Source organism: Genypterus blacodes, unplaced genomic scaffold, assembly GCF_046128005.1.
Source record: "Genypterus blacodes isolate CSIRO-AG114 ecotype Tasmania unplaced genomic scaffold, CSIRO-AGI_Gbla_v1 ptg000111l_1, whole genome shotgun sequence".
Classification (NCBI taxonomy): Eukaryota; Metazoa; Chordata; class Actinopteri; order Ophidiiformes; family Ophidiidae; genus Genypterus; species Genypterus blacodes.
In genome coordinates, this window is record NW_027466915.1 from 3,515,329 (window position 1) to 3,642,992 (window position 127,664).

The 127,664-nt window shown below is 41.2% G+C and overlaps 4 protein-coding genes across 4 annotated transcripts in view; 2 read left to right on the forward strand and 2 right to left on the reverse strand.

The window, feature by feature from the left end:
* robo3 (roundabout, axon guidance receptor, homolog 3 (Drosophila)) overlaps positions 1–35,010 on the reverse strand; it is a 137,962-nt gene extending 102,952 nt beyond the window's left edge. The window contains exon 1 of the mRNA XM_076161282.1: positions 34,857–35,010. Coding sequence (XP_076017397.1) covers positions 34,857–35,010 — 154 coding nt within the window. The remainder of the gene's footprint in view (positions 1–34,856) is intronic.
* Positions 35,011–59,685: 24,675 nt separating this feature from the next.
* Positions 59,686–65,014, forward strand: msantd2 (Myb/SANT DNA binding domain containing 2). The gene is made up of 4 exons (XM_076161174.1): positions 59,686–60,122; positions 61,479–61,734; positions 61,836–61,899; positions 62,753–65,014. The coding sequence occupies exons 1-4, from the start codon at positions 59,691–59,693 to the stop codon at positions 63,672–63,674; spliced, it is 1,674 nt and encodes a 557-aa protein (XP_076017289.1). The 5' UTR covers positions 59,686–59,690; the 3' UTR covers positions 63,675–65,014.
* A 6,870-nt stretch (positions 65,015–71,884) lies between these two features.
* Positions 71,885–110,032, forward strand: esama (endothelial cell adhesion molecule a). Its single transcript, XM_076161356.1, has 7 exons — positions 71,885–72,312; positions 102,956–103,107; positions 104,639–104,840; positions 104,917–105,072; positions 106,002–106,124; positions 106,308–106,449; positions 106,934–110,032. The coding sequence occupies exons 1-7, from the start codon at positions 72,246–72,248 to the stop codon at positions 107,454–107,456; spliced, it is 1,365 nt and encodes a 454-aa protein (XP_076017471.1). The 5' UTR covers positions 71,885–72,245; the 3' UTR covers positions 107,457–110,032.
* A 1,523-nt stretch (positions 110,033–111,555) lies between these two features.
* Positions 111,556–121,409, reverse strand: fez1 (fasciculation and elongation protein zeta 1 (zygin I)). Its single transcript, XM_076161371.1, has 8 exons — positions 121,084–121,409; positions 118,311–118,398; positions 115,383–115,469; positions 114,914–115,073; positions 113,524–113,840; positions 112,671–112,751; positions 112,091–112,166; positions 111,556–111,964 (listed from the first exon to the last, which is right to left on the reverse strand). Exons 1-8 carry the CDS (start codon positions 121,407–121,409, stop codon positions 111,771–111,773), a joined length of 1,329 nt encoding a protein of 442 aa, XP_076017486.1. The 3' UTR covers positions 111,556–111,770.
* Positions 121,410–127,664: the final 6,255 nt, after the last annotated feature.

Here is a 127,664-nt window from a genome sequence, read left to right on the forward strand (position 1 = left end):
GGTGCGGGGATGTTAATGAAGAGAATAGTTGTCGCACGGTGCCACGCTTGCCAATTACAAAGCGCCGTGACAAGTGTGATGAAGCCGCTCCAGCATTGTAATTCCTTTATTTAGACAAAGCGGGAGCGGCGGCAGATTTGGCCTTTTCATTTGCAGCTCGTGTAAGAGACGTGGGCGCTGTCATCCCCTGTTCTCTGCTCAACCTCTGATCGCACACACACTACATGCGTGTTACAGCTGTAGCTCTGACACGGCAATCACAATGCAGTTGTCAACATGTACTGTATGTAGGTCAGAAGGACAACGTTAGAGATGATGTTCTGCCATGTGTTGCGTATAGTCGTGAGTGGGAGGGTGGGAGCAGGAAGCGATCATCTCTGGCTATTTTTGTATGATATCTTAAGAAATGAGGCTTCTTAGACTAAGGCTGTATGGTTTAGGACTGTTTCAGACCAAAATGAATACCTTGGATGGAATAACACAGGTTCAAGATCGCCGGACCGGTCAGTAAAAGTAATTAAAGGTCAATTTAGTCTCGCCTGCAATGATGTAATGAATGAAAACATCACATTTAGAATTCATTCATAGTAATATTATTTACCCATGTGAGATGTTTGCTGTGAGGTGGATAGATACATACAGTCTTATTGATACACACAGTCCTCATCATTTTCTGTCTCTCTCTCTCTCACACACACACACACACACACACACACACACACACACACACACACACACACACACACACATACACACACACACACACACTTTATCTCACAGTGGAATCTGAGGTACACCGTTCTCCACTTCGGGGCCCAGCAGGTTGCTTTTCATTTACCTCCCTTTGACCGTGACTAAAAACCAATGGTGGGCAGCCCTGTGGAGCCCCTCACCAATCATTACCATGATAATATCGCCAACATATTCTTTTGTAGCAGAAACAGTGGAGCAACCAGACAGCAGGACACGCAAGGTTACGGCTAGGCGAGGTACTTCCTTATACCCACGGCGAAAGAAAAATGGACGCCGAAAATACACTTGGGAGTGTTTGACCAGAGAACGCTGCTGTTTTTTAATTCCAGATGATTTCCCCCGATTTGACCGGAGTCAGAATACACACACACACACACACACACCGATGGAGATAACAACCCCTGCTTGCCTCATTAGCCCTCTCCAGCTGCTAGGTTGACATTTTGCTCTCCATCCAACCCCCGGTGTCACGCCGAACTACCATCACTGCCCAATACACTTCAAACAGACAGCGGTAATTTAGTCCAATCTTTGCCCCTCTGATGCCTCCTGGAGCATCCCTTCAAACGCAGACATCAATATGTTACGCTATGTGTGTATGTGAGCTTGTATATTTGTTTCTTTACTTTTATTTCATACCTCCCACTTCTATCACCACCAGCAACATGGCCACTGTGAACAAAGAGAAGGTCTTCCATTAGCAAAATTGGCCAATTTAACGGCTGCTGCTGCAGGGGCGGCTTTATACAAGGGGCTTTTCATGAATAACAAATTAGCTGTTACATGGGGGCTGCAGGTCCAACAAGTGGGTGCGCCTATTGTGGAATAGAAAATCAACATTTCTGTATGACAAGAAATTTGACTTTATATTAGTTCTCCCACGTGTCTCTTTTCATGAATAATGTAAAAGAATTGGCGTCTGGAATTTATGTCTTTAAGCATAACTACATTTTTCCATCATGTGAATAAAGTTTCTGGTGTTCACAGTGAGTGAGGTCATTGTCAAACATGTAGCTTGTTTGTTGTGGTCTGAATTAGTGACTGAGCTCCTTTTGTTGCTTTGGTTGGTTATAACAAATCAAAAATTAAATGTGAATTCATCAATAAATAAAGCAAAACTCCTATGTGATTATTTTCCATAGATGTCTATGGACGAGGGACGAATCCTACAATAGGAAGAAATTCACTATAAACCAGAATAAAAACGCATACAGGCCCATAAAGCTCAACATGCTAATCTGATCATGTGTTAGACAAACCTGATTTGTTACAGCATGTTTGATTTGCTATGCGTAACTACACTATGGTCAATTAATCACCATGTCATTGATTCAGAACCAGTTTGGATCAAGTTAACGGCACAAAGTCGCCACTGGCAGAGTTTGTTTGTGAGTAGACCCGAGACGCCCTCAAAATAGTCTGGCACTGCTGATCTGGTCCACAACAACTGCTGCATTCAGACCTGCCCAAACAATTCACACCAAAAACAACAGCAAGGCCCTAAATCTCTAACCAGGCACTTCGTCTTTGTGGTCCCGAGGTGGTAGAATGAGTCACCGAGCTCTATTTGATCCGTTGAGTCCCTCTCTGTCTTATGTGAACACCTTTATACCAAATGTCTACCTATTTATTGAAAAGAGAGAAAGGAAAGAAAAACTCTCTCTTTCTATATTACTGAGTTGAATTCACATCTTTGGATAGTAGCTTTGGATAAAAGTGTCTGCCAAGTGACTAAATGTAAAAACGTAAACGTAAATTCCACTCAAGTGAACTGAACCTTTAACCTACTTCTATGTAAACCTCATAATAACATCAGTAGAACAGTTTGATCTCTTTTATTCAGACTTCATTCGCACTGTAGGTGGCCTGTTCATGCATGAGTGTGAAATGTGTGTTTGTATGTGTGTATACCTGCAGAAGAGCTGCAGACAAAAAGCTGCTGACCTTTCCTTTCCTCACTTCTCCTTCAGCCAGCATGTGCAAAAGGCATTAACCCTTCAACCTCCCTCAAACAAAGCACAATCATAGGCTGCAGGGGAGCCTGGCACTGTATTTATGGCTTTTGGCACTGTGCTTCATTTCAATTCAATGCAGCTCCGATAAGCAAGTCTTGATAGGCGGGCTGTTGCATTTTCCACTTTTCCCCCCTAAAGCAGACTATCAGGCTGGCAGATAACAAAAATAACAGAACAGAACCTCCAATTGTCTCATTCAGCACACAAAAGACGAAAAAACAACTGCTGTGTGAAATGACTTTTGTCACAGTAGAATATTAAATGCATTTCTTCCCGCTGGAATTGCATTCTTTTGTTGTCGCAGTCATATCCTTGTCAATGTTCTGATATTTTCTGCCAAATATGCCAATTGTTGCCAATGAAATTGACATTTTATCAGTCCGTATCATGTGTTAATTCAAAATAATGAGTGTAATCAGTGAAAGCCACAGTGTGAAACCTTTAACCGCCTGCTGTCACATAAATACATGGATTCATCTTCTGTTGCTCATCCATTAAGGGTTTGATTACCAACTCAATACTCTCTCAGACATTTTTTTGATCCGTGTGCACAGTTTGCATGTCCACTAAGTGAGTCCCAAAGAGACGTCCTCAGCTCCATCAGTAACACTAGAGCTGAGCCTTCAACCGGCCCTGCCAATCAAAGATAATGTATTAACATGAGGATCGATGCAGGCCTCACCTCACTTGATCCGTCTAGGCTGTGTGCCAGAGAAAACAACTGAAACTGAAGATTATTTAATTAAGACCCTGAAATGTAAAATCGCAGACAGGATCTAATTTATCGCTCATTGTACTGTAACTATCTGATCTCCATTTAACTATGTCTGCTTCCTGTCCAACATATATCCTGATTTGTTTGTTAGTAGCCATCATGTCTGCTCAGCATCCTGCCCCTGTCCTGAGTCTTTTTGGTTACTGTGGCGACCGCCGTCCAATCACATCATGATTGACATAAGTGACATGCTTCATGACGCTTTGATTTGATAGGACAACATGGTAAAAGACGCCCAACGGAACAGGTGACAGTCTTTCTAACCTGGACAAACAACCTGGTGAATATAACGTGGGAGGAGAGAGAGAAAGACTTTGATTGATTGCCCCGCTGAAGGATCAATGTCTATGATCAACTCCTGGATAATGAGTCCGTCCTCATGCTGGAAGCTGCAAACACGGTTGCAAACACAGCTGAAAGAGATTTCAAGTCATAAAGCAGCAACCTGAAAAGGTGACGTGAACCCGCATTAATGATGTCATACGGCGCTACAGTCTATGGGACAAAAGAAACTGATGGTGTAATTAGGAAGAAAATGAGAAAAGGAGGAAGGAGAAATGGAAATAAATGAAGGAGGAAAGGAAAGAGGTAAAGAGGGAATCAGCAAAAGAAAGCAAATAGTAGGACAGGAGGAAAGATGTCAGCGAGGACATAAATGATGAAATACAGAGTGCAGGGGCGGCAGAAAATGGTCGGAACAAGGAAAGAGGAAAGGTAGAAAACAAAACAATTAAAATCGAGAGATTGAGAAGGGCAGCTAGACAAAAGGAATGAATCATAAAAACAAGAAATTGAGGACCAAAGGACACAAGAGGAAAAGATAAGAGGAAAAAAAAAAATTGTCCATCCAAAGAAAGAAGATTTAATGTCAAATCTTAATGTGAGGAGGAACGACAGTCATCAGGGAAATGTAGTTGCGTACAAATACACACTGTTTCTATCTGAAATGTTGTATAAGAAAGGTAGCAATGTACCTCTGCCATATTTTGTTAATGTATTTTGATATCAAATATTTTTCATGTTTGAACTCTGATTCCTACAATGCACAGCACTGTTTCAATCAGTCTGCATCTCTATTAACTTCTTATCTAATCTCAACATAAGTCCAAACCCCACCTCCTTACTTTAAGACATCACTGGGTTTCTAACAGGCGGGACCACCTGGAACACTGACCACAGAGGGGTACAATTAAAATTCTTGCTGTGGGGGGATAAGATTTATAAATGGAGGAAATCACCCATCAAGGCTCAGACATGAAATGACTTTAAATCCTTTCAGTTTTAAGGTGACCACCACCCAAACATCACATAACAGTGTTTACATTTGCTCTCCTGGTTAGTGTTAAGATGGAGTTTTAACCATGAGACTGAATACAAAATGAAAGGTCTTGTTATATGTTGCAGTAGGACCCAATGGAATTACAATTCATTTCCTCACATGAATGGAAATGAAACTGAATTGACCTCAGCTATAAGCAGGACCCAGACGGCAATGAAGAGAGGGGACGTCTGAAAAGCTCAGTGGTTTCGGGGTGAGGGGGATGAATTGTAGGTGTGTGTGTGGGGGGGGGGGGTGGGGGGGGGGGGGGGGGGCGGGTTGAGCGGGGTGACCTCTGTTTCCACTGGCCCTTGTTGTATACATAAATAGCCCCTCGTCTTGTCAGAAGAGGTCTGTTGTCTCCTTTAAAGAAGTCAAAGCTCGGTGGATCCTGGCCAGATGGAGGAACACATGGCCGCAGCTTTGTCATTCAGATGCGGCGCGTGCTGCGTCTCTCTTAATAAAGCACAAGTGCATTCACCCAAGAGCTTTAAGAAGGCAGTATGGAAATTTGCTGTGTATGTTCATCTGTTATTGCAGGATTTGGGATTTTAGTGTGTGTTTTCTCAACTTTATGGCTTTTCTCAGTGCCTTTGTCATTCTATTTTTTTTGACAAATTGCTTATGACTCTTTGCCTGATTTTGTTCCCAAAATAATAAGAAAATGTCAAACAATTTTCAGGTTATTTACTTCCAAACTAGGTCACTGACATTGTGTTTTTTGTAAGTTGTATAATGGTGGATATTGGCCTTTTAGAGGGATAATTATGTATCCGTGAGAAAAACATATTGAAAACCCATCTAAAACCTCACAAACATGAAGTTAAAACATTAGTTAGATACAAATATGCTGTATCTTTGCCACAGAAAACGCTTTCTAATGATATTTTACCCTGAAACATCTCTAGTTTTAAGAGGAAGCAACTGAGGTTGCAGAAGGTTGCAAAGTACTTTTAGCTTTGACTATGGTGCTCATGACCTCCATCATGTTTCAGACACAGCTCAGGGATCCAAAGGGTCTGGTCTGTATGTCTTTGCTCCAAAGACATACAGACCAGGTAAGTGATAATGAATAAATGTCTCCAGAATGCTGCAACTTAAAAAAGACAAAACAATATCAGTGACAGAGTTTGGACATAAATTAGCTGAAAAACAATCATTGCATCATTTTGAAATAGAATGTTTATCCTTTTGACACAGACACAAGAGTAATTGTCACCGTGTGAAATCAAATCAATCACTGACTTTGCCTCTCCAATCATTGCTTAGGACTCTTCCTATGACTTGCCATGTCCTGAGTCAGATCTCAGTTCTCAGAAACAAGAGAAAAGAGTGCAGGGGGCTCTGCTGTTGTTGGCACACGTTGTTTAATGCTTCACCCTAGTTGGAACCACAGCTTGGGGAGAACATGAATTTGGAAAACAACAATTTGGCTGACTATCATCCCCACAGAACGTGAATCTAAGTGCCAACTGGCTGCATTAACACACTCTCTCTCTCTCTCTCTCTCTCTCTCTCTCTCTCACACACACACACACACACACACACACACACACACACACACACACACACACACACACACACGTTCAAGGACATATTTGAACTGTAAGCAGTGGACCTTTATCCCTCTGATCTCCCGCTCGACTCTTTCCACCACAGCAAAAATGTAAATGCTGGCAAAGCACCTAATGGTCTGTCCATGCCCGGAACCACAATGACCATTTCAGACTGGCAGGATTCAAAGTCACAGCCACACATTTGATGTGTGTCCATGATAAAGAGGAAATTATACACGCCGTTTGGCTAATGTTCTGAATGGCTGTTAAGTTTCCATCAAACGTACACTGGAGCTGGAAGCTGGTGAACTTAGTTCCTTTGTTCATGACATCTGTGCATCAAATGCGTGGAAGATCTCAGAATGGCACTTGGAACTTTCTGCTTGCTTGTGAGCAATGATGATGATGCCTTTTCTGAGTTGAAACATCCGAAATCTGACACGTGTGAAACTTTTATCTTTGAGTGTGCAGCCATGACAGCAGCAGCTTCTCATCTCTGATCGCTGAACTCTGAAATCTGAACTCTGTGTGAGTTTTTCCTTTTGGCAGAAGATTTTTCCAGTAAAGCTTGGAGACAACTGAAATATGATTTGTGCTTTCAGTGGCATGTAAAAGGGTATTTTTGGCCATCAGCACAGGGATTTGTAGGAATCAACTAGCATCAAAATACCAGTTTTGCCTGATTTTAATAAAGTGCCATTTTCTTGTTTATAGATCTAGACAGAGGGAAAGTCAATGTGTGTGACTGGCTAAGGTAAGATACCTTTATTTACTGCTGTAATTATGCATGCATATGGGTGTGTGTGTGTGTGTGTGTGTGTGTGTGTGTGTGTGTATGTGTGTGTGTGTGTGTGTGTGTGTGTGTGTGTGTGTGTGTGTGTGTGTGTGTGCACATGTGTGTAAGTGACTGCTCATAAAAAAAAGCATGTAGGGTCGATTAGAAGACTTGTAACAACATGGGGATCCATAAATTTCAGGAGAGTTAGAGCGTGGGTCTATCCGCATCCAGTTCTGCAGGGAGGAGGAGAAAATGGATGTGAGGAGCGCAGCCACAAATCCTGGAGTAAGTGTGAGCACCTACGCTGGTGTAAATCCAGGGGATGAGCATTCTGCCTGACCTCAGCAGCAACGCCACCCTACTATCGCCCCCCTGCGAATGAGGCCACCGCCATCGCCGTCCCATCTCATCTCTGACTCCCTCCCTCCTCCCTCCCTCCCCCCCGGCCCCGCTTCTTCTCCTTCACCTTCCGCCTCGCTCATGCAATCTCACTTTACAAGAGCGACGCCGTGCATTTGGTCGCTCTCAGAAGAGCTGTGTCGGCACTACCTGTGGCAGGGGATTTCCAAAGTCATTATCTGGGCAGGCGCTCTGGCGGATTGAAGAGGGACAGAGAGGGAGGTGGAGAAGAGAGAAAGAACGCAGAGGAGAAGATGATATATCTGGGTGTGGAGATGGTGTAGGCACTGTAGAGAGGAACAGTGCCTGCAGACTCTAAAATCATCAAATAATACCATGAAATGCATGCATACATCTATGCAGAAAACCTTAAAATATATTGTGGGTCGTGAATATCAAACATCCTGCACATCTGCACATGTATTTCCAGTGATACGCCCTTTCCTCAGGACTGTGTGGGAGCAGATTCTAACCCGAGTCGGTTGCACTGAGGAGATCTGGGCTCCTGATGTCCAAAGTGATCGCATGGATTTCTGGCATGTCGGAAATTTAGGTCAGCCGAGACACCTGAGTGAGCTGTGTGAGCCGACAACAACGTTAGCAGTGCGTGACAGCCAAGAGAACATGTACAGTGTGTTTGGAGAGCAGACTTGTTGACGCACACACACATTGTGTCCTGGAGGTCAGTGTTGAAAAAGCAGTTCAGTGGCTCCATTGTGGTGTGTTCTTTGGTCCATACAGAGGGAGGAAACACAATGTACACAGCTACTACACTCAGTACTGTGTCTGTAGAAGTACTCTGATAGGTTTGTTGCACATTTGATGCCTTCAGCTGCTCCTCCTCACTGATTACTGATGTGCTTGATGACTGAAATCACTTTGCACATCGTTTTTCACCTGAAGTCCCGGAACAGCTCCTGCAACATTCAACCCCCGACCCTTTCTTTGCACTGTGTGGTAGAAGGAACCTGAGTAACATCTGTCACTCTAGAAAACATAATCACCCTTTCAAGTGTGTATCTGAGGTTTGGGGACCGCACCAGACTTCCTGCGTAGCCCCGACCACATCCAAACATGTGCAAAGGTCCAATCAGTCATAATTACTGTGTGGGTGTGCAGGGCTTTATAATTTATGCATCCTGGAAAACAACAACAACAAAACAACACCCAGTACAGGGTGTGTTGTTCTCACGTCCATTGTGTTGATTTATGTTTTCCCTCTTAAACTCTTCAGAATTGATCCTCATGGGACATTTCACCTTTATTGCACAAATTGGCGAGGGAAGAATGACGAACAGGAACAAACGTCCTTGACTGAAAACAAAGCGGGGAGGTTGTGATCATCAGTCCGTATTAAAGTTCTTTGACTGATGCATGTTTCCATCATCGTTAGGCTATAATTACAACTCTAACACAAAACTATTAAACAATTGTAGCTTGTAACGGCCACACTCGTCCGTACTTTCGCAACCTTGTTTTGTTTTGACAGGAATGATTTAAACTTGCATCTATCAGTGTTTTTGATACTGACATTGACAAATGACTGCAAATGCAAAACCATTTCACTGTTAAAACAACTCGGGTGAACTGGGGAGACCAATTATCTGGAAACTGATTTGAAAGGGAAAAACAGCATTGCAAAAACAAATCAGCTGTGCTCTAAACATTGATACAATCACAGAAATGTGGAGAAATCCAATTTACAAAGCTTGAATTGTCCTAAAAAATATTGTAAGATAAAAAAGTAGATAAAGAAGTTTAGCTCTCAAATCCTTTCAAAGATGTTGTGTTTTTTTTGTAATTTTCCTTCATTTTGATAGTGTATATTAAAATATTAAACGCATTTGTTGACAAGTGTCACACTTAAAGAAAAGAATCCCTCATTCTTCATCGAGAGTTCTGGCTTTAAAAAGTAAACTGCAATTTGATCAGCTAGTTTTAACTCAGTATACAAGAGGAGTCTTCGTGTGTATTAAAGCATTGTAAAGATCCTTAAAGGAAGACAAGAACATGCAAACATATACATGTTCTCTTCATATGCATTGACAGGCTTCTGTAACTTTCAATTCTATGTAACATGAAAAGTTTCCTCCTCATTCTCAGACACCTTCAGCGGCAGGAATGAAGGAAACAGATGGAGGACGGAGACCAAAAAAGGATTTGGAGGGAAGAAATGACACGATGGCCACAGCAGATGTTCATGGCACGATGAGCTATTAGAAGGAAAGGATTACACGTTCCAGTAAAGCGTGAGCGATGGGACGCCCGTGTAACTGCGGTGGAAATGGAGAAAAATAAGCAGCCGGCCTCCACATCAGGGCTCTGTATGTGCTGCACTGTACTGGACGCCTCGCTGATCGATACCAGCGGCTTCTCAATTTTGCCGTGCAATGAGTTCTCAATAAAATTGGTGAACAGCTTCCCCCCCCACCCCCGCCTCCCCCTGCAACTGAATCCAATTCCACAGACAACTCTAGCCTTTCCCATAATGGATTCTCTGTTTCATAGGCTTTGGCTTGTGTTCCTATGGCGCATGGTTAATATTTCAGCCAGCTGTCTCTCTTCCGCGCGCAGCCCACTTTGTTGTATTGATTTATTTGTGCATCCTCATACATACCACCTCTGTGGTGGGAAGACGATCTATTATGGAATTTAATACCTTTCAAAGAGTTCATTTTATTCTTTCTCCCTTTTTCCTATAACTGATCCCAGGACGTGGGAGGGAGTGTGTGCTGGATAGGAGTGGTTACAGAGGATGATGTCATTTATCCTCAGCTAGTCCCCACCTGACAAACAGGAAGCGTGTCATCAGGGTGCAGGTTCATGCTGGATATGAAGAGCAGTGGGAGGCCTTGACCAAGCACTGGTGTGGATGTAGATGAGTGACTGAAAAAGACGACTACTTCCTGCTTCCTGTTTCCTGCTTCCTGCTTTGAGGAGGAGCGGAGGAAAAGGTGGCAGATCCGTAGAAGTTCTTCACCAAAGCAACGTTAAGATTTTAGCAAACAAATCATGATGACAGTTAAATGATTACACTCAGGCGTCTCAAACCATTTGGTTAAGCAACAGCTTTTCCGACATTTTGAGATAATTATGTTCCCTTTCAGGCATATTTTGAAAGATATTCCCTTTCAGTGACTCTGCAGGAGATGTCAGGTATTATGTGTATGTAGTGCAGTTTGTCAGAATTTCATTGAGAGGAATGCTGTGTCCCGCTTAAAATCTATATTGACGCATCTACATAGAAAACAATCCTGGCTAAATATGAGAATACATGCAAAATAAAAATGTACTATTGTACTAAATGTACTTCTTTTTACACACTGCCGATTCCAAATGCTTTACATAAGACAGAGAACGAGAATTAAAAAAACATGGCAATTCAAAGATATTGAAGGAGAAAAAGAGAATAAAAGAAAGAGAATAAAACAGGGCGTTAAAGTGATGGTGTATAATGGAGTATAATTGCCCCAAATGTAATAAAAAGCTGGGTCATATAGAAAAGTTTTTAGCTCTGATTTAAAAGAGCTGACAGTGAGTTTATCCTACAAATGTGGTGCATAAAAGCTCAAAGCTGCTCCTCCATGTTTCAGTGTGAACTCAGGCAGCAGCGTCACGGCTCGTAAGAAGAAGATCTAAGATGTATTTTGGCCTGAAACTATTTCGTGCTTTGTTAGTTCGGTAAAGATCACGGTCACGGTTAGAATAAATATGCCAACGCTGACCTCCAGCCTGTAGTGTCAAAGTTCTTCATCCTCCCACTCTGTGGCACATAACCTTTACCAATGAGTGTGAAGTGCAACTGCAAAAGAGTAGTGCGAGCACAAAGTTTAGGACAGAAGGAGGTGGAGGATGATGAAGGCAGACACGGTGTGCAGAAGTAGAAGAGGAAGTCTGACATCTCTTGCCTGACCCCTCCAGCACACATGACTGCTATCCTTCCTGTATCCCACAATACTGTGCCTCACACCTGGTCAATTCGTTAGGATTGAGATTCCCCCCTTGCGCTCTCTGCACACACACACACACACACGCACACACACACACACACACACACACGCACAGACTCCGAACACACACACACACACACACACACACACACACACACACACACACACACACACACACACACACACACTCACTTACAGACCCAGCTAGTATCCCTGCAGTGCAAGAGCCCTATAGAGTGAGTGCAATGTATATAAATGAAGAATCCAGTGGAAAACAGTGGGAAGGCTTTTAGACTCCATACTGCAAAATCATTGACAGCGGTGCAGCTGCAGTTCAGGCCCCTGTGGCTGTGCATAATAGTGCAACACGCAATTGAATCCTGACTGACAGCGAGATGCCCAAGTGGACAGGATGCACCGGACTAAAATACACCCAAATGAACAGAGTTGCGCACTCGCCCCAATGCTGCATCATTCCAAGATGCCAAATGATTATGTTCAATAACTTTCCGACATATAGGACAGGATACATACAGGAGACAGGATAAAGGTAAGACAGGGGGGAGATACAGGTTATTATGCAGTTGATTCAAATCTACCAAATTTCAGGTGAAGTCTTTCCTCTGAGCAGCTTTGTTAGTTCCATCAACCAAATTCCAGCCAGAGTTAGTAATTGGCAGATGTGAATAATATAATTACCTGAAAAGAATCTCCTACTTTTCACAATTACGTCCAGATAAAAGACTAATTACATTACAGAGAAAGTAGGTTATCACTGCATGCTGTCTGAGGAGACAGCAGTAAATGAATTTGCAATTAGGACAATTAAATTGTACAATAATCCTCCTTTAAATTATTTTGCACATCTTGACAGAATGGTTGATGGTGGTTGTGTGTGATAATTGCATTCTGCAAATTGCCGTCTTTGGAAATTGGCTTACAATAGATTGTTCAACTGCATGTTATATAGATTTTTGGAGTCTGGATTGCATTTGTTACTGCAAATTACAGCAGGTAATCAGTACTTTTTATACAAATAGCATGTTGCTGTGTAAAGTCATTAATCCTCCACAGAACTCATCAATTGTATGACTGGCAGGTAGACTTTCACACATCAAGAACCTAAAACTTGTCCATGCTGAACTCTACAATCTGAGCACTTAAATAACTCCGCCAGGAAATCATTTCACTGACCCACTCCTTTGTGTTCAGCGCCGAACGGACCTACCGTGCAGCCTGAATGCGTCTAATCCATGACTGAGACGCGTTATTTCACCGGCAGCCATTAGCGAGTCATTAGTGCCAGCGGCGCTTCGTAATGTATCAGAGGAATGAAAGGTAATTACTCAAAACAGTTAGGCTTCTTCTTCTTCTCTCTACTTTCTTCATCTTTGGAATTAAAAAGGAACAGGAACAAAGAACAGGTGGAACATATTCACACTTGTATTCGTATGACTACACTTGCAAGGATCTTCGCTTCCTTTATTAGCTGCGAACTAACTCACCAAAGCTCACTGCCTGCAAACCTCACAGTGTCATTTAGAGTTATGACCAATTTATTTTCTATGTGTTTCCAGCTACTGTTTGTCAATGCAAGCAGCAGCCAGTTGAGATTTATGCAAGCTGTATTGATTTTTCAACATTTAAGAAACAGCTTCCAAACTAGCTTGAAATATAACAGCTGTTTCTACTAGCAAAGACGATGACATCATTAAAAAAAGATATGCGTGCGATGCGTTTGACAGATTGCCATTTCTTTCCCGTTTGACAGAAGAATGCAGACGTGGAACAGGCGACTCACGCAGAATTATCATAACTCTGACACTGTGACTAAACCAAATGATGGCTTCATGTTCGACCATGATAGATAATCTTCCTTTTTGTCGTTGATTTTCACACACTGCGCAAGAATGAATGTCTTCGTGAATATAATTGACGAAGAATGTTACTTAAAAACCAATGATGTCATTTAATTTAATTGAAATGGACATTTTCTGCCTTTTTTGCGACTATTTTCCAAATGAGTGTGTGTTGAACATCGTCTTATTTTGAAAAGTTGAGGCTCACGCTTACAAGAATGCATTTAGGAAGTAGAAGACATAGATCCTCAAACCCCTGAGCACATACACAAAGTATGAGGCTTCTGTAGGGTGGGGAACTGAAAACAAAACACAGAATCTGTTTTCACTCAGTGTGCACAAAGGGACAGCAAAAGTGTGCTATTTGTGTTCAATTTAAAAAAAGTAATAAAAACCCTTATCTCTAGCAGCTGAACATCTGCATGTGGAAGGATTTTTTTATTCTTCTGAGGAACATTTTGGCACAAGCTCAAGAGCGCAGCATGTCCACAGCCCAGCGCACATAAATCACGCTCCTATTGGCAGCAGCATATATCTGAGCTACACTGCCGAGCCATCGATCGCCTCTCAGACAAGATTGTGATGAGGATTGTGGGAAAAGGGAAAAATGAATTCCTCCCTTGCCTCGTCTCATCTCGATAGCCTCAACTAGCCAAGCGGCGAGGGAAGAAATTCTTCCCTTTCACAGCCACTGTGTCGTCTTTAATCCATCAGAGAGTTGACTGATCACAAATTCCTCTTTTCAACGGAGACTGTGAACAGGATAATAATACACAAATCTGGTCCGACTGGCAGAGTGGAGAGTCGCATTAAGCCTGATGTGTGTGTAAGACAATGATCCTCCACGTCTAAATGAAACACACTGTACATCCTGTTCACATCTATTGTTCCCATTCCGCTACAACTAGACTGGAATAATTTAATATCTGGGTACACTATATGAGTGGGGATGAAATTATGTCCGTGCTTCAAAAGACAAATACTATAATTGGAGCAGGAGATATGAGGGTTGGCTGAAATAGAAAGCCTTTAGCAGCTCCAGCAGCTCTTTTCATGTGTAAAGCAAAGGAAACCATTGAGTCGCATTTAAAATACACACGCTGATTCAAAGCAAAATGTTTCCAAACTAACGCTACAGCAACCAGAGGCTCTCTGAGGGTTTATGTTCAGGCATCTGAGCGTAAACACCGAAGGGGCACAAGAATGAACCCGAAAGCACATAGAATCCTTTTTACTCCTCAGGAAACACACACAAATACATCCACACACAACCAGAGGTGCACATATATTCTCATTCAAGCCCACACAAACACACACACACACACACACACTCACAGAGGCTGGATTCTGGATCAATGCCAGGAGGAGAATCGATGGATTATGGCGGCGGTGGCGAGGCAAACGCTCGCAGCAAAGATATATTTAGTAAGGTGGATGACCTGCGAATGAGTGAGAGGGGTGGAGGGAGTGAAAGAGAGAGGGAGAGAGAGAGGAAGAGGGGAAAGGAGGAATCTAATGGAGTTAATTGATTAAGTGAGGTTCAGGAATGGGACGCCACTGGATGCACCCGCCCTCCCTCAGGTCCTCATTTAGGGCCAGATGCTGCTCACCTACAGCAATTACCTGCACATCTGATCTCCGTGTCCCACGTCACCAAAACAAGCCATATGTGTGCACCTGCAAGCCAACAAGCTGCCACCGCCCTTCATCTAGTTGATTTCCTGTCACTGGGATCCCCCAAAGCTCAGATTTGCATTGTTGATCTGGATTTCCACAAATGCCAAATACATTCCTGCGTGTTTTAGTTATTGATGAATGCATTTGACATGACAACAAGAGTGCAGTTATGAGATATTTTGGAGAATGATTGTTTTTATGCACAGAGAGGGGGAGAAGTGTAAAAGAAAGAGGAAAGGAATATTAAGACCTGGGAAATGTGATACACATGTGGACTCGATGCATAAGGAGACGAATAAGCGCTGACTTGAGCTTATGACTCATACAGTAGTGTTGTATAGGTGGTAAATAGTTGCATTGAATTGAATTGAATTGAATTGAATTGAATTGGATTGAATTGAATTGAATTGAATTGAATTGAATTGAATTGAATTGAATTGAATTGAATTGAATTGAATTGAATTGAATTGAATTGAATTGAATTGAATTGAATTGAATTGAATTGAATTGAATTGAATTGAATCAAGATCTGCACAGAGGTTGAGCTGAGCTTCACATTGTATCATCAATTAAAACTCACAGATGTTCATTTTCACCTGTTTCACGTACTTCTGCACTACATCCTCATCATAAAGGCAATGTAGCAGTTGTGCCATATTTCTAGGGGATAGCTGGCATCTTTTGTATGCTGAGTTATGACATTGTGGCATTAATATCCAATCCCCATGCTTGTGTTCCTTCATTTTAGAATTCTAGCAAAAGCAGCTTGCAAGAGTTCAAGGTCCAGACATCTCTGACGTCTAAATCTTCTTTGAGATCTCCTTAGATTTAATGATGAATGGTTTATTGAAAATGAAGAGACTGTGCTCCACAATGTACTGAAATCTTCAACCTGACATGTCAAAGCAACCTATCCAGAATGCTTTAACTCCTAATTTTATAGATAATAACAGTTAGCAGTTAAGAACTGATGAATCCTTATGAATAAATAATAAAATGAATATTTAAACATCATTAAGAATGGCTAAACATATTGAAAAGATCAGATTCAAGGCTGAAGATGATTCTCCAGTGGAATTGCTGCTATTATGTCTTGTTCTTCTGCCTTCTATTGCACTTTGCATAAAATATACATGGGCACATATGTATACATATATAAATATACGTGGAAAGGAGAGTGAAGCGTTCCACACACACACACACACACACACACACACACACACACACACACACACACACACACATACACAAACCCATAAGAGATGGAGAGGGGGCGTTGCAGAGTGCCAGGGAAAGTGATGGATGAAGGTATGTCTGAGGGTGGGACGGGCACACAGAGAGGCCCCCCCACCTGCCACACTCACCCAACAAAACTCAACAATCAGGAGGCAGATTAATGAGAAAGCACCATTTGTCATGATAGAATTGGCGTGTGTGGAGGACACAATGAGACAATAAGATCTTCAAATGATTGGTAAACTGTACAAACTATTATGTTGATCTTATATGATTACAAAGAATATATAAAGATGTCAATACAGACCTTATATAGGTTAAACATGCTCATTTTGTGTACATGATGCTGAGTGTCCTCCAAGATTTAAAAACAAGCGTCCCTCTGGTGGAGCCCTCAAAAGGATCAAAGCGCCAATAAAAGAGCTCTGTCGCCCTCCAGAGGTTAAAAGTGAACACAGCATATCACTTGCATGTCACTCACTTAAGGCAAAGTCCCTCCATCTATTATCATAGATAACAGAAACCTTAGTAATCGCCATTTCAGGTGGTCAGAAACAGAACTTATCAGGCCCTGGCAATCAAATTTAAAAGCAAAATTATAAATGAGACTCTAATTTATGTTTCTGTAAAGATAAGGCTTTGCTGCAATTTTGCTAAATTTTAACAGTAGAAAAAAAAATCTACAAGATCAGACAAGGTTTTTTCCAAATTCAATCTTTTGCTGTTCCTGATCTGATGTTTGGCTGTGAATTTGAATTTGATATCACCACTTAAGCTCTGACCACTATCTTTTTTCTGTAATACAATCCTGCTGCTTTGATTGATGACAAAACAATAAACGTTGCGTGCCTAGTATCACATTTTATGTAGCAGCCCTGCTGGGTAAAAGTAACAGCACCATTAGTCACAAATATGGTAATTAACTTGCAGATCATACAATAGTTCATCCGAATTCACTTCATGATCTATATAAGGAGTAGTGTTCAGAAGATAGATAGATAGATAGATAGATAGATAGATAGATAGATAGATAGATAGATAGATAGATAGATAGATAGATAGATAGATAGATAGATAGATAGATAGATAGATAGATAGATAGATAGATAGATAGATAGATAGATAGATAGATATCTTATACATGTAAGCGATGAGTTGTCGACATCTAGTGGCCACTTATTACCATTGCATGAAATGAATGGGTTTTTAGGTGAGTATTCCCATGGGAATTTCCAGGAAGCGTCCCTGTCCTTCAAGTAGCTCTTATGAATCGCTGGTTCAGTTATTAAAATATTATTACTATTTTGATGGGTTACTTCGTGTAATCGTTGAACAATATTTTTTAACTAAGAACACATTTATGTATTTTACCACGACAATTACAGTTACTGCATTGTGAAGCTGAAATATGCCCGCTAGACCACTAGAGGGAGTCCTAGATCTAAATATTGGATGCCACTTAAATGGTTCAAATGTTTCTCTCATTACACAATGCGCGTTGTCAGTTATGCAACACAATTTCAAAGAGAAAATTCATCTTAAAATATAACAATTCTGGGGGTACATGATCTTATTCAGTCCAAACTGCCTCAAACAAACTATTTGTGTTTAATGATCCACAATGTCAGTAAAAGGCAATTTCCAATTTAAACATCTTGATGAGATCTTTAGAAACGGGTGCACATTATTCATTAACATATCATCGGAACTTCATCACCAATCTGTTACATACACGTTCCTCCTATTGTATAATCAATCATATGTTGTATGTATTTTGAGTTACTTCTTTCAAAAGTTGAATTAAGTTTATTCTGTGTGAGTGAAACTACAGCAACGCGAGCATGGTGCAGGTGCTCATCTTCACCACTAGATGTCGGTGTTTCTTTATGTTATATCCTCATAGGGTCTTTGATTCTGTATCAACGTTCCAATTATGCTGGTAAATCAGTGTTATTTGTTCTGAATCACTTGAATTCAATCAACATTAAATTCAATCTCCACATCCAAGCATCTGTCTTTTTTTAGTTTTTACTTTCAGATGTTTGACTTTCTTTCTGCTGCTTTACAGTGCTTTACCCCACTGAGATCAAAAGTCCCTCCTGATCCATCATCCAAATAAAAGACAAATGAACTATTTTATGCCATGGAGTGTCGTGTCTGTCAAAATCAGAGTATATGTGAGCCTTTGATGAAGAGCAGCCAGAGACGCCCTTTGCCCCTGACATTTGCTTTCAAGTGCTGTGGCTTTCTGACTGGCAGAGCTTTTTCAAATGCAAAGCTCCAGAATAGCGCTGAGCAGATAGATAGAGAGAGAAAGAGAGAAAAGGAGGGCATGAAAGGATACAGAGAGGGATGGAGATATACATGCTCTCCCCTGCTACCTCGCTAACACCCTCTCCGTCGATTCCACCAGCTCTCCAGGTAGGGAGGTGGCTGCTAATTGGCAGGGTAAATGCTGTGGCATGCATCCTAATTGTGCTTCTGCTGTGGGAGACACTCTGGAGAGATGTGAGGGTAAGCTGACTCTGCTCCTCTCTTCCTTCCATATTTCTTTTTATTTCCCTCCTGCTCTTATGTATTATCGTATTCCCAAAACTTGACCTGCACAATGTTGTTTTCAGATCCAGAAGCAGATGAGCAGGAAGTAAATCGCAAAACATCTGTCTGTACTGATATGATAAATGATCAGAATCTTGATGTGAAATAAGTCAAAGCTCAATGCCAGACAAGTTAATATTTATAACTTAATTAATAATGTATGTCTTTAAAAGAAATCTACTCAAATGAAAGAGCTGAAAACCAAACCTTACAGCTGATTTATAAGCCAAAAAAATAATAAAGTGTCCATATGTTTTATATTTATTTACTTATAAATTCATTAACTTAAACAATGTAAACATATTTTCAATGTAAAATGTCACATAAAGACTAGTGTGTCTGAAGTCATTATTTGCTTCATCCTATTTATTGTATTTTTGCACTATTATTGTTTTTGATGTTTGTTTTGAAATATATTATCTCAAAACCTTGGCAAACACACTTTGTACACAATATAATGTTCTTTTATTCTCTTGGTTTTAGTTGTAAGAGTACTATTTATCTCTGAAAATATCTGTATCTGTATCTACCAATAACATAAGCAAATAATTGAATCAAGCTATTTACAATATTTCCAACTAAAAGGATTCCCACATTTTTTGAATACTGGATTATTAGTTTGGCATCTGATGTTTTCTTTGTTCTTCAACCAACATCTTAAAAAATAAAAGGGGCCTGGAATGTGTGTGTGTGTGTGTGTGTGTGTGTGTGTGTGTGTGTGTGTGTGTGTGTGTGTGTGTGTGTGTGTGTGTGTGTGTATGCGTGTGCGTGTATGTGTGTGTTAATTAGAGGTGACGTCACATTGCAGTGACTCATTTGGCTCAGCTCCTCGTTTCCAACCGCAGTCTTTGTGCGAAGGTGAACACAGCTGCTGTGCAAGGTCACACGCAGTGATGTCAGGCTATGATGTCATCCTGTCACGACGCTGGGATGTACATTACCCAGTGCGATGAGGTCAGCGGTCAACACAACAGCGGTTCGCCGATTCTGCACTTTTTACATTTGTCTTATGAATATGAGATCATGCAGTTTAACTGGGTAGAGATGTAAGTTCTCTGCCAAACTACAGGAATGTTGTACCTATTTACATCAGACGCATTAATCTTCTTTGTCAAGGTTCAGCACAGTGACGTTCCTTGTAATCCTTTGTTTTGAAAGCTATGATCTCATGCCATTGTGTGAGTAAGCCAGTGTTGTAAGTCATTGAAAAACTGTCACCATTTACTGTGTCAATACAGTAAAGACCTCATTTCATTAACATTTACAGATATATGTCAAATTGTAAAAAGTTGACTTGTTACAAACTGACACACACATGCACGCTGTGTAAAAGAATAGGTTTAACACCAACGCAATCGTCTGAAATACATAAATAAGTTATGAGGCTAAAAGCACCAGAGGGAGAGACATAAAGTAAGAGTAAGTAAGAGTAAACGGAATAACCTGCATATCAAATCTGTGTGTGTGTGGCACACATGCGTCCTCACACACACTTACCATTATGTTAACATTGGTAGAACATCATGGATGAGCAGGTTCTTAAATAAGTGTGAGTGGCTTCTCGGTGGGCAGCAGCAAGACACTGATTAGTGGTAATGAAGACCTGCAGGAGGTGATTGTGTGTGTGTGTGTGTGTGTGTGTGTGTGTGTGTGTGTGTGTGTGTGTGTGTGTGTGTGTGTGTGTGTTCGGAGTCTGTGCGCGTGTGTGTGTGTGTGTGTGTGTGTGTGTGCGTGCGTGTGCGTGTGCGTGTGTGTGTGTGTGTGTGAGGAGGTGTACATAGATTATAGTTGTGATTGTACTGCTGCAGTGTGACCAATTGCATGTGAAATGTGTGCATCCATGAGGAGTGGGCGGCTTTAAGCCCACCTGTTAGAGCCACAGCAAATTTAAATTTCATATTAGTCCATCTGCAACCAGCATGCGTCTCTTTTTTATGATCATAACTTTTATAACTCCCCACAGTGATTTCAAAGTCTGCACAGAAGGATTCATACTCATCTCTGACCTCTGACCCTTCACTCTTTTTTTTATCTATTCTCTACCTGCAAATGGATTTCCAGCATTCCCAGTCACTCGCCTGCTTATACCCTCCCCGCCTGTTTCCATGGTGACTTGCCCTTAACCTTCTGCCAGGCGTCCCTCTCGGTGCAGACGACGTCCCCCCCGCGTCCCCGTCGCTCTCAGCCTGGGAAATCAGACTAATAAATAGCTTTATGGTAATCAGGCTGCTGAACGGCGACTTGGCCTGCCAATCTTAATACTCTTATTAAAGTGTCTGAAAATGTCACTCTCCCTCGCTGCCCTGTGGACCTCACAGCCACACACTCGTCTTTTTCCACTTTCAATTCTCATTCTGGCTCTTCCTCTCTGCTCTTTTTTTTGTCGTGATCTTTCAGCCTCTCGCTCCGGTCAGACTTCCTTCACTTCATCTGTTGTGCTGTCATGTTTGTCATACGTTACGTTAGACCAGAGTGAAAGATCAACTCAGGGCTTTGTTAGATGGATACAACAACAATCCCTGTTCGGCTCTAATGAGAATTACATCACTTGTATGCTCATTGCTGTCTTGATTATGATTTTCCGTACATTTAATCATCATCATTTTCCGTTGTGACCTTTTCCATGATGCATTAAAGATTATAATTTGGAGGCGATTCACAGTATGAATGTTTACAGAATCCAGAGGCAAAAGTTGTTATACAGCTATATAGACATCATTATGAAATTGTATCGTGTGTAACTCCACAACGATGTCACTTTCTTGATTGAAATTTAAACTCCAATGATTCCCCCTTTGTTTGCTTTCTCTGCTTTTCCCTCACTGAAGTGTTATCTCGCCATAAATCTCGTCTGAAGTCGTCTCGGCTTCTGCTTTTTGAGGGAATTTGCGGCATTGTTTTAATCTGAGATGTTTCCTCTACGCTGGCCATAAATGGTGTTTACTCTGTATGTGTGTTCACTGACCTATTCTGTGAAACATACCCTTGCATCATTGTTAGACAAAAATCCCCTCTGCTGTCCTCCTCAGAGACTCCATTCTTTATTTATTTCCCCCTTTTGTACTTCTGTGACACATTCAGGTGTTTCTCTCTTGAGCATTTCATCCATATTTTGCCCTCCATCATTCAAACAGTTTAACAAAGACATTCCACTTCAGTGCTATTTTCATATTTCTCACCACCTGTTTTGATCCATCACTGGGGCTTTTGAGTCCAACTCCAGGGCCTAAGCCAGAGTGTGAAGTGGCAACATCAGCCCTTTGCCATGAGAGCACTCAGGGCAGCGTTCAAGGAGGCCAGTCAGGTTTGTGGATATGGACATCATAACCATCCCTCCCTGTACATTACTGCCTGCATGTGCTGTGTTAACAAGTTCATGCACAGTACGGGTGTTTTCCTATATCATTACATGATAAATACCATTACATCTTCATGTATTTTTGATCTATTATATCTCAGGATAACTCAGTGTTCTTCAGTAAGTGGTAAAGTAGGCAAACGTTTAGAACTTTTATTACATTTCTTTTGGTTATATACACTATTATTGTCCACCAAAGTGACATCAACCATGAAAGAGATTTAACCCAGTTTTTTCCATCCAATTTTCCAATTTATTTAGTTGAATTATGTAATGCTAAAGTTTCAAAATGAAGTTCAACAAAGCTGCATACAATTTATTGGAATTATGCAAAATCATGTTTTTTTAATTGCCATTTTGAATATGAACCTGCTGACCTGCTACTCGAAAATTTGCACTTCTTGGATTGTGACGACCTATACTTACTACGTATTCATACATTACATTACGATCATTTGGCAGACGCTTTTATCCAAAGCAACTTACATTACATTACCACCCTTCGCAGAGGGGGGAGCAATTGAGGGTTCGGTGCCTTGCTCAGGGGCACCTCAGCAGGGGCTCGAACCGGCGACCCTCCGGTTCCCAAGCGGAAGCACTACCCACTGAGCCACTGCCTCACCCATACATGAAATGAAAAAAAACTGTTTACAATTTAGCTCAAATCATTTATTCAAAGCAGAAATGTGACCCCTTGTCAGGTGGTATTATAATATGACCTTTAGATTTATAAAGCTGATGTACGATTCAGATGTGGATTATTTTGGTCTCTTCCAATAATATTGAAGTATAGAAGTCTGAAGTTATTTTTTGCACGTTGTTTTCCATTTCTGATTAAATCATTTATTTTATTTTATTGTTTTCAATTTACATACTAAACATGGCTGTACTTAAAAAAATTACGCTTGGACTAGGACACATTTTTGTGCCGCTTTAATATTAGTCTTCAATGTCATTGAGACACTGAAACTTCATGTTTCTACCAAATAATAATAATCAAAAAAAGGATTTCTACCAACAAAGAAATAAATAGTTCATATTCTTAATTTGTACTTAAACCAGGACAATTCTGAAACACAAAAGTCCTAAAATTGTCAGAGAAAAATTCTACAGAAACTGAAAAAAAAACTAATTACAGAAAACGTTGTAAAAAAAATTTGATTGTCCTATTAATCACAGACAGTCTTTGTAAAATGAGCTCAGAGTGACAAACAGGTGCAGTGAGATCCATTGTTGTAATTTTGAATAGTAAGACAAAGCAGAGACGCAGGCTTGTGATGGGCCTGACTCACGCTGACAGGAAATGTGGAACGTGAATGAGTAAGACTTCACCAGCTGCTCCCCCACTCGGCCTGCAGGATTGATCCCCCTCTGCTCAGGTATCAATGTGTGTGACTGTATGAATGTCAAACAGCGTGAAAAGAGCAGCAAGACCCCCATTCAAAAGCAAATATTGATGTAATTCGACACACTTACATATGAAAATGATTTGTCCCTCTTCTCTTCCAACAATGAACGTCCCAATGTCCCTTTGTATCTGAGACACCCCTACAATAATTGTGTTCTTGTTAGTTATGTGATGTTTGTGCGTTGCCTTTCAAATGCAACAGTTATAAAAAATGTCTACATATTGGTGAAAAGTTTTAACAAAAACAAAGACACTCTTAACTCTGCTTTTAAATTGCTGAAGGACTCTACATTGATTAGTTTAAGATTAATTTATTTGCTTTTAATCATTTTCTAAATTATTTCTGTGGCTCATTATTTTTAAATATACTTTTAAGACATTTTCCATCAAGAATATTTTAAAAACAAGCTCAATTAGAGTGCTTTTTACTCACTTTAATGAGCAAACACCCAAAGAGAAACTAAGAAAAATTTTTGAAACTTGATTGAAAGATAGCAGCCTCAGCCTACATGTAAATGTCAAAATTAGAATATTCTGAAAAACATTATGCAGAGCACATAATTGCATTTATGTGAGGACAATTAGAAGATTCAAATGTTGCTTCAGTCAGGATCACTCTGTGTTACTGATAAGATCAATTCGATTTCTGCAATGTTGTTTGAAGAGTGTGTATGTGGGGTGTGTGGGGGTAGCAGACTGCCTGTATTGATTAATTACTGTTTACTCTGTAATTGCCTGGTGATTGTTGCAGATTCAGCCCATGGGTAGAATCCTCTTTACACACATACACACATCTACTGTCTCAGCTAATGAATCAATATTGGCACATGGTGGGACAGATACAGTGGAACCTAAATTGAGATCATATATCAAATAATAAATCATAGCATCGATGAGATATTACTGCAGCAGAGTGGATGTCAATATTATATGCATGTTTGTTGCTTCTTTATATAACATGGTAACTAAATCAGTGTTTTATGGACTTTATTTACTCAGGTTGGGAAATAGAAGAAAATAGAGTTGAATAGAATGGAATACAAAAAAATCATATTCAGTGATAAAGCCCCAGACTTTGAATGAATGAATCAAGGCAATATGGTAATTCACCATAATCCAATTATCTGTTTTGACCTTACAAACGGAAATCATATGCAAAAATAACCACGGATTATACTGAAAAATGTGAAACTACAATAAAATAAAAGAGGGTTAGGGTTAGTCTTTTGGGGATCATTTGTCTGTGTGTGTGTGTGTGTGTGTGTGTGTGTGTGTGTGTGTGTGTGTGTGTGTATAACCTGAGGACTAACAAAAGGAAAGCATATGGCCCTGTGCTAGACGTCGCATGTGAATGACATAAAGTCCCAGCGATCTGCATTGTTTGTTGATATCTTTGTATTCATAGGCATGCATGACCAATTGTGTTGACACTGCGGGGTGTCATTGCACATTTCGTTCCTGCCGATGGAGTCGGAAGATAATTGGCAGGATTGTGATTTGAAATGGATTTTGATGCGGCTCATATGTATTACACTATGTGGGTGGGTGTGTGTGTGTGTGAGAGAGAGGAAAGAGGAAAGAGATTTGTCATGGTTACAATAACGGTTTATGTGACATTGACTGGGCGGATAGTGTACATTCACTTTCCCGTGCCTTTGCCATCTATCTGTGTGCGTGTGTGTGTGTGTGTGTGTGTGTTAGAGAGAGAGAGAAAGAGAGAGAGAGAGAGAGAGAGAGAGAGAGAGAGAGAGAGAGAGAGAACCAGGGTCCTTTGTTTCACTCACGTACACTTTTTGATTACTTTTACTGCATTAACAATCCAACCACGCCTATTAAGCTTGAGAATGTGACACCACACCTTGACTTCATCATATTTGATGAGAGCAGAGACAGAAGACGACGCTTCACAACCTCTTCCTTCCTCCACCTGTTTACAACTCAAGCGGCAGCATTTAAGATTGGATTTGTTTTGAAACACGGTCTGCAGTTTCTCTATCATCCAAGCATCAAATAATGAGTTTCAAATGACTTAGAGCAGCACATTGTAGTATTTGTGCCACAATGAGATATAGAATTATTTCTGGGAATGTGAGAGGAGGCAACAGGTCTGGATTGGTATTCCAGTCTTTGCTTACAAGCTGTTATGGATTTATCCCATTGAAATCTTACTATTCTGGCTATATCGTTGGTATTCAGCAGTCTGTTACGGTATAAACCTGTTCTGTTGGCACTTTTCCTGCAGCACCCTAAAATACTCTACGCAAAAATGCAATAATAACAAAAAAAAATCTTTCTAAATGTGATCAGCTGGGCTAGAATATATCAGTGCCATGGAAACAAACACAGCGTTCCTTTGAACGGCGATTCACAGCGTTTCCTTTGTCAAACATGGCAAATTGATGTCACCTGCAAAGCCCTGTAGAAGAAAAGAATCGGTGACATGTTCTGAAAAACAATTTCACTCCATTCACACTGTTTTTCATATCAGATCCCTGCAGAAATAGTTTTTTACTCCATTTGTCAACCATATGCAAACACTAGTGATTTGGAAGAGAAAAATGCTGTGCATACAAATGTTGTTCAACGTCCAAAATAATGATGCAACGTTTGACTTTAGGCAAGCAATGCTTTAGTTTGGATATTTGCATCTCATATTGAATACATCAGACTTTTATGATTTCATCTTCTACCACAGTGTTGCTCATATAACAGTCTGCTCGTCCTAATGCTGTGCTGTGAACTGTATACACACCGATGTCCACTTATTACTAATGGCCCTGATTGGAATAACAATGCAGCGGGGCAGATGTCAGCAACAAAAGGACTGTGTCAGTTAAGATGTTTGCGAAGGTCGGGCGGGGGTTAAAGGTTACAACCTCTTTTGGTGACCCCCGAGTCATCAGCACACTTAACCCCTCATTTTGATTGACCTCCCTCTTGTACGTGGGCTCCAGATGAATGATGCGCTGGGCTCTCCCTCTATATACTGACCCGGGAGTTGTTTAGAATCCTAATTATGGATAATGTCGATCCATCAACTGAAGAAAAAGCTCAATTGTTTGTTCTGATATTAGTGCAAACAAGACAGATCAATGGTGGAGAATTTAAGTCTAATTCACGCCACACAAAAAACTCTGTATTTATTCCCCAAGGGGTTCCACTAGCATCAGATTTGGTTTTCTGCTTTAGGGCCTGATCTCCCTCGATATTGGGGGAGCAGATTTGATGTCTGCACGTTATAATGGAAATCTGTAACAGGTATCATCAACAAACCAAACCTAAGGACATTTTCTTTGAAATCTTTACTTAAGCAGAGATGTAGTGTGTGCAATAGTATTCATTGCATACTTTGGACCCACATCCCCCCAGAGGTTTGCTCACTGGGGGCCTAATTCAGTCTCCAGGAATATAGAAACGACTTCACCATCTCAATTTTGACCAATTGTGAATCTCACAGAAAACTAGACTATCTCTGCAACCACATGAGTCTGTTTTGTCTGATCTGATCCCTTTGTGACTGTTATTATAATGCATCAATGGCACTTAAATCTGTGTTTCTTTTCATCTACTTTCACATATTGAAAAGAAACTGTGAATAAAACTACTTTGTATTATTGCTTATTGCCTAAAAGCCCCAAACCAACAGAATTGAGTCCTTATCTCACATATCCTTGCTTTTTGAGATTTTCTGGTCTTAAAGTTCTCTGCCATTGAGTGCAATATGAGATCATAATATACATTTATGTCATAATTGCAAGCAAATTCACTAATCATGGTAATGCAATTGAAATGAACTGAATTCACCTCTAAGTTTCACAAACGTAAAGGTGTATAGGGGAGCTCTTTTTCCAACTTTAGAAAACAAAACCTTTGTCCAAAACAGCATGATCCCCAACAAAATACAGATTTTGGAAAACATCAACATATCACTGTTCTAAGATCTGGACCTTGTTCTGTTTCACTGTTGAAACTACTACCGGCAATTCTGAATTTCTGTTTAAAATGCAAAGTGTGAGAATAGAAGGAAAAAGGAAATGCTGACAAACCAGACGGGTTATTGATTTAAGAAGCGCTGAAATTCAGAGCAGAAGGAGACAAAGACTCTGAAAATCAGGAGAATACATAAACACACATTCTATATCATCTCTGGAGTGATGAATGATTCCCTTTCACTCCAGTAACTCAGGCGACCGCACGCCCACCCCAGGAACAAAACTCCATTATCATACTCTCATCTCTGTGCCGCATTACAACTTTCCCTCCCACAAACACAGCCTGGAAATTGAGCAAACCTTGCTGACAATTATAATTCTGGGGATTTATTGTCTCGCATGATCTGAGCTTTTTTTTGCAAATATGCGACACTAATCCCCTGCCTCCACAGAACGGAGAGTGAGTCGATCAAACCGCCGTCTCATATCTTCATCACCGTGCTCAAAACCCAGAGAAATCCTCACCGTGAGGGAGGAATATGTCCATGCCATTATCAGCACATACACAACTACTGTATCTCCTGCTTGCTAAGTAGCATCCCTCACCCTTCTCTCTCTCTCGCTCTCTCTCCTCCTCCTCCACCTTGGTCTTCATCATCACTACAGACGCTGCCTAATTTCCATTCCCATTCCGTTATGTACATAATTCTGCATATCATCTCAGACACAGGGGGCTAAGAATATAATGTAGAGCACAAATATCCATCGAAACAACTTTGCATGGATGACAGCACAACACTTCGCAAGGAAATTGAGGAAATTCAATTCGTGTCCAATGGAAAACAAATATTTTGTAAAATCTTCTTGTTTCCTGTTACGTAGTTAGTTAGTTAGTCTAAATGAACTTGCCTGGTGTCTTTTTTATGTTTTGCTTCTCAAAATCCAGACACAATCCAACAGGAGGCCTCACGCTGAAGCTGCTGATTGGCATTTTTTAACTTAAAATTGAGCTTGATTGTTTTCTCAGAAATGCACCAGGAAGGCACTTGGATGGAAACCCTGATGAGCAAGCTCAAGTCAATAACTGCTGGAATACACAGGGACGATCTGACAGTAATTGGGCACCAAGCTGGACTGCTGAGCCACAGAGGCCCTCCCGATGTTATTCATCCTCTACTAGAAAGACAGAGGAGGTTTATTAATGGGAAACATGGGCTGAGGAAGAGGCGAAGAAGTATGGAGCATCTCAGATTCTTCATTAATGAGATGCTGTCATACAGAGAACCACAAACAGATGGAAAAAATTCTGAAGGCTTTGGCTGGCTTTTGTTTCTGTTTTCTTTTCTGGGTTATGTACTCAGCCACTGTGGTGATGTTGTTTATGCAACAGCCATGCCAATAAGGCGAAGCCAAATTGAAATGAAATTGACTGAGGCAGACCGAGGGAGCGAGAGAAACCGAGCGGGAGCCGGGAGATGAAGAGCATGGGATGAAAGACGGAGAGACGGGAGAGGACAATCAGATGAGGCAGAAGCGAAGGTGATGGACAGTGAAGACAAAAGACAAAAGAGGAAGTGGTGAAATCATGATGTCACCTTCATGTGCTAACAATCAGGACCAGGAATACAACGGATGTTAAACCTACTTAATCTTTGAGTCATCCTCTCTCTCTCTCTCCCTCTCTCTCTCTCTCTCTCTCTCTCTCTCTCTCTCTCTCTCTTCCACCCTCCCATGGCTTCATTAGCACAGCATAATTGGCCCTGCTGAGAGGAGCAACAAGTCTGACTGCAACAGGAAAAACAATTACTAGCACATCTCTGGTTCAGATGAAGACATATTAGGGAGTTACATTATTCACTGTACGAGACCTATTAGTATTGCCGTCCACCACAGAACAGTTTGAAAATATTGAATGTACAATCACTGTTGTCTCGACAGTACATATGCATATGCTTAAACCCATTGTCTTCTTGTGTATTTAGTTGTTTCTGATCTCATCTGAAAGCAGATATTAAGTGTTTCATCTTATATCCAAGCTGTATCTGTGTTTCCCTCCATAATGCTTTTAGAAGGACAACAACACCTATTTTCTTCTGCAGTCTTTGATAAGCCGTTTGAGTTTTCTGGACAGCGCCGTTCTCATAGTTTACACCAAAGTTGCTGTTTCTATTCATATCACGCAGGAGACAGATACAGAGCATTTTAACTTTAGCTCAATCTTCACTTACTTCTGCTCAGTTAACATCAAGTGACCTCAGCGCACCGCCATCCCTTTCTTTTCAAGGCTTTCAGCTGAATTAATGTTCAACCGCGGCAGTTGCAGTGCCTGAACATTTAATGCAGCAGTATTTTGATATTGCCTTCACAAGCTTATTCTTTATAATTACTTCCGTACATGTGGGCTGATCAGCGATTCAGCCCGTTGAGTCTAATTATCTACAATGCAAAATACAGGCACATTCAAGGCTTGAGATTCAGGGACAATCAAGTGGCGCACCTGGGTGAGGATCCTTGACCTCCCTCCGCCAGAATAATGGCTTCCTCTTGGCTGAATGCCACCAGTGCGCGGGGGTTCAAATCCCTCCACCCCCCTGCTTTCCAGCATAGTTTGTCTGGCCAGCCGCTACTGAGCCCTCCCTGGTCATCAGACATTCTCTTTCTAGCGCACTACAAAGTCCCAGCCATGGCCTCACTGCCAGCATCAGCATCCGTGCACCCAGAAAGGTCACATCTAATGATCCGGGCGTCACACTGTAGCTGGAACTGACAGGAAGTACGGAACAGGTGAAAATGTGTTTATGTCCGTGTTCCAAGTGACTTTAAATTAGTAAGCATCCTCGTGTGTTTGCGCATCACATCTTAAGTGTGTGTGCTTTCATTGGCTCCTGGTTGGCTTTTTTTTTTTTGTTGCAGCTATCAAGCTGAGGTGAGAAAGAGGGGAGACAACTGGTGGTTCCCAGTGCTGAGCCCACGTTATGAATAAAGATGTTTGGCTTTGCAAACGCTCCCTGGAAATTTATTAATAATGCATCTCTACCAGCGTGTAATTCCCAGAGAATAAATGAGGAAGCAAGCCAGTGGTAATGGGACTGCAAACTGTAGTTAACATTGCTTTATTATTTCTCTCTCTCTCTCTCCTCTAGCTCTCCTCCTTCTGCTTTACATCACCTGCCATAGGTCCAGAGCCCTCTGCAGGTACCAGGTGGATTCACACAGCTTAAATCCTCACAGCCCAAATCCTTAACAATCACCGCAGGGGGCCCCCGGTGCAGGCAGAACCATGCTGGCTGCCTTCCATCTGTACTTCCAAGTGCCTCCTTTTTTGAATTCTGCAGTGTTTCCAGCAGTGTGCAAAATGAACAGACTCGACTGTGTAAAATGCTGATGTACAACGATAAGATTCTCTAGGCTGGTCTGCCTCTGCACAAATAAAATCAGTCATGGGATTAGAGTTTGACGGGATTTGCATACTGAAATATTTAGAGATAATTAGCCTGAAAATTCACGCACACACACACAGAGCATTAATGACTCCCTGCTAGATTTATGGTGAATAGAGCAAAGGGGAGTCTACTTGACCCCCACTAAGGGACAAATGGCTGCATTAGTGCACACAAATTAGGACACTCACACACACTTACTGTATAGACATATGTACAACGGCCAACACGGACTCATGGCTAAGATTGTCCTTTCCTACACAAATGTATAGCTACAAATGGAGCAACATTAGTAGGATAAAACAAATCAAGTTGAATGAAAGTTAATTAGCAAACTTGTTTTAATGAGGTTGCTGCTCTTGTCTGAATCTACATCATCAGGATTTTATGTAAGGACTTGAACACAGATTGTATTGATTAAATAGGAGCCCGCAAGCCTCTAATGAATGCTTATAAATCCTTATTACCATACAGAAAGAGTAATCTGCTCTTTCTGGCCAGTCATGTGCCCCATTATGAAAACTTCTGATATTGATTAACAAGCTAAACATCGTCAACACACCTTCATCTTTGGTAAGTGCACCTGTTCCCTACAGAGTACCTGTCTTTACACATATTGACCCAAGATTCTTCAGTCTGTTATGGATTACACAAATTACTGTGTGTGTGTGTGTGTGTGTGTGTGTGTGGGGGGGGGGGGGGGGGGTGGGACAGGGAGGATAATTGGGTTGCATTTCTTCTTCTCTTCTTCAAATTTTCATAATTGCGTCACAGTTTCACACAGACATTTGAGTCTGAAGCAATTTCCTTAAGACGCAAGACTTTTTAACCTACACAATTATGTGTTTCTTGTACTTTTCTGTATTCTATAAACATTCTATATAACTTTCATAAAGTAAAAGGTTACTGTATATTGAAAGCAATTACCAGATTCTGTCATGAAGAATCATTCACACTGAGCGTCTAATTGCAGAAAAAAGCCATACATTTAACTTTTTCACAATACAATCGAGTTTTATTTAAGGATTAATTGGAATATTATTCACTTTATTTAATCATCCTGGGATTCAACAACCATTCATCAAAATTACAGACCAAATTAACAGTCGGGTGCAATCAGATAGAAACCAACCCTTGTGCATCAACCTTGAGAGCAGAAATCCCTACAGAAAGAGCCGATAGAGAAGACAGAGAGAGAGAGAGAAGTAAAGGAAGTGAAAGAACTAATAGATAAACTTGCCAGTCCACAGCAGTCCATTACAGCGCTGTGTTTGAGTGAATTGGCCATTATTTGCCAAATTGGTTATCGGGCTGCATTGATTTTCCCATTGAGCCTCCCTGTGAGCTCCGGGTCGACCCACAAAAGCTGTCCGCCCACTGCTTTGCTATTGAGCTTCTCGCCTGGATACCCACGGTTTGACCAGCCGCCCCCAAGCGCCCCCCGCTGATGAATCAGCACATAATGGCCGGCAATATATATCACTATTATGGAGAATGATCTGGGCTATCAAATATCTCGGATATCAATCTAAATCCCGGCAACAAAGACAGAGGATCTTTCATGTGAAAGACTTGAATACAGAATCATGATTTACTTTTTCAGGACACAGAAGTATTGATCTTTGTAGCAGGTGAAAATGTAGATATCAGTGTTTCCCTTTCGCTGTCTCTGTGTGATTCAATCCATATCCCTCAAACTGGTTTAGTGAAGAAAGCAACGAAAGGGATCCAAACACTTATACTGTGTCTTATTGATCACTGATTAGTAAAACTATTGTAATCAAGGTGGTAACCCTCCCCACGTCCATCCCCTCATTATGACTCCCTGCATGTATCAATGTTACCTAAAGATCGTGAGGAGGTGATTCAGCCTCTGGGAGCTCCAGGGAAACATCCCACACAATATGAAGCCGATTGCACACGAGGCACGTCTGTCTATCAGCCTTTTGGTCCACATCTGTCAGCACTACATAGCACCCTGATAAGATTCATTCTTCCTCCATGTCGCTGCTGTTCACTTTCTCATCGTGCTCCTATAGATTTTAAGACTGAACATCGGCTCAATCTACACTCCATTATGGCATATGGATAAGAGGGAGAGACGGAGAGGGAGTGTGATGGCAATGACACAGGAGCTATAAACTCTGCTTATTGAGATGGCCAACATCGCGACATGAAACTGCTTATCAGCAGAGGGAGGCCTGGCAGTGGAGGGATCGAACGCACATCTACCCTATGTCCACTCATCAAAAGGCAAAGCTCACTCCCCTCTGGGACGTTACACACCAATTACCTTCACACAGAGACATTCACACAAAGAAAGAGTGCTGGCAGTAACCCTTGGGTTGGTGCCAGGAGATGGAAACAAACTGAGAAGAATCTCTGTTGTTGTAAATTTATATAAAGAGATCATTCTCACATTAGCATAGACTTCAGTTATTAAAGAGTTGTAAAGAAAAATATGCAGCTGAAAATTAAAGTTCTGCACAGTTAACTCTGCTGCATACAGAATGATTATCAGCAACAATGCATTAAACGTACAGAAAGAAAGAAAGAAAGAAAGAAAGAAAGAAAGAAAGAAAGACAGACAGAAAGAAAGAAAGAAAGAAAGAGAGACAGACAGACAGACAGACAGACAGACAGACAGAAAGAAAGTAAGAAAGAAAGAAAGAAAGAAAGAAAGAAAGAAAGAAATAAAGAAAGAAAGAAAGAATGTGACAACTCCAAATCAGACAAGACAATCAGAATATGTTACACTGACCATGGTCCATGTGTGTGTGTGTGTGTGTGTGTGTGTGTGTGTGTGTGTGTGTGTGTGCGTGCACATGTGTGTGCATGTGTACGTGGCTGAATGCAACATTCATTGGTATGCACTGACATGGAGACAAAGCTGGGGTGCTCATTACAGCAGACATCAAGGTGATCCGTTGACTTAAGTCTACCCTAAACACATGCATGCACACACCCTCATACACACACACACACACACACACGCACACTTGCATCTTTTTATGATATTTGCACTATATATCCTACTGTTACAACAAAGCACAGCAGGGATCTCCTATGACATCATGTTAATAAGCCTGTCCTGGCTGTAAAAGCAAAAATTCCCTCTCCAACCAGGGAAACACACATTCTCAAAAATCCGCAGCAAAGGACGAAGTGAGAGATTGAGCTGTATCAGTGACAGCAAGGAGAGAGGACCAGTGGCAAAAGTTAAGGATATGTGACAGCTCCAGCCCATGCTGCCTGACAGCAGACAGCTTCATTTAGCAGAGTGAGCACACACTTCTGCAAAATAGACTGTTACTGTCGCTGTGTCATACTCTGACAACTTTGTCATCCCAGTGTACTCATGTTGTAGACATTTTGTCTGATATATTAATAGGGGCTTAAATAGAGGCATGGTGTTCTCTCTGTGAATGTAATGACTTGTCAGCCCCCTAAAGTGTTTACTTCAATTTAACTTCAAACTTCACCTCACAATAAGCTTTTATGAATCGTACTTATGGTGATTTCTTGGATTTTCCCTGCCCTTTTTGCACCTAATCATAGATCTATTCATTTTAAATCTCCTTACTCTCCTGACAACTCCTTCCACTTTGCTCATTTAGCTCCCTCACCAGTTCATTTTCCACTTTTCCATCACAAAAGGCTTCCACTTGTAAGAAGATTCTGTCTTTCTGTCATGAAAAGGCACATATCCTCGCTTCTGGACAAAAAGGAAAACTAAGCAGCTGCTTAACAGTGGAGGACAGAGGAGAGGATGCAAAGCATGCAGACGGAATCCACTCCACCTACCGTTGAAGCCGCTGAAGTTTCCCCAGTCGAGCAGGGAGCTGTTGAAGGGGGAAAGCGAGGCGTTGAAGAAGGGATCAGTGCTGTTGGTCGGGTTTCGGATGGTGTCAGTGAACAGGTTCATCTGCAGCAGGGTCTTGATCAGATAACGCAGCATCTTTGCCGCACAGAGGGAGCTGCACTCCCCCTCTCTCTCCCTCTCTCTTTCTCCTTCTCTCTGATTCCCTTTCCTTTCAAAAGTGTCCTCCCCTCACTCTTTTTGCTCCTCGGTAGGTATTAAACAGATGTCCTCTTCATCTCAAGATGTAAAAAATAATTGAAGAGTCTTTCTAAAATTGAAAAACAGAGGAATCTTGATGAAAAGGAGTTTAAAAGGAGTGAAGCTTAGTTCATTAATCGTCAGTAGGTGTCAGGTTGGCCAGGGGGCCCCTCTCTGTTATTCGTTCCACTCCCGTTCCAAGCATCGGATTGTTCCTTCCTCCTTGTTTCTTTTGTTCTGGGATCACATAACTTCACACGCTGTCTGCCACCACACAAAAACACACTCGCCGGTGTAAAAGAATCCAGCAATGTGATGATGACCCCTTTGGATTTGCTGCACTCCTCTCTCCAACCCCTCCCTCTGGCTCCTCCTGTGTCCCTCCCTCCCTCTCTCTCTCTCTCTGCCTCCCTCCCTCCCTCCCTCTCTCTCTCTCTGTGTGATGGGGTCCCGGGGGGTCCAGGAGAGAGAGTGAGAGCAGGTGCTGTTGGCAATAAATGTTTAATTATTAGATTAATAACCATCCCAAGAGGCTCAGAATTTGGGGTGGTGGAGCAAACGGGGAGAATATACTAACTGTCACTGTCTTTACCATAAACACCACACACGTGGTGTTTTCACATGTGCACATATGTACCGGTGTTAGACAAACAAACATGGGACAAGCCAAACTCCTGCTGTTTGCTTGTCACTGCGTTAAAAGCAGAAGTCAGTTTTTGATATCTGATGGTTCCCTGCTGTTCACACTCAGTGACAATAAATTGCATGAAAATATCTCAGGGAAAAACATTTTGTATCAGTGGGACATTTTCCAAATCTTCCTACTCCATTTTTTCAGCCTCACAAACTGCAGTTGAATTAGAAGAGGCTGTGTCTGCAAATTACGGTCATGGTTGGTTGATTGGGGCCAACAGCCTCTGCGACAAAGCAAGATTTTCTGTTGTTTGAATTCAATACTAATTCACAAACATCACAGGCTTTTAATGCAAGAAAATTCCTAAATGTCAAAGTAGTTGCTTATTAGAGCCAGTATATTATTTTCACATACATACAGGAGAATAACAGAAGATAGATATGAAACAATGCAGCAGTATAAGTAATATGAGGTGTGATCTTCTTATCTTATGTATAGTGTGTAAAGTGTTTTGGTGATTTTGCCAGCCCTGCTCAAATTTGCATGCATTCATTAAATGTGCACGTGTGTGTGTGTGTGTGTGTGTGTGTGTGTGTGTGTGTGTGTGTGTGTGTGTGTGTGTGTGTGTGTATGTGTGTGTGTGTGGGAGTGAAACAAATATCCCTACATGCCTTCAATCATGTTGAAGTATGCTATAGCCCTGATGCAAAGGCTGCATATCATCATTGACTTCCATGTTCATTCATAGCACTTTGGTCACATGTGGCAGTGGGACACCCCGCTGACAGCCACAGTGTGACTCCTATTAGCAGTCCCCGTCCCCCATCAGGACCCTGTCCTCCTGCTCCATCACTGTAACAATGGGAGCTATCCTGGCGACAAAGTTGCCGTGACGACCCCCATCCAGCACCCCAGTCTCGGGGTCTTTTCCTGCCCCTCATTTTAGGGGGATCTTCAATTCATGGGGCATTTGTGCCAGCTACATACACACAAGGAGGCACTAATGGGTGTACAATATGGGCACGGTGGGGTTGGAGGGCAAGTTGGGTAAGATCAATAGCCACTCACAGGCCGGGATGTATTTGGGATTCATGGGAATGTCTTGTCGGCCCGTTTGAACCAGTTGAGGTGGAGCTGCTGTAAAGTGTTTCAGGAATTACTTGAAGATAAAAGGTCATTGAGTGTGTGGTGCATGTAGATGGACAAATGTCTGACTGACTGAGTTTCCTCTTCACTGACGAACAAAATTCTCACACACTCACACACATACACTCTAATTCCTCAATCAATCTCCTCAAGAGACTTTCCACCTCCGCAGCCTGGTCTCTTGCTGCCTGATTAACAGTCAAAGAGAGAAACATCTTGCTGTACACCATTTGGAGTCTGGTTAGTTTGTGTGGAAAAAGTATGTCAGGTGAGGGAAAAAGTAGTCTGTACAAGTAGGTCACACTGGTGAGAACATTAACCAAGCCAAAGTGTTGACCTGACTATCTGCTTTTGACTTTATTGTCAATTTAGACAATTTATCAAAGAGAGATTTTCACAGTACTGCCATCACATCATAATGATACATTGGGAGACACCTTGAAAACAACAAATCAGAACTCGCATATGAAGGTAATGTTGTTGCAATTATCGTCAACACCAAATTGCCTTTTTATTTCTGTCATAAACTAGCCGTAATGAGGCAGTACTGAAGTGCCACTACAAAGATATGTGCAGTTATCTGGGAATGATTGCATGCTCGCTGCTTTCTCTCCTCAGCTACTCGTTATTCTGAGTAATGATTCTCCTCAGCCATGTAATCTGCCATCATGAGGATCATGTTCTTGTTGTGCATCATCAAATCTGCTGTGTAACCACAGCACATGTTGAAAATGTAATTTCCATTAAATATATAGATTTCAAGTCTAGCTTTTGCCTCTTATTGAATATTCTGACAGTTATATGGAGTTGTATGTGCCAGCATGTTCAGTTATCATGTCCATCATGCCAAGGCAATCAAATGTGGTTGTTGAAGCAGGCACCACCTCGGAGCATCCAAAACAACTTTGTGCTACCTCAACGACAAGCCACTAACTCTGAGATAAGACACAGAAACAATATGTGTTTCATATGTGTTGAAATTGAGTTTGCAGTATGAGCTCAAAGACATTACTGACTTCGACTAAGAGCACATGAGCATTACGAAATCAAATGAAATCCATATCATTTGTTAGTCCTCTGTAAAAGTTGCTCCAGTGGCAGAGGTAGTGCTACTGGTTGAATAACACACTTCTATTTACAGTAGCAATAGGAGTAGTGGCTTGTTAAAGTAATGTTATTGTTCCTCGCTGCTGTTGCCAAGTGCTTGCTCATGAAGGAATGCTGGGCTTCTTTAAATGCTCTATATGTGAAGTAGATAACCATTGTGGTTTGGCATTATATAAATGAAGTTGAATTGAATTGAATTGAGTTGAATTGAATAACACTAGCAGTAGTGGTTAAGTCTGAGTGTTTGTATTAATTACATTATAGTACTTTAACTAACATTTTTACTGCTACAACTCGTTATCGTATCCACTACCATTACTGGTAGAAGCTACTATGATGTATCAGCAAAATCTATATATTTAGTTACAATGTATATTATTTCATTGAACACAAAATGTTGTTATAGTTTATTCTAGACTAGTTTATATCTGCTTGGTGCTTTATGTGTTGTATGTGACCTTTTCATGCCCTCCTGTCACTGACATAAGGACCTTGTATTGAAACCATGAAACCAAATTTCATGCAAATCCATCAAACAGGGCGATGAATGGTGACAGACTGGGTGTGTTTTGCCTTTCACGCTAATGTTAATGCAGAGAAGGATGCAGATGGGTCATTAATGTCAACATCCTGTTGGATCGATGGACTTGGCACTCTGTGACATTCGTTTTGGTTTTTAAAAGGCACATTAATGTCTGACAAATGGAAACATTTGAAGTGAAATACTTGTATAGGGGCTTGAGTCAACACTTGTAGCTATATACATCACATTCACCAAATTCATCCATGAGTCTATGATCTTACCAACACACAACTTGTTCTGGAAGAAGTGTAAGCTACAAAACAGCTGTAAGCAGTGTGCTGTAAAATAAAGGCTAAAAAGATTACATAGTGAAATGTCAGCAGTTACACAGGCCAGCCAAGCTTGTGACCCCTTTATACTGCATTTTTGTAAGTAAAATGCTACACAAGCTATTGGCTCCAACTCTCTATTAAGCAAACTCACCTGATTCAGCTAATTAGGTGTTGGTTGCGCAGAGAGAGATGGAAAACAGTGCTGTGGTAGCTAATCAAGGACTGAGTCTGAGACTGAATCACTGAACTGAACTTTAAATCATAAGCATTAACAATCGCTATCATCAGCATAATGTGCACGTACATCAAATGAGACGTTATGTAACAGTCACCCTGTCTTTTACATGAATTACATAATTATATCTTATGTATGTGATATCTGGTGTCAGGAGATTTTAACTTCCACAATGCATTTGACTTTTATCTCCTTCTTTCTATTAACATACACTTCATTTATCTCCTTTTTAGTTTAGCCGTAATTAAAGGCCGCCCTGAATTAAAGACTGCTTTCTTTTTCTCATATCTTAATTTATATGATATGAGTTTACACGAACACTCTGCTTTTCTGTACTTTTACATGTTGGCTCTGCTCAGTGGTTAGACAGTCGGTGCAGTTAAAATGAAGTGCCTTGCTCATGGGCTCTCCAATAATCTTTTAGTAAAGGGAGAACAATTTTCAAAAATGTTAAAATGTAAATCGTGATTAATTTTGACTGTTACTGTGGCGACGACTTGAATTTGGTTTCACGTTTGTGATTTTCAAAGCAGTGTTGCTTTATTGATCACAAAGGGAGATTAACATCCAAGGGAGAAGTCAGCGCTTAACATTGTTGAAAGTGCATCTTTAATGAATGAGCTGTATCATTACATGTTCTAAAGCTACCACCGTTTCACATTCATTAATCTTTAATAGAACAAACTCCACCATCTCATGCATGTTTTATGAATCTCACTGTTTTTGCACCTTTACACACAAGAGTACTTTCATTCTCAAAACTACATATCCATGCATCAGGATTATTGTACAGCAGATTGTGCTGATCGTCAGGGCTTCTACGAGCTGTGGATGTTGTGCTTTACCTTTTGTTCCCTAACAAAAGGCTGTGCAGGGTAATGGGTGCACAACACAGCCAGATGTCCTGTACCATCATGTAATGTCCAAAGAAAACTTTACCCCCTGTATGCATCTCATTTTGGCAGCTCATTGTCACGTCGGCTGGGTTGCCTGTCAGCATAATGACAGGGTGTGGATCCTATTTCCCTGAATGAGTGTCAGCTAGGATGAAGAGTGGTTAATGTATGACTTCTCTTGAATAGCGAGACGTGACTGCTGCCAGCACCTGCAGTGAGACGGGCATCAGAAAGGTAGATGCCAAACGGCACTGGGGTGGAACATCTGTGCCCGGGCTGCTTATGTGCACTTCTGGTGTCTGCTGCTGCTGCAGTTTGCCCCCTTGGGAACATCTGAGCGGGGGCAAAGACAGCCCGATATGTCCCGAACCCTTCTCTCCCAGCTGGAGAGAGCAGGGCCAAGGCAGGCACGCAGCCAGATCCAGAGACTCAACCAGACTGCAGGTGTATGATAGAACCCCCCCTCTCCTCTTGTATTCTTTCCTTCTAAACCAATACATCCAGGGAATGATGTGGCAGTAATTGGGGGTGTTTTTGGCAATAAATATGTGCTACTGACCTGCACTGCTGAGCAGTTGGCAAGGTCCGTCATTAGAGCTGTGTGGTGGCAACTGCCCATATGCCAAAGTGCCATAATTGCAGGATTTTTTTTCTATACATTTAGTGTGCAGGCCAGAAGGACAAGCCCCCCTGAACAAAATGGCCACTGTTTCCCTCTGGGGTGTCCAATCATGCCTCTCACAAACTAGCTCTACGGGAAACCCTGCAGCTGATTTCCTCCTTTCTTCAATTGGCTTCATAGCTTACTCAACTTCAAAGCCAGCTTCAAAGCGTGTGGAGTGGTGCTATCATAGCTGAAACCCAGACAACCAAAGCTCTTCAAGGACAAGAGAAATCCTTAAGTGGCATCAAATATCTATTTCTCCACATCGACAGTCATATAGCAGGCAGGTTAACTGGCAGTGACAGGCCCAATATGCTTTATTCATGGGATTATCTGATCTCTTGTGGCCTAAGTTACATGTGGGGCCACAAGGGGAGGAAGTTAAACAAAGCAGGGGCCGCACCCCACGGCCAAACAAACTAAACCCTAAGCAAACTCAGGGTAATTGCACAACAAAAGCACAATTAGCCATGACCTCATGGATATTAAGGAGGAAAATATGGACCTGTCATTTATCTCCATTGGACATTTGCATCTCATGAATTCACCTCCACACGTCCATTCATATCAATTTCACTCAATTCTTGTTTTCAGGAAATTTTATTTTCAGATGAATGCAGATAAATGCAAAGCGGTTATTTAAATATGCATTACTATTCTAAACTGCCCCACCCCCCAGTCGAAGGTGGTAATTTTACTAAGCAGCAGACTGCGTGTGTCTACTGCAGGTTGGAGTCCTCCAGTCCCATGGAGAGGCACTGCCATTTTCAAGTGCTTGTTGAGGACTGACCCTTTGTACCTCGCTGCAGCAAGACTTTGATGTGACTTGACTGGAAAAAGACCTTTACGCTAGTCTGCGAGATTGGTTCGCATTCCCACAATCAGTGTGTGTGGACCTTCGAAACACTGGAGTTCATTCCAATCAGCGTTGGAGAGAGAAAATATTGCGGTGCAAGAGTGAAGAGGTCGGCGTCATATTGATTGGAACTAAAAAAGATGAGTTATTTGTCAGCCGCAGAATTTGAAAGAAGAGAGAACTTTGAGCTTGATTGCTTTCCCACAGTGCTTCGCACAGTGGACAGCAAACTTCAAAGTGGCCACAATTCCAGCAGGGAAAAATCAATTGAAAGCACCAATCACAGCTTAATAACCAAGACTCACCTGAAGAGACTTAGTCCATTTCTGCTGCCATTCTCCTCAGCACATTATCTGACCAATCCAAAATTGCATGAAAACTGATATTTTATTTAAGTTGATGTGTGTTTGTAAGTTGATGCATAACAATTTGATAAATTGTTTCAAATATGCTGACAAACTAAGAAAACAAAGTACTTGGCAGATGTTACCCACATTTCTGAAGGTCCTCTTGAGTTAGATGCTTTCATGAGGTCATCATTTGGTGACCCATTCAAACCTTTGGAAACAGCACAGGCGATATTGCGGCTCCACTGGCTCAAAATGCCTGTCACCAAAAAAAAAATCAAATGGGATTAAAATGGCCAAACACTTGTGACTCCTGGTGTGTGTTTACCTCTTGTTTTATTTTTGGGAATGGTACCACACTAAAAAATCTGTATAATGCTCAATTATAACAAACAATATATAATATAGAGGGTAATTAGACAGACAAATAGATTAGTTAAAATCAGTTGTACAGCAACATTTGTTGTTAGTACTGATGCCCCACTTTTTCTTTTTCTTTTTCTTGCATTTTTCTTGTTATACTGTTCATGTAATCTTTGTGATATAGAGAATTTAATGAAAATCACTTCAGGGGGCATTTAGGACCAGTATGCCCTCCAAGCATAAGCTGTGCGTGCAATTTTACACACTTTCCATTCATCTTATCAGAGAATTATGAGAGAATTTCAGCTGATTAAGTTTTTTCTGCAGGCAGATGTTAAATGTAAATGTTTTCCCAAACTTAATGATTTCAGCCTGTGCTTAACAAAATGAAACTCATTCGTCATTAAACCTCTATACGCTCGTACTTGAGGTGTGTGTTGCCTAAAATGCCCGCATATGATGCAAAAACAACTGCATCACGCACGGCCAGCCACAACCACGCCTCTTTCCTAAGTGCCACTGCAGGCCAGCCAGCTGGGTCCCCCTCCAGTCCCTCCATCCTCTGGCTTTTCCCTCTCTGCAGGGTTGATGAGGCGGCTACAGTAACAGGTAGCCTCCCCAGGTGCTGGGACCTCCTCCTGGATCACTAAGCTATTGCACACCATCCTGACAAAGCTGAGCTTAATTGGCCAAAGGGGGTGGGCTACCACTGGCCAATAATGAGCCATGGTGAGAGTAATGTCATAGCATAGATAGATGTGGGGGTCCAAAGTCTTTTTTTGGGGATGGTGAATTATGGATTTTAACCATCTGGCCGTGCAGGAGGGGTAGGAGGGAAATGATATGCCTGACGGATGGCTTTAACAAAGACGTAGTAAGAGAGATGGGCGTGTCTGAGATCACAAGCTGAATTATAGCAGCCGTGACTGGGCTATTGTGTGGCATGATGGGTTGGCTATTCACAGCTGGGACAACCCAAATTGTTCTTTTATATTCTTTTATTCTCCTTTATTGAAGCCAGAGGGGCTTGGGAAATGATTAACAGACAGAACAACAAGATGGACCCATTGTCAACCCTTCCTTCTCAATTTAGCCTCCATCCATTTATTTTCACCACTGTCTGCCCGATGCAGATGCCCTGCTTGGTTAACGAAGCTTTGGGTGTCCAGGCCCCAGAAAATTGGTTGGAATAACACAGCCGGTGCAGCAGCATGCCTGCCAAAATTAAATGGTTTTTGCTTTTGTTTACACAGAAAACTTCCTATTATGTTAAAAAAAAAACAGACAAAATTAGTTTTAGCTTTCACGTTTCTTTTTCACTTCATGTTGTGGTTCGGTTACAGTTACATCAGAAATGTTCCACCACGTCCACGTTTCAGGTACTATGACATATGCCCATACAACATTGAACAACATTGCTTAAGGTGGCCGCCAAATCACACATCATCCTTAACCCCCCTCCTGCGTGTGTTATGCTTCTTCCATCTGGTGTCCATTTTGCAGCCCACCTCCTCTGGCCCTTAGGGGGGATGAAGACACAGGAGAAACCAGAGCCAGCTTAACAAAACCCCTCAGAAGGCACCAGTCCCCTGCCTCCTCCCTCTCCATAAACTTAACTAGATGGAGTTTTCATGGCAATTAGGGTAGAGGGGCGAGTGGCTCTTTTCCAGGCGCCCACTGGCCTTCCTCTGCCACCGGTACCAGCGCTCTCAGATCTTTCACACTGAAGCCATTAGCGCGCTAGCCTGCTGGCAAACACTAATAGTTGGCCTCTCAGGAAATGACAGTGGTTGTAATGGTGACGCTGTCCATTTGGAGTTGCATGAGATCAGAGACAGGTTTACAGCGACCCGAGGTGTTCAGGTGTCACCAGACACAGACACACACTTAACAAGGCAACTTAACTAAACACTTTGATCTTGTCTTAACTGTTTACAATGAGCAGGATTTATTAAATATTCTGTTCTATTCTTAGTTTGGTGCATTGGTACATTTCTGCTTTAAAATGTTATCACCAAGTATTTTCAGACAGTTGCTGGATTTATTTCCTTCATCCAATTCAATGTTGTTGACATGGGAACAGCATTTGCACAAGCATTTTTCTATGTTCCTTAGTATGGTTATGCATACAAAGAACACCATGTCACAGGGTTTGCACACTTTCACTTCTCTGCTTGAAGGTTTTCATGGTGTAACACAGGGTTGTATGCAACACAGAAGATAGCCTGAGAGGGCAAACCTGGCCCACTATCACACCTCACCACCACCAATCACTGCCTTTAGTGAGCATGCCTGTGAGATTGCCGATTTGAAAATGTACACATAATTTTGTATAATGGGGCCATATACTCTGTTCAGTCTTGCCAGCATCACTTTCATTATGCTGCTGTGTAACCAAACACACACATTTCTTGTTCTTATTTACATACTTTTCTATTTATTAATAGATGGCAGTACAGATATGAAAATGCGTTTTGATCAGGGTTCATATACAGCATGCACTTTGTTAACCAGACAAACAATACCTACACTGCCACAGCAACACCATTAATCACACTGCTATTTTCTGCTTGCACAGACAAGACAGAGATGTACATACTGATCAATGACGTATATGTTTCTGACTGCGTTTATAAATATATCGATTATACAAATATATAATATACAATATATTGGTTATATCAAATGAGCGATCACCAGGAAAGTTGGAGGTGACAGGAAGTGGACGTCTCAGCATTAAACCCATACACACCATAGATCCATGTATGTGAAGCCATTGGTCATCATTTCAGAAAGGTTTGACAGTCCACATAAGACACAAACATCTTTACATGTATCCACTCTGGATTTTTTATTTTTTTTTTTGTATTTTTTTTTGTATTTTTAAGTTTTTTAAAAGAGTTAAGAGTAAAGAAGCGGTGATTTTGGCAGCCTTGTGTGGTTTTATTGACTCTGCTCTTATCTTGCTTAACTTGGCTAAATTGCATGAGACATTAAACAAACAACATGTTTAATGTGAATGTGCCCCGAGTTAATGAAATCCACCAATTACCTTTGCAAATACAGTTTTTGGAATGGTAATTGGATTGGACAAAGAGGAGGTGCTGGTTTGGCTAATCTAAGTTAAAGTTAAGCATGCACATACATATACAGACACACACAACTGAAGGCATTCGATACCCTTATTATAGGACAAAGAGATGTGGATTTTTTACCTCCTCCTTTTTTGCCTACGTCCCCCAAGACCCCCCTGGTCCCCCCCCTGGCACAGACACACACGTTCACACACTGGCCAAGCTCTCCTCGGTACAATGCACAGCGCATAATGTAATTAAGTCACTGAGCATTTCATCGAGATCATGATGAGAGTCTTGTTAAGATTTGATGCTTGATCAGCTCTCAAGCTTCTGTTGGTATCAACCTCCATATGTAGAGTCTATGCATATTGATAATTGCCTATGTAGTGGTAAAGCTGCAGAACATGTCATAGTGTTTATAAACAAACTATTAGAAAAATGCTTAGATATATTTAGAATTTAATGCATTTCTTTGGATTCTGGTTTCATACATTTGTCACTCTTGAACTTTTTAGTATATATTCTATGGTCTGGCAGTAGACTAGTGAGACCAAATGCCAACAACATAAACATAAACATTTTAAAGTATATGAAAAAGTTAGTTTAATTTTGACAGTGATCATTTCGCTGTTGTCTGGATTCGCACTATCCAATCAATCAGCTTTTCTTAACGTTAAAGCAGGATTTAACTTTTCAAACTCTCAACAATACAAACCAGAACCCCATATTTGTTCATCTTTCGAGTTAAAATGCATGTATTTGTCTACCCTGAGCCATGAGTGATTGCTGTTCATTGGAAGGGGCAGCCCTTTAATTAGTCTGGGGTCCCTTGGGAGTCATTACCATGGGGGAATCTTGCCCCTCTTTATTAGTCCATTTTAATATTGACTGAGAGAAGAGATACATGGGGTGGGGCAATTTGGTTTGCCTCAGAAGGGACACCAGCTCTGGTGAATATGCATGCTGGGATGTGGGCTGTGGTGTAGTTGGGGGGTGCAGGGATGTGACAGGGGTGATGGACGACCCAAACTGGCGTCATCTGGGGTCCTGGACATCGTAACAAAGGGACTGCAAGTTCCATAAGACTTAATGAAGAAGATGTGACAATGTAGAACCAGACATGTTGGAGGTGGCAAAGGAGGTGAAATGCAGGGAATTTCAAGTACAGAAGTGCGGTGTATCCAACAGGGAAGACAGAGGAAAACATATCTAAGAGTGAAGGTTTAAGACTAAATGAGTAATAGAACAGTCACCATGGAGCAAACAGGGACACAGTAAGCGTGTTTACATGCATGTTAAAACTTTGTCTACATTTATGGATTCTTTTTAAAATTGCCCTGATAAAACGAAAAAAAGTAATTGAAATGGATGGAACTATGGATAAACCTCCCAATTCCACAATGATTATGGGTTGATGATGGTTTACATGTATGCATGATGCATTATGTATCACAACATTCCCCAAGAGTTGTGATTTCATTTTAGGAAGGAGTTTTTTTAAACATTATTCCACTTGTGAATCTGACTCAGAAAAAGTTTTTTTTTTTAGCTCTGCAATACAAAATATCAAGGTGAACATTTATAGCCTGCATCTAAATCAGTGTGATTACTCTGGACCTGTTCTGAGTAATCACACTGATTCTCCCAGCCTTACATAAAACAGTTGGCATTTTAGAGTTTGGTGTTCACTGACTGCATTATAACTGTGATGTTTGTTAAACAGTAACACTATGTTGTTGAACAGCGACTCCCTTAACGTGGGCTCCCCTTCACCTCTGCACTGCACTCCTTGGCATTGCAGCCACTGTGCTGTCTGCCAGTATAACAGCTTTGTGTGTGTGTGTGGGTGTGTGTGTGTGGGTGTGTGTGGGGGACAGTATAATGTACAGCTGTGTGGCGATCTGGCTGAAGAGATTGACTTTATTATTCAAGTAAGTGCTCACAAGAGACAGTCATTCATCAGTTTAAGAGGTTTCCTGCGCGAGTCTGTCCTCCTTTCTGTTATGTGTCTCCAATTTCATGGAGGGGACATTTCAATTTGAAGTTTGCCAGTTATCTTTCTTCTTCTCTTTCTGCTCTGTGTGCAGCCATAGCCGGCCTCAGCTCGAACTCCGTCGGCACGATCCATTTATCCGACCTGTCAAAGGTGAAGATAATAAACAAGCCACAGAGGGGCGTTATCTGACCGGACACCGGCCCAGCCTGACTTACTTATTTGTGCACTAAACATACAGGGGTTAAAACCATCTATGGACAGGCAGTAATTACTGTGAAGGGAAAACTTGACTTCTCTTTCAAAACCATTTTAATTCAAACTCAGACTGCAAAATGAGCACATATCACATCAAATCTGTTTCTCATACTTTTATTCCTCCCCTCTCTCTCTCTTTGCGAGTCAATTTTCATACATTCACCACTTTCCCAGACACAGCTGCTCGTTTGGAATGATGTCACATAGAGAGAGGCGTATCAGAAGCCGACTAATTACCAGCCCTGATGCATGAATTGTAGCCATGGTGTTTGCAAATGGAGGGATTAAAGAATAGAAAGACGTATGCTGTTAAACACTGACCTTGGAGAGAACTGAGATGCATCTTTCAAAGATGAAGTGGTTTCAGTGGTGTATCAAGCCTCTCTGAAACAAGTAACACCTCCTGAATGCAATTACAGCAGGGGATTACGTCCCTACTCCACACTGGGATGAAGTCAAATTGGCAGCAGTGTGTGTGTCTGTGTGTAAGTGTATGTTTTTTTTTCTGCATGTGGAGTAGGAGGGGATCTTATTGGCAGCTGAACCCCCCTCCAGGGCTCTCTTTTGGGATGGTTTCATCATGCAGGCTTGGTATCCTCCCTGGATTTGAGAAGCCTGGCAAACATGGTTTAAGAATGGTTGAAATCTGCTGTGGGCAAAAGAACATTCAAATTTGGTGTGTAGAGCATCAATTTTCAGGGCGTGGTGATGTTTATAAAGTTGGACTTCAAGCTGTTTTGCCTCAGCTGATGTTTTTTTCATGCTCTGAATCCCTTTTGTGCAATTTGTGTTGGTATGAAAACGGAACTATGGAACTATTTTACTTTAAAATTAGGCCATCTTTTCCGTTTGCAAATTAGACCTCCCAAATTGTATTGTTTTTTTCACGTTGAATCTGGGTCTTCTTTTTGAAAATGTAATGGAAATGTGTGATGCTGTTGCTTTGTGGAGGTCAGAGTAACATAGAAACCGGTTAACTAATATTAGCTGGAATTAATGGAAACCAGCACAACATGCCTGTAAAATGAATGTGTGTCACTTCACTACACATTACCTACTTTCTAAACTTTTTGCATATTAAATTCTAACACTTTTTCAATTATTTTCCATAGCAACCCACAACATTTCCCTGATTGCATTTCCTGTTCCGGGTCTCGAATATTTTTGCTATCGTTTATATTTATCAGCAGATAATAAAGAGATATGTTTTTACAATTTCCTGGCAGTTTTGGTGATGACATGAGCATCAGTTAGCAGATTGCTTCAGTGTGGTCTAATGTTATAAGCATACATAGTTTATCCAAGGAATGGGATGACTAAGAACCTTCACAAACATCATACATACTATAGGAAATGTACGGCGAGTTGGAGCGCAAAGGCTTTGACAGCTGATTCTTGTCAAAGCTGAGGATTTATTTCCACAGCTTCCATTGTTATATCTCTAAGATACGTAAGGTAAGTCAACACTATAAGCTGAGCAATCTCTGTGCTAAAACCAAAGTCTAAGGAAAACCAGAGGAACCAACCTCCAAGTTTTTCACTTGAATCGGATTTAGATGTAAAATGCTGATGTAAACTATGAGAAGTTTTGAATGTAGCTTTGTAATCTATGCATGTTTGAAATAGAGAGAAACAGGAAATAAGCTGAAAAATGAGTTGCTGTCAAGTATATTTGAATCTATTTGATGAATGGGTCCATGTATCAGGCCCATTTCAGACTTTAATAAGATAGTTCCAGGTTCCTCTAATAAAAATTCCTTCTTTATTTCTTCCTTTGCTTCTCTCCTTCCTTGACTCCTGAACCAGCACCTCAGGCACAAGTTCACACAGGATTTTTAACTTACTCAACATTCCTTAAGGCCGGTCAGGGTTAGGGGTCAGGGGGCAGCACCCTCCGTGTATGAACAATATGTTTGTATGTCTAATTCTATTGTTCAGATCACTGATAACGGATCACTGTTTTTCCTAAAATAGCCAATTCTATGTTTGTTTGTCAAAAACAAAAAAATGATGGATCTAAATTCGGATTGCAACTGAAAATGTATGGGTTCTTGTTTAGTTTCATGGCAATCGGTTGATCCAGCTGACAAACAGACAGACCAACTTAAGCTCATTAGCGGAGGTACATAACTTTGATTTTACTAAGAACAAATAAAGACTTTCAAGTCTAGAATAGTTAAATAGCTGAAAAACACCATCTACGATTTTGAAATTCTTCTCTGTTGTGTAATTTCAATCTGACAAGCAGAGGACATACTAAACGTTAAATACTGTATATGGCCAATTTTATGAATCTATCTTTAGATGTTGACATAGATGTTTTAGACAGCAATTTCAAAACTCATTGTGTAGTGGAAATATGTTAACACCATTATGTGTATTACAAACAAACAAAAAACAGGGGTGAATGCTTGCACATACACATGCAACACACATCTAACAGTATATAATTGAATTCTTCAATAAATGTTTGAATCACCTTATATCTCTTCAGAACAAAATTACAAACTGGAACGAAGTTGACAAATTGATGCTTACATGGTATATGATGCTTACTTTGGTAAATGTACAAATCACTTGATTGATTGATTTAAAAAAATATAATTAGATGAACTTGTGTGTTTTGTATCAGTGTGTGTTGTATCAGTCAGCTGGGCTTTGATAATCCGATCTGTGTAAGCCTGGAGGGAATGTATGAACCTGCCAAGCGTTACGAAATGATTCACTCGTGACACTGCATGTAAAGTGACTGAGTATATAAAATGACTTTTATATACTCAGTCACCTTTGTTCTCACTTTATTTTCTCTAAAATGGCTTTGCTTCCATGCCAGAGCTGTTACAGACACAGTATAAAGCTTAAGGAAAAGGTGCTCTGTCTCTCTCAATCCCCTTTCCCCTTCCTGCCCACAGAAGGGGCACATGTGCGTGTGTGTTTGAGGGGGCATTAGTGCTCCATGTTAATCAAAGGCAGAGGATAGAGCAGGAGGGAGGGAGGGATATAAAGGGACTCGGTTGGGTGCCAAAGCAGCCCCCTCTGCACCCAGTGCCTTTTAATTAGGCTCACAGCAGGGACGCGGCACAGACACACACGCCAGTCATCACTCACACACAGATGCATACACATGCACGGACTGGAGAACTGACAGTCGCGTACCTTTTTCTACTTCATTATTCTGCCGTACAGGTCATCTCTATTTTCTGTTAGACTGCGCGCTCGGCTGTCTGTGGTTGTCAGGGGAGCAGTGGGGTTGCGCTCTGATGTGACCCTTTTCTTTGATGTTATCCTGCTATGTCATGGGCTTTTTGTTTAAAAAATGATTTTAGGAAACCTATTTGTCCAGGGCCATCAACTTAGAAACCTCAAGGTACAGGCAAGACTCTAGTCCATATCCACCATGTGACTGAAACCTGCAAATCCATGTATCAATTGAATTAGAGGGGGACAAGTAAGAGTTTTTCAATGAGATTTGTGTGGCTTTATTCTCTGGTTTGCTTTATTCTCTGGTATTCTCTGATTTATACTCTGGCTGTACCATGTGTGTAACCATGTGGGCATTAAAATGTAAGGAGTCCCTCCCTTGGACCAGCCCCGCCCTTCCTCCAAGTTTCACCACGACTGGTTCAGAATTGTTTGAGTCATCCTGCTCATTAAAACATCAAATCAACCAAACAAAGGTAAATATAGAGTTTAAATAGATTTCTGGAGGATTCATGCTTGATCTTCATTATAATAATTGAAAATATGAGATCCAATCTAAGCTCCCAAATGCATTCATTTACTTCAATTATTCCAGTTTGGACCACTTCCAGTTTGAATTCAATGTATCAAAATGACACGACAATATAAAGCAGAAACTTCTCAGTTCATTTGTACTTGTCTCAGATCAAGGTTTAATATTTTTTATCAGCTTTTTCGTTAAAATGACACATGTAATTACTGAAACAGAGGTGTCGAACAGCAGCCCGCCATCTGCTTGGACTCCTTTGAGTGCTGACATTTGGTCAACGACCTTTAACCTTGGATGAAAATGTCACAATGATACAAAAGATCCCTCTAAGGGAAGAAAGAGCAAAATATTTGAATTTAACATGAACTGCAAACTACCATCACCAAGTGCAGATATAGCTCCAGTATTTGTCGTGGTTACCAACTGAGGCTGCGATAAGTTAAATGACAGTGGTAATGTGAATTGTGACACCCAAGGTGCCTTCTTATATGACACAGTAGAGGAGTGCTGACAGTTATTACTATGCAGGAAGGGACAGGGGGGCTTTGTTTGAGCAATACCTCAAGGTCGACAATGGCACATACTTATCCTGTTCATTTCACTCACATTATAGTGGGATCAGGTATGAAGACATAGGATACCATCAGAGTTTTACTTTTGCCTGCTGCTTTGTCTCTGAAAAAATGTTCTAATGGGTAAATTACATGGGGGCTCAGATTTGACATCCATATCCACATCCATATCATATGTGTCGTCCCAATTCATTTGGCCATGTAAATGCATTACTTTCAGCATTACTTTCTGCATTCAAGTCTACATGTCAATTATTCAGTGATTGGATTTCTTTGTACTTGCCAGCGTGTCAGCAGTGTTTGGTTCGGTCGTCAGTGTCTGAACTGTTGAAGCTTGTTACTGTATTGATTTTAATATATTGATTTTGACATCTATATCACAACTGTGGGATTTTCTTGTCCTTCCTTGTCTCTGTAGTTTGAAAGCTTTAAATGAAAGCACAGTCCTGTTATATTCATCTTGTCATTTCCTCTCTTCATTCTGCTTTGGACTTTGGTGTGTCTCTCCCTGATTGCTGTATATTTACCACTATGTAAACAAACCCCAGGCTGAGAGGGCCACAGCACTAACTGTGACGTACGATGACATCTACACCCTTCTTTCTAAAAAGTAAAGTGCAAGGTTTAGTGGCACCGATGCATTTCCTAACAGTGTATTCCACTTAAGAACTGTGAGCTGAAGAGGGTGTGTTTGTTATTCGACAGGAGTGACATTCAGATCAATTCTAATTCAGAGTTATGTAGAGTTAAGCAGTATTTGAGTCATGCAGTAGTTTTGTTGTCTCATTTGTGTCACCAAAGGCTATTCACCATATTTAGCATGTTTTGATTATTATTGCACAGCCATATTTCATGCATCATTATTATATGAGCTATGGATCAAGCAATTGCTACTCTAAAAGAAACCTGAATCAAATGTTGCTAGATAACAGGGTTGTTTTCAGACTGACAAAAAGCACATTCACTTTTTTTTAATAAATTCAATGCCAAAGCCACACAAACACAATAATCACGTTGAAATCAATTAACTATAGTGTATTCCAAGAACGATACATAGATTATGAAATTGGAAATGAATGTAATTAAGGCTGCATCATCTTATGCATGTATTTCCTCACCTGGTGTACTTCCTATAAACCAATAAATCAATTCATATATTACCTATGGATCTCCAATTAGTTCCAACCATGTGTACATTTCTTTCAATGTGATGTGTGTGATGTTATGTAATGATCTATCTTACCCTGATTGTTTCACAAGTCTCTTTAAAAGCCTATCAAGGGACTGGGACTGCAAATTTACTTAAGCTGAAGCCTTATACACTTTACATATTAGTGTCCAAATGGGACAGTTTTAAAAGCAAATTGGTTGAACCAGATCCACTACAATGATTTTTTCCCCCCTGATTAGGCACAAATGATCTTATATGGTTTGACTGTGGACAGAGAGAAGTGACCACACTCATCAGGTCAGCTGCAGAGGCTAATGGTGTATTGAGTTGCGGACAGGCTTTGGGTCAAGAGGCCTTGGTGGTTCAGCTGGTGAACACCTGGGGTCCGATGAGGATACGATGGGATGTGGCAGTGGATCTCAGCATCCCTCTCCACCAGAAGTAGTTCCTTCTTTCCTCATCGAGTCTGCTCTTATGAACTACCCCCCACCTCACCATTACCGGCCCTTCATTCATTTATGTCAACTGATTTCCTTTGTCTTCTTTCTGATGTCTGACATTCAGGGAATTGAATTGGAAGTCTTTCTCGTAATAGTGGAAGTGCTGACTTCACAGATACTTATTAGGACCATCTGCTGTGAGAACGTGCAATAAAGTTCTTCCAATAACAACTAACATCAATTTGTCATGTTGATTATGCATATAATACTGTCAGGCAACTGTGTTCTCTCATTGTATAAAACACTATAATTTCACTAAATTGATCATAAATGAAAATAGAACATGACTAAAACAAAAGATAAGTACAGTTTTAGAATGTGATTTATGATTTTCCTTTGTGTCACAACAACTAATTATTTGCTTCTTGATTGAACATTCATGAGATGTTAATGATCTGAGAAATACCCCTAATTCAAAAAGCTGTCTGGGATATTTAGACATAATTTGGTAATGGTACCCAGCTGCTGACCATTTTGGGTGATATTAACACTTTCAGCAACTTTTACCTATGTTCTGCGTGATAAATTGCTTTGTACATAAACTATCATCTGCACAAAAATCTAATTGGATTTTTGGTTATTTGCAATGAGACATAATCAAGATTTACAAATCATAAAGTTACTCAGATTAAATCATATCGTAACTCAAGATTTTTTAACAAAATCTGTAATAGTTTATATAGCATCCAGAAGACAAGGGGCTTTATTCAAGGACAATGCATGTATGATCACTCCTCTTTGTAAGCGCTTGAACTTGGATTCCCTCACTCCTTGCCCCCTCCGTCAGAGTCAGGGAGGCGTGACATGGCTTTGGCCCTGACCCTGAGCCTTACCTGGGTGCTTTGTTTGGAGCGGGTGGAGATCAGATGTTTTTGGTCATTACACCGGCTTTCATTAAGTCGCCTGTCTCGTCAGAATAAAGCTAATGAGACAGTGCTTAATGTCCAAAGTCCTTGATATAAGGTGGGGTGTGTGTGTTAGGGTGCAGCGAGCCAAATTACCCCGGCGTCTTGTTCAGTGATGGCACCTGGGCCCTCTTCGCTCGGGGGGAGGTTAGCTCAGGGTAAGGGAATCCACTGGGGCAGGGGCAGGAGGGGAGGGGGGCGCAGACTGGACCCAGCTGGAGGAAGTTAAAGAGCTAAATGCTGATTTGGGAGGCTTGGATGAGAGACGCGATTGAGCTTTAGCCCAGGGAGAGTCAGCAGGGATGTGACCATCCTGCCCAGACTGGAGGGAGATTAACAAAATGAACAATATCAAGTGCCTGCAAAGCTTGTCGTTAAACCTTTTCTCCATACACTGTGTCTTTCATTACTTAAAAAGGTCTACTGATGAGTAAAAACTCCAATTTACACATATCCTGCCCCAAAATTGGTTGCTCACAATAAAATGACATGACTCATTTAATGAACAAAACATACTATTGTTTTCTCTGCTGTCACTGTTATTTTCAATTTATTAACATCCTCTCAACTGACACCGTGTTGCCGACATCTGTAGTGGCTTTTGAGATGCTTCCATGCAGACTTAGGGATGGGTTATGCTTTGGAACATTGCCCATCTGTGCATACAGATTTTAAGCCTCCAAACTAGTGTTAAGTATGAAAATGAGCATGTTAAGCTACACCACTTGTGTAACTACTGTGTGCACAAGCTTATGCATAAAATTGAGTACCAAAAGGCCTGTGTACAGCGACGTTAAGATATAGCAAAGTAAAAAGAGTTCAATGTTCAGCATGAATTAATTTCTTTTTCTGTTTTTTTACAGAACTCTCTATAATTTGAAACCTCAAGGTAATATAATATCCACTGAAAGCCGGGGTAGAGGAATGATTTCCACCGTGACTGCCATTTTTCACCCAGGTGTGCACGTCTACTGCAATCAATATCAGTGTGGTGGTCCACATAATGGACATTTTACACCTATCAGGTAAAGATACAGGCTGAGCCCTGAGTAGATGAAATGACACTGAATTTGATGGAGGATGTGGAAATCCTTTGGTAATACTGATGGCTCATTCTCACGGACTTAGTGAAAAGGAATGGAGGAAAAAAGTGAATGACAAAAAGACTGAACACGGATCAGTACTGATGTCATTTTTACTAGATGATCATTTTTATTACACAGCTTTGTAAGGATTAGGAAAGCATATGCACATTGAGTTAATAGCAGGTAAAACACATTCAATCATACAATTGAGCTGATTTAATATACATTACGACCATTTGGCAGACACTTTTATCCAAAGCGACTTACATTACATTACCACCCTTAGCAGCAGGGGGAGCAATTCAGGGTTTGGTGCCTTCAATTGCTCCCAGGGACTCGGACCGGCGACCCTCCGGTTCCCAAGCGGAAGCTCTACCCACTGAGCTACTGCCTCCCTTACCGAACTTGGTTCTTTTGATATCTCTTCATCAACTCAGTACCTGACTCAAGTAATTGGGGAAAACACAATTATTCATACACAACATGACAGAACTTGTTTGACAACTTTAGAATTCAAGTTAGAATTCGAATTTAGCCTTTTATGCATTTCACCTTGCTTCAGCTGAGTGTAAAATGCAATTTCCACGAAATACATTAAAACGCCATAATGCTCAGGAGAACACCTGCAAAACGAATATGGTGTTTAGCCATTCCTAACCTCTGAAAATTACATTCCTCTAAGTGATAGGGTTATGTTGGGCCACCGAGTTTTAAAAATCCCTCCACATTAAATACTTTTTGTATGTTTGAGAGTACATAGTGTCAAATGTTATTTTTATCCAGCTACAAAAAGACCTGGTATTTGAAGAGCCATTTACAAAAGGGCCTGCAGTTCTTTTCTGACCATCTGACAAATGGGAATATACCATCAACTTAAAGTCGACAGCGCACACTTTAACTTCATAATCATTGTGTCATTGTAAAGTAATGAGTTTGGAGCTGTAAGTAGGAGCGCACTCAGATACGCTTAAATAGATACACTTGAGGGCATCCCTGGCACTGTCATTAACACTGAGGCTGGTGGATAACAGATGTGGTCTAATCGAAGATGAGCATGAAGACATTAATAAATCCATCAGTCAACTGAAGGAGAAAATTACTCTCGTAGCTTTCAGCAATACAAAGGTCAATTTTAGACCTCCCCAAAACGAGCAGAGATTCCAGCTTTTGAATTTAGCAGCATTTAGCAGTGTTATTCTGTATCTGCAGACCAAATAATTATTTTATTTCAAACACTGCCTTCCTCTTTCATGTTAATGGGAGTGCAGATTGAAGAAAATTTATATAATTTCTCAACCTCAGCAGGCTATCAGAAAAGTCGAGCTCATGTAAAATATACACCTCACAATGAGAAAATAAGCAATGACCAAAAAATAACTTATTTTGGATGATATCCTCCCTTCATCTCTGTCAAAATCCATCTCTAAGCAATCCATTATGAGTCCACAAAGCAAACCATCCCTCTGATTATAAGCCCAGGCTTATGATGACAACCATCTCCTAATTACGAAGAGGCTATTCTCAAATTTCAAATTGATAAGGAGTCAGAAACACGTGTGGTGTTGAAAGGTGAAGCCTTGAACATGTGCAAATAAAGTCCAATCTCATTAACTTTAAGTTATGTCTGTACATGTCCCTCAGAACACAATGGCCATCTCTTGATGGTACATAGATTAAGACAGATCCTCAGTGTTTTGTTCAGAGGTGCTTTGAGGAAAATTTATACACAAATGAGGCCACAGAGGGTTTGACCTTTTTTGCTGCTTTTGAATGTGCCAATGCCAAATCCAAACAAGGAGCAAATTTTAAACATCTTCCACACCGATATCTTCAATCTTAAAAAAATCCCTTTTTAAGACCTTGTTGTTTTTAAAACCTCTGCAAACATTCCTATATGATGACATTTTACTCACCAGTTTTGCAATACTCTGTAGTACATGAAGCAAAAACATTAGTGACAGTATTTCCATGGATTATCTAAACTAGGATACATTTTCCTCATCACCTCCAGTAAAACTTTTACACTGCTGGCTCCCCTGGAGACTGTGAGCAAACACAGGCTGAGGAAGGTAGATGCCATCTCGCTTATTCCCTTGACCCTGACCCTTTGTTAATGGTTACTGCAAAAGCACGACAAAGGCGGGCAGGAAAGCTTATAATTTCTGTCATGGTGGGGTTGGGGGCAATAGTAGGACTGGTGCTTGTTGCAACTCCACACAAACAAACAACAAACAGACAAGCTCTCCAATTTTTCTTGCCGACCATCCCCTGATATTTCACCCCCTTCACCCCCAGCTGTAATAAATAAAGAAAAGGGTTATGCAAAAGGAGAAGATGCAAGACTTTACATACCATTACACAGCTGCAGAGCAATTGTGACATTCATTAGTAAAAGCAGGAACCAGTGACATTACAAGGCTGTACTTGGAGACAGAGGCAATTAACTTTACTCAAAACCTCCTCAAAATGAAACGGAAATATGCTTACTTAATACTTTTATATTGCTACTATGAACATACAAAGGATCTGAATCTGTCTTTGAGTCTTTTTATGTAAAAGGCAAATCAAGCACATTTCTTCTCCTCCTGACAGATGACATGCCATCTGACAGCCACAGTTTTGATGTGGAAAGGTTACACTGTCTGAAATTTTCCTGTTTTCGACCTTTGCTGGACAGCCAGTGTATAGATCTTGTCAGAAAAAAACCTTACTGTCCCTCTGGCCAGGTCAGGACCTCACTGGCCACAGATACACAGAGAGCACAACACCGGACAGATGGCAGAGCAGGCTGGATTAATGGTAGTCCCTGAAGGAAGTCAATCAAACACTTTCACAGAAAAAAAGATTAAGTGAACAATGACACAATCAATCAATCAGGCCATCAAATGACCAATTATATACTATATATATATATGTCCAAAAGAGTGTGTCTTTCAGCTCACAGCTGATGACAGTGTTTTTTTGGACTTTGTCCTTTTTCATTGATGTGTGTACAGGTTTATCGCACCATGTAGTCCTCATGGGACTGCTTTGACATGACACAATGTGTATGAATGTAAACACAATACAGGAGAAATGTTTGTTAGTGAAAAGAAAACAAATCCTGAAATCAAATGTAATATATCTTGGAGCGTTTTATGCAACACAAAGGCTGTTCCAAGAGAGGGTTTCAGTGCTGAGTGTGTATGTAAGTATCCATGGCCCCGGTTGGTGTCATTAGATAAATGTTGTTGTATTGGAAACTGGCTGAAATACAGGACCTGTATTATTATCTGTGTATTGTCTGATTTTTCTCGTTCAACAACACAACATATACCACAAGAACTCAGTAGTTCTGACTCATTAAACCAGGGGTGGCTTCGAAATTAGCGCCGCGATTGAACACAAAACTGTTGTTGGGGAGGTTGGGGGGTGCGCTTCGAAGTTTGCGCTGCGATCTACCGGTCTGACGGGGGGATTATGATCACAGTGAAATCATTCATATGCCGTCATTGAAAGAGCCAAAATTGTCCCCCGGGCCGGATCGAACGGCTGTTTGAGTGGGGAACCGTTTGAGGTTGCGTGCCATCCCTGCATTAAACCTTCAAAAGTTTTTTAAGAATAGTTACAGTGCAACCTCAAGGGCTGTGCTCATAGCTCGTAAAAAACTTGAATTTAATTTCATGCTATTGCAGTACTAGACTTTAAGGTCATTAAATAGGATAATTAAGAATTGATTAACTGCCAATTGTAGCTAACTGCAATCACCTGCTAGCACAGGTATTAATCAGTTCATGACTACGTGGATACAATGAACGAGTGATACAATGAAAACCAGCAGGACTCCAGATCTTATGGACCAGGATTCTGAGTGAAAGGAAAGAGTTATACATGGACGTGCATAGAATCATATATTATATATATAGACTAGATAAGATGTATGTATATAACCACAGCATCCAGGATTTTAGTCAGTTATCGTAAACGTCACTATTAATATGTTGCACCGCCCCCCGCCTATATAAAGTATAATGCCTAAGACACTCTGTCTCTCACGCACACACACGTATACTTTTGTGTACCCCAAAGTCTTCCAGGCTCCATTTTCCCGGTCCACCTTAATCCCGTGCCAGATTTTGCCCCATACCTACGGCGTAAAGCCTGAACGTCACCCTCCTCCTCCTCCCCTTAGCAACAGAGGCAAGATGGCGGCGTCCAGTAACGCGGAGCATTCTCCGGAGATATCGACGCCGTTAAAGATACCGAAAACAGAGGTGCCATCTCCTGAATCGGAGGATTTGAGTGACAGCAATCAATACCACTCCAATCCCTCCACTCCCAATCGGTTTTCGCCTTTGAACGTGAGTTCAGGGACGGCGGGTCGGACGGCGGCCTCATCCTCCTCCAACAGCTTCACGGCTTGTCGAGGGATGTCGTGGACGCCGTCCGAGACAAACGCCCTCATCGCGGTGTGGGGCAACGAGAGACTGACGGAGGCGAGGATGCAGCAGCTGGAGGTGGCAGGTACCGTGTTCACCGGTAAGGCCCCCGGCCCAGCCATGTACGAGCGGGTCTCCAGAGCCCTGGCGGAGCTGGGCTACGAGAGGACTCCGTCCCAGTGCAGGGAGAGGATGAAGGTAAATGTGAGGACAACAATGGCTGAGCAGCTTCTTCCTCCATCACCAGAGGGCTACCTGTAGCTCTGGGAGGCAGATGAAGGGGAGGTGTGCATTAACTAACGTGTGGGAGCTGATGTGGTTCACTAAAATCATCTTCAAAGGATCAGTCGTGCTCATCTTATGGCCACAACATTACATTCATCTAATAAATGAAAACAACTATTAATATATGGAATAATGTTTAAACTTTATAATGTGGCCGAGAAGGGGGTAAACATACCTCTACTCTTGTTTACATAACCGACACACGGCAGTTCAGTTAGCCACATTACAGAAGGTGATGGACAGACACCTGTTAAGGTTGTTAAAGGACTATGAAGGAAGTAAAACTGTAATATAATGCATAATATAAAGGTAAACTATAGTATCAACTAAAACGTGACAGAAAATGCCAATACGCCAAATGTACAACAGCATTGTGCAAATAGAAATGTACTATTGGAGCATATGCAGATGATTTACACATGTACAAGGTATGAATGGCCCCATAACCCAGACTGAATATTGGCCTGAGGACATGTGACAACAAGGATTCAGCGGAAAAACAGATTTGTTTTCACGGTTTTTATGATTGAGCACATGTTAATATACCCAAAGCTCATAAATCCTCATTTTGCCTTGACCTAGAAGCTTCTCTTCATGCTCAGTGTCTAAGATGTGAAATAACAACAATAAGACTTAAGTGCACTTTTGTTTGTGTCATTTTAGAACTTGCACCTCCAACTACATGCGTCCAACACTACTCTGCTGCAGCATTCACATGTGTCTGCAGGATGTCACGTTATTCATTGGATTAAAGGCTAAATGTGCACAGTACACGTTTGAGTAAAGGTCTTTAAGAAAATGTAAATTTAGGATGATTAGAAATATGCTCCGTCTAGAAATTGGGGAAAGATTATGTTCATTGGAGACACTTTGAGTTGATTGATGCTACTTAACTCTTGCAGACAAACCTTGCACCTTCTATCCTTTTTCAATTGCCCATATTACCTTGTTAGAGTGATGCCCCCTAAACTGGATTGCGCTCTTCATTTCCCTGTCCCTGTGGGTTTTTGTTCAAAAGAAAAGATGAGAGGGTGTCGTCAATAATGGAGCATCTTGTAGCCGGAACTGCTAAACTCTCAATGTTCCACCAGGTTGCCAAATATGAAAAATGTATCCCATTATCCAATAGCTTTCTTCAAATGTCATTAAATGAAACAATCTTCACTCCTGCCTCCATTCTGCACACGGGGCTGCTTTATATTGCAGCTGTAGGTTATTACTGGAATAAATGCACACTAGAAAATGTGTATTTGTATGTATGCCACCCAGACCCTGCGGCGCTGCTACAGCCGAGTGAAGGAGCATGGCATTGGGAAGAGGAAGAGCAGCTACACTATAGAGCAGCTGGAGAAGGTGTTTGGCCAGGGAGGCTGGGACTCCCAGAGCTGTGCCCCCGTGCTGATCAACAGCAGCGGGCTGTATCAGGAGATGGAGTCTGACGGCAGCACTCTGGAAGACTTCTCACAGGAGGACTGGTGTAATCAGGTGCTGGACTCGGCCTTCCAAGAGGGAGACATGGAGACTGGTCAGTAAAAGCTATCAGTGAGCGATGAGATGATGTCAATGAGTGACGCAGGAAAACTTATAGGTGTGAAATCATATTTGTGCTTCTTTACCCCCCCGCAGAAGAAATCCAGGTGCCTAAAAACCGAGCTCTACAAATTCAAGCAGAGCTGTCAGAACAAAGCCAGTAAGTTAACAAGAGCTGACACCAACTTTACTGTCTTTGCAAACTGAATTTTACTATTTTGTGACCTTAGTTGAAAGGCTCAAACTGTAAATTGTCTTGCAATACTCTGAATGGGACACGCATGGTAAGACTGTGGATCTGAAACTGTCTCAGAGAGGGAACATCTCATGATGCGGGCATGGGTAAGGCATGGGCTCAGAACTTGTTAACCCTATTAAACATGGAAGTGTTTAGATTTTGTTTTCCTTATTTAGCTGATTCGTCCAATGATGTTTAATATGTACCAGCAGAGTTTGGAATCACTGTTTTTCTCTCTGGGTCCACTCTTCATTCCACCCTAGTGTGAGAACAAAGTCACCCAGGTAGGCACAGTTAGCAGTCCTGATCAAATCTTGGTACAATATAGCGTGCCTGTGTTAACCCTTTCCATGCTGGAGGGAAAGATGTAAGAGCAACGGTTTCCTGAAACTGGATACAATTCTGTCCTGGACTGCGCCACCAGACACATTTAAAACTACAGAATGTGATTTTTGGTAGGATTTACTGCAATCCTCATTACATCGTGATAGGATTACATGAATTAGAGTGTCCTGAAAAATGGCCCTGTAGGGACACTTCCTCCTACTGATGGAATCTGATTTTTTTGGGGGGGAAAAAACCGTTTGAGCCATGTTTTACCTTGAGGGAAATTGTAACCACAGTGGTGGGAGTTCTGCTTTAACTTTGCAAAAGCCAGGTGTTAATTAGGGAACTGGATAGGAACCAACTTTTATTGTCAGCAATCCATTTTGTGATGCATTGGTTGTCATTTTGTATAGCACTCTTAATGTCCTCTCAAAACCCTTTTCTGCAGAAAGAGAGACATGATGCAGACAGTGATGCGTATCCTCGAGTCAGTGGAGCTGAAATGGGAGCACTTCCAGACATGGACTGAGTTCTCAAGACTGCACCTCTCCAACAAGCTGGCCATCTTTGGTGTGGGATACAACACACGTTGGCGTGAGGATGTGCGTTACCACTACGCCGAAATCAGCTCACAGGTGCCACTGGGTAAGCGACTCCGTGAGTACTTCAATCCAGAGAAGCCCGAGGGCCGCATCATCATGACCAAGGTTCAGAAGATGAACTGGAAAAATGTTTACTACAAGTTCCTGGACATCACTATCAGTGAGGCGCGTTGCCTGGAGCTGCACATGGAGGTGGAGTGGATTCCTTTGTCACAGTCCAGGGTGGCAGGCTGCAGCAAAGGCATGTCTCATTACCTCCTTCCAGGGGACATCCCCAAGACATATGGACTGTACGCCATTGGCTACGAAGTGGTGGCTTCGGCTCATGACTTCAATCAAACCTCTCCTAGGAGCGATAGTCACGACCACAGTTTATCTCAGAGTGAGCACGGAAGCACTGCAGATAGCCAGACTGATGGAGGGGGAGCAGGGAAGGATGACAGAACTGGGACTAAAGTCACGTACTGCTATCTAGGCATAGCTGAGGACAGGACCATACAGCAGTGTCTCTTCCAGCACTTTCAAGGCTCTTCCAAGCACTTTGTCCACGGGGAAACTTCCGCCGTCACATGTTTCCTGCAGGACAACTGTCGCGGTGGTTTCACGAGTCAGGATTGCGAGGGCGGCGAAGGCTCGTCTCAGTGTTTGGCCATTTACATTAAATTCATTGAGGTGGAGCTGGACTTCCTCTCTGCGGGCTCCCTGGTGGAGTGCCTAGAAATTGCTGTGGGTTATTCCTTAAAGTACAATAACAGAGACGTATTGTAACTACCACTATTTTGGACTTAACTATTAAGTAAAGGAGTGAAATTGGCAGGTCTTACACTGCCTGCGAGAAGGAACAGTTCCGTCTGTTACATAGCATGGATATGTGCGAGAATCTGTCGCCCCTTTTCATAAGACTCTTAATCAAAACAAAACAGTGAAGACGTGCAGCGTGTTTAAGTGACGGAACACTGGTTGAAGTATTTGAAGTGAGGAGCTGTGGCATCCCAAGAAATGTACTTTTATTTTAAGGCTAATGTGCACTGGAAATGTTCTGCTGCTTGTTTATTAAAGGAATATTGCGTCATCAGGGAGCGAGGGGTTGGCAAGGTGACTATTGCAGTAAGCATCTGTCTACCTCAGTAGGATGTAGCAAACAAAGCAGCCAGGGGACCACAGCATGTATTTATTCTTAAACCGCCTTTATTTTGTCTGAGGTCTGGATCTGAATTCAAAGCAGCTAAGAAGAATAAAGGCTGTTTTATGCCTTTTTTGTTTTGCACGTTTAACAGGGCTGCAGCTAGAGATGCTTTATTGGATTTGTGACAAAAAAAACACCTGTCTGGCCTACAGTGTGGTGTGCAGCAGTGTGAATCATTTTTGGCTTACTTTTGTCATTTATTTTGGTCAAATATTGTTGTGCCATAGTATCAACTATTGATTATGATAATTTATATGAATGATGAGGTGAATGTGAGCCAAGATGTGTTTTAGAGCATCTCTAGTTGCACCTATGTGGTTGCGGGTGCCACTGAAGCTCCGGGCACAAGTTACCAGCAACCCCAACACATTGGTTGTCCAATTACACCAGTCTCGCACATACAAAGAACATCAGTACCGGATTGGGACGATCTGTTTGGTAACGCGTGTAAACCAGTTCTGAGAGCGCTCCGTTTGACTATAACCTACAGAAACACTGATCCCAGACCTTTAATCAAAGTGAATCCTTGAACATGATTCCTGAGGTAATGTGCAATGTGCCAGGAAAGGACTTGTCGAGAAGAATCAATAGATTATCAAAGCATTGATAAAGTCCATATTGAATCTATGTATATGAAATCTACTTGATATATCTATAATATATATTTACGAATATTGTTGGTCTTGAGCATTCCAGCTTTTGCAAACTACAGTGCTTTATTTGTCTGGGTATTTTATATTTTATTGGTTGACATCACGTCATGTATGTAATTGTTTTGAGCTCACTGTCTCGTATGGTCACGTTTGAAAACAATAAATATGACACTCGCCATCATTTGTGACTCAAAACCTTTTGTTTATTTGACTAAGCCCTGGTTTCCTGTACAGGTAGCCGATGTATACATGCTGTGAAAGGTGGCCTTCATCACATCACGAGCAGGTGCCGATTCTCAATCTACACTGTCTACAGTGATGATTTACTTCTTCTGGCACCTTAACATTAAGAGTCTATACTCCATGTAAAAGAACAAAATCATAGTCATGACATTCATATTTTTTGCTTCTAAAGAAGGTTTCATAGTTTTAAGTATATAAATATTTTAAATTGTTTAATTTTCACTCACTAAAGTAAATTAGCAATTTTCTTGAAGGGTGCTGATAGAAAACGTAATATCACAACAATCCATTCACTCCTATTTGCAGTTCAGTGGAACAATGGATCTTCTACTCAGTTCTGCTCCTTTTTCTTTAATCCTTTCATTCTAACTTCCTACCCATGCGAAAGAAAGTGTACAAAATATGATGGTTTGGTCTTGCCAAGAGTGGTGTTTGTATTTTTTATCATCAAATCATACTAGTGTGACAAAGAAAAATAAAATTCTACTGACTCCACAAATCATTTTATCATATGCACTCTTGCTTGCTGCTGCCATCTTCTGGCTCTAGCAGGGAGTACACTAATATGGGACTAAAGTACCTTGAAACGTGTTCGGCTGTCCTCACATCGTTTACCTGCAGTGGGGGGGGACTAAGAAACAAAGAAAAGATGCAAATGAGCAAACATGGAAAATTAGTTGCTTTGGGATGTGTGTAAGTGATGCTTAAACAAAAACTTAATTTCTTTGCACATGTGTTTTCATGCACTTTAAAACTGTGATGAAATGTGATTAATGCTGCAATAAAGAAATACATCTATATTTCTCAAACTTCATGAATATACCTTAACATATCAAAGCATGCTTAGTCAGAGCATCAGACCAACACCAGGCAATTGGAAATCAATATATTTAGTTATGTAAACTATTGGTTTTCAATGGGAGGTCTCATCTTATGCTGTGATTACATAAGACATCACGTATACCCAGAGAACATGGGGGTTGATTCCGCCCATGTAGACCTTAATTGCATATTCTGCCTTAACTGCAGTACGAATAGAGTACTGAGTGTGTATAAACATACTAAGTGCACTTGCATGTCATCCTGTAATTTTTCCCTCTGCTGACACACACCAAGAAAGCTACCATTCAAACTCATACTCAATGAAGTTTTGGTGCTTACATACACACAGAAACATGCACACCACTTCTGTAAGACCTGAGTGCTAGACAAGCACATAGTACAGTTAAAACCCTCATGGGTGTTTACCAGGATAGTGGCAGATGCTCTGTCACTTCTCCAGCTGGCCTGTATGATGATTCATATACAGTGTACATCCATATAGGCTGGGTCCTACAATCAAATGGTGGATGACACAAAAACATCCAGTCCCTTGGTTTTAAGGTAATTGTGAAGAAGAGCAAATGAAGGAAAGACAAGAGAGAGACATGAGTCTTTACTGTAGCCTCCACGGGTAATGAGGATTTTAACAACCCTGCGCATTTTTAAATGTTTCCAAGCAAGGGGGGAACCTTTGTCCTATTGCCGCCCATTTTGATGTTGCCATCAGCCCTCAGGGGCCATACTTAATTATTGAATATAAACGTTTGGGGTTGATTTAAATAGCATAGCAATAGAAGCAACAGCTTTTCCAGGGGGTCTTATCAAGGTAAATGCATGCAGTCTCCAACCATGGAGAGACGGGCATATCAAACATGTTTTACACTCATGACTTTAAGCCTTGCACCTCTAGGGCACCCTCAGGGAATTCACCCTCAAAATCACTCAAGATCACTCATGTCCAAAGTATTTTCTACACACTTTGGACCCCATGAAATATCACATTGGTCCCCAACCCAGACTGATCCAACACTGTACAGTAGCTGTAACCACACAACCAGTACATTACATTTGTAGACCAGTACCTGTAGTGAAGTCCACTATTCAATATAACTGACGGTGAGCTTTAAAATATGTTGTAGCGTGGCCTCTCCTACTTGCAGGTTCTGTGGGGCAGATTACAGAGAGCATCTGTTGAGTGCACTTCTTTATTGTGTTATTGCTCACACAAAGGGCAGAACAGTCAGAAACAATTTCTCCCTGCTGGGCTGGAGTCCAATGGGTTTGGCAGCAGTCTTCTGCGGTTTGTGTATGAGCAAGAGCCAGGTCCAACTGCTACTTATGAAGGGACACAGTGATTGGAAGCTGTTAGTAGTGTAAGAGGTGAATGCCATTGTTGACTGTGCTGGACATTGTGTTTCAAATTTAGGTTTGTATTTCCAACCCTGTTTAGTGCTCCGCCAGTATGTAATTGTGTTCCTATTACTTTTACAACCTCCGCTCATCAGGGGCCGGGGGCTGATAACACAACCCCATTTGTGGGGTGGTTAAATTACCATAATGGTAACCAAAAGTGTGTGGGGCTTTATCTGACTCTTAAGGATTCAAGATATTCTTCTAGACGTTGGATTCCTCTACATATCTTTTCTGTAATATGAGTGCAAATTGTACCAGAATATAGTGATATAAATGTGATTTCAGAGCAACTAGCAAATTATCTCAAATAAAGTCAGTGGAATTAGGGTCCATGAGATGATCACAGACTTCCCGTGACAAGAGCATGTCAATCAATCCCTTCAATATGGAATATGACTAAACTGTAATTTATGTGTACTGGTTCTGTGCTTCTATTCTAATTGGTTAAACACTTATTTCTTGATTATATATTTGTACAATATCTCTTTTTAAAAAAAGCGATTGTTCATCTCCTGAAGGTCATGAGATAATCATTACTTTCCCACACTTTAACACGTTTTTGGGGACAGCCTGACCTGTGATAATATACCCAGTTTAGTTGTTATCTATCACTGATTTGTCAAAGAAGCAGCAGCACAAATGTAAACATGCTTACCTGCTGAAAAGTAGTCCAATTCCTTTGTTGGGGAGATACAAGTCAAGCAGTACAATATTTTCTGAATAAATCTCATTTTCCATCATTATTTGTTAATTCAATCAATGCACATTCAAGTTGTTATATGTGTAGCTAAACATATTTAGTTACATTATAAAGAGGTAATTTGTACATTAACCATCTGTTGATACAGTACTAGCTCTCAAGTTATTTGCTTTGTTATGTATTTGTATTGTTTTATTTTTTTTGGTTTTGACACTAAGACCATACCTCAAGTCATCCAGCTAGGTGTGTAATATACAGACAAGGCTAACAATGTTGGTACTGCTCTAAAAAACACAAACAATTTTCTCTGAGATTAATAATTGCCATCCACTTATTCCGTATTTAACAGAACTGAGAGTTTGCTTTAGACACATTTAGTGACTCCCTGTAGGACGGATACCACATAATTGGATTGTAGTGATATTTCAAGCAGACTTAATTAGTACCACAGGTGTCTTCTTCTTCAATCTTCTAATCAGTCATTCAGCCTGTTTAAATGGAGGAAAGTTCTCCCTGTGCTGCTTGGTATCAATGTGTACACCAAGCTGAACAACAACTGAAACACAATCATAACACTGTTGTGATTACAGTGTTCTACAAATAATCAGCCTACAATGGGAAGCAAAATTAATTTCTACATTTAATTCATTTTTGGATAAGGAATCATGTGTTTGACCTTTTCCGTGATGGGTTTCAGGACATCAAATAACCCTGTAAATCATAAATCACGTCAAGGAAGCCTTCACATTCAGCAATGAGTCATCAAACAAGACATGTTTAGAGTCAAAATCAATAAAAATATCAAGGACTGGAGCTGACTTTATGATGTCACACCAGTAAGTTCTCTGTAGACACACACAGACACTGTCAATGGAATAATTTCTTCACTCTCCAAATATAAATTATTGGACACCAGTAGAGAATAATGCAGCAAAAACGCAAGTATTGAATTTATCTTAAAATTACTATCACTCTTGGTGCCCTTTGGAAATGTATCTTATCGGTTAGTGTATATAAATTAACAAATTATACCTGACCTAATGTATAATATATGAGGCCATCAACTTCACACATATAAACATTACAACTCCAACTGTATGTAATTGAAGAAATATACACCAACAGAAAAAGACACCCTCATCCAGTTACGGAAACGTGCAAGATGTCATACACCCATCTGGCCAGCAGATAGAGCAAGATAGCTATCACTGAAAACCTTGTAGAAATTTTAATTGAGAACATTTACATAACCTGTTACGGGTGTCAAATAATTGAAACTGTTTTTTTAAACACAAAAACACAGTTTCTATACAATGTGCTTCAACCTTTCAAGGCAGCACAACAGATTGCTATGTGCTATGTTTGGGCCTTTCTGTGTGGAGTTTGCATTTTCTCCCAGTGTCTGCATTGGGTTCCTCCCACCTCCAGAGACATGCACCTTTGCACCTTAGGTGAATTGGAAATCTTAATTGCCTGTAGTTGTGAATGGGAGAATGGCTGAGTTATCTGTTTTGTGTTAACCCTGCGATAGACTGGTGATCTATTCAAGTACCTGGCCCATTGACATTACATTACATTACATTACAATCATTTGGCAGACGCTTTTATCCAAAGCGACTTACATTACATTACCACCCTTATCAGAGGGGGGAGCAATTGAGGGTTCGGTGCCTTGCTCAGGGGCACCTCAGCAGGGACTCGAACCGGCAACCCTCCGGTTCCCAAGTGGAAGCTCTACCCACTCGACTACTGCCTCCCATTGACTGCTGTGATAGGCCCCGCCACGACACTGAATAGGATAAGCAGGTTAAGAGGAAAGATGGACCTTATATTGTTATACAAAATAGTTATTTCTTTTATCTATTCCTGTTTGCTTTTGTTCACAGTGAATGTATTCGGATTTCATGCATGTGTATCATAAGAACATGACAATTTGCTGAATGTACTGTATGTCTTAATCTATTTACATGAACATTTTGTAAATACAGCAATTTATTTATAAGATACACACTTACTGTAGACAAAGAAGTATTGACTTGCCAATCAACAATCTTCTCTTTAAATCAAATTTACAATATCTGGGGCAAGTGATTTCCCCTTTAAGCCAGTACCAAGGATATGTTTATACAGTTTACAGATTTCATGCACATACTCCATAATCTGAAATAATAGGATCACAAAAAACACTAGATTGTCACTGTGATCCTCAAACTCTTTGACTCTTTGCTTGATTTGGCAGAGGTATTTCAGCATGGCTACACATAATATCTAGTTTTATATTGACCACAGGAAACACACTACATATATTTTGGACAAGCTGCAAGTTGTGTCGTGTGGTTCATATTTAGATTTAACATGCTGCATATCCAGCACAATCAAATTGTTCAATCAGCAATCTCCAACACCTGCTACATCCCTTTGATAAGACAAAAAGCACTTCGGCTCTCCTGTGTCAATCATCCTTACAGCCCCCCTACCTCAACATGTTGCAATTAATCTGTTGGTGCACCAGAGAGTTCGAGAATTACATCTTGTGGTTTTTTTTGGTGTATTTGGTATACTGGGCTTTATATCACTATTCATGAGTCAGCAACATGTTTCACCTCCAGGTGTCAGGTTTGCTCTTTGTCTTTATTAAATTATTGCTGAAATAGAAATAAAACCAAGGTATTTTGACATTTTCTCCTACATAGTATGTTGTATATTCAGCTGCAGGGCTAGATTTCTACACAGCACAACGCTACTCCATCCCCATAAGGATTGGATCCTGCTTCTTTGGATTTAATCAGGGGAATAACCCTTGTTCACCTTTCATAATTGAGCAGTCCTCCTGTATTAGCCTCACCCTTGTTGCTGAGGCAACTGGCCAACCTTAGAAAAATGAAATAAACAGGCCTACCAACCTCTGAGAGCACAGGTCAGTCTATATTTTCAAATGAGGGGGTGAGCTCACCCTGGGAATTCACATCAAGCTGAGCCCAGTCTGTTTTCCTGCTTTCAAACCCTTACTTCTTCACACATGATAGAACATGCATTTAGGATTTTTCAAAGGAGTGAATGACACAGCTTTACTTTTTGGCTCAAGCTTACAATATTGCTTGAGTATTTGAAATAGGCAGATTGGTTAAAAGAGCACCATGCACAGAATTGTAGGGAACTAATTTTTTATTCCGTTTAATTCAGAGGCAAATTTAGGTCAGGTCAGTCTGGGGTGTGACATTTCACTTAAAACTATGTCAGAGCTTATGGGACTGGAGCTGCTGTATTTCTACACTCATGTTGCATTGTAGGCGTTATTTACTATATAAAGGTAAATAAGGTTCTAATTTGTTTGTCACACATAATACGTATTGATAATAGCAATACATTACATTCATCTTGCTGAAAATATTTATTTATTTCTTTACATAATCCTCAGGTGACAGCTTCATGCTATCAGTGTTTAGTGAATTAAAAGTTAATTTGTATACATTCACAAGGTCTTGGTTGTAGAAAATGGTTGTAGAAACACTACAACTAAACACTAGACTTATATCAGAAAACAATTAACAAACCAACAAAAACATACAGTACCATCAAGCACGCAAGCAATCAAGTTGATCGAATCGACTCATTTCATATCAAAAGGTAAAACGTAGCAATGTGAAAACGGAAGCTTTTCCACCTGCACGTAAACGAGGACAGGTATATTTTGTTACTGCATCAAACTACAAAATTTTACCAGATTACAAACAACGTTGCATACAAAATAAAAGCTGCACAGCATGACACGCCTACATTGAAACCATACTAATATAGCAGAGGTTTTAATTTGATAGTCACACCCGGATATTCTGATTGTTACAGTCATAATCTTGACTATAGTCCACTGGCTGAGGTGGCACAGCTCTCTCTCTCTCTCTCTCTCTCTCTCTCTCTCTCTCTCTCTCTCTCTCTCTCCCTCTCTCTCTCTCTCTCTCGCTCTCGCTCTGAAAAGGACACGATGTCAAGTTGCTTAGTTGTCCTCGCTGCGGTCTGGATAAGGACAGAATTACAGATGCAGTCGAGCGTAAAGAGCGCGGAAAGATACGTGGAAGACCCTCAGTGCCTGAGGTGTTCATTCAATTGACACTTTACTTTAATTAGTCAGAGAAAGCGGCTTGTTGGGGAAGAAGAAGAAGTCGTCCAGATCCCCTCACCTGAAGTGTCCCTTACCCGGTGACCGTCTCAGCTGGGGAACAAGTGGAAGGAAAAGCACTTGACAGACCCGAGGCTTTGCCCGAGGCGGACCACAGCTCCTATAAAGCTGGCTGAAGGACACTAACACACTGAGAAGTGTCACGATGGAGGTCTATACTACTTCGAGGAAACTTACTTTGCTCTTCCTCACCTTTCTGTGGGCGCTCACAGGTCAGTAATGACTTTTATTTATATTTCATTTTATTTGTGTTTACCTTTTACGGCAGTTGGTTTCATATTCTCACACGCTCTAGATACCCGCATGGTGTACAATGTATATTTAAAATTTTCAAATTATGCAAACATTGGATGTAAAATAAATGATAAGAAATATAATAATAGTAATAAAAATATAATGTTGGACACTCACAATGTATTTTTGTCGAGTGTTGCACACCATAGCCCATAACCGCACTTGAACTGTATTTCTTTTTCAAATAATAATATTGAATTACACAAAGATGACTCACAAACCCAGAATTCCGTATAACTCACAAGACAATAACGGTTGTTCATGACCTAAAAGATACAATCCATAACATTTGTTCTGGGGGTGTTGCTATGTGTGCCAGAGGATGAAAAATGGATTTAAAACTGAAACACCTGTTTGTTTTTCACGGGATTTGAAACAAGTGTGTTACACATGATTATGTCTTCCAGGGTAGAATAATCCCTTTATAGCTGCTGCAACATTGGCTCAGCAGTCACTCTCTCTAGCAATGTATTAAACTCCTACTTTGACTGATCGCTACAGAGTATGCAGCCTACTTTTCTCCTGCCACCATCTTTATCATTACGAAATGGGGTACAGCTGTGTGAGTGTTTTACAGTGTTTTAGGAAAAGAGACCTAATAAATTATTAAGATGATCATTTTGAGGGAATTTATTTTAATTGGATAGGTTAGGCATTGTTTTCTCAGTGTTTCAGGAAGCATTGATCATTTATAGAAGGCTAAATTTTGCCCCATCAGGATTTGTGGTCATAAAGGTGAAAGCACAGTACATCTGATTTAAGAGTTCATTATCAAGTTTAAGATAGTTGCTATGGGTTCGAGCATTGTTTTTGTATTGATTCAGTGGACCCAACCCACCATCAGTATCACTAACGTTTAGTTTTACCTTGTTTATTCTCAAAATGTATCCTATTTTCATATGGAAATCGTGAATCCATTGAAGTGAGTGATCTACCTGTGTGTATAATTACCATGAAACAAGCTGCTGCCTGCACTGAAGCTTTGCCTGTCAGATATGAACGCAAGTGAGAACTCATTTTCCCTGAACTGGCTCTGGGACGCCCAAAGCCCGTATGTGGTTTTCTGCACTGTTGTCAAAACAATCTCACCCGCTGACATAGGCAATCTCAGTGTTGCCTGTTTCACCCCAAGAGAGAGGCAGTGCCTGAGAAATGCTTCAATCTAGCATCCAGACCCTAGGGATATCATTTAAGGTTAGATTCCTCTGAGACATTCCAAGTGGTGATTCCATGATCCACGTCCGCTGGCATATTACCACCAGGTTGCAGTGCAGTGTCACAATACAATAATGCCTTTACAACAGCATTAGACCTTGACCTCAGCATTTGACTCACAATCAGTGGCCCTGCAGGTGTGTCCTGAAAAACTCCTATGGAGATTCAAAGAGGAAATGTTCATGAATAGCACCCTTTGGTAACAGGAAAGGGGAATGTTCCTTCAATCTCCATGTTGTAGCTTCCTGCTCTTAGTAAGCTACAACATGGAGATTAAAGGAGCTTATTCTGTGCCTCAAAAGCCAGAGCAGGGGAGAACGACATCAGTTTGTCAATGTCAAAATAAATTAAATGGCCATGATATTTTGGCTGTTGGTCACCATACTCCATAATTGATGAGAGGTCTGGCAAGAAAGTCAATTCATAGGTTTGTCCTCAAAGTGTTACTCAAATATACATAGTATGATGAAGGTAAAGGTCTCTGACAGAAGTTGTATCCTCTTGGATTAAGCCATTCAACGTCATAGCCCATAGTTTCACAAAGTTAAGCCACATTTGAATCAAATCTTATTTGTGCACATTATGCTGCGGGTTCATTAGGCAGGGTTTCTAATTACAAGCTTTTCTGATTGTTTGAATGAATTTTACCCACTGCTCCTTGTTCTTAAGCAATTAAGTTGATATTTGTTAAATTGCAATGCTATTGAGAAATTATTGTTCTGTTCCAGTGTTATTTCTTGCTTTCCATTGAATACATAATAGTCTTATTGTTATGTAATTACTGCTACACTATGGGATGGAAGTGACTTCTCTTTCAGTGTTGCCAGTAGCATGGCATTTACATGAGCAGAGCCAATACTCTTGAAGCTAAAGGTCTCTTCTCAAGGCCAGTTGTTCATGGCAGCAGTGCGTAAGCTTTGCCTTATCTCTCAAACCTGGTGAAACTACTCTTCTATTCTGGACACACCATCTGGCAAAAGAAGCATCTTCATTTGTTTTCCAGGTGGGTCCCACAGTAGACTTTACTTATTTAACAAGGTCAATCCATACAAGCTTCAAAGGCTCCTTTGGGATGGGAGAGCAGAAAGCTGCGCCGCCACCGCTCATTTTTTTTCTATGGCAGCTCTCTGTGATTTAGAATAGTGAGTGCAAGGGTTGTACGTATTATTTTTAGCTGCATGTGTTATTTTAACTTGGGGCCACATAGGCCAGTGATCCTAAACACTTCACAACAGGTCTTAAAACTTGACATATTTTACCAATATATGACAAAATGACTGCACTTGTTTGTTTCCTGTTTCTCTCCCTATTGTCAACACTCCATCCTAAAATACATTACACTGTTCCAGAAGAATGCTTAATGGAGAGTTATGGAATGTGATTTGTCTTAGTTACAACTATGGCCTTATCTCTAATTGCCTATTTCTTGTAATAGTACTAAATGAATGTGCTGCAAAGCCCCTTTCCACTTTGAGCTGGGATTACAGCATGCATCCCCAGCAACTGGTGCAGTTTTGGTTGAAAGACAGAGATTGAGGGATTTGTTTGTGGTACACATGTGATGGCGTAGAAATAAATGAGCTCATTATTTGTTAAATTAGTTGCAATCCAATTGTCAGTCCTCGCCACTGCCTGTTGTAATTATCTGTATACCCACACACACTCTTGAAGAGAGAATATGCAGGGAGATTAGTGCAGGTTAAATCCTGCGGTGTTGGACAAAGACACTGGGACCACGGTGCTTGAAAGGTAATACCCATCTGAAAATGTACCATGTCATTGCTTGATCATTCTTATCTCTTAATTTCTCTATACTTCACTATATAAATCTCTTTGTCCAAGTCTCATCAGTTATGCACACGTGTAGAACAAAACCTCAATCTTACTTGATTCTAAAAATACTGCAATTAAGCTTGGGGACATGGAAACACCTTCATGTAATTAGAATCCCTTAATTAAAGTCAGTCACAGGATTAACACTGATTAAAATCTAGAGCAATCCAATATTGGCTTAGTTTTTAAAAAGCAGTTTTGACCTCGCAACAGCTCATCCTAAACTCATCCATCACAGGCTTCACACCTGCCCCACATTCAGACAGGTACTAATCATTCAGCTATGATTTTAAGTCTACGTAAACATTCATTCCTAAGGGGTAAATGTGGGATAAGTTGTGTGAATGTTACCTGGAGGCAACATGGCAGTAGTTTGTGTGCTATGTGTAACCTGTTGTTTGGATGTGATGCTTTGTGTCACCTGTAGGAGTTTGTGAACTAGTCTCACAGTCAGAGCAGTTATTAAATGACTGCAGGTAGATAGAGACGGTGAAGTATGAAGTTGTCAGTGTCCCTGGGCTTTCTATGACGTCCCATCTCCAACCGTGGTCCCTAAAGGAAGACGGCCCCCTCACAGGGGTCATGAGAAAGGCAATGGGCGACTTTCCCAACATTCTGGCCTCAACTAGTGACTCTCTTAAAGGCACAGGCACTACTTTATTCCATCTTACTCTTCTTCCTCCTTCTCTCTCTCTCTAACTTGCTGTCTCTCCTCATCTCCCTCTATTGGAATGGAAGTGCCAGCCTCTGAAAATGAGCGGACCAAAGACGCCATGCTGTATATGTTTTTTTATATGGTTTGGCTATTTCTCCTCCGGGGGTGATTGATGCCTGCAATGTCTGATAGAAATCTCTTGTGGACAGTAAAACATGATTCTGTGTATTGTTTTGCATACGATGTTCCAAAACAAAGCTATTCCCAGCTGATGTTTGCATCTGGCCTTTTTTAGACAATAGAAGTTCCCTTCGCAATGGATTATATTTCCCCTGAAGGATCTAAATAAATAATAAATAATCATTAAGAGAAAAAAAAACTAGAGATGTAGTTTATTCATAGAAGCATCAAGACTTTGTCCCAAATCATAATAATGAATTGTGCTGCTGAAATGCGTATAGAATGCAGGATTGCAGTGTCAGAAGCTGAGACCTGTCTCCTAAGTTAAGGGACTGGCTAATGACTATTTAGAGTTAAGGGAGCTATGGGAAGCTTATCAGTTGGCTATTATGGTCAGTCCGGCCACATTGCTGTCTTTTCTCCTTCTTCCTTCAGCCGCACATTTAAGGAGACTGCTGATGTCAGAAACCTCCTTTCCTACTAGACAGGGAATACTGTAGAATAAATGTAGATTAACCGCATTTGAATGATCCCAATACTTGTAAATACCAGCAGTAGATTTTAGTTACACAGTTACATGTATGAGTTTTGAACCCTTTGCTGCTGTGTGTCAACAGTGCTATTTCCAGTGACACTGACAGATGTCGCAACAAGACGTCAACAACAGCCACAGCCACAGCCACAGCCACATATCCGTCTGACCCCTCCTTTAAAAAAAGGAGTTAATAGTGCTGTGGACAGACGGGAATTGAGGACACGGGCTTAGACAAGATACGATGTTTTCCGTTATTCTTACTTGGAGGTTCTTAGGTGGGGGTGGGGGTGGGGGTTGGAGACGGATGGCCTTATGGATTCAGTCCCACTGACATAATCTCAGTTCTCTGCTTCGAGTGTTTGGATAGAGAATCATCACGCTGTCATATATTTAGAACTGCGTTTACTCTCATCTTCCTAAGTTTTGTTTACAATAAAAGTCTAGCAATAAATGAATTTCAGTGTATGACGTGATAAATGTCAAAATCTGTGGTTAAAAGCTTTTGTGAGCCTGTGAAAAAACGTGAATGCATTATTTAATGTAAGCGAAGGTAAAGGTTAAGGTTTGCGTAAAATGGGTTGTCCTAATGTTTATTCTCCCATAATGTATTTGTAAATCATTTCTGCAGTGAGGTTACGAATAACTTAGACAAAAAAGACCTTTTCTCCTTTCTTGAGTCAATATACAGTATGTACATTGATCCACTATAATAATTATATTAAGATAACACAGCAATGTGGACTTAATAGTGTAAAGGTAAATTATTATTTTTCTTTGAGAAGCAAATTGATCTTTTGTATTGGCTGTGATGCCCCAGGAAGTACAGTTTAATACATTGCCTGCATACATTTACACGTGTGGACATACACACACACACATACAAAATCTCTTATGCAAGCAGACCAGCAACTATTCCACATTGTCACCTGTGTACTGATTGATTTTCATTAAACATTAGCAAAAGTATAATTACAACAGTCGGATGAAACACAGATGGAGAAATAGTGTGTCACTGGCAGCAGGCAACTATGTAGAAAATGTCATTATATTCACACTATTAAGCCGAGGCCTGGAGGGCTTCTGTGCTGTATTGTGCTCTCACTGAGGCAGAACGAGTGAGGAAGCACTGATAGAGAGACAGCAGGAGGCACAAGTAAGGTTTATTTGCCACAGGGCCCTGAGAACATCTCACCCCACCAAGAACAAAACCCTCCACCAAAACCCCGACACTGGTAAATATCATTAATTGAAAGTAACTTTGTGTTGACTGTGCAGTTTGTATGCTGTACCTCAAATTCCCCTAATCCAGCTTCAGGTGTCGCTCATATATTCCATCAGTTAATGATTTCCCTTGTCTCCCAGAATGCCTTCAGGCAACCAGGCACCATGGAATAGTCATGAACTTGTTGCATTTAGACAGAGGTTACATGTGAGCAGAAACAGCTTAAAGAGACACTGTATTGTGAAATGTCTGTTCTCATCAATTTAATATTTTATATGCCGTCTACTTGGGGATCATACCCCATAATAAACTGCTCCATCCACTCCATGTGACCTGTTATTACAGTACCTCCATGGGGAAACAAGGCAGTGTGGCTGAGTGGAAGGTGCTGTGTTCAGGTCTCTTCTCTCTTCTCTCTAAGGTTTCATTCTTCCCCGTGACTGTGTGGCGTTCATCTGGGAAGTTCGGTTTATCCCACTATCAAAAATGTGTTTTGGGTTCATTTCTCCTGACGTTGCCCTTGACCAAGACCCGAACTTGGTCATCTGATGCTGTATTGTGTCCGCCCACTTCTGGTAATACAGGGTGTCAGGGTCCTGAGTGTGATCCAGGTTTTCCTGCAGTCACAATCCCTGAAGGCCCGTGCCTGCCAGCATAAAAGAAATCTATCCATCATTTCAAAAGCTGCTTTCTGTAGCACTCAAGAGGTCAGGACTTCCTGTCACCTCAGCACTGCATTAAATGTACGTCTCTATACACATAAATCCATTTAATGAATAGAGTATGTCATTTGTCTTGTTATTATTTATTTTTTAAGAAAAACAAGATGTGAAATGGTGTAGTCCCTTGGTGGTGTTTGTTGAAAGACATAATATTGAACTATTGATCTCTTAAGAGGGACGTATTTGTCCCTCTTCTCTTATAGGTGTCTTTTATCAACATTATTACATCTCCCCTACCTCCTCTTCCTCCCTGCACTCTCTTTTCTCTTCATCTATTGTCCATCCCCCTTCCTCCTTCTCCTTTTCGCCTCCTTCATCCCATTTCTCCTGAGGGCTTCAGCTCCAGCATATCATCAGCATCAATGTCTCAGGTCAGCCAAGAGGGTTAGAGTGAGGGGGCTTTGTTATTCCAGTGTGTGTGTGTTGTTCCAGTGTATTGGTGCACGTGTGTGCGGTGTGATTGAACATCCTTTTCATGTGTGTGGATGTGTGTAGTCCTTCACCCCTTCACTTAGTGTTTCGTGTGCATATCGTATATATGTTGTTGTGTTGGCACTTGGCACTTGGCACTGTGTGTGTGTGTGTGTGTGTGTGTGTCTGTCTGTCTGTGTGTGTGTGTGTGTGTGTGTGTGTGTGTGTGTGTGTGTGTGTGTGAGTTGTATACAGTCCATTGTACCAGTCTTGACTCTGGAGCTCTTGGCCTTTCATGTGTTTTCTCCTCATACTTTCATCCCTCGCTCTCTCTCTCTCCATCTCCTCTCTCTCCATTGGTTCTGTCCTCCCTGGGTGGTGTGTATGTAATTATGAGCTCTTATCCATTTCTCTGTCACACACAGCTACACTCAGGAGAAAGCTTAGTTGATGTCATTATCTCCGGTAATGGCTCAGAGGTGCAGGCGCCCCACCCCTCACACCCCCAGCTCCGCCACGCACCACTCACTACATATAATTGTTGTTTATTGAAAATGTCTCCCACAGCAGCACCCTACCCTCTCAATCTGTTTTTGACGTATGCACTCCCTCCCACAGACAGAATCTTGATAGCAGATATGTTTTAATATGCTGCTAATATGCCAATTTTCAATATGCAGAGGGTCTCCGCCAACGCTGTCATAATTGGATTTCTCTTCCTTCACTTTCGATCCAAGTGAGAACAGCCCTCAGAGAAAACATGTTTGCCACCAGATTAAGCGCAAAGTAGTTTCAACAAACACTCCAGGGTTCAGGGGACTTTGTGTCATTTGGCACCAATGGTTACAATCCCGTCATCGAAGGGACACTTCCTGTCTTTTATAGTAAATGACCTTACAAGGGAATTGATCCCCACTACTCAGCTCAGTCTATACACAGAACTCACTGCTAATTGTTCAAGTAAAAGGCTAGATCAGTTTCCTTACATTGAATGTGTGACCGTATGTCTATTTGTGTGCCTCTCCATGCCAGAACAATGGCATTGCAATTCATGTTCAAGACAGGAAAGTGAACAAGAGCTTCTGTTACAGGAAATACTAACTTTGGATATCATTCTATGTTCTATGTTGAATGCTACACTCTGCATAATGTCGCCGTTGCCTTTACTGTGTCCCCTTCTGCATCCATTTAACTCTTTTCTGAAGTGCCTGCATCCAACACTAGTGTACATGAGCTCTGAAGTACAGCAGAGGCAGAGAAAGCCCCTATAATCTCCCCTGCACATGTGTTTGAAGTAGAAGTTTCTCAAATGAATGCCAAACAGGATCTATCAGGATTAAGTCTGGATTTGAGGCATTTGAACTTACTGCTGACGCCGGTTCGGAATGGAAATATGGAAATGTTCGCCACTTGAGCCACAAAGTGTCTGTCATGTCGGGGGGGGGGGGGGGGAGCTTGTTTTCTGAGCCACTTTTACAAAACAGAGCCTTTTTTAGTGGGCAACAAGAGAAAGCCTTTTAGTCATCATTGATGTTTTGAGAATTCATTAGTGACTGGTCATTACGTTCACTGATTTTTCCAGGCCCACCCATCCATGAGAAGCCATTAACCTCACACATTAAGAGTAATTAGGCAAAGCTTTGACTTTTGAAAATGTATTTTCAGATGGTGTTTATGTGGATGTATGCATGACATCCTAAAGGCAATTGGCGTTCTACATTAGGCGATTCACCTCAAGGTGCTCCATGTCGGTATTCCTGAGAAACTTTCATTCTCATTGGTAGAGATGTACTGTACGTTTGACCGTTCAGTTAAGAGAGCTTTTTGCAACTGTAATGAGTGCTTGAAGGTGTTCCTGTCAGGAGGGATCCACACTCACATACATTTGTGCGGTAAATACTTGAACACAAAGCCTTATGAAATGTCACATGAAATGAAAATCCTCATTTAGACACAATATGCTTTGGGTCCTTCTCAGAGACCCTTCGCCCGAGTCACTTTATTCTCCCTTACTTTTGCCCTACACCCCAGTTTCCATGACACTCCCACCAATTCTCTCCATGGGAACACTTTAATCATGATGGCAGATCCATACATCCCCCTCCCCCTTTACACACAAACACATGCACTCACTCATTTTAACACGCATCCTCTGGGAGGACGAAAGGCAAGGCTCGTCTGATCCATAATCGCTCTCTCTCGAGTTTCGCCCACACACCTCCTCCGCTATCATGATCTTCAGGAAAATAACTGTACAGATTCCATTCCATAATGGCATCCACGCACACACTGAACTCACAGAGGAGCACTAGTTACCCCTCCTGACACCTCCTGTCACTGAGCAAGACATCACACAGTGTGGCACAGGAGAAATGATCAGAACTCCCCTTAACTGCTGAAACTTGTCGCTCATCTGTCTTTTACCTCCTCCATAGGTTAAAAATAGACCCAAGCTGTCAAGTGCTGTTCTTACTTTCACTCTCTTTCTCTCTCTCTCTTTTACTCATTTTCTTTAGCTACTATTGATTTTGCTGGTTGCAGCAGTTTTTTGGTCATTTCAAGAGAAATGATTGCACGTTCCACGGCAAATGAAACAGTTTTTCCCTTTATTTCTTATGCAAATTACAGCTAAAGTGTGCTATGCAAGATAAGAGACACCACGTGTATCAAATACTTGAAACCTCAAGCAGCTAAAAGATAGATTAGAATGTACAAATGTTCTTATGGCTAAAATCTTACTGCATCCATTTCCCAGTACTGTACTACTATGAAGGGGGTGTGTGTAAATGTGTGTGTGTGTGTTTGTGTGTGTGTGTGTGCGTGTGTGCGTGTGTGTGCGTGTGTGAGAGAGAGAGTTTTGTGCATTAATTGTTGTTGGACTTTGTTTGCTTTTATCTTGAAAATATATTAAAAAGAGACCACTAGCTACAGCTTTAATTTGCATAATAAATCCAGTGAAGGTAAAGAATACAAAGCAGAGAATCAAAGCGGGGAAGGAATGTCCGTTGTTTTCAAGGGGAGAGGTGAGGACGGATACGACTGAAAAGACTGATATCAATGCAGCCTTTGTTTATCTTTCTTCATCAAAGTTTGCAAATGGAGTTATGTCATCAATTCCCGGCAAAAAACAAACAAACAAGCAACATGCATATCGTGTGATACGTGTTGTGCTTGAGTACTTTGAACTACCATGGGTTGATTCAAATATGTAGCTAAAGAGAAACAGACTTCATTCTGATCATTATTAAAGGGCTTTATATTCCCTTTAGCGTTTGATATATGGGCTTTGTAGGACCACTATTGTCTTCATGTGTTATATACCTGAAATTGAACAGGGCTCTTGTACCTGTAATGTCTTCTCAATCCTTTAGCATAAGCCAAACAAGTATTCATCATCCTGTTTTACCAAATGCAAGTTCTTAAGCAATCTTTAGTTTTTGTGTTAACTGAAATGACCATCTGTTCATGTGAGCAATTGGGGTTGTAAAAAGACTTGATACTGTCCAGTAGGCTGAGTCACCTTTTAATTCATGTACTTCACTTCAATTATTCACTGAAATGTGAGTCGTTCATACTGTCTCAACCATTCCTGTTTCCTCCAATCACCTCTACTTTCTAGTTCCTCTGTAGACTGGGTGTTTGTCTTACAACTATTCTGCCACGTTTCTCTTCATCGTAGGTTTATGATTTATTTATAGCCATTGGGCGGTGTCACAGACAACTGCTGTGGGCATAACCCGAACCTGACATAACTCACACACTCACACAGCACTTACTGTCATTATAATCTCATTTCTTTGAGAGATAATATGATGATGGATTTGCCAAATACATCTCAAGCATCTGCTGAGATGATCTCAGGATCGAGCTATTTTTTTCTGAAGGGAACATGGTCGCGAATTTACCTGAGCGACCATGTTCATGTGCTTACAGGGAGAGGAAGAGTGGGAACAAGTGGCAGGGAGAGAGGGAGAGAGGGAGTAAAAATGAAGAGGGCATTAGATAGAGCCAGATACTGAGCAGGAGATTTGACTGTTTAATCGAGTCGGTGAGGATTAGAGCAGGATTATGCAGGAATTGTGACATAGCAGCAAATTAGCCTGGGAGCTTTAATCTGAGAGGTGGGCAAATCCAAAGCACCCATCCAGACTGTAAGTGTGTGTGTGTGTGTGTGTGCGTGTGTGTGTGTGTGTGTGTGTGTGTGTGTGTGTGTGTTTTCACATACATGTAAGTAATAAAGTGTGGTTAAAACAGTTGAGCTGCTCAAACAGGTTCATTTCTTACTGTTTTTAACAACAAAGCAACAGAAGATCACAACATTAATTATTATTACGATAAGCACCTAATTTTATGATTAACTCACACAGGACATTTCCATTGTCTCTTTAGATGGTTGACTTCTCACATAGACGATGGACTAGAATGAATAGATTCAGACAGTAAAAGGTCTCCTTGTGATCCAGACACATAAAGAAATCCCTACTGTAACATAATTGCAGGTTTCTATCTAATTTCCTTTGAGTCGCCTGAGGATGACCAACAGCTTACGTGTGTTTTTCATTCTGAGCTTTACTCTCCACTAGCTCACCTCGTTTACTGTAAACTGGGGTGTTTCTGCTGTGAGAAACATCGTATGAACGCTCAGTCTAGATAGAATAGAAATTAGAATTTTTTTCAAGACATAAATTCTCTCCAAAAGGAATATTAAAAAATCCATTCTAGCACCCAAGAAACTCCGTAGGTATAATTGCATTGGGACAGAGGGAATAACAGTCAGGTAAAGGCCAAATATGAGGTAAGCCGTTCCAGTCCTGTGAGCAGTGGAGCTCAGATGAAACCTGATCAGAGCACGTAGGCGAAGCACCCATGAAGGCACAAACAGTCCAGTAAGATCTCCATATGCAGTGCAGTTGGCCCCGAACATGCACACACACACACACACACACACACACACGCATGCCCGCACTCTCACGGCAACATATGCATGAGTGTGTCGCATGCAGAGGACAGGATGAAGTTGCTTACGTAAGAGCCTCCTTTCTAGAACCTTGGACTCCTTTTTGCCCTTCTGCTTTGCTTTGGTTGAGCCCCTCGACCCTAAAGTTGTGCCCGGCTCATGTCCATGTGAATCAGGCCTCACACACCTCGCCACCCCTGACTTACTTGCAGGTAGAAGAAAAATGCTTGGGTTTGTTTGCTACTCTTCTAAACCATTTCTATCGGTATCCTGGAACTGACAGAGAAACATTTTCCCCTTTGATCTCCTGGTAGGATAGACCCATTAATTTGACCAAAGGGGATCTCTAATGATACCATGGGCAGGGGTTTGTTACATTCTGAGGTTTTCTTACAGCTTAAAAGAAGACAAAGACAAGCAGCCTCATTCCCTTTATGTGTGTTTTCTTTCAAAAATGTTGCGCTCTTACCCTCGTGTCTAGAGTTTAAACCCAATCCCTCGCTTTCCTGTTCTGCTTCATCTGTCAGCACTAACAGCAACATGCCTTACAAAGAGCATTGTACACAACCGTAAATGCAAACAGAAATTATTGAATCATTTGAAAGATTAGTTAATCTAATCTTCTGTAAATCTATCAACCCCTCCTGTCCGTTTGTTGAACATGGCAGGGTAATTCCTGCTTGCCTTTGGGACCCCTTGGATCCTATTCACCTCTGAGTGGAGAGCAGGAGTTCACTATTGTGTGATTTCAGTGCGCTTCCCCCAATGGATGCTCACTGCTGCTGTTGTTTTTTACACAAAGCAAAACAAAAACTACAAGGCTCCTTTAGTAATATATATTTTTTGGGAAAGAAAGCAATGTCTTTGAGAGTCCAGAGTGCTTGGTTTAGTGGAAAGAGAGTGTCCTGCATTATGCATTGAGGTTGATATTTTCATCACAAGGGGCTGTCAGGCGTCATTGTCGCTCCTGCCCCGTCAGCACAAATTGCAATGTGTTCACGGATTGTTGTTTTGGTTTCTACTCTGATCCGCTCCCCTCACGGAGTATGTGTCTATATTTTTCTCCTCTATGTCGCTTGTGTTATGGAAAAGGAGTGAGATGACCCAGTGGTTTCCATTAACTGCTCCTCTTTCAAAAAGTGGTGTGTGTCCTGGTCTGGGAAGAGTCTTAAGTTGTGGAGTTTGTCGTGACAAAGCTGGTCCTCACTATAAGGCTACCCAGGAGAATGAAGCCCTCCTCAGGAGCCCATGCATTATTTCACACTGCTAGTGACAGCCCAGAACACAGGCACAAATGCCAACAGACGGCCGGGGTGTCAACGAGAGCCTAGTGTTGATGTGTGTGCATGACTGTCTGCACACAACCTTTTAAGTGTGTGTCTTTTCCAGGCTTTATGCTACTGCTACTGTGAAAACCCACAGTATACAGTGTCCTTTGCAGCAAATATGCATAGGTTAGGCTTGGGATTGAGTGAGGTTGTTAGGTGAAGTCCTGTGAGGCCATAAAAGGTGAATGATTAAACAAAGAGCTATTGCCAAGTCTCGAAGCTTTTTTTGATGATGTGTGTTTGTTTAGGCTAGGCAGGCTTGGCTTCAACCTGTTTCTCTATGCAGGCTGTTGTTACTCCACCTAACTGCCACAGTTTCATCTGACTCTCTCAAGGCACAGAGACCTGTGATGACTTGGTCCGTCTCTTCTTGATTATCCTTGATTCCACCTTTTATTGAGTTGCTGGAACACTGACTCATTTGTTTCAAATGAGAAAATGATGCAATGCTAATGTTGACTGACAATGACCGCATTATTTAATTAAATGCAATCAAATGTGACAGGACTTGAGTTATTACTCTGAATTGAGGATGGTTTTCTATGACACAGGGATTATTTGGGGTTTTTTGGTCACTTCATTATATTCGAATGTATTTGAGAGTTGTAGGTCTGCCTCAGTGTTCAATCTGCATCTCAAGATTTAATCTAGTGGGGGCACTTTGAAAAGCTGCATTTATGTAGATTCTTAGTCATGTTCCATTATCAAATAGCTATACCATAGATATTTCTCCTTTTTCCCCCTATGTTCCTATTACATGGTCATACAGAAGCAGGAAAAGCCTCGGCCGGATTGACAATTCAGGAAACGTGCACAGACCACCAATGGCACAAAAATCCATTGATGAATGAAGCGAACTTCATGGTAAATTGGCAGCATAATCCAAACAATTAGCAGTTAGTATAAGTAATTACCCTGTTAAGGCCACATAGGCACATGTAGAGGAAAGCCTCCAGTATTGTGTGTTGCATGAAGAAATCAACCATTGCATTTGACAGGTAAACAGAACAATAGTCTTATATGCAATATGCAAGGAGGAGGGAAACAGACGATGCTGTCATTACACGGGATGTAAATAAACGACTTGAGTCCGATGTGGAATTGGATGGGACAGGACAGCATCCAGACTTAATAAATGACTCTGTGTCTTAAAGGATGTAAGACTATGGGATGATACAAGACCCAATTGGAGCTTGCGAGCACACTGCTTCCCCTTAACTGAATGGAAGGAAAATGAAGCAACATCGATTCATTCAAAAATGTCCCTTTGTTGCGATTCAGGAACGTTTTATCAATTATTTTATACAGTATATCATATATTGTGGTATATTCTGAAGACCAAGGGGTTGGGAACCTTTTTCCTATCGCGGGCCATTTTGATGTTTTGATTGCAGGGTGGGGTGGGGGGGTGGGGGGGTTGCATGCTTCGAAATATGCGCTGTGATTGAACACAAAAACTGTTGTTGACAGGGGGGGGGGGTATCAAACGGCCGCGGGCCGGAGGTTCCCCCACCCCTGCTGTAGACCCTGGATTCCTCAGTGCTGCAATTTCCTTGACTGTCTGAATTTCCCTATCAAATCCAGCTGATAAAGAGACAGAGATGCAGGGAAAATGTGAGAAGAATAATGAAAATAATTGGAAGATAGAGGAAATAACAGTGAAATTGCAGACATGAGATAGATGGGATTTGTCTATCGCACTCCCAGTTAGTCAAGGAAGGCAAAGGCCCTGTGAGTATGCTGCTTGGATGTGTGTATTTGTGCGCGCTTGCCTACGTGTTTGTGCACTACAGCCTACTTCCTCTTTCCCCTCCTGACACTCCACTTCCCGTCGCAGCGGGCTGGTCCAGCCAGATAAGGCCTTCCACTACATTCCTCCTTCCTGTCTTCGCTCTCCTTCCCATCGACGACCAACTCCATTCCACCGTGATCAATCCTGATGATAAAGTGATGCCACCAACATAGATAGATTCATTCTGTCTTCTCCTAATCTCAATAAATAGGCATGAAACTCTAGGTGCATAACAGTCGATGCAGTAGTGGGCTGATTGAAAAAACAACTCTGTTATCCTGTTGTTGAGGAATGACGTGGAGAAGTCACTGTGGCAACCATGCTGCTAGAGACTTCATCTGCTCAGTAAGCACAGATCAATATGTTGTAACCTTTGTGGGTGATGCTTATGTGAATGTGCAAGAAGGCTTCTAAGCTGAAAGAAAGATTGTCTAATCTTTTGTAGAGTTAAGAGTCAACATTGACTGTTCATTTCGTCAGTGTGTTGCCGGCACCGCGCCCATCCTTCCTGCAACTGAATACCCACTGTGGTAGTTTGCGAGGGTCAGTGAGGGACTGATTTCATTCGGAGTGTTTGTGTGTGTGTGTGTGTGTGTGTGTGTGTGTTAGTGACTCTCCGTCTCCTGTTTCGGCCTATGTACGAGTGGTATACAAGTGGTCGGTAACTCGAGTCAGACCCCATTGTCTATTGTACTGTGGGATTCTAGGTAGCCCAGCAGACCTTTGCTCATACAATGGCTCTATTTAGAATAGCAAAGCTCTTACCTTGAAAGGACCTAAGTTTGAGTCCTGCTGCAAAATCTGTTCAAAGACGAGCTGCTGCCAACAATCTCCAAAACAGAGATGTGAAGAACTATTTATGGGTCAATAGAACTTCAGTGATAGCCGAGGTAACGATCAGTACCTGGAGGCCTAATGGAATTGAGGATGATGGCCTGACATGCAGTATATCTTGAGCTGACAATTTTCTCCCCTTCCTACGATTCACTTCACCAGTTGAGTGGAAATGCTGTTAAAAGTACCAAAAACATGGCACCTATCAGGATTTGAATGATATGCAGATTCTGCTGAGCAAGCCAGAAGGGAAATACAGAACCTTATTATTAAATTGCATCCTTCAATACAGCCTCCATCTTGAGTTCAACACACCGATAGGAAAATTGGCAATGCACAATAATAGGACATAGCACAATTTATGAACTAATATCCTAATGGATCAGTTCGATGTTCCATCATTTTTTTCTCTACATATATGCATGCACATCCCTACATGTACATGCAATCTGGATAAGTACTGCATAGTTCAAATAATTTGAATAGTAAAATACAACCCTTGTCAATCTAATCATATTTTCTAATGTGACAATATGAAAAAAGTCCATATTTACATAAAAAATAGGTTTGCTCTGATATCCCAGATTTCAAAAATTGTGTGACATTCCCAAGATGTTTTCAGTAAGCTAGATATGTTTACAATCTTAGCACATCCATACTATTTGATATGGGCAATCACTGGTGTAGTTAACCTCATGCACCTCGCTTTCTCTGGTTCTAGATCAATCAATAGATCGCCTGTGGCTGGCTCAGAGCTTCACACCACAAACTGCTCCATTCAGAAACAGGCATGTACACCTCCTCAAATAGCTGTGGTCCCACATTGAACTGTAATTGCCACACCGAATCAAGGAAACCAAGGGAATGAAACCAGCTCAACCGTGTAGGTGGGAAAATGCCCTCGGAAAGCAATGTATGGGCAAAACCATTATACCCCTATTAGCTCTTTCTTTATCCACTTTCTTCTTGTGTGTTATGCAGCCTTGCTTCTGTCCACTTGCATTGACATCAATTTTTCTGTAAACTTGTACTTAGAAGTTTTGAATCTTTTAACCCTGTGATACACCTTGATCATGTCATTGGGGTGTTTACTGTTTCCTGTTGGTGAATCCAGGTCTCTCTAGGCAGAGTCGCTGTTTCGGCAAAGAAAATTCTCTTGCACAAAGTATTAGTTACAGGGGATTTCTATGCATTTCCAATTTCCGCACATGGAACATTAAACATTCATCTCATCTTTTGTCACTGCATGGCATCTCATCCGTACAAGTGTTCAGAATTGTGAAATTGGATTCAAAAAATAGATGCACCACCTGGTGACAGGTTAACAACTTCCTGGATAATTGATAATGCTTCACAGTAGTGCACACCAGCTGTTGGTCTTCACTGTGGCAGTGTGAGTTTGATTTGAGCTGGTGGCATGTTTACTATCACTCACTCTCACATGTTAGGGGGCGGATACGTGTGCATATGTCAGTGTTGCTCTTCACGCGTGTCTTGACTCCCAGTCCGTCTGCTGCCTCCATCCCTCCACCCCACCAGCAGGTGTGGTTGTCTCTTTGGGGAGCCTTACCTTTAGCGCTGCCTTTGAACACTGATAGGATTAGGAGTGTTTGAGGCTTAGCACAGAGTCTTCACTCCTTCACCGTCCAAAACTCAATCATCTCTGAGTGCAGCACAGATGAGAGGAAGAGCACCTGTGCCATCCACTTTCATATTGTACCTTACACACTCACACACAATATCTGATATGTTTTTCCACCCAGAACACTCAACCTCAACCTCCAAGTGTTCCTCCTGTCTGCCAGATTTTACCTTAAGATGGATATGCTAATGATGGCATGTAGGTATTATGTTAATTAAAATAGTAGTGCATTCACTTTGCCAAGAACAGGGCAGTCTTAGACGTCTTTAAAGTGACATAAAGCTGTGTGACATGCAAAAGTTTGATTATTATTATCTGAAACAAAAGATAAGGTTGAAGATTGATTATGATGATATCGAGAACATCCGTACATGTTTTTGCATACTCTTCGTATATGATTACCTCGCCCCCCTTCATAATGCTATTATACCCCCCTCAGTGGCTCATATTCTAAACATCCCGGCAAACTGGAATGTTGCCCATTTTGCAGTCACATCCAAAGAAATTCCTATAATGGATATTTGTGACCGCAAAACGGAGCTGACACACAGCTTTGTGTTGATGTCTGGTTTTATTTGGAAGCTGCACTCCACTGCCAACTCGTACGTCAACTTGGAAATCTCTGACTGATGACCTTGGAAGTTCAGGCCACATTTATTTCGGAAAGAAAATATGACGTAGGCGGCTAAAGCTTGTTTGTACAACAGAAGCAGGTCACAGTGGCTTCAGTGACAGTGGTATCAGATGACATTCATCTATATACAGTATGTTTATATATTTCTACTCTAAAAAAGTACTCTTAAAGGATGTGATCATATCTTTTGATAAGGAGTTTTATTTTTTTCGAGGGTTAAATATGCCCTTAGATTTATGCGGGTTGAGTCCAAGCAGCAGTTAAGATGCTGATAAAGGGTCATACATCCGACGGACCTGGGCATGATTTATGGATTGTATGTTTCAATACGAGCCCACAACGCAACAGATTTGTCCTCAAAGTCTTATCACATATTAAAAACATTACACTGACATCACATTAGATGGATAGCCAGTGATTTTAGTGATTTGTAGGTAGAGTTTCCATTCTTTTAATCAAATCAAACCAGAAAACAAGGTGTTGGCACTGCATTGTGATCAGTGCCATTATTGTGTGCATTGCCATGAGTGTGTTTGTGTCTGGCTCTGTGTCAATGATAGGGGCTGTAGTAGTGTAATTATACTCTCTAGCAGCACTAGCAATTACAGCATAAATATAGACTCTCTTCCATGGGGTTCATTGTATACTATACTCATAAAGGTCTGTAATAGCCAAACTGACCTCAACCCCCCACCAATTAGATTCAGCCATGTAATTATGTGGCACGATTGCTAGTATTATTATTTGTTTTTAATACATGATGCCAGGGACGCCCATTTCAACATACCTACCACTCCTCGTTCCTAAACTCACGCACACTTCAGTCAGATATCAGAGTTAGGATATTAATTTAAATTAGTGTAAAAGTAAAAGTAGGACTGCTGGGTGAAATGTGCTACTATCAGTTAGTTTTGAAATTGTCATGTCTCTTAACATCCTCTTTAGCAGGTGATTTTATCAACTACCCGTAGAAATATAGTGTACATTCTAGCCTACTGCATAAACTGTACAGTCAAATATTACAGACAAATGGCCCAGATCAAAGGCAAACCACTGCTTGTTTCCAGGTGCGACAATCTGAGCGATGTGGCAGCAGTTCAGAATTCTAGGAGGCAAAATATAGGAGGACAGCAGCGTTGAGCTTCAGTAAAGGAAGGATGTGGAACAAGTCATTACACCAGCAAATATGGCATCACTCTATATTATGTGTTATTCATCTATCTATTTTATTTTATTTTATTTAAAACCACACACACACACACTTGTTTCTCTAGGTTCTTGCGAACATCCATTAAGAAGAAGAAGACCGTCTCTCAGGCATGATCTTGCGTGTGTTGTTTGAAGACTGGGCAGACTTGTCTGGCATTCCTCCAGTGGACCACAATGACCTCAATATTAAGACATGGTTCAGTGTCTTATTGCCATAGACTGGTGAACTGCCCCTAATTGTTGTTTTCACTATAGGTTTTCCATGAGTACTTGATATCTCCTTCTCCAAAGTCCATTTTCACTTTCAAAGTCTTCTTAAATGTGCTGTTAAGGAGTCGAATATTACAACTTTTCAGAAGAAAATCACCAATGTTCAACATTGCATATTTCTTCACCCTAGACCATGTGACATTTCTATATTTGGACTAAGTCATCATTCCTGGCTGTTTGCCAACACAGAGTTGACGCTGAAGAAATTGGTATTTTTCCATAAACAGTTCCTCTCAGTTCAGAGGAATGGTCTTATCAGAGATGGATGGGTCCATCCACAAGTAGCTCTTTGACAGCTTGTGGGGAATTCACAGTGGACATTCTCTGCAATGTCCTCTCTTGAGACAAATACTGAGATCTTTTCTTGTGTTGTACTTCAGGTGTTTTCGTAGGACGAGTCCCCCCTGTCAGGTACATCAATTTCAGGCACAAGGAAATGGACATTTTCCATTGCACCCTTGCCAGAGGGGATATCAGAGGCCAAACAGCAAAATGACCATTTCCTCTGGGGACAGTGAACTCAAATTGTAACTTCCCGCCTCCGGGATGGGGCGGGCTGGGGGGGGAGGGGTTGCTTTTGATGCCCCTTCCCCCCACACACACACTCAGCCTCAGACTTTGAGCTTGCAATTTAGGATATACAGGGCCTTCCACAGGGATACAGGATGTTATCAGAGAATACTTTACACGCCCTTATATGGTGACATCCTGGATGGAGTGTCTAACATATCGAAAATTGAAACCATCATTGTTTTGGTATTTAGGTTTTTTGGGGGGGATTTTTTTTTTGTCCCCTTTAACTTTATACAAACTACAGAAACTTTCAACTGTTGCCACAGTGACAAGCTGATCATATAAGCCAACGTCCATGACATACATCTCACACAATTGAAAACAGAAAATACTTCATAATGAATGTTCCAAACAATCAATCTCAATACTTCGATGCAAATTACATTTACATCTCATTAGTCTTATAGGTTCTAATTAGTTTTTCCTCCCTGACTGAGCAGTTCATCAACATCACATCACCGATCATCTTTATCAGGGAACGCTCACATTCTGGATCAAACATCTCCAAGGTCATTAAAGAAACATTTAGTATTGATTTTGAGTATTTACTCTTAAAATCAGCTGTTAGATAGGCTTGATCCTACTATGAAGATTACAGTGTGTACGTGTGTGTGTGGTTATTACCAAGAGTGTTACCAGAGAGTGACACGGTGTGGGAACTGTAATGTAATCCAGCCCATCTCACACTCTGTCATGGTCGTTCTCATTTTACAAGCTGTCCAAACCCACCATGTCTATTTTTAAAGCTAGTCATCGTTTTTTTTTCTGCCTGTCTGTCTGTCTTACATTGCTGCTTACATTGAAAACACTGTCAGTGATCAGTAACTAATCCAGGAAATGTATGACCACTTGTTTGTGTAATGAGAGGAGCGAGTCATTAGTCACCGGCTCACAGCAACATGCGACCAAGCTGAGAAAGTTTTCCCCAGCATATCTTTTCATCTATTGGCATCTGCGAGGCAAATTAACATGTTAAATGTTCAACATCTCCAATTAGCATCGCTACACGGCAGACAATCTCATCCTCACACTCCCTCCCCCCCTTCCACGTTATCAGTCTCTCTGTCAAAACAAGATGAATGCCTCTCGCTCGCTCGCTCACCGCAGAGCCCTTATCTTTGATTCCGAGCACCGTCCTCTCCCCTCTCTCCTTCCTTGCCTTTTTCAAGGGTGTGCGAGACGAGGGCCTTCATTATGGAAAGCCATTTTCTACAACAAAGAGAAGGAGCTACATGTTATGAGATATGGGACACTTATTAAAGCACACAAATGAATTATATGTGAGCTGTAAATCCCAATTAGAGGAAACTGGCGGCGTCAAATCCACAAGGGTTCCTGCGGTACAATTATTGGGTCACTACTGCGAGCTCTGTCAAGAGAAGGAAGGGATGATATTTTAGCTTGACAAATACAAGCAATTTACACACAGTTACACATCAAATTAATTCAGTCGGGCATGCTTAATAAATACTCACTGCAGTTTGTTTGGAGGGAGTATAAGGGAAGACATTTTGGTAGAAGGAGACCCTCGGATGTTCTGTGTTTTCCATTCTCAATCTCTATAACTCATGCACAGAGAGAAAGAGAGGGAGGACCAACTGACATCATAGTAGACCTCCTTCGGTGCTATAACAAGGACTTTCTTGAAAAATTAAGTCCCTTAGCCGTTGTTCTGTCTCCTGGTGACTCTGCAGCCCACTCCTCCCCCAAGGACATTGAATGCCTGCAGCTCTCCCCAAGTCGTTTGATTGGAAATGAGTCGTTCGGGGAATCATAGTTCCAAATGACGTTTACGTTGATCGTCACTACATCTAATTTGTTTCGCTGTAGTGCTGCACTCAGCTGGCAGCAGCATGGTGCATCAAGTGTATTGCCGGGATAACCCAGCAATCACCAAACACACACACACAGGGAGGGAGCACCCAGGAGAGAAACTCAGACATTCCCTCTCAACGTGCTTACAAGTCATCCGTGTAAGCGATGCACACAGCGATCATATAGGTGTCCCTATGTTAGCCGCTCTCCAGGATGAATCCATCATTCCTCTATTCCTCCTGTTTTCATTTAGCCAGCTGTCGGACCTTCCCAACCACCCACTGCCACCACATCTCTTTAATAGAATACACTCACTCACTCACACACACCCACACACAATCGGCCACATGTGACAGCACAGCTCCCTCCATCTTCCGTCTTGAAACGACAGAATCACGTCATACTGTAATGTTTCCCATCTTTTGATTAAAGTGGAGAAATATCAGATTTGCAGATTGGATGCTTCCCCTTAATGCTTTCTCTCACACATACAGACATACAAAAAAACACACACACACACACTCCTGTCTTGTTATATTCCTAATGGAGGAGGAAGAAGAGGGCAGCAGGATAGAATGACCCTGGGTGGAATCTGCAGCTGTAATCCACAGCTGTCCTGTGTCGATCCTGTCACCTGTCATCGCTCCGTTGTGATTTGTGCAGTTATCAACAGCTCCCTGCACAAATCAAATCTGTGGCGGTGTCTGCACGTGCCTGTGTGTGCCTGTGTGTGCCTGTGTGTGTCGCATGACACTAAGCAGTTATCTCAATTCCTGTGATGCTGAGCCTGTATTGTGTTGGCATGCGTACAAGCTGGTCGCATTGATTGATCCAGTAGGAAATGTCATGTATTGCAAAACTGGTGTTGGATTCCTGAAACTTTGTTAAAGTAAATAAGAGTTACACTTTATCTCTCCTTCTTCTTCTTCTTCTTCTTCTTCTTCTTCTTTTTCTTCTTTTCTTCTTCTTCTTCTTCTCTTCTGTAAACTATTTTAGTTACCATTCTAGAGGCTGAATTAAGTGATGCTCCAGGGCTTTTTAAAATATAACTTTAATACTAGCTTGGATCAGTGGCAAAACCATTAATGTTCTGTGTGTGATAATATTCCCAGTGCTTGGAGCCAGGTAATAACTAATAAAGATTTGATATCACTATTTGCCATCGAGTCATGAGGTAATGATGTAATGCCTTTCTTTAATAAGGACTGAATAAGTAATGCAATAACATTTATTTTGAAATGGATCAATATTAATGAATAATTCAGTTCTTTTTGGAGCAATAGCAGTAGTTCTCAGCAGTAGTAGCTTTTTAAACAATGTTAGATAGAGTTTATATGTGAGGTGAAAGGTAGGAGTAGTGAGGCAGTGTAGGCGTCCAGTAAAAACTGTGATAATGGCTCTTTGTCTCTGTGCGGGCTACTTCCTGTCTGACCTGGACTACTGGACATCACTTAATCACAAACTAGCAAGGCAAATCATGGAATGAAGCTCCATCACAGCACTATCAGGAAGCCCAGCTTTTTCCTCTCCTGCATCAACTACACAATGCAAAGGAAGTGTGTCTGTGTGTGTGTGTGGAGAGGAGTGACGTGGTTTGGTGTGGGTTTGTTTTTTTTCAAAAGCTGGAAACCACTGCTTCAGTCAAATGCAGATATTCCCATATCGCTCACAAAACGATCCTGGTCCTGGTCTGATTTTTTTTTCTTTTTCTAAAGTTGGATTGGAATGGAGTTGCCATTGTTCCTGTCACTAGATAGGGCTGATAGCCTGGGACGGGCGAGCTACGTTTGTATCTGCCTGATGTGAATAATAGCAGCCTGCAGCTCAGTCAATTGACAGATTTTCAGTAATTTCTCCTCTCCAGCCGCTCCCACGTTGCCCCTATCAGATGGAAACCAACTCCAATTAACCCAGGCTCTCCGTCCCGACTAAAGGCTCAGCCGCTATCGCAAACCTGCCATCAGAAACCAACGCACACTGGCAAATGTATGCAGTTGCCGAAGACCATGAGCTCGTTATGAGAATGAGAAATGTATGAATGTTGTGCAGTAGAGGCATACACGAATACACCGAAGCTATGATTATGATTATTGACGTACAGTGCATTTATATGTTTTAATAATTTAGTTGTGTAGTAGTTGTGTTATTTGAAAATGTCAAGAAAGCAACAGTTTCTTAAATGATAGAAATAGAATCAGACTTTTGGCTGAAGACCACATTAAATTCACTATATGTCAATCTTCTAAACAATTACTTTACTGAAATGTAAGTTAAGTTTTGGAAGCTGTAAATTGCATTCACATTTACATTTTCCTTGTAAAAATGCAGTAGCCGGAGTGTATATGGTGAGAATGTGGCATATTTCCTGACACCCTACAGAGGACATCTATTTCTGCCGCTTGTATCTGCAATCTCATTCTTTCTGTCACAACATGGCATCCTGTTAGCATGAGCTACACATGTAGCTTTCAGTAGGTGGATTGAGGAAGTGTTACAGCATGTGTTCCAAGACACGTTTGCAGCTGACAGACACAGTCCAGCAGTGGAGAAGCATATACATAAACATAAACTCAAACTCAAACACCCTCCCACAGCTACACACAGCACTGACTCTCCTCCTGGCCTTTTCTTAGCACACACACTATCTCGGTCCCTCCAATTAAGCCGGAGCTTTCCTCCTCCTCTCCTCTCACTCAGTCGAGCCATTTGGTGACTGGCTTGTAATGTTGCAGCTGGAGGACATACACGACACATTCTTCCCCCCCAGAGTCCCACCGCTGTGTCTTTCCTTTAATTATGCGAGAAGGAATGGCAATCATACACTTATCAGATGATGAGCGCTGCCTCAGCCCTGAGCCCTCTGTGTTAATGACAAGCAGTGTCTTTGTGTGTGCGTTACACCTCTATCTCTGTGAGGACCAAATGTTTTTGTGCAGAGTTTACGTTTTTAGTTCACTTATTCATCTTGTGGTTCTGGGCTTCAGTACAAATGTTTTAAAGTTATATGTTATATTATGTGATTTGCTCTCCAGTCAGCTGTGCCTCGTCTATCAGTGGCACACAGTTTGGAGAGAAACACACACACCTGTGGCACAGAGAGACAGACATACTTACAGTCTGAGGGAGAGGCACCTTGTGTCAGACACCTTCATTGTAAACATTGTGGACACTGCTGGACTGGTTGCACTCTAGCAGCACCTTTGATCAAACACCACTTTCAGGAACGGTTGTGCAGAACGATAACAGCAAATTGATTTGGTTTCGAACACGGCTGCTGTGATCAAACATGATCCCTGCCTTTATTATGCAGACAGAGAAGAGGAAATGTCACTCAATTGAAACCAGAAACCTTGTAAGTCAAATCATTAGGTCATATTCAAATTGAGTATGTAATGAAAGAAATCCATGTTGGTGGAGGACATTTTGTTGATTCTTTACCAAAGTTTGACGTAGAAAATAGAAATGGATACATTTGAATTTATCAAATCTATAGTGGCTGTCCTTGATTGAGGTGTGAAGCAGTCAGGGCTCAGTCCATGTTGGCTCTCTGGCTCATCTACAGAGAATGACTCCAGTTTTGAAATGGTTATTAGAATCACAAAGGTCTCATTGTTTAAGCTTGATCTCCATGTTGAATCCACTTTGCCCTTCCGCTTTCTACTTGTTAGCTCAGAATGTGAGCTATCAATTATTCATATTTATGCACATTAGAAAGTAAAAGCTAGTTCCCTGTGTTTCACTGCTGAATGTGACGTGTTAGGTGTGGGACTCAATAATTCATGGCTGAATATAAGAGAGAGAGATTTGTGTTAATGTGAATACTTCCTGGTGTATACAGGAGCATCTGTGTGAGGCTGTGAGTGGTTGGAGCAGTTGAGTTACTAGTCAACAAGCAGAAAAGAATTAAACACGCTTATGAAACACTATAATACACATTTACACTGATGGTGGTGTAACGAATGCTAAGAACTCTAAATATTATTACCATTTACTAACTAATTTGTCTCAGTCCATTTAAAGATTCTCCAAACCGTGAGTGTGTCTCTGGACAGATACAGCCGTTGTGAGTGTGTCACTATAATGGCTGTGCTGTTTACTGGTTTCTACTTTGACAGCTTTTGGCTGTAGCTCGTCTTCCTCCCTCTGAAGAGTTTGGTAGATATGTGATGTCTGCTGTCATATAGTGATGACATCTGCCTGGAGGAGGAAAAAAAGGTGACGTCTGAGCCGTGTTCCAATTCAGGGACATGACTCTCTGGAGGACATGGCTGGGGAAGGTGGTTCTGTGGTTCCTTTAAGGAATCCCGAAGGCTCAATTGAATCTGAGGGTCCTCCTTAAATGAGATGATCCAGAACAATAGTTGTATATTTCTACCTCTTTCTACCGCTTGGCACTGCTTATGCACACCTGATTTCAGGTTTGTGGAGCAGGGAAAGATGGATAATAGAACCCAGATGCTTTCAAAGGGCCATGAAATGACTAATAATAAAACATTTGATAACACGCTAACCAACTACCGCCTACACAAGGCAGATAATCAGTCGATGAATCAATCAAATTATCAAAATAGTCAATAGTGACAGGCTTAATATAGCCTGCAGTGGTTCCTGCCCCTGACTCAGCTCTTGTGTGAGTGTGGGTGAAAGAGAGAGCAAAGAAACAACAATCAAGCCATGGAAAAGATCAGATCATAGCAAAACAACAAATCCACGACAATCATCTTGCACTGGGGACCCTAATTGTCACATCTGACAGCGACAAGTGGCTAGGTGATCAGTCATAGTTTATATGTTTCCACTTTGATTGCAGAAGCAATCCAAAGTCAGATCTGGTGAGATTGGGAGCAAGCTCGTCCCATGAGCTGCCTCTGTAGTTTATCTGTGGCATCGCTGCTCCACCCATCCTCCAGAGAGAAGACATGTATTCTCTCCACGGGGACACGTTCCAACACGGAGCTATTCTCGTTATCGCTTTCAGATCATTCAGATGTCGTCTTTTCCTCCTCATGTCAACTTCTCATTCTATCATCCTTGTTTCCCTTCTCTCTTGTTCTGTAATGAGTCTGTTCTCCACTTAAGTTGTGTGTTCACTGCAGCTTACCTCACCCTCCGGCCCCCCACCCCTCTAATCAGTTCACTCCAAAAGCAGCTGATAACGCTCTCAGAGGAAGCGACCGGCCCACTCCACCCATCTTTCAGCATGAAAGATGCTGGTTTAAGGTCACTGTTATCATGGGCTGCACGGTTTCGGTTTTCTCTACACTGTAAATGTAAACAGGATCAATCGGAAGTGTTTCCTGCAATTAAGAGATTTGCACACACACACCAAACAGGAAAGAAAAGGCTCCGTGTACACACTTGCCTCAGTAGTCAGACGGTGGTGCATATTGGATTTGATACACACCAATGCATGAATAACACCTGGCCAATGCTGTCATCCATAGAAATATGACGCATCCTCATTGTCTTCTTTCCTCGAGTGTGACAAATCATGATGGCGTTGTGTGTAACATCCTGGCTTCATCACTGTGGCTTTTGATTTATGTTCTCCCAACAGGCTCTATTATCAAAATACTGAAGCCACTACAGAAGTGAGTGTTGAATATCCTGAAGCTGGCACAGTACAGGTGCACACAGCCACACACACACACACACCTGAACAGACAGTATCGTTAATAAAAGATGACCCCAGCTAACTGTGAAACACCTTGTTAAATCAGACTGAGCTCCATTCTCTCATTATCTCCAGTGAGACCTAAAAACCTCATCCAGCCCTCATTACTTCCTTCATTCTCTTCACACTGAGTGAACACGGTCCCATCCGCCCTGTCATCAGTCACTATGGAATATTTCAAGCCACAGTGGGAAAGACTAAGCATCGCCGGCCAAATGAAGGGTGAAGAGTGAGCGTTATGAGTGTGATCCCCACGGCCCTGTTCATTCCTCCATTTCTCCCTCCATTACATTCATCCATTCATCTGTTTCTCTGCTGGGGTGCACGGTGTCCATCTGCGTCTGGAAGGATCTCAGGATGTCAGGAAATGTGCACTCTGCAAGTTGTTATGGGGAAAAACTCACCAACAATAGGATTACAATCTCATCCCCTACTAAGTGAAGATTTTGCATAATTTCTCCCAAATAAATGTTGGTGTCTTGACCGTCCCTGGAGGGAAGTCTTGTCCGCACACAGCAGGTCACAAGCTGCGGCAGATAGAAGGACATTGTCTTCACAGTAACTGTTATCTTTTATCCAAGCAAAAACAAAGAAAAAGCCCACTACCACCAATTATTAGTATAGATTTGTTATATTAACATTGAATAAACTGACTAAATGTCAAAGAGGGACCTGCAGGGACATAACACTGCATTAGAACACATCTTTAGTTATATGGACACTTTCTAGCTGCTTTTATTGCTATTGTTTCTCGAGTTACATCTCAGTTTTAAGGGTACAGGGTATACACATGCTACCCAGAGCTGTTTCCCCTCTACTGGTGGCATGTTTTTAAATGTGTAACTATCTGACACGCAATTTCAAAACCACCTGTCCAATCACAACAAGAGCAGACCGGCGTGGTGAACAGACTGAAACCGGACATGTTGAGAGGCCGGTGCTGATGGTTTCAGAACATGACACAGTCGAACCGGAGCTGGGATTATTAAACACCAATTGTTGCTCTCTCCCATGGAAGATGTCATGTACTGAAACTGCCTGAAGCAAACAAAGGTGCCTGCTCCATGCCATGAAAATAGTAACCAGCTCGCAAACAACAAGCTGAGCCGACAGCGGGTGGGTGGTGTCATCCACGGCGAGGATGTGTAGCAGCACCTGTGTCGGTACAAAAGGAGCTTCGTGTGAAAGGTGCCTAAGACGACAGGTTTACATATCGTCTCCCACATTCTGCTTTTTTTTCAATCTGTCCACCATCCGCAAGAAGACTGGCGGCAGTGTCTCGCTTCATTACAGGCTTACTGTAATCATTAAAGTCGCTCCATTTAAGCTTCTTTCTGTCGTCTCTACACGTCCACTGATCCATCCATCCATCCATCCATCCATCAGTCAAATCTGCTTAGGTCGAAAGAGAAAGTGACACAATGGATCTGCTCTTATTGTTGCCTTCTCTTGTCCTTTCTTGTTCCTCTTCCCCTCCTTGCCCTTTCCTTCATCCACTGCTTGTTTTCTGATAAATGACCTCACTGACATGGCTCTATATCAGAAACAGCACGTCCACGAGTAGACACGTAACACACTTACTACTCTCAAGAACGTAGCAGGGGACAATACACCATGTAACAGGACATGTCAATAAATACTTAATCACAAAGATGATAAGAGTTTGGGCATTCATCTTTGCCCCTCCTGTCACATCCATCTGGTCGTCCTCCCTAGCTGATATCCTGCTGCTGCTTACAGCTTTGAATGTGAGGGGAGAGATGGGTGAGAAGACGAAGAGATAAAATGAGACAAAAACAAGTCCCTTGCTATGTGTGTGTTTGTGGGTGTGTGTCATCCTCCTGATAAATCCCGCTCCTTCTTTCTGTCTCTGTGGTGGAGGGAGACATGAGGAAAAGTTGCCCTAACAAGGTGACACACACTATCAAACTATCTCATCTCACTGACGTCAAACCCTTTAATTACATGAAACGCTGAACACACTCACATAGGATTAACAACCACACAAGAATGGATCACGTTTATGGCACCAATATCACTTGTGTTTTGGCTCTCTGTTGCCCTCCTCTGGTCATAAATACACATTACATATTACTCTGTCAATGAACCCAGGTAGATCCTCAATAATTGAATTCTGTCACCTAAGTTGTTTTCCTCCATTTGCCACTTCGCAGCCCCAAATAGGAACGAGAACCAGCTGTTTTATCAATTATTAAGTTCTTAATATCATTATATTTTGATGGATTGGATATAGGACTTAGGGAATGTCTTTAATAATGCAGGTTGTTGACATTTGTGTCTAAAGTGATGGATTATAAACAGGTGCAGTTGAACCCAGATACAGAATACAGTATAAATCCAGATTCTTACTATACATTAACAAAGAAACGTACCGCTTGCACCACTGTGTTCTTAAGATGATGCTGAAGAATGTCCACAATTCTGTCCCCTGATTTAGCATGGTTAATCTTTTTTATACATCTGATTTAAATATATGTTTTGTATTATTTAAGTCTGACTTTATAGTTGCAAAAAAAACGAGATGAAGGGTCCTAGGTGCTCTCTAGTTCATATTGGTATTCACTCACACACTGGCTGCTCACTGACGCAGCCATGTGCCATTCTGCTGGAACCCTGGTTAAAACATAATTTGAGCCACTTTCTGTCTTAATGAAGAACATTAATGAGCCCAATGCATGAAAAAATAATAATAATAATTCCATAATTAATTTCCCCTATGATCAACCAATGCTTGACTGATCACTAATGAGACATGTGTGATCATAAGAGACACAATACTAATGACTGAATGAATATTACAATATGTATCTATGTTATTTGTGTTATATTAGTCTCACGTTTTCTTTTTATGCGAGTGTTAAATATGTAAGTATGTTTGGATATACTGTAAAAGCTCTTTTCAGCTTAAACCTCCACTTCACTGTCCGTTCCTGTGATAAAACAGCTGTGTTGTCTTTCAGCTGTTTGCATCAGTGCACATAAGTGAAACCTTAATGTTACATTTGAACCAAAGATGTTGTCCTCTCTCCCTCCATCCAGGTGTGTGGGCCCAGATTCAGCTGCCTAAGACCAACATAGATGTGATCAAGGGTCAGATGGTGGTGCTGAGGGCCTCGTACACACCTGATCCGGGCAGCGACCTGTCTGCCAACACCATCCTCTGGAATGTTGTTGCTACACAGACCCACCAGGTGAGGAAGCCAGGAAATGTAATAAAATAATAAATAATAAAGGGATTTGTCTTCCTGCATGTAGGCGGCAGCTTAATGTATCACCATCCTGCTCACTATCTCAGTGTGACATGCATATGCTGTCATGTCTGTTTTGTTATGGTCATGGAGAAATGTGTCCATATTTTGCTCCATTGCCAAAATACTACAGGCAACCACAGCCCAACAGTCAAATCTTTTCACTTTACCAGCTGTGCCTCTCATGTCTGGGATTAGATTGTTCCCATACTGTTAATCTGACAAAGCTCTTCCTTTAGAAAGCCTTAGAAATTAATCCAAGACAAAAAAATAAGCTTAAACCTTTAATATAAGCGCTGTAATATTGCTTTACTGCTTTAACTCTTAGACCCAACCTGTATAAATCTTGTTATACTGAGCACATCCTGACCCATTATTACAAACCCAGCATCAAACCTAATATAATACAACAAAATCCTTACGCTGTTACGTACTGTAAATTCAGCTTTCATATTGATGTTTGTGTAAATCAAGCGTCCATGCTTACTACATTGAACATCCAGGGTGCATGACTGAGTGCAGGCTGAACCACCGTCCGATGAATGGAGCTCCTCCCCCGGCTGTGAGTCCCTGAATGGTCCCTGTGCTTAGTGTCAAACTTACTATCAACTTAAAGTGGGGGAAATTATTCAAAAATAAACATGATATCCAGTCAATGTCCAACCCAACACTATGACATGATGTTCCCTTAAAGGTGTGCTGTTTTATGCAACTATACAAACCAATATCACCTCAGGACACCTAGGCACAGATGAATTTGTTTTTCCAAATCAGACTAGAATTACAGAACTTGTTTCAGTGATAGATGAAATGGAGTTGGGTTTTGATGAGAGGCTCAGCTGGACTTTTAATTTCCTTTAATGTCAATCTTTCTAGTTCATCACAGATATTATCCAGGGAACCGATCACAGTCTGACATATCTGTCTAGGTTAGATTGTTGGACAGCACACATAAACCCCCCAAAGAGGATCACAGGCAAAAGGCCCAGTTGGGACTTTTTCATACAGCTGGACCATCAACTATGTATTCTGGTAACTATGTTAGTAACCAGAATACAAAACAGATCTTTGCTATCTTAGAACTAAGCCTTCGTCTGGAGAAGCAAAGAAAGCTGAAGGTGTACAGCATGGAGATGGCGCTCTAGCTAAATATTCATTATTGCACAAGTTTTGTAATTGGAGGATGAAACCCTTTCAAATCATCCATCTACATCCCTGGATTACTCAAAAAGTTATCAACCAATTCTAATGAAACTGGGGCTTATAGGTCTAGAAACATGGAACAACCACATCACATTTTATTTAGGCATTCAAGTGTGTTTGTTTGTTGGATGCTATTTGGTCCGGATGCAGATCCTAACTTTAAAACCTGTTTCTTATGACGAATGAAACAGTTACATCCTGACGTCGTTCCCCTCAGGTTGTCTTTATTTCCTCCTTCTTTATTCCTGTTCCTCCCTCTTTTCTTGTCCAGATTATCTCCTACACAAGTACAGGCTCGATTGTCATCAGCGACCAGTTTATTGGTCGCGTCGGCTTCACCGAAACCATGCCATCATCAAACCTGTCGCTGTACATCAACAACACACAGGAGTCTGATTCTGGAATATACCTCTGCCAGGTCATAATTCCCGGAAAACACGGTTTCACTGCTCAGCTCACACTGAATGTGAAAGGTAATTTAGGACACACACGTATTGAGTGTATGATGGCAAGAGCCTGTATCTGATCTCCTCTCCTCACCTCTCTCAGTCCCTCCTGCTGTCCCAAAGTGTTCCCTGTCCGGTAAGCCAGTGCTGAAGGGGAACGTGTCTCTGAGCTGCGTGTCCGCTGCTGGGAAGCCTGTTCCCATGTACAGGTGGAAGAAAACCAACCCCACCTCCGAGGTCTTCTTCTCACCTATGCTCAGTGAGTGACAACAGCTCAGTGCAGACTTATTCCAGGATGTTCTTTCTGTCTTCCGTTTTTTTCCCACTGAGCTATGAATATATTTGATCAGATTTGTCAGCCAACATGGGATAAAAATGCTGAGCAGCTCAAAAAAAAACAAAAAAATTCAGCATCAATTTAGCTGAATCAGCATTAACCTAGTGACACTTTGGTGAAAGCAGCATGTTTCTAGATATAATTGTCAATGTAAAGTGTCTCTCCTATGAGAGCGCTTAATCCACAAGAGCAGGATCAGTATCTGGATCCACATTGGACCTGCTGACAATCCCATTATAGCAAATACAAGCCCGATTTTTGAAAACTCTCTATTGGAACCAGCATTTGAGAAACAGTCTCACCTACCTAAGAAACCATCAAAATCCATCTGTTTTGTAGATTTCTGATGGTGTTTTTATATTTAGGCGCTACCTTGGACCCAAAAGCTTATTTGTCACAATAAAATACGATATAAGAGAATAAAAGAGTATGAAAGCTCACAGTCACAGTCACAAAATGTAACATTTAAAGACACAAAAAGCATCTGATTTACATTCTGAGTGAAAATAAAAAAGGAAGCAGCCAATTAAAGAACAGGGATGCAGGCAGAGGAGCCTTCAGTTTGTGCCACATTGCTTCTTATCTTACCTGCAGTTGGGTTTCTGAAAGCTGTGTGTTATTATACTAAGTGCATTACAGCAGAGTAGAGGGGAGCAGATTCAAACCAGCAGCAGTGGCTCCTTCCTCCTCTATGATGAAGAATATAATATAATACAAACAAATGGTGTGGAAGAAAGCACATGCATCTGTTTTAGTCTCTGTCTTCTCATATACGTACATGCTATATGTCTGCATAAACAGTATGCAGTGTGTGTGTGTATGCCTGACCTGCATGTTCACTGATGTTTCAGATGAGAAGAACGGCACTTTAACTCTGAACAACCTGAGCGCTAACATGTCGGGGAAGTACATGTGCACGGCGACAAACTCAGCCGGGTCGGAGATATGCTCCTACAGCCTGAAGGTCATCACCCGTGCGTAACAACACAACACACAACACAGACATAAAACAGAGCAAAGGGTCAAAGAGCGAAGTCCCCCTGAAGCTCTTCGTTCATCTATAATTGATGTTGGCGTGATACATCATCATGGGAAAGACTTTGAGAGATGATGTGCTTTGGTTGAGTGCTGATGTGTTGTCTTTGTGCTTCCTTTAGCCACTGACAGGGCTGGAGTGATAGCTGGGGCCACAGTGGGCTCAATTGTGGGCGTCATCCTCATCCTCCTCCTCCTCAGCTTTGGGTACTTCTGGGTGAAGAGGCGGAGAGACAGTGAGGACGACTTGGCCAATGAAATCAAGTGAGTTCATGTAGCTTTATATCCGGCCATGGTTCATACAGTATAGCTTACAACCAACTCCCAATCCATTTTTTCCTTATAGACCGAATGAAACTTCCTGAGTGTGTGTGTTGGTGCGTTTTGTCAGGATAACTCAACATGTTACAGGATGGATGGATTTTTAAGAAACATTGTGGAGATCTGGATTGTGGGCGGAGGAAAATTAAAGTCGATTTTGAGCAGATTCAAATCATCATATTTAATTTTTTAGACCATTCACTCACAACCATCCAGGCTGCTTATCCTGTGTTAACACTTATTCACCACTAGATGGTAGCAGACACTGAGGAAGGTAGAGCCAGCCTGTTAATAGATAGACAGACAAACTTCTGCCATAATTATCACACAGGTTGCAGGATTGGCTGAACAAACATGTTTATATTGTTTTTATTAAAACGTTGTGGTGTGGAGTGTGAGAGCTAAGCTGTCTCTGATCCTCGTCCAGGGAGGATGCTCAGGCCCCTAAACGTGTGTCCTGGGCCAAGAGTGGCATGGGCTCGGATATCATCTCCAAGAATGGCACCCTGTCCTCCATCGCCTCCAGCCCGCACCACAGGGAGCCCTCACAGGAGAACAACCACCCCCACCTGCAGCAGTACCCACAGCGGCCCCCCTCAGACACCGCCTCCATCATCACCGCCGCAGGCAGCATCGCCGGCTACCGACCGCCCCGCCAGCAGCAGCACGGAGCCTCCACCCCCACCAACTACGGCTACGACAGTAGCGCCACCCTGCCCCGCGGCCCCCCCGAGCCCAGCGCCAACGGGAACTCCTTTCCCAGACCCGAGCGCTACGCCCAGCTGCCCCAGGCCCAGGCCGTGCCACAGACCTACAGCCAGTCTCATCTCCAGCTGCAGCAGGCGGCCCCGTCGCTGCCCACCTCCACGGTTTCGGCCGCTAACATCACCCGGATGGGAGGGGTGCCCATCATGGTGCCTGCCCAGAACCAGGCGGGATCTTTGGTCTAACGCCGGTCTAAGTGCTGGGAAGAGTCGAGCTCTTAAACAGTGGCATGCTGTACCTTACACTCTCCAGCAGAGTCAGCCACGTATTTTTTTAATTCACGGAACGCACACACACACACGCACACACACACACATATTTAGCAAATAAACACATGAAAAGGTAAAATTTACTTACTATCATTTACTTTTGCATCAGTAAGGTTTTGATAAAGTCAAAATTCCGTGACAACCTGCAAGACCTTCAGACTGTTTACCTGCTTTAAGTATTCTTACATGTTTTATACTCTGTATGCACTGTATACAAAGCTAAATCTGTATATATATGATTTTCATACATTCTTTTTTTTCCACTTTATGAATACATTCCCCCTCAAAATTGTCACTTTTATGTATAAAGTGAACAGAGAGAATGAAACAAATGGATCGTCATGGGGAGAATTCATTAGTATGCAGAGCTCAGTGTCGGTTGATGAAGGCCTGCTCGACTTCATCATCATCTTTGTGGATGCTTTAACACAGCCAAAGGGAGTAGCGGTTAAGACCAAACCAAGTTTAAGCGGTTTTTCATTTCTATTCAGAGGAAAATGAAAATGGAGCCGAGGGTGTAATGTGAAGAAAGTGTGTCGTAATCCCTCCAATCCTGCCACAGACAAAGACATGAATGAATGAATTGAAAGAAAGCTTAGACAACATCAAACGTTTGGATACAAATGTCCACACAAAGTGACCTGATCGATTTTGTGCTTCACTTTATCTTAAAAAAAGTGTTCTTAAAGCTCCAAACACAGATTTGCAAAAGCTTCTTATAACATTGAGCACTATTCCTAACTGCAGTATAGTAACTTTGTCAAGCCAAAAGCCGTCCAAACTTGAGTTGTATTAATTTAAAGTTTCCTACTGCATTGTAAATATGATATTTATTTTCTGTTCAATGTGACAGATTGATCATTTGTTGCATAAAGTCAGGCACGGCTGGTATAAATATATGATAGAGGTCATGCTGTGTGTCTGCCTGGACCAAAGATACAGTAGATAGAGTACAGAGTCATTCACTGTGCAGTTGATATGTTTTAGTTTGTTTTGGAGTGCAAGTCAGTGGCAAAGAAAGAACAATCCTTACATGATTTATTCACTCCATGAGCTCGTTTCTTTCCTTATTGATTTGTCACCAACATTGCCAACAAACAGTAACAGGACATCAATATGAGCATGTTTGGAATGATCCTGCAGGTGCCTGGTTCATGGTTTTACTACAGTTTATTACTTGGACACGAGTGAGTGGACACTTTCCACATTAAAGGGGCACTGTTATTCCATTTATCCATATGAGAACAATCACACGTTTGTGGGTAGAGAGGATTTTGTGCAAAATCAAGGAAACTGACTTCTATCTTTCTTCTGACGTCACAAGCGTTCCTTCCTCTTGTGTCTTGAGTTAGGACTGAATTCACTCAAATGTTTTAAGGAGAGGCAGGAAGGCGCCTGTCTGCCATAGAGGTCACCTGCTGTACCTCTACAACCACTTAAGCTTTTTGTTTTCACATACTTAATAGAGCCCTAAAAGACCGATGAAATTGTTCAAAATCTCTTTTAAATGCAGGGGGCTAAACTTATGTATTGAATACAACGTGTGGAATATCAGATTTAGGTTTTACTACTGAAATTAAGCTCAAATCAAGCACTGGATTTTGTTAAAAGGTTTCATTACTCTACTATACAGTTAAACAATATCTGCCATTAAGTTAAAACAATGTCAGGGCAAATATTTTCAAGAATAACACATTTCCATGAGTCCATAGTTGAAAGAAATAGTTGGCTTGAACGTTTGCATCCAGGCAACATTTTCCATTGCACAACCTGTGTGTATCAAAATGGTGCCAGAGTTACACGCTAATGTAGAACTGACTGAGTTTATAAAACTCAGCATCCACATCATCTACAAGTCCGGTTGATGATCATTTGTCTCTTATGAATTGTACTGTATGTCTGAATGTGGACAAACCATCCATTCTTCTGCTGTGTTGTCATTACACTGGAGCATCATTTTGTTGTTTTGCTTTATTTGTGCACCAAAGTTCAGACATTTTAAAAGGGAACACACAAAGTAGCGCCTCTTATAGTTTCTAGAAGAAGGTGGTAGAATTAGAGTACAAAGCTTTCTGTTATGCAGGTTTGTGACAGCAAAACACAAAGTATTAAGTGTATTTGAAGCTGTAATGGGTTTGTTTTGGTGTGTATTGCTTTTAATACAAGAGCAAAAATGGAAATATTCATCATGATCCTCTGCATCTAATGAATCATTTGAATAAGCAGAACAGAACTTTAAACAGTCAACATTAAAATGTTTTAAGCCTTTATTTTTCATTGCACATGAGCTGATTATAGAATAGTTGAAGAGGTTCTCACTATCAGTGAGTCATAAACCAGGATGGACTGTATAACTAATGTATGACTGGTGGTCAAATGTGCTTCGGCCGCCGCTGAACCGTGGACAACAATGTGCAGTGTTCACTTGTATCCTCCATATTTGTGTTCATGGAACCTTTATACAATATTTCGAATTAAAAGTGAAATCTTCAGCTTTGTGGGGGTTATTTTTGAAAATTTGAAGAAAGATATTGTGATTCTTTTTTAAATTTCTATAGTGTTACATAGTAGGAAGTTTGATTTAAAGACCTGCATCTTCACCTTGTGGCAGTGATGTGCCAGTACAGGTAGACCATTCCTGAATTGCTCAGACTTACTCTTACTACTTACAAAATGGTTCCATTAAGTGTTTAATTTATGACACACGGTTAAGGGTTTCTATCTGAAAGTGTGATCCTAATATGAATTCCTTCAAACAGCTGCAAATACAAATATACTGTCTTTAATTTTATTTTGTTACCTATTTCACCCCCATTTCTGACATGTAATGTCAACCACTAGGGAGCAGCATATCACATTTCTCTCCCTTTTGGAAAGACAAAGGATTAGCAAAAGGGCTATTTTAGGCTTTGTAGCTCTTTTATATATAATATAACTTGTAGTATCACAATTATTCAATTTTATACCTCCTTTATCTCCATTTCATGCACATTTACACATCTTATATCTATATTCTGATATTTTGACACATGTCCTGTAATAAAATCACAACAAAGAGGCAAAGAAGAGCAAACTCATGTATTGTTAGGGTAGAATGTTTATTAGAATTTGCAATTAGCAATGTAACATTCACCTACATTGCGCAAAGGAATTCATAAATATGATAATATGCACGGCTGTAATCAAATGAGCTCATCTCACCAGGGAATCCAAAGAAAACAAAGTGAATGACATCCACATGGCTGAACAGGGTGAAACGTGTGTGTTGCTCTGACAACACAGTAAATAAGAATAGAAATCCAGCAAGAGTCTCTATCAAATATTAAGATAATAATTAGAAGAAACAACAAAATATTCTCATTCAGTTCAGTTATTGGTTGACAACAAATAAACAGAACAAAAGGCTTTTGTAATGGATGGCACTGCACCCGTAATCGTTTGACTTTTTATTCATGTGGAGCTACAGTACGAAGTCGTCAAAAAGGTGCATGGCTTTTGTATTCAAATGATGCATTACTTCATTTCTTCCTCTCAAAGCAATAGGGGGAGGTGATCACATGTGTATACACTATGGCATTTCATTTACCTGTACAGTGTTGTGGATGAACGAACAGACAAGAGCTCAGAGGTCAGTGTATGAGTAAGAACTGTCCCAAAATCTGTTAGAGAAAACAACCAAATAGACAATAAAAGAAAGAAAGTAGAAAAAATAAAATAATTCATCCCTGTATCAAAGTTGTGTTGTGATTGTTAACAGCATGTCATGCTCCATTAGTGAAGTCCTGTAAAAGTGGGACTGTCTGCCCCCACTCTGTAGGTATTCAGACAACGGCCATGTTGGGTGTTGCCTGAGCTTAGTGAGCAGGAGGGGACAAGGTGAGCTCAGCGAAAGGCAGTAGTTATAGTTGAGGTGATTGATTAATGTGGATGGTGAGGATCCATGTTGATAATGGTAAGGGGGAGCGGGGCGGGGCGGGGCCGGAGTGGCAAGGGATTTTGGGGTGGGAGAGGGGGTCATGCAGCTTGGGCCAGAGGCATAGAGGGTTGCCAGGTTGGAAAAACCCTCAAGGAGGAAAGTCTTCATCACAAAGTGACCCCTGGCCTGGCAGAGCTTTAAGTAGAACACAACACTGCAGAGGAAACAGGAAAAACAGAATGTTTGTGTCAAGGTGATCAAATGGAATTCTTGATAGGACAAACAGTTATAAATAAGTAAACATTTTTCCAAACTTACACAATGGATCCATGAGAGCTTCCTTGTTGATGATATTCATTTATTGCCCAATATGTGACATTGCAGATGTTCAACATAAACATAAATAATCCAAAATGGTTCAAACCTGTGATGTGTTGTGTACCTTTTAAGATGTAGTCAGTTAGCAGAGTAGGCACCTTCTCACTGTCCTCCTTCATGGCATACAGAACTGAGGAGGAAATATAGATTGTTAATGTGAGCGATAGATAGATAGATAGATAGATAGATAGATAGATAGATAGATAGATAGATAGATAGATAGATAGATAGATAGATAGATAGATAGATAAATTACTTTTTGTGAGCATCTGCAGGTCGTCCACAGATGGGGGGGTTCCTTTCTTCTCATATGGAATGACTGTGTTCAGATACTGAAACACAAGCAGAAGCAAACATTCAAAACATCTTATCTGTTTTAATTGTAATGGCCTTGTTTTGAAGTTCCATCACTGGTTTCCAAAGAAAAGACTTAAACACCATAACATATTCAAATGCACATTTGTGTTTTGCAGTGTATGAGAGTATAATTCGTACACTTTAAAAACAACAGAGCATCATATTACATCATGTAGGTTAATGATCCCTGTGAGTCCTCTGATGTGAAAAAGAAAGTCACGCTCTGAGAGGTGAAAGCAATCTGATTACTTGTGACGTGCCAAATAATAAAAATAAAAATAAAAATAAACATATATTGTGAATGGCTATAGTATGTTTCAATATACAGCACTATAAGGATTATAATATATTGCCAGATTACATAGGAAGTCCTAATTTCCAGTAATAAATACACTGTATATTGAGCATGAATATCTAATTATATATTATTAATGTCATATTTTCTGAGGTTATTTTAAACATTTGACGTTTGACTCTACCTGTTTCTCGTTCCCTGTGCTTCCAAATGTCTGTCTGATGCCTGTCTGCAGGATGTTGGACAGTCCCTCCATGCTGAAACGCTGCAGATCAAACAACCAGGAATAAAGACGCTGAGACACGCTTCAATTAAAACATCAACTTTGTAAAAAACTATCTTTCCACTGTTCAGCATCTCACACAATCCATGGTGCTGGTAAGTCAACATTATGCTGACATAAACTGAATTTGATTGTTTATATTGCATCTGCAACATTAAACCAAGTATATGATCATATTTAACTAATGCAGCTGTAAGTATCCTGTACTCATTTCTCTATTGCATTGGGGGAAAAGATCCATTAAGTCATTCCGGTGTTACTGGACGGACAGGTCTGGGCAATTAGTCTGCTGTATATAAAGGACAGGTCCCTTCCACTCCAGGATCTTTACTGGAAGAGATTTTACCGGCTAATGGACTTGAGATCCATTAAACTAACAGAGAGCTGAGAGAGCCACTGTGGTTTCACATTAGTCTACTTTACACTGGAAGACACAAATATTTATAAGACAAACTAATGTGTAGAAATGTGTATTTTGTTATAATTAATATTGGTATAATCACACTGAAAATTTGACTCAGTCATGTTGTGGCAAAAGGAGGGTTAATGATACAAAGCAGCCCTGCCCTGCCCGGCCCCCATTGGGACACTAGATGGGGCCGATGTGTGCCATTCCTGAATCCTAGCAACACCTACTTTATGTATTTTTGAGTAAATACACCTGAAAAGTAGCAGTTCAGTGCTGTTCAACCTTTCCTCCTTGCTCTTTGTATCATGCAACCGGTGCCATCCAAACTTCCCCATCCACCCTTACCTTGACGGGCATGGTCCCTGTCTTCTCTGTGCAGCCTGTGGAACCTGTGTTCCCTGCATTCACGGTAGGAATGGTCCCTCCGCCCTGGAGGCTCAGGGCCTTGTCCCTGCGTCTGCGTTTGCTGCTGTCTCTCTGCTCCTTCTGCCTGTTTTGCACCTCCATCAGGGCCGTGATGAACGTGTTCTTCACCTCCTTCTCAAACTCCAGCTCATCACGTCGAGCCAGCTGACTGACCAGCTCCTCTGAGTACTCGCGGATGGCCACCTCCACCCGGTGCAGCAGTGCGACCAGTGCTGAACTGGGCATCAGACTCAGGCCTGCAGAATGAAAGGGTGAGGTGGGGGCATAGGGAGGTAGAGGTGTCAGACTGTAGTTTAGACATAATGATTAGTATATGTATGTATGTATGTATGTATGTATTTATGTATGTATGTATGTATGTGTGTATGTATGTATTGCTATAACAGTGTAATTTACTGACATATATTAAGTTCAATTTTACTGTTGTCCTAGCAGGAATTCACTTCATGCCAGTTGTATGTATTTTAGTTTTTAATTTGGAGTCATTCTAATGATGTTAGGTTATATTATATCCATCATTTGGAACCACATAGTATATAGAGAGTATAGACATACAGTTGCATTTGTGAGAACACAGCGTCTTCCTGAACTCTCATCTGTGGACCTGAAGCAATGAAGTGACTCAACAAACGAGGGTGTGAGGTTGTGGCATGGATTTAAAACTATGTTACAGTTTCCATTTGTTATGAACAAATATGTTTTGAGGATTGAATGTGGGCGTAATCGACTTGTCAAAATAGATTTTTATGTACCTTTGTCTTTAACATGGTGTTCATTCCTCACGACCTGGGGCTTCATCATAGGCATGAGTGATGATATTGTTTATGTTCAGCTCATGGCAGGGCTGCTGGTTCTTGGCTACGTTATTGACGTTTCAGAACATGCTTCAAGGAGCAGCATTAATTGTAACCTAAAGGGTATTCCATTGTAAAGATTTATCATCCAGCCTGTAAAGCCGACCTGTTTTATGCTTATAGTGCCAGAAGCCCCTCACCAGTCCCCTCGTACAAATCAGTCTCCTGCACTTCTCTATTCTGTGACATGCTGGTACAGCATGATTAGGGCAACAGTGGCCCAAAAACATTTGATGGAGAACAGCCAAATCCCACAGCAGCAGAGAAAATCCTTGACAGGAGAAGTGAATCATATAAGATATCTTGCTCTCTGCAACTGCTGCCAAATCATCAGTGAGAGTTCTGTCAAGAAAGAATATGTTTGTGCTACATGAAACCAAATAAGTGTAAAGCAGTGATGCTCCTAAAAGCTTTTCTAAGCTGAACTTAAACTCATATCAGTATTTCCTCTTTACCTTCGTAGGAGCAGTTGTTATTTGAGGCCAGAGACAGCTGTCTGATCTCCTCCAGAAGAGAAGGGTTGGTCTTGGATGAGCAGTGGCTGCTCTCCTCCTCATCCTCTGTCTCACCAGGATCTGGAGAGTTCTCCATCATCTCGACTATCTCCTCAATGACCTTTACCAGAGCAATGAAGGAAAGGATACAGGAGAAGATGAATGGACGGGCAGGCGAATAGAAGGGAGGGCTGAGTACTTACACAACCATAACTATCCATTTGTCCGTAAGTCTGGGCACTACAATACCAAAAGCCCCATCTTACAGGGAACATGTTTGATTTTGGCAGGTCTAAATAAAGCTTTTACGGAAAACTCTGTAGTGCCTGAGGAGTGATGGCAGAAAAGATTGAACTCTGTAAAAACACAAACAGGACACAGATAAACAGCCATCTTTGATCCCACATGTATACTGTACACACACACACACCTGATCAGCTGTGATAAGAGGCTCTTCGTTCAGACAGTTGGCGTTGTCGTTCTTCTCATTCATCTCCTCCTCCTCTTTTTCATGAATCTGAGACATGAGAAAAATGAGATGATCAATATACACTTAAAGTTCAGATGGACAGAGAGAGAGAGAGAGAGAGAGAGAGAGAGAGAGAGAGAGAGAGAGAGAGAGAGAGAGAGAGAGAGAGAGAGAGAGAGAGAGAGAGAGAGCACTCACTTTGCACTCTCTCACTCTGCTTTTCATGCCAGAGCGGGGGAACAAATGTGCACCCCTGCCTGTTGGCATCATTTGATTTGTGTGATTATCTGTACGTCAAACACTATATCTCAAATCCAACAGACAGTTTGCACGGAACTGTCAGGCAACAACACATTTCATTGTGAATACAAAACAGGGGAGATGTGAAATTGTCACTGCCAGGAACATTCTACATTTGCAGTGTGTCTGGTCTGGTGAATGAGGAGAGCTCACGTGGGCCACAGTGACGCTCGGGCCTCAAACGTTTGCTGGCCTTGAGCAGTCCAAACATGGCCTCGCCTGCTAAGTGCCTGCTGGGCAGTCATATGTGACAGGGGAGGAGGAGGAGGAGGAGGAGGAGGAGGAGGAGGAAGAAGAGGTAAACCTTGAAGTGGTCAAGGTTGGACAAGCATGTCTTTAAGGATCAGCACTATACACATGTAGACGCCTTACAACGAATGTACCAGATAGCCACTCCAGAAATACCAAGTAATGAGTTATTGTCTTCTTTGTGCTTTCATTCACAGACAAAAAACAAAAAATACCAAATAGAATAATGTTTTGTCCTTTTCAATGATAACGGCAGACATTTGTGAGCAGTTATTAAAGCCAGCGGACACAATGAATACACTTCCTGTCACCTAATTTGTGTAGTTTGCTGTAAATGAGCTGTAAAATGAGGAAAGAATGACTGTGAGAGCAATTTTCTAGGGCTGTGAGCACATTTTCTGGTTGAGGACCGGTAGCACCTCGACTGAAAACCTGCTCATTTGAGAATGAAAATGAAAATAAACATTGTAACAGATGGCTGAAACACTGCTAATGCTTTTGATATTTGCAGTTTCATACCTAACCAATGAATCCAACTTCTGGTCAAACAAATTTGGACGGGTCATTACTTCCAGGGTTTAAAAATAACTAAGTAAAATAAATGACCTAACCCTAATTCTGCTCCAGCACAATACCACAGTCTGGAATGACCAGAGTTCCATGAAATGTAAGTAATTATTTTGTGGAAATGATGCAGAATTTCTCTTAACACTTCTCTTGAATGTTATTGATTTCAAAGGTAATAAACGTAGATCAGTGTTTTGTGTGAGATCATGTCTGAGCAACACATCTCTTTGTCATTGAATAGATTGTTGATTGTAGCCTGTGCTATATTCTCACACTCCTCTTCAATAATTGTACAAAGTTGTGGGATATCGGTGGTGGGAGCTGGAACATGCTGTTCAGAGATGCCGGTCCAGAGCATTCCAACCATGCTCAATGGGTGACATGTCTGTGTGCAGCCATGGAAGAACAGGGACATTTTCGATGGACTATCATAACGAAGGACAAATGTGAGCTAATAGTGGTTTCGTTTTTTATACTTTCACATTGTGAATGGTCTATATTATATTATATTATATTGTATTATATTATATTAAAGTTAATCCATTTAGATGCTTTTAGATGGTGAAAACGATGCAGAGGGTTCCCAAACTATAATAGTCTCAGTCACACACAAAAATAAATGGCCCTCTGTCTCTGAATAACGATGAAGAATTCCATGGTCCTTAATTATTTTAAATGGCTAAGAGCAAGGGCATATGTTTTGATTATAGCCATGATCTTGTTTATTTGATTGAGGCAATCTAAGGAGATTGTTCTCTGGTTCCTGAGTCTACACACAAGCTGATTCGTGCTGAGTCACTCATACTCATATGAGCATAATGGATAATGATTGAGACTAAGGACCAGATTTACTAAGTGTTTTGTGGGGCTATTTACAAGAAGAGACACCAGGATACCGGATGCAAGAAGCATGTTAAATAGCAGCAGTGCATTCAAATTAACGTTTTGTACTAAATTACATAATCACTCTTAGTAAACTACTGTTCCATTCATAACTGGGAAGACGAAATTTCCCAGTTATAAATTTAAACTGGAACTCCCCCTAAAGACAGAGAACATGCACCGACCCAAATTCCAAGATGGCTTCCATTCGTCAACATTGTGAAAGCTGTTGTTTTACATTACATCAGTCGTACACACAGTACTGTCCAAGTTCTATCTATGGACATGGTGCTGCAGTGTTTCTATACGCAAAATACCACATAATGTGTTATTAGGTGGTACTGCTTACAATAGCTAACCTAACATCGAAGACTTTCCTGGACGGGTCGTCTCCAACTCGATTGAGTGTGACATCATTCCTTGCTCTGATTTCCGACTTTTGAGGTAAATTGAACGCACCATACATTTTGTTTCACGTATTTATTTGTAGCTATGCAGTTGTGCCTTGGTTTTTATGATACTGAAACAAGAAACAATAAGAAATGTAAACTAAGTCAATGGTTTACTTATATATAATTATATGGATGGCTGTTTACATTATTTAATACACGGTTTTTATGATTGTCTATGAAGTACTACAGTCAGCTGAGTGAATCTACAAGTCAATCTGCATTTCTATTAGCAAGGTCCTCTAAATTGACAACAAGTTCAACAAACTACATTACACTTTAATTAGGCAAAATCTTGCAGCAGGTTCCTTTGTTGCTGCCAATTCTTTGAACAAATACTACTGGATTGAGCTTTCAGAAACAAAGAAAAAGCTATTTTGCCTTTCACATTATATTCATTCATCTCATCTGACCCATGTGAGAGCTGTGGAGTGATGAGTACCTCTTGGTCGGACATGTTTCCGTTGAGTCCTTCTGAATTAGGGCCGTCCCAAGTGGAGATGTAGTTGTCCGTTAGAGCGTCCCACACACTGCAAAAGACCACACAGACACACAACTGAAAACACGTAATAAAGAGCAACACTTTGCAAGATTTAGAAATGCTTCAAAACACAATTTTAAATGTCTTCTATTTTAGGTTATCAACAAAAGCTTTAATGTGAAAGTTCTAGCTGCAGCAGCATCTCAGTCAAAATATCAATACATCAAGTAAATTGCAGTTCTCAGTGTACTCTATAGGCTGCAGGGGAGTAATGCACAGCAGGAAAAAAAACAGCTTACTACTCCTGAAAAGGTATCCTGAGTAGAGAGTTAGAGAGAGCCTCACATCATTGCGCCTGAAATCTGCGCAGCCCAGCACAGTATCAGAGTGACATAGAGCTGGGAAAAAAAAGTCGCTTTGTGTCTGAGCTTTTGTTTTTCTTCCCTCCTCCACTCAGAGTTTGGCTCGGGCCTGTTGCCTTGCTCGCTGTGCCACTGCCCACAGTCACACAGTGGACAAGAGCGCCATTGATTTCTGAGCATGACCTCACTGGATATGCGTGCTGTGGGTGCTTCACACAGCAACACATAAGCAAGGCCAAGGTTAATGCAATGCAGTGACAATATGTGTATGCGTGTTCTTCCTATGTCTGCGTGCGGTTCCTCTCATCTTCAAAGACATGGAGCTGAGATGAAACTCTGAAACGCCTCTACATGTGAATGTGAGTATGAATGAGTGTCTTGTCTGTGTGTGTCGGTCATGTGATTGACTGGCACCTCGTCCCGACAGCCCTGCAATCCTGCTCGGGTAAACTTTCACAGTTATGCCTCTGCAGTTCAGGCTACATAACCCTACCATCAAACCTGTGCATTACCATAATCCTAACCACCCAAAATGTATGAATTTTGAGTATTCATAGGATATCTTCTCCTCTGGTAAGGAGGCAATCTGACAGAAACAGAAACAGATACAAACCCTGGTGCAATCACACCAAAATGAAGTGTGAAAACAGACAAATGTCTGCCCTGAATTCAGAATGCTGTTGAGCTGACAGTGCTTGTTATTATTGCATTATTGCATAAAACAAAGCAAGAATGCAAGTTTATGATTTCTTTAAATCACATAACCATGGCTGCTTACGTAAACAAAACATCTCTGTTATATGCATATTAAACACCGTCTGTGCTAGAAATACAGAATGGAAGCTTGAAAGTGTATATAAATTCATTCACAGGCACATGACAGTCTTGTAAACAGTGACTGGATGTCTCAATGCTATTCTGCCTTTTGCTGGCCTGCAGCCACTAAGAGGCATCGTCCTGTTTAATCTGCATCAGCACTCACTCATGTCTGGCTTTCTAATCAGGAGCCGGCAGGGATTTTGCCAAAATGCGTGACGCACTGCAATCCAACAAACAGCAGATCTGCAACATTGAAGGCTGATTTTTAAATGTTAGTTAGGATCTTTCAGAGGTTTTCTCTTTTCTATTTTCAATCATAGTTGAAACTGTAACGTTATATTAGACCTCAGTGCCTTTTGTTGTTTTCGCAGATGTTTTAATTTATTCAGATACTAGACCTCTGATTTAAGACAGGAAGTAAGTTACTTGAATTTACGAGGCTGTCTTGAAAGCTCTGCAATGCTTTAATGGAAAGATATACAGTACATTCATACATTTCTACTCTATAACTCTTCTCTGTGGCCTACTGCAGATTCACTGGAATGGATGAGTCAGGTGGGCAGCTGCTAGTGAGACCAAACCAACTGAGGCAGACAGAACATAAATTGAATAATTCAGCAAGGAGGCAGCCTGGGTGGGGTCACGCCGCAGACCCACTGCTGGTGAACTCTAAGTAAGTGGGAAGTTAATATTTGATGTTTTAGAATTTTAGTTGTGTGTTGATGAAAGGAAGCAAGCTGAAAATGTAACTTCACTGTGACTATTTTCTTTGCTTAAACAAATTCATGTGCTATCCAATGGTACCTAATGTTTTGGTTTGAAGGCTGGCTGTCACATCCTTCATCTTTGCTCTCTACTGTGGGGAAATAACATGATCAAAGTGTATTTACTTGAAAACTATGATCCAGATCCACAACCCACTTCTCCACAAACTTTCATCAAAGAAATCTGTCAACACTCTTTTGAATTATACTGAGTTGTCTGAGGTGATATAATAATTGAAGGAAGGATAACTGATTCTGCTTAGTGGGTTCTTTCTTCAATCTGGAACTCTGGGCTACATGCCAAACAATAACATAATGTGACATGCAAACTTGAGAGAATTTTAGAAAAGTAAGAAAATAACATAAAAAAAATGGGAGGATATTATCAAACAAAATAATTGTAGTTGAAAAAAACAAAAACAACTTTGTCTTGAGATTTTCTGTATTGAAACTAAGAATAATTTTGCTAAGAAACAACAGTTTTTGTGTATTGTTATTGTATTGTTTAGTTATACCACCGGCAACACTATAGAGCATTAAGTTCAGCCAACAATGAAACAAATTTATTCGATGTCAAGCTTTACTTACTTAAAAATGCTGATAAAATTTCTAAATGCTCACTGTCCAGTATCAGAAAAGGTGCTCAGAAGTACCAATTTGCAATAATTCAGGTTTGCCCATTTGGAGCACCTGAGATCAGCAATTTGTACAAACCTGAAACATTTTTGACGATTGTGATTATGATGTCATTTAAACTGCCAACAAATGATCTTAACAGTGGTCACTCACTCTTCATCCTGCAGCCTCTCCTCGTCCTCCTGGTTGTGTGACTGGTTGCGTATGGGTGCCAGGACCTCCGTCTTCGTGTTGTAGTTGTGGAAGCAGACGTTGAGCTTCTCATCAAACTCGTTGACCAGGTCCTCCATTGACTTGAAGCTCATCATCTCTGAGAAGTTCTCCAGCTCGGAGAAGTCTTCGCGAGTGATGGAAGCCAGGGGGATGGTGGTGGTGGTGGAGTAAGTGGAATTGTTTAGTTCCAGATGGTCCATCTCGTCCATTCGACAGGGCCGGAGGTCCTCAAACTCCTCGTCCAAACACACGAGTGGGGCTTCCATCGTGTCCCCTGTTAGTTTAAGCTCTGAGATGGGAACAAAGATGCACAAGACCGTTAGGCATAATGTTAAATGCATACATTTTGGCTTAAACATTTTTATGTTTAATCAACTTTTCTTTAATGAAACAAAGTGAATGTGTTAAAGACAAAGGCCAAGCTGGAAGTCTCATCATTAGGACCTGTCCCCATCTGCTGGATTAACCAATATCCCAGCAGGATTTGTCTGCCGTCTTCTAAATCATGCCTGTCTCACCTCATCTGGAATGGCACCATACTGTCTAGACAAAGAGGAGATGGAGGTAGATGTGCCAGAAGGGTACCAGGCCCCCGGGGGAGCCCAAACCAGTTGGCCTTACTGGTAAAGCTCAGTTAATGAAGGAGCTCTACTGGGATGATTCACTGATGAGGTGTCTAACATTCTGGGACAGGAGGATCTGACAATGTTTGGCTAAAAGCACAATAACCTTCAATTTCCAACTTATGCTATTTTTACTACAAATTAAAATCACCATCTGCGGTCTCAAGGGGTTTTATGTCAGTTTGAGAGTTGTGAATTTTAATTTAAAGCAGTACGAGCCTGTCCATTGTCAGTGTAAATATTAATTGACCAGCTTTGTCCTCTCCCTCTGTAGCTTTTCATGCTCAATTCAATTATAATAAACAGACACATCAAATCCCTCACTGCAAATAAAAGTGATAAGTAATGTAAGTAAGTGTAATAGAGAAAACTATATAGAAATACTCCAATACAGAAAATACTCCCACAACTAAATGTTGCATTCACAATTCTACTTGAGTGAAGGTGAGTAAGGGTTCAAAAAAGCCTCTCATTGTGAAGAATGGCCTCCGTCTGACTGTTTAATTATTCATTCAGTAACTTGCACTAGGTGCTTGTTCGTGAAAATCCTCTACATGCCAGTGTGAGCAATCTTGAATCTTTTTCAGTTTTGAGAATTAAGAATGAAGTGAAATTACAACAAGGACCAAGATTGTAAGATACAAATGTAGCCCCCCAAAAATGCATCTCTGAGGTTTTTACATACAACAGAGCTTTTACAGTGAAGTAAGTAAGATACATCAATAAGCAAAAGGTACAAGATATCCCTCTAAAATGTGGTAGAGTAGTAGCAATGCAGTACAAAATGGAAATACTAAAGTCAACTATGCCAAGGAGGATATTTTCACCAGCATCTGTTGGTTTGTTCAATAAAAGTATTACTTTAAATGCTGTGACCCAATAAATATCTGACATGTTTACCCCATGATAAATGATTTATAGGTGAAATTCGGCCCATATCCACATCCTGATTAGCAGACAGTGGAATTGTAAAATAACAAATTAAGCAGGAATATGCACCAACCACTAAAATGAAGCTGAGATTGTGCTGACTCAGCAGCGTACAAACGGTTGTGATATAGCAGTTGTAGCTTTAGAACAATGTTGCCAATAGTCGCTTCCTGCATTGTGTAGGGACAAAGTGGAGGAATGTATACTGAAGGGGGGGGGGGAATAACACACAGAGGCGGAAATGTTGCTAGTGAAGCACAAACAAGAGAGAAATAAACAGCAGAAAGAGAATTCAGCATTGATTGAGGAGTTACTGCAGCAGTCACACTTTACGAGAACTTCAGTCCGGCAGTCTGGCGCAGTGTAATTACAGTAGTGAGGTCTAAATCTCTTCCCTTTTGCCTTGCTGGATTGTAGCCTGGAGTAAGTGAGGGAGTAGAGATGAGTCCATTTAAAACAAGCTGGTGAAAGCCTCCTCCTCTTCCTCTTCCCCATCCCAACAAAGTGCTGCTCCATCATCAGCTGGGTGTTGTTTATCAGGATATCATGCCTCTCACTCACTCTTTCTTTTCTCTCTTTCCCTCATAACTCCCACCACTCCTTTCCTCACTCTCTCTTCTTTTCTCTTGTGTCCGTGTTATTTCTCTTATCACAGCTGCTGCATCTCGTTCCCTCATCAACACTTTCTCCTGTATTTCTAATTGTCTTAGCAGATAGTATGACAGAATGGAGGATGAATTCCTTGCAGATATGAAAATGAATCAGTCTTTGTTTCGCTTATGTCGCAGCAACCGGCAACTTTAATCTGTCAAGATAACCAATTAAGCTCATATCTTCATCACAAAATGAAACCTCACCACAGAGCTTCTTCGGTGATGGATCCATGGCTCCTTGGAAATTTGGCAAACTATTGACTGATTGATTTGAGTCGAATACAAGATTCAGAGGCCTTTGGACTGCATAGGTTTACTTGTGCACTTAAGTTATGTGTAAGTAAGAGCAAATGCATGGGTACACGGAAATCCCTGCATGGTTCCCTCAGTTATTCTTAAATTTAGTTTGAAGAGATAGAACACAAGAGAAGATTGACAAATGTGAGGCATTAGAGATAGAGAGAATACATAAGAAAATAGTAAAGTACAAAAAGAGAATACATGGCATACGCAGAAAATCATGATGTATACCAAGGACATGAAAATATACAACAAAATAAGAAGTTTTTGAATGTGGTATAATGTAAACAGCAAACAAATAAAATGCATGATAAATAAGTGAACGGTTAATATAGTTTGAAAAAATTAAAAAAAAAAAAAAAAAACATCTGTTTTTGCAAATGAAGGCATAGGCTTGTTGTGTTTTGAGGTTAATGTATCTGGTGGTTTTTGTTCAAGCAAGGCATGAAAGCAAGGGACGACAGGGAAATGTACAGAATGGAGACGAAAAAAAGTGTTTGAGATGTGCAAGTATGTGCTGAATTTCTGCATAGCTCAGTGTGTGTGTGTGTGTGTGTGTGTGTGTGTGTGTGTGTGTGTGTGTGTGTGTTAGTGTGTGTGTGTCTTTCTTTCTTTTAGATGCGTGTCAGCATTTTTTCTATGTGACCTTCATAGAGCCTGGTGGTCTCAGGTGTGTTTTCCTGCTGTAAGCTGAAATATTTTAGCATAAGGATGCAGGTGCAACAAGGGCCAATCACAAGAGCTCCTCCGAGGTTATTTCATGCTATGGATCCTAATCACTCACCCTACTGTATCCCGGGAAAACCACAGCTACCTAATCGAAGCATAAATTCAACCACAATACTATTGCAGTGTTCCTTGTACACCAGCATACTCCTCACCACTGCTCACACATGCAGAATTTGTAGATTTATGGTTTATTTAATACAGAAATATACAAACAAGATGTGGATCAAAACAATGTGTTGTCTGACGTATGGAACATCATTGTTTACATCTATTTCAACCAATGGAATACGAATATAAATCTGTAAATGTATTTGGCTCGGTTGCATCAAGAAGAATTTGTATCTGAATTTTTCAACACATAAACATAACTGAAATGGATTCCACATCAAATCGATATGCGGGAGGCTGTGGTAGAAAGGGAAATGAAGCAAGTGCATGTCATCAGCTCATCAGAGGAAGGAAAAAAAAATGAGAGTGGGGGAGGGCAAGAAGAAGAGCGTAGAGGATATGGGATGGAAGGAGAGATGGAAGAAACCATGGTTACTAGGCAAGGATGGAGGGAGAGGATGATTTCAGAGCATTGCAGGCAGAAAGAAGCAAGATGAACAGACAGCCATGGATACAAACAGGAGATTACCTGCAGTAGATAGCTATGTGTCCGGCTTGGTGTGTGTATACAGGATCTTCTTAGATGAGGCAGATCCTCCACCGACGAGCCGCAGCTACATTCATTCCAGAGTGAAAGAGGTGAAGAAATCAGAGAAAGAAAGATGGTGGTGGTGACGGAGCTCTGGTCTGTATCCCTGTATTCCCTCACCCGTTAGCCCACAGCCACCCTTATCTGTCCTCCCACAGCTCGTTGTTTTCCAATCAATAGGCTGCCAGCCCTGCTCACAGAGAGCCTGCGCACTGCCTGCTCCTGACGATATCAGCACCCCTCCTCCTCCCTCCTTTCTTCCCTCCCTCTCTCTCCCTCTCTCCTCTCTTTCACCCTTTGTCCGTGCCTCCTCCCTCCCTCCTCCCTCCTCCCTCCCTCTGCCCATGCATTAATCCCCCAATATTCATGAGGAGAGGAGACGAAGGAAGGAAGGAAGGATGGGAGGGAGGAGCTTTTTTGTGGGGGGAGGGAGATGATTCAGTGGAAAGGTGCCACATTGTGTGTCTACTTACCTGCTGTAAGACATTAAAACCTGCTTGTACTGCATGTTACCATCTGTTAAGTACCCTTTTATAGACGATTTAAGAAGATGATTTATTATTCTTAGCCTGATCGTATCCCTCTTTCATCTGCCCTACGTAAGATGAAACGCTACCATATACCTCTAAACAAAACCATTTTCTTTGTCTTGTAGCTCTTCTGTATCTTATGTATGTATGAGGTACAAACAAGTTACTGTACTTGTAACTTGTCACAAAAAGCATTGGGTACATTGTTAATAGCTTCATGCATAAAGAGTGAATGTTGTGATTTATATCTGGCACTGTCATCCATAGAAATCTTTTATGCATACAACAAAAAAGAATGAAAAGAACATTTTAGGATCAATCTAGCTGCTCTATTCTGTACCAGTCAAAGCTAATTTACTGAATTTGTTTGTCTGATGCTGATGGCCACACAATATATGACAAAACAAGAGCATTTGCGAGCAATTCAAGACAGTGAGATCATTCTAACCTTCATAGTTTGTTCCACTGATTTCCCGTTAACTAACAGAAATGTAAAGAATTAGTATGAGCTCTGATGCAACTGAAAACAATGCATTTGGTTTTCTGTACGTTTGGAATGTAATTCCTTCCTCATATCCCATTCCATTGGATTATAGAGCCTAGATTACGGTTGTCTTATATCTCATGCTAAGCAAAGCCATGTAAAATTATCAGCTTACATTGCTGTTTGAATTTATCATTGAAAATTGTAAATCATTAGAAAATATTGAAAAAAGGAGAGGACCCCCACATAAGACAGGAATTAAAAATAATACTGTGTTCCAGCAGAAAGATAACTTCCCATGCAGGTAAGCTTTATACCATATTGATAAATGGTAATAAATAAATAGAAAAAAAAATAAATACAGAAAAAAATGATCATAAACTTAATAGACCCCTCCCTCCATCACAGCCTGTAACAGCATCATCATCCCTCATTTCAGTCTGTGGTCAGGGATCAAACCTGCTGCCGGAAACACATATTGTGCGCACACACACACACACACACACACACACACACACACACACAAACAGCAAATTCATCACACTGCTTTAATATTACCATTCTAGAAGGTCCAGAACATCCAGGTTTGTCCAGTCCTATGGCTCTAATATTGTATATTTAGAAAAAGCCAGTGTACTCAAAGAAATGTTGATGAATGCAGTTCTTGATAATAAATAAAAAGAAAGAATGTGTGCTCTGGTTGTTCCTGTGTGAAAGCAGAGAGTGTGATTTTCGAGATTGGCAGGCAGATACAGCAGCAGAAGCCGCAGACTGAATCACTGAACAGATGACGTCAGGAGTTGCTGTGCCCACCTGCTTGGCTGAAGATGGTTTATAAAGTAAGAGAACACTGTCACACTTCACAGAGAACTCACTCACTACTCCTCCATAGCAAAGACAAAGCCACAAATGTAGTATACTGTAAATTGTTTTTGGCTTGCTAATAAGACACATCAAGCCCGACCAGGAAACCAGCACACACATCATTATTCACTATAAGCAGCTGTGTCTCCCCCACACACAGCCCACTACAACAGGACCATCAGACAGAAAAAGGGCCCCCTGCACTGATGGTTGCCATGGTTAAACTGGAAATGTAATCGTAAATGAGTAACAGAGAGGATTAAAGATGGCCGATGCCTGACTTTGTTACTGCAAACAGAACCACAGTTTCTACCAAACGATGCACAAACAGCAGGCTGGATGAGCTTCTGCAAACTGGGCTGCAGATCTCTCCTCATATTTGCTGTCATGTATTTGATATTAAATGTGCACAAGAACAAGTTATATCTTGTTCATTTGCTGCAGTTTGGAGACACTATTAAATTTAAGACTACAAAAACTATGCAAACATTTGAACAGAAGAATGAACATGTAAATCAGAATTTACACAGCTCCCTGTATAAAGGCACAAATGCTTATGCCAGAAGGCTTTTTACATAGAATGTATTTTTAGTAGCGAGGATGATTTAGTAATCTGAAGTTACTATACTTCAGTAAGATGAGAGAGAGTAAGATGTATTATATAGCATTGCATAACATATATATATAAATGTTGCTTTATTTGAAAGCACG

Excerpts from the sequence above, each read along its gene's own strand:
- esama (XM_076161356.1), top strand. The coding sequence starts at position 72,246 with ATGGAGGTCTATACTACTTCGAGGAAACTTACTTTGCTCTTCCTCACC. Across the intron at positions 103,108-104,638 it reads TTGCTACACAGACCCACCAG|ATTATCTCCTACACAAGTAC; the intron begins GTGAGGAAGCCA and ends TTTCTTGTCCAG. Across the intron at positions 105,073-106,001 it reads CTTCTTCTCACCTATGCTCA|ATGAGAAGAACGGCACTTTA; the intron begins GTGAGTGACAAC and ends CTGATGTTTCAG.
- fez1 (XM_076161371.1), bottom strand. The coding sequence starts at position 121,409 with ATGGAAGCCCCACTCGTGTGTTTGGACGAGGAGTTTGAGGACCTCCGG. Across the intron at positions 112,167-112,670 it reads GCACAGGGAACGAGAAACAG|TATCTGAACACAGTCATTCC; the intron begins GTAGAGTCAAAC and ends CTTGTGTTTCAG. Across the intron at positions 111,965-112,090 it reads CCTGCAGATGCTCACAAAAA|TTCTGTATGCCATGAAGGAG; the intron begins GTAATTTATCTA and ends TTTCCTCCTCAG.
- msantd2 (XM_076161174.1), top strand. The coding sequence starts at position 59,691 with ATGGCGGCGTCCAGTAACGCGGAGCATTCTCCGGAGATATCGACGCCG. Across the intron at positions 60,123-61,478 it reads AGTGCAGGGAGAGGATGAAG|ACCCTGCGGCGCTGCTACAG; the intron begins GTAAATGTGAGG and ends TATGCCACCCAG. Across the intron at positions 61,735-61,835 it reads AGAGGGAGACATGGAGACTG|AAGAAATCCAGGTGCCTAAA; the intron begins GTCAGTAAAAGC and ends ACCCCCCCGCAG.